The sequence below is a fragment of the Acomys russatus genome, chromosome 15 (genome assembly GCF_903995435.1).
Source record: "Acomys russatus chromosome 15, mAcoRus1.1, whole genome shotgun sequence".
Lineage (NCBI taxonomy): Eukaryota > Metazoa > Chordata > Mammalia > Rodentia > Muridae > Acomys > Acomys russatus.
The window spans coordinates 42,567,416-42,711,136 of NC_067151.1; the positions used below are offsets into that span (position 1 = coordinate 42,567,416).

Here is a 143,721-nt window from a genome sequence, read left to right on the forward strand (position 1 = left end):
GAAGTGTGGGCCAAGAGACTCCAGTGTCACGGGAACTCAAAAAGAGGTAAAAATTATATCTAAAAGCAGTGCTGCTGAAGAAGATTTAAAAGTTATGTGGCTTGGGTTGTAGAGCTGGCTCATGCAAGCTTTTCTCATGTAATATGTTTAATCCTCAAAACCTATGTTAAAAAGCAAAAGGAGCCTGACAAAGCAGCATGCTGCTGTGATCCCAGTACTGGGGAAGAACAGACAGACCCCTGAGTCTCACTAGACAACCAGCCTAGCTTACCTTGTGAGTCAAAGCCTAAACAGTGATAGCCAAAATTTGTATGACCTATATAAACGCACACACACACATGAACATGAACCTACCACACATACGTGTACATTCACTCTCATACACAAACACATAACAACAACAACAAAAAAGGCTGTGTAACTTACTTCTTATCAAGGTCTTAAGAATATTCAGGTTATAAAAAGGTAGCAGCTTTATATTGAATCTAAGTAGGCCATACAAATCGAAACTTGTTTTTGAAAACCAACAAATATATTTTAGCACTGTACTTAATTATCAGGAAGAAGTAGATGGCAAAAATCCTAAGAAAAAATTATATACTCTGATGTATATTGTAAAACAGTTGCTAATGTGGCTGCTCAAAGTCATCCATTCCACACAAGTTTGAGATATTTATATAGACAGTATAAAGGGAAAGATTTTGTATTTAGAAAACTTAGCTTCCTTACCAAGTCAAAATTTAGCATTTAGTTATAAATAAACTTTAAATACTTTTATAGTATATAATAGTATTGTATAAATATTTAATGTAATGTGGTATTTCACGTGCAGTAGGTATCCTGGATAAATTTTACAAAAACTTTAATTTTCTTTGAAATTGATTTTGGAATAACTGAAAAATATTTTTGTTGAAACCACATATTAAAATTTAGAGTGCTTTTATACATTTAGGTACATATCCTGAAGTTAATTCGAGTTAGTGAGAGAATCTTTAAGTTTCTTGAAACAGAACAAGTCTTGAAATAGAAATCCATTCTAGGCTCTAAGAAAGTGCAGGATTGGAGATGGCTTCGCGGAACCAGCGCTGGACAAATGAGCCTCACGGAAATCGGAAGCTTGGCGCAGGAGTCTGCATGCTGCCATAGTTTCTTTGAAGTACTTGTTTAGGAATTGAGAGCCTGAATGTTTTCTGTAAATGGCTTAAAATTTTGCCTCTTTCTTTTTGGTAATATTTGTCTCACCTTGAAAACTTACGGTTAACCATTGTAGTCTGACACTGATAAATTTGAACACAAAATCTGGGTCCCAGTTAGAGAGGGCATGTTCTGTACAGCATGTTTCAGATGCTCTATAATCTATGGCCCCAGCAGCTGCTTTTTCTCTTAGTAGTTCTGTCCAGGAGAGTATTCAGAAGTGAACTCCCACATGGTAAGCCGTGCCAGCCAATATGATAACTAGTAGATATGTGTGACTGTTGAATCCCTTTGCCACTTGGGTGGCACAACTCAGGAGCTGAATTAAGTGTAAAGATCACTAGTGGTTATCTTTTCTTTGTTTTGTTTTGTTTTTTTCCCCCTTAACACCGTTTAAGCTGCAAGTGATTCAGAATATCTTAGGTGAAAGTAGCTCTACTTTCTTTCTTTTTTGGTGGGGGGTAGTTTTGGGGTTTTGGTTTTGTTTTGTTTTATCTTTTTGTTTGGTTTGGTTTGGTTTTTCAAGACAGGGTTTCTTAGTGTAGCCTTGGCAGTCCTGGACTCACTTTGTAGACCAAGCTGGCCTTGATCTCACAGTGATCTGCCTGCTTCTGCCATCCAAGTTTGTTTGTTAGTTGTTTTGTTTTTCTTTTTGTTGTTGTTTTTGTTTTTGAGACAGGGTTTTCTTGTGTAGCCTTGGCTGTCCTGGACTCACTGTTAGACCAGGCTGGCCTTGAACTCACAGCAATCCACCTGCCTCTGCCTCCTGGCTGCTGGGATCACAGGTGTGCACCACCAAACCCAGCAAGCTCCTACTTTTGTTTCTTTTTTAAATTTATTTATTTATTATGTATACATTATTCTGCCTGCATGTATGTCTGCACACCAGAAGAAGGCACCAGATCTCATAATAGATGGTTATGAGCCACCATGTGCTTTCTGGGAATTGAACTCAGGACCTCTGGAAGAGCAGACAGTGCTCTTAACCTCTGAGCCATCTCTCCAGCCCACTCCTACTTTTGTATTAATAAAATAGTCTAGAGTTATTGAGGAATTTTTAAAATAAAACTCTAAACTACAGTGGCTTTTAGCTTACTTGCAGTGACTTATAACCCATTAAGTATTTTTAAATGGTATTAATAGTCATATGTATATTTCTTAGAGAGAAAAGTCATCGAAATTCAGCCATTGAGAGTGGAAGAAGATCGAACATTTTTGTGGACAAACTCAACGTCAAAGGATCACCTGTGAAAATCACCAAAAAATAAATAGCCATGCATTTCATTTGTTTAATTGGTTGTTTTAACAAAGAAAGTCATGGTGCTAGGCAATACACAAAAGACCAATCTCCTGTTGTTAAGTCAATACTATACTTTGGAACGTCCTTTCTGAGTCTCAATGCTCTTGTAAGTTTTAGCTTTACATTGTTCATACTTTAGGAATAAAATTTTGATGTTCAGCGATGTCATTAAGTTGGTAAACATTCTACATAAAGCTCTACCAAATTTAAAACTCAAATGCTGATTTTGGTTTCTCAGTTATTTTGATATTCACTATTATATGAAATAAAACTGGGTAAAATATAACATATATTTTAATAATGGATGTTACATATATATTGTAAATGTATAAGTCCTTGTGTATTTACCATGATGGTTATGGTTTTGAACTACTTCTGTCACTGAGTTCAGTACACAAAAGTAACATTAAAATAAAATATATCGTGTCTACCATCACCACAGTAGAGTGCTGTGAATCAAAGTGTAGTTTTTCTCAGATTTTATAATGTGCTGTATAATTAGCTAGCTTCAACCCTGAAAATAATAAAACTATTAGTGATGCATGCATGGTAGCTCACACCTCTGATCCAAAAATCCTAGAGGGTGAGGCAGAAGAACGGCTGTTAGTTTTGAGGTGCTGGGCTATGAGAGACCATATCTCAAAAATAAAGTGTACATACATATGTACACACATACGTATACACTATTAGTATCTTCTAAGAAATGACTACCTTGGGCTGGAGAGATGGCTCAGCGGTTAAGAGCACTGACTGCTCTTCCAGAGGTCATGAGTTCAATTCCCAGCAACCACATGGTGGCTCACAACCATCTACGATGTGATCTGATACTCTTCTGGCCTGCAAGTGTACATGCAGGCAGAGCATTGTATACACAATAATAAATAATTTAAAAAAAAAGAAATGATTACCTTTAAAAAGGACAAGAATAATCAGTTTATTTTCAAGAAATATTCACAGAAAATTTTTAATTTTTATATAAGTAATTTATTCAGATTACATCTCAGTTGTTATCCCCTCACTTGTATCTTCCCATTCTCTCCTCCCTCTCTCTTTCATCCTCTTCTCCTCCCCTAGGCCTGTGACAGAAGTGCACTTCCTCCCCCACTATAAGATTACAGCCTATCAGGTCTCTTCCTGGTAGCCTGCTTCCCCTTCCTCTGAGTGTCACCAGGTCTCCCCACCAATGCGAAGTGGTCAAATAGGGGCCACCACAGTTCTTGTCTGAGTCAGTCCCTGCTCTCCACACAATTGTGGAGAATGTGCTGTCCATTGCCCAGATCTGGATAGGGGTTCTAGGTCTACTGCATGCATTGTCCTTGGTTGGTACAGTAGTTTGAGCTGACTTCCTGCGTCCAGATCTGCCAGCCTTAATGGTCTTCTTGTAGGTTTCTAGGACTCTCTGGATAACTTCTGTTTCCTCATTCTTCCTTGCCTCTTTCACTTAGAGTCCCAATAATGAAAATATTTTAAGTTGCTTAAGTATGTGAATTTTGTCATAATTTCTGCATAGAGCATAGGATTTATTCCATATCACAGTCATATAATTTATCATAACATATATACTTTCTCTTTAAAATTTGTCAGAGCTTAATGAGAGACTCCCTATATATTTTTTAAAAAATACATTTTCTGGTCTGAAAACTAGAATAATTGGTTTTCTCAAAATTCATTAGATGTGTATCTCTGAGCAAGATAATTCAATTGCCCCTCTTTTAGTTATACGAATTAAAAATTCAGTTAGCTTTTTTACTCTGGACTTAAAGCACTAAGCTAGCTTTATAAAAGTTAGGGATGAAGATTATAACAATATAGAGATCTTAGTTCTTTCATAATTTCTATCAAGGAAAAAATGATTTAAAAAAAAAAAACCAGCATTCTATAAGGCTCAGTATTTTCTAAGGAGTAAAAACCTATGCTCATGCTTTACTAGCTGACTATAATATTTGCTTGTTAATTTTACTGATCTTAGTATTTTTAATTGGCCATTAAAAGTGTGTTCATTTAATAACTAAAATTAATTGAGCATTATTAGTTAAAATGGTCTTCTTATGCATAGTTTAGTACACCAATAACATAACAGTCTAAAGTTTTTATATTGCAAAAACATATTTTTACGTGTGTGTGTGTATGTGCCAGTACACATTTTTGTGTGGGCTCATGTGCACATGGATGCAGAGGCCATAGGACAATCTCAGGTGTTCCTCAGTTGCCAGTCCTCTCACTGGCCTAATACTCACCCATTAAACTTAAGTCATCTGCTCAGCCAGCCCTGAGAACTTACCCTTCTCCAGTTCCCCGAACCTGGAATGTAAAGCGTACACTGCTACACTCACGTTTTTAACATGTGCTCACAAGGCAAGCACTTTCCCAGTAAAAGCCTTGGTTTTAAACAGTACTTTCATATAATTTGACTTGATAGAGCAAAAATCTTCAATAGTCAGCTTAATCTCCTTTTGCCTAAATCATTAGACAGATAACGTTCAATCATATTCAAATTTGAAACACCTTAGTTAGCTGTGCCTTATAGTATAACTCCTTTAAATTATAGCAGTTACAGAATATATAGACACTTTCCCCCTTTCAATTTGTCTTCTACTGAAATCAAATGTAAAAGTTTATGACTCTTAGCAGCAGTGATTCTGCTGGAAATATATATCGTTATATGTGATTTAGAGACTGTCACACAGTACACTACATGTCACCCAATGTGTAAGTTTTCCAGGGATCTTGCATAGACCCTTAAAAAAAATAAAACTATGAGGAATGTCAAGCATCAAATTCTGTTAATTTTCTTTTTTTTTTCTTTTCTTTTTTTTTTTTTTGTTTCTTCGAGACAGGGTTTCTCTGTGTAGCCTTGGCTGTCCTGGACTCACTTTGTAGACCAGGCTGGCCTCGAACTCAAAGCGATCCGCCTGCTTCTGCCTCCCGAGTGCTGGGATTAAAGGCGTGCGCCACCACGCCCGGCAGTTAATTTTCAAATAGGAGACATGTCTGATAATTTTTTCCATAGGTATATCTTCTTTTATCATTCACCTTTGAACCTGATGCAAACTGTTCCTCATTCTCTTTTAACAGTCACTAATTTTTTGTAGTCTAAACCATGTGTTGAATGTAACATCTTTCATAAAAGCCTAGGTTTTATATGCATTAAATACCAGCTCAAATCAATGAAAGTAATTGAAACATGTGTGCTTTAAAAATAAAACCAGTGCCCTCCATTCCTATTAGTAAGCAAATTGTTTTCTTGATTAATAGTCAACACTGGCCCAGCCTTAAAGTGCTTGTTGGAAATACAGTGAAAAGAGGTAATTAGGCTTCATGTGTCAAATTGTTCAGTTTAGATTTTCTTTGTTAATGCAAAAACACAAACTTACCTCAAAAGGAATGAGAAAATTTATTCTGGAGCCAATTTGAATGGCCATGAACCAGGAATACAAATCCAGATTCCTCTACATGCCATGTTCCAACCTGGCAATGGTTCCTGAAGTTGTGTAATAACTGTACCTAGGAAGTCATAAATCAAGGTGTTTTCCAAATAAGCTGTTGAGTTAATGAAATAGCAAAGCTGGCCCAGTCTGTGATATATGCCTCAGATATGATCTGATGACATTCTTGAAATTACAAAAAAAGATTTTTTTTGCTGGGGGCTAGAGGGATGGCTCACAGATTAAGAGCACTGGCTGCTCTTCCAAAGGTCCTGAGTTCAATTCCTAGCAACCACATGGTGGCTCACAACCATCTAGAAGGAGATCTGGTGCCCTCTTCTGGCCTGTAGGCAGAGCACTGTATACATAATAAATCTCAAAAAAAAAAAAAAAAAAAAAAAAAAAAAGTGACAAAAATGGGGGAGGCATGGTGAAAGTAAGAGACGAACTGTCTTTTAAAAAGAACGGGATCAAGAAGATGAGGAGAGGGACCAGAGGTGGTAGGAGAGATGAGTATGATCAAAATTAATTGTTGATCCAAAAACAACTTTCATCTCACAAGAGAGAACTTATTCTGGAGCCTAATGTGAGTGACTACTGTGCCTGAGAACACTGATTCGGGTTTCCCCGAATACTATACTTCAACATGGTGATAATTTCATGAAGATTTACATTAACAGTACAAAGAAACTCATAAGACTTTTCAAGTATGTCAGTGAAAACACTAGGTAGGTGGATTACAGCAAGGTTTTTCTTTTCTGAGAACTTATACTCACAATACACAGGTATGAAATTGTCTAAATATATATGTAAACCACAAAGGCGGGCAATGAATGGCTGTTTGGCCCCAGACCTGCAACATAACCACAGAAGTTTTAAATAGAGTTGTAGAATCTTTAACACAAGAGTGTTTTTTTTCTGAGAAGAGAAAACGTCTGTTCAGACATCACATTTTGTGCCCCATGGCCCTGGGAAGGCTCATTTCCTAGATTTTTTTTTTATATAGATAAGTAAACAAAGTTAGGACAAAGACTTGGTAAAGCTGCTAAAGAAGAAATCCCTGGACCACATCAAATCCAGCCACAGTGATCTGAGTCGATTTTTTTCTGTCTTATATGTCTGACATGTTTGTGACATATAATAGAACTATTATAGCAAAAGTTAAAAGAACCAATAACAAAAATTAAAACATAAAAGTGGTAGATAAGGGAAGCACAGTTTAACCAGCTAAGCCCCATATAGTGTTTCCCATCTATCTATGTGTCTTGTACTCTATGAAATATTTCATATGGGGATAATTAATATATTTTTAACTTTTCTCTTTGCCTGTTTGATTTCATGACTGTAGCTTCATATGGAATATCTAGGTTTCCCCTTTTTATAAAAATAGGGTTTTCTCATTTAATATATCCTGATTACAGTTTTCCTCCCTCTACTGCCAGTTGCTCCCCACCTCCCCATTTGAATCTACTCTCTTTCTGTCTTTCCTTAGAAAACAGGCTTCTACAGGATAATAAAAATATAATACAATAAAACAGAACAAGATAAAACAAGAAACGACACACCAGAATTTAGACCAAACAAACAAGGAAAAGATCCCAAGAAAAGGCACAAGAATCAGAGACCCACTCGTTTGCATACTCAGAAGTCCCATAAGAACACTAAACTGGAAGCCATAGCACATATATAAAGGGCCTGGTGCAGACGAGTGCAGACCCTGTGCATTTTGCCACAATCTCGGTGAGTTCATATGAGCTTTCATCATGTAGAGTTAGAGGGCCTTGTTCTGATGGCCTTCATCTCCTCTGGCTCTTATACTTTCTGCCTCCTCTTCCACAGATTCCCTGAGCTCTGAGGGGAGGGATTTAGTGAAGACATGTCCCAAGTGTCCCTTAGTGTCCCAAGAGGAAGTCAATAGAATGAGTGAAAGGATATTTGGTTTTACCCTAGGTCCCCGGGCTACCTAGTCTCAGGTTCCTGGTCACCCTAGCAGTGTCAGATATCCCTTCTATCTTGCGGAGTGGACCTTAAGCCAAATCAATTATTGGTTCGTTATTCCCATAAGCTTTGTGCCACCACTAAATTAGTACATCTTTCAGGCAGGGCACCATCATAAATCAAGAGTTTGTGGCTGGCTTGGTGCTTACATTTCTCCTTGGGGAGCATGCAGAGTACCTTTCTGTGGCAGACACTGGAACATAGGTGTAAAGACTTTGTAGGCACCATGTTCAAGGAGCTGTGGAGGTGTCATCTTCAGCAGTGGGCCCTTGCTGTCAGTTTGTGGAGAGCAACTTACAGTCTTGGCCACAGCCCGGGTTGTTTTGGGGACTTCCTTGGGCAAACAGTTGGATTAGATGTAACCCAATCCCTAGACTGGAAGTTTTATTTCGTATTAAGAGATGGCCAGTTGGGTCTCTGTCTTGCCCATTTGGAGGTTTCACTTAGATCATCTTCGTATATGTGTCTGTATTAGGAAGTTGCCACTGTATTAGGTTTCCAGGCTACCCCTGCTATGGCCCTTAATTTTAGCTCTCCCTCCTCATTTTCCCTCATCCTCCCTGCCCCCTTCTCTCCCCACTTGATACCCCATTCCAGTCCCCCATTCATTTTTATCTATCCATTTCCTTGTCCTCATGAGATCTAGCTGTTCCCTCTAGTTCCTTCCTCTATACCCAACTCCTGCGATATTATAGATTGTAGCTTTGTTATCACTGACTTAACAGCTAATGTCCCAAGTGTAAAAGAATACATAACCATATTTCTCTTTCTGGGTCTGGCTACTTCACTTGGGTTGATTTTATCTAGTTCTATAGTTTACCTGTAAATGTCATGATTTCATTCTTTTAAAGGCTGAATAATACTGCAATGTGTGAACGTCCCATATTTTCTTTATCTATTCTGTTGAGGCACATGTAGGTTGTTTCCAATTTCTGGTTATGAATGGAGAGCAGCAGTGAACATGGATGAGCAAGTGTCTCTGTGGTAGAATGAGGCATCCCCGAGGATATGCCCAAGAGAGGTGTGGCTAGATCCTGAGGTAGAGCAAGTCTCATCTTCTTGAGGAACCGCCACACTGATTTCCAAAGTGGTTGTACAAGTTTGTGCTCCCAACAGCAAAGGATAAGTGCTCCACTTTGGAGTACCTAGTCTTAATATTAGGAAATATTAGTCATTCATATCTAAGTTATAGCTCTTACTTGTAGATGATCATTTTATCTGTTGATATATGTCAGCAGACTGGGGAATTCTCTTAATCTTTTAGGGATTTTTGACTCAGGTAAAGCCTTAGCCTGGTTACAGAAAGGAATTTTAGGGTGTGCCAGTATGAACCAGAGATAGGCATATTAAACCATATACAGCAGATAGTTTTGTCAGATCCCAATAAACACTACAAATAACAGATCATTTATATCATAAGATATCTAATAACCATGATCCTAGTAAGTTGTTAAAACTGAGGAAGCTGATAAAGCCAGAAGCCAAGAGCATCTGTCACACAAAGGAGTTAGGTCCTGCCTGTGACTGCTGTACAGCGACGGTCCTGGTGAGAGTCCTCAAAAACTGAAGTTCTTTTTTTTCTTTTTCTTTTCCTTGTTTTTCAAGACAGGGTTTCTCCTGTAGTCCTGGCTATCCTGGACTCACTTTGTAGACCAGGCTGGCCTCAAACTTATAGCTATCTGCTTGCTTCTGCCTTCCAAGCTGGGATTAAAGGCGTGCGCCACCACACCTGGCCCCAAGTCTTATTTCTTATAATCAGAAAGGGAACTAGAACTCTAATAAGGGTTACTTGTAACTTTTGTCCTCATATTGTTAAAGTAAAAATATTTAATTTTTAACCCTGGCTACTGTAAATACTCTTTTAACCAAGGACCATGGACTTTTCAGGCATTTAGAATCTGGTTATTTTCTGTTTAATTTGGAAGAAAAGAGCCAACCCAAATCTCTGAGTATCGCATGAGACAATAGAGTTAAAGTTGCTTAAAGGTAGCCAGATGTCTGGGTATGCCATAGGGCAGCGCTACATCCAGCATAGTTCCAGGGACAGACTTGACTGGGGTGGCCAGGGAAATGCACACACAGAAACACACAGGGTTGGTGGACTAGGCTCTCTGTAGGAGAAACCACACAATCCTATTTGTTTATATGGAGTTGAACAGGAAGTGGGGTTATTTCATACAACTAGAGGAAAAGGAGGCAGGGTTCACGGTACAAGCAGGAGCAAGGGGACAGGTTTAGATGATCTTAGTAGGAGCAGTCTCTGTAGAGGCCATAAATATTTGTCTAGGAGGAAGCTATGGCAGACATTTTCTGCACACACTAGCAAGATCCACACATGAATCTGAGGAAAGCTTTGCCCTTTCCTCTAAACCATCACCCCAGAGGAGGGAGTCTTTGCCATTTACCCTTGATTGGAGGCCAGGATCCTTCACATGGCTGTGCACATGTCAGCAGCACACTTTCACTCATGGCTTCACACATGCAGGCCTTCCTACAATAAGGCTTATTAAAATAATTGTGTGTGTGTGTGTGTGTGTGTGTGTGTGTGTGTCTTAAAAAGTAGTAGAAACATAGTCCAATTGCTTGGACCCAGTAAAAATTTCCTCTTTTTTGAAATGCAAATCAAAACGACTCTGAGATTCCATCTTACACCCATCAGAATGGCTAAGATAAAAAAATTCAAGTGACACCACATGCTGGCGAGGATGTGGAGAAAGAGGAACACTCCTTCATTGCTGGTGGGAATGCAAACTAGTATAACCACTTTGGAAATCTATTTGGCACTATCTCATGAAACTGGGAATAGGGCTTCCTCAAGACCCAGCTATTCCACTCCTTGGAATATACCCAGAAGGTGCTCCAGCACACAAGAAAATTTGCTCAACCATGTTCATAGCAGCCTTGTTCATAATAGCCAGAACATGGAAACAGCCTAAGTGTCCCTCAGAAGAATGGATAAAGAAACTGTGGTACAAGGCCGGGCGTGGTGGCGCACGCCTTTAATCCCAGCACTCGGGAGGCAGAGGCAGGCGGATCGCTGTGAGTTCGAGGCCAGCCTGGTCTACAAAGTGAGTCCAGGATGGCCAAGGCTACACAGAGAAACCCTGTCTCGAAAAACCAAAAAACAAAACAAAACAAAACAAAAAAACTGTGGTACATTTATACTATGGAATACTACTCAGCTATTAAAAACAAGGAATTCCCAAAATTTGTGGACAAATGGACTAACTAGAAATGATCATAATGAGTGAGTTAACCCAGAAGCAGAAAGACTCAAATGGTATATACTCACTTATATCTGGACACTAGCCCAAGGGGCATGTCCCACGAAAGCCTTCACTTACCAGGAAAGTGGGATAGAGGTGAGGACATTCTATTGGGACCCTAGGTGAGAGGAGTATGGGAGATTGGGGAAATAGAAGGATCCAGAGGGTCCTAGAAATCTATAAGAAGAACACTATGATGGGTGGATCTGGGCCCAAGGGTTCTGCTCAAGCTATGGCACCAACCAAGGACAATACATGCAGTAAGCATCAAACCCCTACCCAGATCTAGCCAATGGACAGGACATTCTCCACAGTTAAGTGGAAAGTGGGGGCTGACTTTCACACGAACTCTGGTATTCCCTAGATGGGGAGGCCCAGTGGCACTCAGAGGAAGGATAGCAGACTACCAAGAAGAGACTTGATATCCTAAGATCATATACAGGGGGAGGAGATCCTCCTCAGTCACAGTCACAGGGGAGGGGAATAGGGTGAAAGTGGAAGGGAGGGAGGAATGAGAAGATACAAGGGATGGGATAACAATTGAGATGTAATATAAATATTATCAATAAAAAGAAAGAAAATTTTTCTCTTTTTCTTAGTAGAAAGAATTTTGTTTCTGGCTGTAAGAATTTGGATTCAAAATAGCAGACAGAATGGAATCCTTTTGGGGAGGTTTTTAAGTAGTTTTTGCCAATTTAAATGCTTTCTGTGGGTGCCGGTGTGTATGTACACCACATGCATGCAAATACAGCGCTGCTGCAGCCAAGAGGGGTACTCCCATGCCTGGGATCTTCTACTAGCTGGAAGGGAGGGGAGCGGAGGGGAGGGAAGGGTGGGTAGGGTGGGCAGAGGAGGGACGGGTGGTGAGCCACTTAAGGTGGATCCTGGCATCTAAACCCAGGCCCTCTGCAGGAACAGTAAGCACTCTCAACCACTGAACCATCTCCCCACCCTACCCCCCCCCCCAATTTAAAATCTACAGTTTACAAGCCAAATTCTACTGAACAAAGAATTCTCTTATGGAGGTTACACTTAGCAATTCTCTTAGTTACTGTTCTGTTGCTGTGAATAGAATCATGACCAAGGAAACTTGTAAAGGGGCCTTAATTGGGGGCTTACAGTTTCCCCGAGTGAGTCCATGACCACCTTTCCAGGGAGCGTGGCAGCAGGGAGGCAGACATGGTGCAGTAGTTAGAGCTTACATTGGATCCACAAACTGAAGGCAGAGAGAGACAGAGACAGAGTCTGGGCCTGGTGTGGGCTTTTGAAACCTCAGTCCACCAATTAGGAGCCAAACACTCAAGTATATTAAGCCTACACGGGGACCATCACTCAGATACCACAGCGATAGTAGAATATACTTGACTCCCTTAAATATGAAAGTTTAAGTAAGGTTGGTACCTTATTTGTACCTCCACTTAAGCCAAGATCAGTATTATTTTATCATTTAGATATATTACCAACAAAATCCCCAAGTATCTTACAATATTTTTAAAATATCTTAAAAGTTAGAATGGGGCTGGAGAGATGGCTCAGCAGTTAAGAGCACTGGCTGCTCTTCCAAAGGTCCTGAGTTCAATTCCCAGCAACCACATGGTGGCTCTCAGCCATCTATCATGAGATCTGGTGCCCAGTTCTTACAAGGAGATAAACATGTTTTCCATAAAAGAGTAGCTCTCAATTTTAGAGAAGTCAGTGAGAATGCCATTGTTTAACCAGTTCAGAGGACTAGAGCTCAGAGGTTCAGTGAAAATTTGTACAGTAGGCCAAATAGACTTAAAATACATTTTACACAAAATTAAGTATTTTTCCATTATAATATATACCAGTAATATAAAATCTAGCAGGAACAAACCATGAAATTATTTGTTTTGTTTTTCGAGACAGGGTTTCTCACTTTGTAGAACAGACTGGCCTCGAACTCACAGTGATCCACATGCCTTTGCCTCCTGAGGTGCTGGGATTAAAGGCGTGTGCCACCATGCCTGGCTAAACTATGGAATTATTATTAATAATTATTTATTATTATTATTAGTAGTAGTAGTAGCAGCAGCAGCAGCAGCAGTAGTAGTGATTATTTTGGTTTTCAAAAGTTTCTCTGTGTAGTCCTAACTGTCCTGGAACTTGCTCTGTAGACCAGGCTGGCCTTGAAATCATAGAGATCTGTAAAAGTAACTTTTATTTGCCTTATTTGTCATCTGCTAACCTAGGCTTGGACCTGGAAGCTTCTAGCCTCCATGAGTGTTTTCAGCCTCTGAGACTTACTGCTGAAGGAGCTCACCCTTGCTTGTTCTGAGCTCTGGGCTGGCTGCTTCAACTCAGCTGTTTTGGCTCAAACTCCTCTTCAAGCTGACTGACTTCAGCTGGCTTTTTTCTCAGCCTCTGAGTTGCTCTGCTTGGCCTCCACACTAACTCTAGCAATTTGTTCTAATCTTCTCTCTTCACTTGAGTCTAGCTTGTTCTGTCTTCAATCTCTCTCTCTCTCTCTCTCTCTCTCTCTCTCTCTCTCTCTCTCTCTCTCTCTCTCTCTCATTCTCCCTTAAGTAGCTTCCCTTTCCTCTCTGTTCTTGTGAGAGTTGGGTGTATCCTATTCTGCCAAATCTTTCTCTAATTCTGTCAGTGTTTTGACCACTCAATTGTCACTTTCAAACAAGGACACTTCCTTCTACAAGCTAACTTTACCTTCATTGTTTGGGATTAAAGATGTGAACCACCACACCCAGACCTAAGCTTTTCTTTACCTCAAACTTGCTCAATACCAGGCTGGCCTGGTGTAGATCTGCTTGCACTTGTCTCCTGGGATTAAAGGCATGTGCCACCATGACCCAAAAAGTCTGTATTCCAGCTGGATCACACAGACCTAGATGGCCAGGATGGCCAAGGCTACACAGAGAAACCCTGTTTTGAAAAACCAAAAAAAAAAAAATTAATAATAATAATAATAATAATAATAATAATAATAATAATAAATAAAAGTCTCATGATCCGTAATTGTAGTTAAAATCACACCACTATCATATTTTAACTAACATTCACAGTGTTTTTATAATATACTTTGGCCTTCTTTAATAATTTTTTCCCTTTTTAAAAAAATTTTTTTTCATTTGGAACAATCTTTTTTTTTGGTTTTTCGAGACAGGGTTTCTCTATGTAGCCTTGGCCGTCCTGATTTGCAACAATCTTTACCTTAAGACAAAATATTACTTTACCATAGACAACCCTTTCTGGAGATTCCAATCAGTGCAGCTTCTATCATTACATCTTCAGGGCCAACACTAACTAGATCAGGGGCAGGAGGCTGTGGCTGGGAGAGGTAAGACAGGAAAGACAAGCTGTGGAGCATCAAACGCAAATCAGCAATAGAGAGTTTCAGGAAACATCGAAATTCATAGTCATCACCCTTGTCCTAAATGAGTCACTTTTTATGACTACCTAAGCAGAATTTCAACAGAGTTTGTAAAGATTGGAGGAAGGTGATTATTGGGTGGCAGAGATCCCAGGGACGCACACGACGTCAGCGTCACACGGCCCAGGTGGCCCAGGTAAGCAGACGAGGACGCCCCTCCGGTTGCTGGGTATCCCCTTCTCCCCACGCCCTTCTCCACCAATGGTGGCTCTCCTGTTTTAGGAGACGTTCTCTCTGGCACAGATCACAAGTATAATCAAAAAATATCACTAGCTGTTCTCAGGCTAGGCAGGCCTAGCCAGCAAGCGTCTGACAGAGTGGCTCCAGGGCTAAATCTCTGACTTAGGCTGATGTTTTAACAAGGTTCTAACTTTTTTTTTTTTTTTTACAAGAATGAAAGACATCATTGTGCAGCCTGGTCTACAAAGCGAGTCCAGGATGGCCAAGGCTACACAGAGAAACCCTGTCTCGAAAAACCAAAAAAAAAGAAAGAAAGACATCACTGTGATTTGTCATGTGACATCGTGAAAGGTATAAAACATAATGAACTACAGAAGAAAGTGCAGGATGTGTGCAGATGTAGAAAAGGGTGAGAGAGCTGTGGAATCTTGTCGCGCAGCAGCAAACTGATGATGAGACTGGATAGGCTGAGGTCAGATGTTAGTGGAGGAGGGCTCCCCTTTCTGAGGACTAGGGGAGGGAGTGGGAGGGAGGGAGTGGGAGGGAGGGAGGGAGGGATCGGGTGGGAGCTTCAGTCGAGATGTAAAGTGAACAACTTAAAAAAAAATTTTTTTTAACGCATTTTAATCGGTGCGTATACTGAAATACAGCAAAGACAAGGCAGAGAGATCAACCCGGTGCTCAACACAGTAACCCCAGGAAGCAATGGCCCTGTTGAGAGGTGGAAACAAAGTGGGAGGGTCTGGGAGTATTCTCAAGGTGGCACCTATAGGATATGCTGGGAGATTTAGATTACAGGAGTCAGCAAACGGTGCCCAAAATGACTGCCATTTTTGGCTAGGTCAGCCGGAAGAAAGGAGACTCTTTTGCTAAGATGGAGACTTGTAAAGAAGGTTTGGGAAAGTTCAGAAGCTCCGTCTTAGACGTGTCAAATTTTAGATGCCTTTAAAATGTCCAAGTAGCAGCTCGTGGGCGCAGTTTTGTAGACGCAAGGGTGTATAGCTACTATTACTGAGGAGCAGTAAAGAACGTTCCAAAGAAACTCTATCTGTAATTCAACAATCTTCTGTCACTTCCCCCATGTTCTCCGATAGAGTACTAATGTGGACATTCTGTGTACTTCTTCCACTTAAATGGTTATACACATTCCCCCATTGCTAAGCAGGTGAAACAACCATGTTTAAATTCGTTTCTTTTCTTTCACTTTGTTGAAACAGGGTCTGACTGGCCTGGAACTCTATGTAGACCAGGCTAGCTTAAGATGCGCCTATCTCTGTCTCCGAAATATTATTTAAAAAGTGTGGGACCATTCCCGGCGCATTTTTATATATACAGCGATGATTTTTTTTTAAATATAATTTTATTTTATTTTTTCTTTAAAGACAAAGGGACCAGATTACCCGACTAGGTAGTAATGCCACCTCCCTATGGCAATGCACGGCACAAACTGCACTTTCTCCTCCTGACCAGGAGAGGGCGCGCTACATCGCTCTCAGACGGAGGGGGCCTTTTCCTTTTCCTTCCTCCAGCCGCCCTCCTGACCTTCCTCCCGGAAGTGCTCCTGCGGCTCGGGTTGCCGGCGTGACTTTGAGCGCTGCCGGCGCCGAGCAGAGTTGAACTGAGAAGGAACCCTGGAAGTGCCTGTTCCAGACTTGTGATGCGGCTGCTGCTGGTCGCCGCGGCCCTGGGGCGCGGGCCGCTCCCTCGGGCCCCTGCCGTCCTGGGCTGGCAGGGGAAGCAGGTACTGGTGCCGGGCGAGCCTTCCAGAGCCGGGCAGGTGGCGAAACCCCTTCCTTACCCGGGGTCTAGAGCGCGGCGGTGGAGTCCCCAGCCCCGAAAGCCCTGGGGTATCCGCATGCCAGCCGGGTCTTGCCACCCGCAGGTCTGCGCTGGTGTTCTCCCTCCTGATGGGTGTAATCTACCTTCAAGTACCCCGAGTGAAGGTCAGGTGAAAGTTAGTGTCCCGGGGGCTCGAGCCCCGGACTTCTGGCTCATCGTCCGGTTCTCTTCTGACTACTGGGTATGGTTGGATGTTCTCAGAGAGAGCGGGTCATGTTCTGTGATTTGGCACTCAACTTCCTCGTGCTCTTCTCTCGGGTCATGTTTCCCAGTTAGGTATGTAGATTAAACTTTGAAAGACTTTCGCGTGAGATAGAGAAGAGCAGCGTTTGGTAGATGTGGCCCCTTACCTCTCATGGAGCTCCCGTTTCTTTTCTTGCCAAATGTCCCAGTGGCTTAATCATCCAAGCACTTGTCAACTGTCTGCTTTGACACGTTCTCAGTTTCTCTCTTCCCAGAAGAGGTTTCAAAGCGTTTGGATGTGCGGTTTTGAATACATCCCTCTCCCCACAGTAAAATTAACAGGAACAACCCCTTGCCAAAAAGATACTTCATTGTTTTCATGCAGAAGAAGTTGGAAACCTTTTGGGGATTGTGTTGAGGCTGCTGTGTAGACCCTGTATGTCCGTAAATACCCCTGCAAGCTGTGAACTACAGGGTAGGGAAAGACAGAAAACCCAAGGTACAATTTAATCTAAAACTTGTATTTCATTTCTTCTTTCTGTTTTGGTTTGTTAGTTTGTTTTTTGAAACAGGTTTCTCGTGTAGCCCTGGCTGTCCTGGAACTCACTCTGTATACCAGGCTGGCCTTGAACGTGGAGATCCTCCTGCCTCTGCCTCTCCCGAATGCAGGGATGAAAAGCATGTGCCACCCAAAGAAACTTGTTATTTCTTATTTTAAAGTGGCCCTTGAGAGGTATAGTTCTGATTTTATGATAGTTAGTGTGTATTTTAAAACTATGGTCTGGGGCAAACAAGATGATTCATAAGAGCCACATTAAGAGCAGTTGCCAAATACGGCAAGCTGAATAAGAGTCTTGGGGCCCACATGGTGAAGGGGCGAGAGTGGAATCCTTCAAATTGCCCTTTTGACCTGCCCATGTCTGCTCTTCCATACAAGAGTTCGTTTCCAGCACTCACATGTTTGCTCAGAGCCATCTGTAACTCCAATTCCAGGGGATCCAGTTCCTTTTCTGACCTCCTCCGGCACCAGGCATGCATGTGGTTAACAGGTGTACACACAAGCAAAATACACACACACACACACACACACATACAGCATGCATGTGGTGCACAGGTGTACATGCAAGCAAAACACACACACACAAACCTAAAAAGTTTAAAACTAACATTTAGCAATAGTATCTGTACTACTTTTGCTTTTGAGAATTATTGGGAATTAAATCCAGGGCTCTGTATATAAGACCCCTTGCATTGAGGTCAAGAAAAAAAAATCTATAGTTCCCATTTTAACTGTGATCTCTTAATAAAAAGTGTGTTGGTGAGCTTTTAAAACTTTTTCAGGCTAATTGGAAGGCCTACCGATGGTGTTCCTCAGGGACAATTCCCAATGAGAAAATACGAAATATTGGGATCTCGGCTCACATTGATTCGGGGAAGACGACACTCACAGAGCGAGTGCTGTACTACACTGGCAGGATCTCCGCGATGCATGAGGTATGTGGCTAATGGCCGCTCCCACAGCCATGAGGAACACAATCATAAACATGTGAGCTTCACAAAACCTTGTTTTAGCATGAAAACCATGGTCACCGAGGTGTGGTCCTCAACCATCCTAATGCTGCGACCCTTTAACATAGTTCCTCATGGTGTGGTGACCTCCCCAACCATAACATTAATTTTGTCGCTACTTCATAACTGTAATTTTGCTACTGCTATGGATCATAATGTAACCGTGTGCTTTCTGACGGTCTTAGGCGACCTCTATGAAAGGGTCGCTGCACCCCAGAGGGGTCGTGCGTGACCCACAGGTTGAGAGCCACTGTCATGGGGGAGTATCCTTAGCCAAAGTCAGATGGAGAGGTCAGGCCGGCCGGCTGGAAGTGTTACTGTGGGTAATCTCTCTCTAAGTGATCACCGCAAGTCCCTGACCCGTACACAGCTCTCAGGATAGTTGTAGCGGTTTCAACGAAGGCTCTGTGTTTATAATGCTAAATCGAGGTGAGTCTCAGAAGGCGCTGTCGATGTACAAAACCGCAGCTCTCGTCTTAAAGAAAAAAAGAGTTAGTTCTGGAGCCAGGCTGAGTGATCATGGCTCAGAAACATAGATTTAGGTCCTCATAGATTCCATGTTCCAACATGCAAGCGATTTCATGGTGATTTGGTTTTACAGAACAAAGAGTGTTATAAATCAAGGCAAGTCTAAAGTGCGTTGGTAGGTATACCCGAGAGGCCAGCCCCGGGAGAAAGGGGTAGGAGCCTGTTCTATAGGCCCAGGATGCTCTCTGATGGCAGTCTTAGCTTTAGGTTTGGCAGAAGCTAAGTCAATAGCTTCTAAGAAGGTTAGCTGATTCCCACGAGGTATTACTTCAGATGCAGAGTGGGGCAAGGCATGGTTATTCCAGATGGCAAAAACTAGCAAAGACAGTTAGCCCATAAACCTGCAAAACTCCACTCTCTCCACAGTACAGAAATTTTCCGATGGCCCAACAGTCTCTGCAGATAGACTCCTCCCAGGAGTTTTGCATTCGCAGCCAGACACAGCTTCTTTTCAGGAATTTCTGTTCAGAGCACTAAATGTAATCTACACTAAAACTATACTTTCCTGCCTGGAAAGCACTATTTTAAATAATGACCCTCAAAAATACTGCCACACCACTGAGTAGCTTAGCTCTCCAGCTTGAGCTGTTGCTTAGGTGAAGAGCAGCCGTTAAAGCACACACTTCAAAAGCTGACCACCACCTTTTTTTTTGCCTCAGAGTCCAAGTGGAACAGAGCTGAGAGGTCAGCTGCCTGAATACAGTCAGTTCATAGCCAGCAGCCAGCAGTACAGGGGAAAGATACTGTTGCCCCAAAACACTTGTCAGCTACAAGCATGGTAGCGAGGCAGGAAACAAATCATCAGCTCTCAGTTTTATGAAGTGATGTGTCTATAGGTTTAGGCTTCTCTTGCGGCTGTGTACGCAAGCTCTGTTTTCCTTCCCGTTCCGTTTCAGTAAAGACTTCTTTCTTGGGATGAAGGACATAAAAGTCTGCATTTTTGTGCTCATGCTCAGGTGAAAGGTAAAGATGGAGTCGGTGCTGTCATGGATTCCATGGAGCTAGAGAGACAGCGAGGAATCACTATTCAGTCCGCAGCCACCTACACCATGTGGAAAGACGTCAATATCAACATTATAGATACTCCAGGTAAGCCGGCCCTTTGTCTTGTAGTTTCTTCGGGCAACAGTATATGTGGTCCTCCCTTCTGCTATGCCCCAGTTCATCTTTGAGTATCACATTCTAAAAGTACAAAACTGAATCGCTACCAGGTTCGGGACTTAAAGCACTTCACCAGCATGTTGCTTCATTGAAAAACAACATGAGAAGGGCTCTCGCCTTTACCATGCTCTGGCATTCCCTATAGAAGTCGTGCTGTTGAGCCTTGGCCCTGATGCTGGCTGCGTGAAGTTGGGGGCACGAGGAATCCACATTACAGTGTAAAGATGTGTAATGAGCAGAGATGGGAAACTGTTAACAATGTCCCGGCTGGATAGGTTTATGTCAACTTGTCAGATTGCCTGTAGGTAGTTTGTGAGGCATTTTATTGATTACTAATTGATAGAGACCAGGCCCCCTGGGGGAACAGCCTCCCCAGCCCCCTCCCCGTGTGCACACAGGTGGTCCTGAGACATATAAGACAGTGGGCTGAGCAAGCCCGTGAGCAGCCTGTATGGTTTCTGCTTTAGTTCCTGTACCCAGGTTCCTGCCTTGGGTTCCTACGTCACTTCCCTTAGGATGGACTGTCGTCTATAAGCCAGATAAAACCCTTTAACCCCAAACTGCTGCCGGTCAGTGTTTGATCAAAGAAATAGCAGACTGGCTAATACAGAACCTGATACAGGTCGTAGTTGCTGCCGTGACAGACCTGCCTGGCCGTATTGGTTTTGGAGAGGGTTGTGGAGGGACTTTGGAACCTGGAGCTGAGAAAGGTGTCGAGTGCTGAGAAAGTAGGACTGCTGAAAGGGCTGGTGATGAGAGGCCAAGACTGCATCAGGGCCTCTTGTGTGGTATTTTGAACTAAGAATATAGGGTGTCTGGTGAGCTGGGCTACAGAATCGGGTGTGGTTAGTAAGCACCACCAAAGTAAACCATTTGTTTCTCTGAGACAGTTGATGGAGGTCAGCTGGAGGTGAGATGTTAGCCATAGTTAGGAAGAGACCAGCATCACTGAGGTGCAATCTGGGAGTATTTCCCCAGCGTCAGCACACAGAAGCTGCGCTATTGAGGGGAAGCCAAGGTTGCATGTCATCCAGTTAGTACTGGTTTTGAAGCCATCAAGGGGCCTTGGAGAGCAGCTGAGGCTTGGCTCTGTGAGCGACCATTGGTGTGTGTGCAGCCTCAGTCACAGTAGAAGACTCGGGATTGGCAGGGTCATGGAGAAGTTGAGGCTTGGCATCATGTGATGCGGTTAGCCCTAGCTAACCGCCTAGCAGAGGCTGTGGCTAAAGGTGCAGCTGGTTTTCATGGAATCCAGCATTTTGGAGGTTCCAGTACAGTGGGGCAAACACCAAGGACAGCAGGCAGCTGTGGAGTGAGCCGGCCTGAACCTAGAGAGATGTGTGTTGTGGACGGCAGATGAGAGAGGCGGGGCTGCCCCAACCTTCGGAAGGGGTATGTTGTTGAATTGTGGGTTCGCTTTGCTTGTGACTGTGCCCCGGCTCTTCCCTCTTGGAGTAAGAATGCTTTTAACTTGTTTTTTTGTTTGTGTTTTTTTTTTTTTTTTTTTTTTTTCCCAGAAACCCACAGCTATGATTGGCTACTTAAGAGAGGCTTTAGACTTCTAAAAGAGACCCTGAGTTTTAAAAGACTGAGACTTTTAAGGTTATGTTTTATATTGTGAGACTAATATTAATATGAGGTCTTGAGGATAAACAAGAAAGGAAAGGTTATTGTTTAAGGTTGATGTATTGAGAAAAAAAAAGTTGACAGGGGGGGAAAAGATCGTTGTATGGGTATGGGAGGTTGACAAGGGATCCGTTGTCTTGGTTTGTTTTTTTGTCACCTTGACAGCAGCTAGAGTCAAGGGGGAATAGAAACTTCAATTGTGAAGGTACCTGCAACATACTGCCTGCAGGACCTCTGTGGGGGCATTTCTTAGTTGCTAAGGGATAGGAAGGCCCAGCCCCCTGGCTTGTTACCCCTAGACAAGTTGTCTTGGGTCGTATGAGGAAGTGTGCGGAGCTGGCCATGAGGAGCAAGTGAGTGGGCAGCCATGATCTTGGCTTTCGTTCCTGTCTTAAGTACCGATGGTGGGCAGTGCATGTATGTCAAGTAAACCCTCTACTCCCCATGGTGGTTTTGGTCCGTGTTTTATCACAGCAGTGGGAACCTAACAAGGACACATGGTTTGTATATTTAAAATGTAGACTGTTCTTTAATGTAAAGCCCTGCCGTACTGCTTGCTTCTCCTAGGCCACGTGGACTTCACCATAGAAGTGGAGAGGGCCCTGCGGGTGCTGGATGGCGCAGTCCTTGTGCTCTGCGCTGTTGGTGGAGTGCAGTGCCAGACCCTGACTGTCAGCCGTCAGATGAAACGCTACAACGTCCCCTTCTTAACCTTCATCAACAAGCTGGACCGAATGGGCTCCAACCCAGCCAGGGCCCTTCAGCAGATGAGGTACTGAGCCTCGGGTGTGCGGGACCCGGCAGCCAGGACAGCTGATGCAGTTACTCAGCTGTATCCTGAAGGATTTGTCCTGAAGGCCTGCGTGTCTTAGTAAATGGAGCCCCGCGCCCGTGGTTTAATTTACCCTGTGCTTCATCAGCTGTCTTCTCTGTGAAATGGGAGAATGTGTCTTGTATTTCTGGCATGCCAGATGGTTCCAGAAAGCACGTTGTGCTGCTGTGCCGCTGTGGGGCAAGCTGGAGGTGCAGGAGGAGCTTCCTGGTCTTGACAAATGTAGCAAACGTAGCTGTCATGCCCCTGTCAGACTCTACGCAGCAGGGCTGATGGGTGGAGGCTGAAACCTTTGTGGTAGTCAACGGTGAAGAATGGCTTATCTGATGACAACGGTCTGACGGAGGGTATGATTGGAAATGTGGAAGTGATGTTTATCGTCTTTGTGTGTTTGAATTATTTTCTTGGTACAAGTAAACATATTTTGGGTCCTTATTTTCCTAGTGGCTGCTAGTCGATGAACTCCGCCAGCTCTTCCGATGTCTGAGAACCTTCTCTTTCTGTGTGACTTGATGACTTTGGTTCATTATCTGACTCCTGTTTGTCTTTTCTCAGTTTGGAACTCTTGGGAAGCAGATTTTGGGACTTTTGGACCTGGCTGTCATGCGTTCTCTTCTGTCATACTTTCTCTCCCTCTTGGGCACTGGCTCATAAGGGAACCCCTATTTATTGATTGATTGGTTGTTACTGTGTATGTTGAACATATGTGTGGGTGGTGAGTGTGTGTGCACATCCATGCCACTCACACGTGGGCATCCATGGGCAACTGTGTGCTTTGGGTCGCCTTCCACCTTCACATGGGCTCCAGGGCTGCATTTTCAGTTATCAAGCTAAGTGTCTTTCTTAGCAACTGAGCAGTCATATTGATTAATTTTCAATATTAAGTTTTACTCAAGAATTTGATGGTCTTCTGTGTCTTTCCTGTTCCTTAGCCGTTTAAAAATATTCAGCAAATCTATAGCTAATTTCCATATTCTTTTCATAGAAGTACTTTTCAAATGTCTAAGTTTGGTTTGGGAATGTCGTTGGATAGCCGAGCACTTGCCTAGTATGTGTCAGGCCTTGGTTTAATCCTAGCACTACAAAATCTTGATTACTTTCTTTCCTCTGGTAACTCTTGGATATTAATACATTTCTTTAAAAACTATTTTTATGGGCCTGGAGAGACAGCTCAATGGTTAAGAGCCCTGGCTGCTCTTCCAGAGGACCTGGTTCAATTCCCCAGCATCCACATGGTAGCTCACAGCTGTCTGTAACTCTGGTCCCAGAGAATCTGGCACCCTCACACGGACATTACATGTAGGCAAAACACCACATAAAAGTAGATAAATCTTTCAAAAAAATACACCTATATAGACTTTTACTTATGCGTATGTCTATTTGTGTAAGTATATACCATATGTGTGGACGTCCAGGGAGCCGGGAAGGAGGTCTTGGGTCTCCTGGAGCTGGAGTTACAAGCAGTTGTTAACTCCCTGACAGGTGCTGGGGGTGGAAATTCAGGTCCTCTAGAGGAGCCGCAGGTGCTCTTAACCTCCGAGCCACCTTTACAGCCTCGGACATGAGCAGTGTAAGCTCTTGGCTTTCTTCAGCACTAGTAGTTCTTAGCTCTGTGTGTTGTGCACAGGAGACCTAATCTGTCTGTCTGTCTGCCTGCCTGCCTGCCTGCCTATTTATCTATCTATCTATCTAGACTGCAGTCTGTTCAGCGCGTGTGCCTACCTGTGGGCCAAGGGGAGCCTTTGAGCACTCCCCCTGAATGGCTGTCTTTCTGTCACTGGGTTTAAGAATGAGCACTAGGTTTGCTGTCCCACTGTCTTTTTGTTTTGTTTTGTTTTTTGAGACAGGGTTTCTCTGTGTAGCCTTGACTGTCCTGGACTCACTTTGTAGTTCAGGCTGGCCTTGAACCTACAGCGATCCGCCTGCCTCTGCCTCCCAAGTGCTGGGATTAAAGGCGTGCGCCACCACCGCCCGGCCCCACTGTCTTTTAATTTCCTGGCCTCTGCAGTTGATTGTCTTCTGGATGAGCGTGTTGAGGGGCCTGGGCTGGAGGATTATTTGCGGCTCTTCCTTGGCCGGGAGTGGTTGGTGTTTTTTAGTGTCTTGTTCTGCTTCAGTTGCCTGTGTCTCCTCTCCTCACCTGCCTCTTGTGCGTATCTCACTTCTCTGATGTCTCCTTTTTTTTGTTGTTGTTTTGTTTTGTTTTTGCCTTTTGTCATTTCAAAATAATTTTGAGAGAAGAGACAAGTGTTTTTGTTTTTCAGATCGAAACTAAACCACAATGCAGCGTTTGTGCAAATACCCATTGGTTTGGAGGGTGATTTTGAGGGTGTCATAGACCTCATTGAGGAGCGAGCTGTTTACTTTGACGGAGACTTTGGGTAAGTGCTAAAATACATGACTGAAATCTTATATTTTGAAAAACACCAAAGAAAAGGATGACATAGACTAATCTTTTTAAATGTGCCTAAATGCTATTCTTTCAGGTGGTTTTAATGACTTAAAATTAATTGTTCTTAGTCAGCCTGCATTCTAGAGAGGGGACATATCACATCACTTTATGTTGCCCATGCATGAGCCCCACACCCTATTTTTCTAAGGTCTTCACTTGGGTTGGAAATTACTGTATTGTGCTGGGGGTGTCGCTCAGTGGGAGAGCTGAGCTAGACTTCAACTCTCTACCCTGCCTCAGCCCCCCAAGTGCTGGGACTACAGGTGTCCACCACACTACGGGAGGAGCCTTTAGTTCTCACTAGAGACGTTTCTTTCCTTTCACTTGTTCATTTCATTTTGTAGGTTCCTAGAGTTGTGCTGTTTTTTTTTTTTTTTTTAAAGACAGGGTTTTTCTACCTAGCTCTGACTGTCCTGGAACTCATGATGTAGAGCAGGATGTCCTTGAACTCACAGAGATCCACCTGCCTCTGCTTCCCAAGTGCTAGGATCAAAGGCATGTGCCACTACACCTGGCTTAAAGTTGCATATATGTGTGTGTGTGTGTGTGTGTGTGTGTGTGTGTGTGTGTGTGTGTGTGTGTGTGTGTGTGTATATGTGTGTGTGTGTGTGTGTGTGTATCCTGAATTATAAATTAAGAATTATAAATTAAGAAGTTATAAATTTATAAGTTATAAATGCTTCTCTGACATACTTCATTTCAAAATTAAACATTAATACATAGAGACTGGGGAAGAGGCCTATAAGTCAGGTGCCTTTCACAAAAGTCTGATGGCCTAGGGCGTGGTGGCGCACACCTTTAATCCCAGCACTCGGGAGGCAGAGGCAGGCGGATCACTGTGAGTTCGAGGCCAGCCTGGTCTACAAAGTGAGTCCAGGATGGCCAAGGCTACACAGAAAAACCCTGTCTTGAAAAACCAAAAAAAAAAAAAAAAAAGTCTGACGGCCTGAATATGAATTTCCAGTCTCTGTTTAAAAGCCTGGGTGACCTCAGTCCTGGGGGATGGAGGCAGGTGTACCCCTGTCTTAGTGAGCAATCAGTCTACCTAGCCACGTTAAGAGTTCGGGATTCATGAATGACCCTGTGTGAGAAAATAAGACGGAGGGACTGGGGAGTTGGCTCAGGAGTTCAGGGCACTCAGCCTCTGCAGAGGTCCTGGGCTCAGTTCCCAGCACTGTGGCTCGCAAATGTCCACAACTCCAGTCCAGGGGATCTGACCTGGGTGGGCACCAGGTGTGCATGTGGTACACAGCCATTCATGTGAGCAAACATACTTATGCATGAAATAAAATAAGTCTAAAAAAGAAATTCATAATTGTACTAAAACAAAACATCTGCAGGGCTTGCTAAGGCACATTCCTGGGTTTTCCTGCATGGTCATGATTCAGTAAATCTAAGCCAGGGAATGAAACTTGTATTTCTGGAGATGTCTCAGGATATGTAGATAACAGTACATTTACAAATTGCAGTTTGAGTAACAGTGATCTAGACAGTGTAGGAGTCAGAATCCTTGCCTCTAAGAAAGGTCCCAGTGGCTCCCCCAAAGCTCCTTTCTGAGGGATTTTCTGCTAAACTGCTGAAGACCATCTGACCTCCTGAAAATTCTGTTGCTCATAATCATACTTATCAGAATATTGCCATCTCTAGTAAGGATGCTTATATAGTTTGTTTGTTTGTTTGTTTGTTTGTTTTTTGAGACAGGATCTCACTGTGTAGCTTTGGCTGGCCTTGAACTCTGCCTACCTCTGCTCCTGTGCTGGGATTAAAGGTGTGAGACACCGCAATGGGCCCTAGGTAGTTTACTCTTTTCCTACAAGTAGCAAAGCTGACCACACAATCTTTTATTTAGAATACCCCGATTTGGAGTAAGAAATGGACCGAGCGTAATGCATTCTTCGTCCTTAGCAGCCGTTCTCAGCCTTCCCAAGGCTGCCACCTTTTGAGATAGTCCCTCACTCACGTTGTGGTGACGCCCAGCCATACAGTCATTTTTGTTGCTACTTCATAACCCTACTTTTGCTACTGTTGTGAATTGTAAATATCCGGCATGCAGGATATCTGATACATGACCCACAAAGGGGTGAAGACCCACATGTTGAGAGCCGCTCATCTAGGGGCTGAACAGGACAGTAATAAAACCCACCAGCTCTAATAACCGAACAAACATCAGTCCCGTGCATTTCAGGCCACTGGTTTCTAATGGAAAGGCAGAGCTGAGGGCGCAAGCCTGTCATCCTAGCACGTAGAGGCTGAGCCAGGAGCAAGACTAAGGCCAGCACTGGGTACACAGCAGGATTCTGCTTCAAACGCCCCCCCCCCCCGCCCCAATGAAGACAGGTGGTGTGCTTCAGACTAGACAAAAGGCTTTCGTAACTTAAAGCCTTCAGATCTTACTTCCCTTGTTTACAGAATTTCCAGAAGCTTAGGCTTCAGACAGGTTACCTTGAGCATTAAACTAGTTTTCTCATCAAAAAGTGCTACTTTTTCTTACAGTGTGTGTGTTTGCGATCTCTAGTTTATGCTGCTGTAACTCGAATATTAAATAGATGGGGTTTTCTTTTCTCTTGTTTTCCAGTTAGATGGCAGTAAAAATAGGCTTGTGGCCACACTGAAAAGAATTCGAATCCTTTCTTTAATTCACAACTTTTCTAAGTTGCTTTTTTTTTGAGACAGGGTCTCTGTGTAGTCCTGGCTGGCCTGGAACTGGCCACGTAGACCAGGCTGTTTTTGAGCTCACAGAGGTCTGCCTGCCTCTACCTTCTCAACGCTGGGGTCAAAGGTGTACCACCACACTTGGTTCCTAAGTCACAGTTTTGACCTTGTGTTCTGTGGCTCCTTTTAACCTCTAGAATAAGATAAGCCAGTTTGTATTAAATTGGGAAGGACTTTATCTTTCATCATATGTCATTCTTAAAAACTTGATATGCAGAAAAATAGTCTATGTTCCCTTTTATAACATCAAGGCTGCTGCTTTGTTTCCCTCGTAGCAGACTGTGCTGGGTTAGGCTCTTCTGGTCGCTGGTGACCTTGACCAGGTTCCACTGAAGTGTTTCTGCTCACTGTTTGTCTGAATGGTGATGATTCATGTTGCTTTCTTGGCTGCTTGAGTGCAGATGCCCCAGAGCTCTTAGCAGCATCAACAAAACACCTTGGCTAGTAGCCACACTTCTGCTGTTTTATATGTTTAACTGAACAGTCCTAGGGTTACTAAAGTACAGAATTCTTTTTCCTAGTCAGGTTGTTCGATATGGCGAGATTCCAGCAGACTTGAGGGCCGCAGCAGCTGACCACCGGCAGGAACTAATTGAATGTGTGGCTAATTCAGATGAGCAGCTCGGTGAGCTGTTCCTGGAAGAAAAAGTCCCCTCAGTTTCTGATTTAAAGGCAAGTGCTCTGAAAATACATCTTTTTAAAAACATTTTTTAAAATGTGTTTTGCCTGTATGCAGTGCCTTTGGAGGCCAGAAGAGGGCGTTATATCCCTGGAACTGGAGTTGCAGATGATTGTGAATAGCCATGTGGGTGCTAGGATTTGAACCATGGTCCTCTGGAAAAGTAGCCAGTCCTCTTAACCAATGAGCCACCTCTCCAGTCTCTCAAAATAAACCTTATATACTAAAAAAAGGATTGATTTGGGGCCAGAGAACATGATTCTTTTGTTAATGGTCTTTATTATTAAAATCTGAGTAAAAATATTTGACTTCCATAAAAGTAAAGATTCTTGCCATAAACTTTTGTGGGGTTTTTTTTGTTGTTGTTGTTGTTTTTGGTTTTGTTTTGTTTTTTGAGACAGGGTTTCTCTGTGTAGCCTTGGCCATCCTGGACTCACTTTGTAGACCAGGCTAGTCTCGAACTCACAGCAATCCGCCCGCCTCTGCCTCCCGAGTGCTGGGATTAAAGGCGTGCGCCACCACGCCCGGCCTGCCATAAACTTTTGAATAAACATTTCCTCAAAGGAGATAATCAGTTATCAGTGTGTGAAAAGATGTTCTCCAGTGCTAACTAGAAACATGCAAATCAAAGCCACAGTGAGATCTTCATGCCAAGAAGATGGATGTTATTTCAGACTGACCAACCAACTAGCCAAAGAAACAGAAAGCCCAGAAAGCAGGTATCAGTGCGGGTGTGGGGCAGTTCGGACCCTCTGCCTTCCTGTAGAAATGCAACAAGCCAACACTGTGGGAAACAGGATGGCTGTCTCTTGCTGGAGGCACACCCTGAGAAAGAGGGGTCCCGGCTGGTTTAATTGTCCCCCACAACTCCAGAAACACTATCTACAACAGTCAAAGAGGAGACACGACCCTTTAATGAATGTTGATTAAAAATGAATGGATGTATAAAAATTATCGGTCTGTACATAAAAATACTTTTTATTTCAGAAAATTTTGAGGAATGTAACAACATAAATGAGCTATGAATACATTTTAGTGCCAAACTTCTAAGAGAATTCTGCTTATGTGCTATAGCAATAATAGTCACATATATAGAAAGTAGACTATGGAGCTGAGTGTGGTGGCCCCAGGCTGTAGTCCCAGTACCTGGGAGGCTGAGATAGGCCAATTCCTACTAGTTCAGTGTTATCCTGGGCTACATAGTGAGTAGCCTGGTCTGTGGCATAAATACCCTGTCTCAAAAACACAAAAAAATAAGTAAAGTGATTACATGGGTTGTTGGCCTTGATTTCAGGGAGTTATTGTTTTAATTGGAGAATATGAAAGTTTGAAGATGGATCATGATAGGCACTGTGTAGCATTATGAATGTACAGAATGTTACTGACTTATATGCTTCAAAATGGTTAAAATGGTGAATTTTCTGTGTTTTTAAGAAGACAATTTCTTTAAACCACTTGTTATGCATAGCAGAGATCGGATAGTTATTTTTATACATGTTGCATGTAAATGTAAATTCAATAAATCAGAGACAAGAAGTAACCGTGCTGCAGCTGAGGGTCCTTATTGGCTTTCATGGAAGTGTTAAACTGGGGTCATAGCTTGTAATGTGAGTTCTTTAACTACTCAGCAGTTGGCAGCTTAGCCTTGGTGAGTACAGAACACTCATAGGACATAGAGGTCTAACCCTAAGTAAAGTCAAGCACATATTGCAAACCACAATAGAGAGCGGTGTGTGTGTGTGTTATTAAAATGTGTCCAGTTTCTAAGCTCGTTCCCATAGGGTTAGTAACTCACTGGGATTTAGCACGTGCCTGCACTTGCGGCTTTGACGAACTCCACTGAGAGAAAAGTAAGCAAAGGGAAAGACACACGAGATAATCTGAAGGAGCCCGTGTGTGAGCTTCCAGGGGAACCTCACAGAATTAATTTTCTCAGTAAGAATTTGTGACAGCACCTGTGGAGTCCAGGCTGTCTGTGGGGTGGACGCTGGTATCCCAGCCCTGGGAGACTGCGAAAGGAGAATCCCAAGCACAGGGTCAACCCTCCCTAGGTAGGGAGACCATGTCTCAAAGAATCGAAAGCAAACTGAACAAAGCGAAAACGAGAAACCAAGTGTCCAAGATTTTTACTGGGGTCTACTAGCATGTACTGTTCCCGAAAGAGTTTAACAAACACTGCCTTGTGCAGGGCATCAGCAGAACAAGCCATTGCTGCCAGTTCAAAATGGCGAGGACCTTCCCCAGACCCAGGACTCTGCAGGCCTCTCTGTGCAGAGCGCAGCCCTGTGTCCCCAGGTCAGGGGGGCATATGTTAGGGTCCGTGCTGTGGGCGGGTGCTTATCGACATGCTAGAAAACAGCAACTGTTAAAATGTTATGGAAAGGGACCTCTTGGAAGATGGAGACTTTGTTGGGCTGTTTTATGGGATAGTTTTAATTTACCCTGCCTTCTATCCCATTTACCACCCTCATATGTTTTAAAGCTGTAGACTAAGTATGGTATGTGTGTCTCTATTTGCATATTAGAGAGAAATGGGAAGCCGTTAGGACTTGGGATAGCCTAATTGCTTTTCTTTCTTTTTTTTTTTTTTTTGGTTTTTCGAGTTTTCGAGACAGGGTTTCTCTGTGTAGCCTTGGCCATCCTGGACTCACGTTGTAGACCAGGCTGGCCTCGAACTCACAGCGATCCACCTGCCTCTGCCTCCTGAGTGCTGGGATTAAAGGCGTGCACCACCACGCCCGGCTCTAATTGCTTTTCTCACAGCCATTTCTGAGTCCTCGAAACAGCAGGTGATTTCAGCCAGCGCGAGAGCAGTGGACCAGGGCGTGTTTGCTGGTGCTCAGCTCGCTTCTTCCTTTTCACTCAGTCCAGGGCCAGGCTATGAAATGGTGCCTTCTGCATTCAGTGTGGGTCTTTCCACCTCAGTGAATGCTGTCAAAATAACCCCCTAAAGACATTTGCAGACCTTCACAGCCTCCACCCCCACCCGGGATTCTGAACTGAGCTAAGTTGACAATTAAAATTAACCTTCACCAAGGTTTACAGTAAAAGCTCTCCTATCCCATCAGACCAATTCCCTGCTCCATCTGAGACCTGATGGCTTCTGATCATGTCTGCAGAGCTTTGGTTTTGGTGTTTGTTTTTGTTTTGTTTTGTTTTTGAGACCAGGTCTTGATCTCTAACCTTAACTGCTGGCCTTCTGCTCAGAGATTCACCTGCCTCTGCCTCTGAGTACTGGGATTAATGGCATGTACCGCCACACCCAGATTTTGTGTGTGTGTGTATTCATTCTTATACAATTGTTAACAGTTTATAGTATTCTATGTGTCTGTTTTATATGTATGTACCTCATTTAATATCATAAAAAGGAATGATTTTAGGAGTGTCAAAAAGGATTTGTCCCATAAATCACTTCTTGGCCCTAAGAAAAGCAGAAATTTCCCCATTTTACAATATTTTGACTAAGGCATAGAGGTTATTTTTGTCTTCTCCCTGGAGTACTGGGTAATTTATTTTTTCATAATTGACCTGGCGTGTAAGTTGCTAACGTGACTCATTTTCTCTTTGTTCTGTAGCACGCCATCCGAAGAGCTACTCTGAGCAGGTCGTTTACGCCTGTGTTTTTGGGGAGTGCTTTGAAGAACAAAGGCGTGCAGCCTCTTTTGGATGCTGTTTTAGAATTCCTGCCCAATCCGTCTGAAGTGCAGAACTATGCCATACTCAATCAGGAGTAAGTACTGCCACCCGAGCTGCGCTTACGGAAGATGGGTTAAGGCTTGCACACTATGAAGAGGTTTGAGGATTGCTGTTTCATTTTTAGTTGGATGTCAGTTTAGGAATAGAGGGGCATATTTACTCTCTGAGTTCTCACAGCATTTGTAACTTAGAGCTGTGATTTGTTTTACTGTCTCTCAAGGTTTATAATACTACATTTTTTAATTTAGTATCATTTATTTTTAGTTAGTTTTTTGTTTTTTTGTTTTTTTTTGGTTTTTCGAGGCAGGGTTTCTCTGTGTAGCCTTGGCCATCCTGGACTCACTTTGTAGACCAGGCTGGCCTCAAACTCACAGTGATCCGCCTGCCTCTGCCTCCCGAGTGCTAGGATTAAAGGCGAGCGCCACCACGCCCGGCCAGTTTTTTTTTTTAATTAAAAAAAAAAAATGAAACTTGAATCTGTGAGATAGCACATCAGATAAAGCGGTCGGCTCCCCAGCTTCATGACCTCAGTTTGCCCATCAGAACCCACAGGGTGGAAGGGGAGAACCGAGCTTGTCCTCTGACGCTACCTGCATGCATGCCTCCCCCACATAAGCACAAAATAAATAAAATGTAAAGCAACAACAAGGAAAGAACCCTATCTTTAAGGCTCTCACAGATCATTACTCTTTGCCCACTCTATCAGAGTTCCAGGTTTTTAAATCTACTCTGGTCCTGTCTATAGTCACAAAGCCCTTAGGGCACACTCTCACTGAGCTCTTTCAGTGAAACTATTTGTGTAAGCCGGAAATGGTTAGCAAGCATAAGCTTCTTCTCTTTGCTAAGAACCGGTTGGTAGGGAGAAGGGTTAGGACTAGGCAGATGGCTCAGGGGATTAGCATGCTCGCTGCGTAAGCGTGAAGACCCGTGTAAGAAGCTGTGTTCGGTGCTGTGCTTGTGACACAAGCGGTTTTGCGGTGACGGGAGGCTCTCGGGTGTGCTGGCTGCCAGCCTCGTTGCAGGTTCACTGAGAGACCCTGTCTCAAAAGAGCAAGGCAGGTGACGGGAGAACAGGACAACCGAGGTCGTTTCCAGCCTCCGTCCATGCATGCAGGTACATGCATAGACACGTGTGTGCATACACTACACACACAAAGAAATATTAGCATTGTGGTTTTATCGTTTCATATTTCTTTTATTTTAAGTGACTCAAAAGAGAAGACCAAAGTCTTGATGAGCTCCAGAAGAGACAACTCCCACCCATTCGTGGGCCTGGCTTTTAAGCTGGAGGTAGGTTGCTTTCTAACGTAGTCCACGTAAACACTTAGCAAAGCAGAAGAGATGAGGACGGCCAAACCCTTCAGCAGTAAGCTGATAGTTCCTGGATTTTAGACATGGTAACTCTTTTTGGGGGGGCCGGGTAGGGGCACGGTTTCAAGTCAGGGTTTCTCTGTGTACTCATGGCTGTCCTAGACTCACTTTGTAGACCAGGCTGGCCTCGAACTCACAGTGATCGCCTGCCTCTGCCTCCTGAGTGCTGGGATTAAAGGCGTGCATCACCACACCTGGTGATGCAGTAACTCTTGGCTATTTAAAGTGTGAAATTTTACAGAAATCATATTCTACGTAATTTTACCCCGGTGTTTCCATTTAACATATATATAAACATAATCCATGTTTCTATAAATTGAATGTTTAATTTCTTGTTTTGTGTTCTGGGACAAGGTGTCATATGTAGAGCCTAGGCTGGCCCCAAATTGTGTGCTGCGATTATAGTTGTATGCTGCCATTGCCAGTTTACTTTAAACATTTTAAATGGTAGTATAAAATTGTATTAAGTAGCTGGGTGGTGGCAAAACACCTTAATCCCAGCGCTTGGAAGACAGAGACAGGTGTATCTCTGAATTTGAGGCCACCCTGTTCTACAGAAAGAGTGCCAGAACAGCCAAGGCTACATAGAGAAATCCTGTCTCAGAACAACAAAACAAAAAAACAACAAAAAAGTATGTTAAGTAAGTATGACATAATTGACTTAAAATTATCTAATTATTGGACATTATTATAAACAGTAGTCTGTCCACTTTTAGAAAAAAAAAGTCCTGAGTCACTTATGAAGGGACTCAAACAAGCTCTATTTTGAAAACTGAAATCTATAGAGAGTTAGAAATGTACAGCCTTGTAGTTTATCTAAGTAAATTGGGGTGTAACTTTATAATGCAATATTATTTAGATTTTAGAAAATAAAGTCTAAATTATGTTAATGATTTCCTTATTTTTAGTTTATATGTGTGCCTGTGTGCAGCGCCTGTGGAGGCTGCAGAGAGTGTCTGTCAGTCCTCTGGAGCTGGAGTTCAGAGAGCCAATAGTCGCCTGTGGGTGCTAGGAACAGAACCTCTGCAAGAGCAACGGCCCAGCCACGATGCTTACCTTGGTTTTTGTTATTGTTGTTTTCACAAAGGAAGTTGTGAATTTTTAAAACAGCATATTTTAGATTTGCTGAAAAATGATAAAGATTGTACAGAAAATTCACTCCCGTTTCCTTTTAGTAAACATTATTGCAATAATGGAGCAATATTAACTCATCATTAGTAAGCCCCTGTGTACTGAAGTAAGTATGGTTATTGCTTATATCCCTTGCAGTCTGTAGCCATCCCGCTGCCTTGGAAGATGACGTTGTCATGTCCCCTCAGGCTCCTTGTCACAGCTCTTGGCAACTTTTGCTAACAAGTTGGGGTTTTTTGGTTTTTTGTTTGTTTGTTTGTTGTTTTCATTTTTTATAGACAGTGTTTTTCTGTCCTGGAAACTAGGCTGGCTTCGAACTCAGAGATCCACCTGCCTTTGCCTCCTGAGTGCTGGAATTAAAGGCGTCCACCACCATCACCACTCAGCTAACAAGTTGGATTTATTTATTTATTTATTTATTTTTGGGTTTTCGAGACAGGGTTTCTCTGTGTAGCCTTGGCCATCCTGGACTCACTTTGTAGACCAGGCTGGCCTCGAACTCACAGCGATCTGCCTGCCTCTGCCTCCCAAGTGCTGGGATTAAAGGCGTGCGCCACCACGACCGGCTCACAAGTTGGATTTTTAAAAGCAACTAACAACTTACAATTTGTAGTAAAATATGAGTCTTTCTTCATTTTTAAAAGTTTTTAAAAAAACTTTTAACTTGGGGACTTTTCTTTGTATATGTTTTGTGATAATATATTTTTGGTTTTTGGCTTTTGTCTCTGCATTGTTATTTCAACTGGAATTTATTTTGATATATGTTATGAGGTTGAATCTTCTCTCTGCTAATTCCTTGTTATATATTTAAATATAGACTTCTTTTTTAAAAGAACATTTTAATTTATTTGACAATTTCATACATACCTGCAATGTATCGTGATCATCTCTAACCCAAATTCCCCTTGCATTCCCCCAGGCCCTTTCAGTACTTCCCCTCCTATGTACTTCTCCTATGTTCATATAGTTTTTTTTAAAAAGATCTATTCATTGATTCATGTATGTATACATACATGCATGCATGCATTTTGTGTGTATGGGGGTTTTGTCTGTATGTCTGTTCATGAGAAGAGGGCACAGTATCCCATGAGACTATGGTTATAGGAGCTGTGAGCTGGCATGTGGGCATCTGGACTTGAACTCAGGACCTCAGGAAGAGCAGCACTCCTAATGAATGCTGTGCCATCCCTCCTGCCTCTTTATGATTTTAAATAGAGTACAGTCAGTGGTCACAACACGTACATAGGCATGAGGCATGGGCACCTGCCAGGCTATACCCATTTCTAGAGCCACTCGAATTAAATGCAGGAATGTGAATTTGTAGGTAGGCTCCACATGGGAGGGAGCACAGACGTTTGTCTTTCTGGGTCGGGTTAGTTAGTGCGGCAGTGTGTCTCTGCTGCCTCCAAGTAGACGAGCAGCTGTCACTGCCCTTCCCCTCCGTTCGTTTCTGTCTGTCTCCTCTCCCTTTGCCATCCATGGGGGACGTACTATACCCTTGATATTTATAGTACAATCAGTGGATTGTTAAATGTGACTTGTTCTGGTTCTCTACCAATTCTCCCATTACACTCAGTTATTCCTCCTGTTTTCCTCTTTCCACATATACTCCCCTATACACTCATGTTTTATGCATACTTTTAAATCTAGATATCATATTTCACAGAAAATATTTATGTCTTTGTGTTTGATTTGTTTTGCTTAATATAGTTCTGGTTCCATTTGTTTTCCTGAAAGTGGCATGGTTTTAGGTTTTATGGCTTGAGTGGTAAACTTAATTTTTTAAAATTTATTTATTATGTATACAGTGCGCATTAGATCACATTATAGATGGTTGTGAGCCACCATGTGGTTGCTGGGATTGAACTCAGGCCCTCTGGAAGATCAGTCAGTGCTCTTAACCACTGAGCCATCTCTCCAGCCCGAGTGGTAAACTTTTAAGTATGAGCATTAATGTGTTATATCAGTAAGAATTTTTTCCTGATTACTGTGGTTTTTGAGAAATGTTTATTTTTACATGTCCCTCTATGAATTTTAAGGTCACTTATTTAAAGTTTCTGTTGGGAGCTGTGAGGTGATGCAGGCTTTTAGCACCAAGCCTGATGGCCTGAGCCTGATCCCCATCTGGTGAGAGAAGAGAACCAGTTCTGCAGAGCTGTTCTCTGACATCCACTCGTGCATTGTGTCATGCAAGCCCCCCAAACTCTATTTCCCAAAACACACAGATACATGTAATTTTTTAAAAATACAGCTAAAAATATTCTGTTGGGATTTTATTGCTGCACTACTAAATACAGAAATTAACCTGCTAGCAAATGGCAACTCATAAGTATGTATCTAATAATCCAGTGTGGATTATTTAGTCTCTTCGTAGAGCTCTTCTGTGCTTTGTAAGTGGTTGTTAAAGGTGGCTTGAAACAGATAAGACATTCTAAGGGTGTATTGTTTTCATAATTACACCTTATACTTTAGACCATATTGTATTAAACTGATTTTTTGAAATATTAGAAAGCAAAAAGATAACATATAAATAATAAAAATGTAATAACCTTAGAAGCACAAGGTTATCTTGGATTCAGGTACCAAAAAGGTGGAACAGGAGGAGGAGTCATTTCATTGGCCTGAGTGATTTTCAAATGGCTATATAGTGTGGCAATCTGCTAAAACATATTGAGATGATTTCTAAAGCTGAAAGAATATTTGGAGATAGCTGAAAAGCTTTCCTTTCCACTTCTAGGCAGGCCGTTTTGGACAGTTAACTTATGTCCGCAATTATCAAGGTGAACTCAAGAAGGGAAGCACCATCTACAACACGAGGACAGGAAAGAAAGTGCGGGCACAGCGGCTGGTTCGGATGCACGCCGACATGATGGAGGCAAGTGTATCGCTGAGCCTGCGCTGTGTGCGTCCTGGTGTCTGAGCTCAGTGGAGCATCAGCTCTGTTTGAACACGTGCCTCCCGTGCTTCCTTTGCATCGGCCGTGTTGTAGCTCTGACCTAGCTCCTTGCTCTAGGCTAATTAGTTGGCAGGTGTTATGAATGCAGGTTGTTCCTCTAGAAGGTGCTGTACTTTCTCAGAGGCCAAAGGTCAGGAAAAGAGACTCTAGGATTTGGGACAAGATTGAGTACTTTCATAAAGAGCTGTGAGATGCATTCAGGAAGCAGGATCACAAGGCCAGCCCGGAATACATAATGCAAACACTTACAGGGCCGTATTGCTTCCAGACTCCACCTGAAGATCGGTAACTTTTCTTCTCGAGGTAGTCATGGTCTTTGACTTACGTCTTGCATTGGCTCTGAGTATGCCTTAGTCTATTGCCATCCGTGTAGACAGGGAAGGGTACTGGATGCACGAAGCCACTCCTCCTCTAGGCTAGCTCTGTTCCCACGGGGAACCATTGGCTTAAGTGAAAAATAGAAAGTTATTGGAAGACATACCTTCTGTCTCCTGGAAGATGAATACGCAGTCACAAAACTTGGCAGCTTTGGAAAATAGGCAGCAAGGAGCACGCTACAGTTAGTAATTGTCACAGATCATTTCATGCCAGATTCAAACAAATATGTGTCACCAAAGAAAGGCACCCACCACAGCTGTTCTGAGTGGACTGTGAAGGACAGTAGCACGGAAGCCTGGAGCAGTACTGCTTTGTTCTAGATTTCCTGTGTTTTCGTTCTGCTTGCATCTGTGAGAAATTAAAAATATTCTTAGTACAATGGCTCCTATTCTACTACCTCTGTTTACCAAACTTCCTTTGTAGTTTCCCGTGTAAGTCTGTCTCCCATGGTCTCACTGCCCCAAGGCAGGTTACTGTAACCTCTGCTTTTAAAACAGACCGTTTAAAGAAGCCGTAGCCCGGGAATTTTCCACTGAGTGTAAAATCTTGTCAGTGCAGATAGACAGCGTCTTAAAGATCTGTGGAAGTCATGTCTGGCATGACTGCTTGTAGGCGCTGGAGCTGCTCACTCCGGTAGCATGTCTGCATTGCTTATGTGCAGTGTGTTTATAGTGTACTTGCTTCATACTGTGCCTTGATTGCTTTTATGTGCAAGCATAATTGCATTATGTCTTTACTTAGGATGTTGAGGAAGCATATGCTGGAGACATCTGTGCGTTGTTTGGCATCGACTGTGCAAGCGGAGACACATTCACAAACAAAGACAACAGCGGCCTTTCCATGGTAAGCCGTGCAGCGGAGAGGCTGGCCGTCCCCTGATTGTCAGATGTCTACTTGTGCTTGGTATATTTCACACTGCAGCAAAACAGCTTCGAATGCCAGAGGCAAGCTCGTCATGCCCTTTGCTGGTTTTAGCTCTTTGAATATCAGCTACATAAATGCTCCGTGTGGGCTTAACTGGTTTTCTTCATAAAGGCATCCCACAGTCCTCTGAAGTTTCAGTGTAGAGGGAAGGCTCTACTAGACAGCACTTGGGAAATGTGGCTCCAGCTCTTCACTCCGCCGTGGGTGCCACTTTATTGTTGCCCCCGTCAGGTGGCTCTCCTAGTGGAGTGCTACTTACTAAATCAGGGCCTGGAGAGCGCTCTTCTAGTGGCGTAGAAAACTGTAATGCCAGACTTTATTATTTAGGATAGACTTGGGGATAACAATGTGTCTATGCTTAGAAGATATTTCTTTTGTTGCTGTGGAGAAACACCATGATCAAGGTAACTCTTATAAAAGAAGGCATTTAATTAGGGACTTGCTTACAGTTTTAGAGGGTCAGTCCATGATCATCATGGTGTGAGAATCAGACAGACATGGTGCTAGAACAGTAGCTCACAGCTTTACATCAAGATTCATAGGCAGCAGGGATACGGTGAGTAGGGGGAGGGTTTTTGAAAGCTCCAAGCCCACTTCCAGTGGCTTACCGCCTACAACAAAGCCACACTTTCTAATCCTTTCCAAACAGTTCCACTAACTGCAAAGTTAACACTTAAATTTATGAGCCTATGAGGACCATTCTCATTCAAACCAGCACAGAAGGCGGGGAGCCAGGAAGGCAGGCAGAGGTCGCACAGTGCAGGCAGCTGGCTCTTTGGAATTCAGAGGTCTTTGAAGAACCAGGAGAGAAAAGCATGTTCAAGCAGTTCTTGTCTTTATCCCCATCACTCAACTTATCTTATTCTCCCAAAACAGAACAAGGTCTTCAACCCTATTCGTGTGGGTGACACTCCCTGGGCTCAGTGAAGAGTGGGAGTACACAGTAGGCAGGGGCTGCTTGCTGTGGCTTACTTACATCAGAACTTAGTCTGTTTGACTAAGTCTTATAGTAGTTCCTCATACCATATGGTGAATTCATAATTTTATAATCTGTTTTTTTTTTTAAATATTCTCTGGGCTTTATAAGTTACTATAAAACCCTACAAAACCATAAGTCTGTAGTTTTGAGATCTCAGTAAAGACACTTGATATTTTAGATTAGTCATTATGTAAGTGCTTGCTGTGGCTGGAGACATGGCCCAGTGGCAGGAGCTCTTGCTCTTCTTGCAGAGGACCGAGGTTGTGTCCCCAGCACCATATGGTGGCTCACAGCTACTACCTGCAGTTGCAGGGGATCCAATCCCCTCTTCTGTCCTTCATGGGCTCCTGCACACTGGGTGCACATATGTACGTGCAAGCAAAACACTCATGCCCATAAGGAAAACTTGCCACTGCGTTGTGAAGTGGGTGGTTGTTGTGGGAATTGTTCACTTAGACACTGAAGGAAATCGTGGTGTTAGCCTCACCGCTGCCCGGTACTGCTGCCTGCTCCTTGGCCGAGTCATCCTATGCTCTTCTCAAGCCTCAGTAACTTGACTTACAATGTGAGGGTAGGTTCTGCCTCTTAGAGCTGATCAAATAAGATGTGTGCCTAAGGACTCTGGGGCCCTTCTGTTTTCTTTATCATAAATAAGACATAACAACTTATCAGAAGAGCAACAGGAAACGTACACCAGGCAATAAGGACATATGCCCACATTTAATAACTTCATTGTAGTGAGTATGTTAAATACTTAGGTAAATAAGTTAGATCAGTTATTTTATTTGGGGAGAGAGGAGTTCATGTAAGCACATGTCTGTATTTATTAATGTTACATGCATACCTTATTTAATACAGAACAGACTAGGATCCATGTAGCCCAGCCTAAGATGGTGGCTAGTGGTTGCCCTTTGTCTTGTTAATGTGCTGCCTTTATCCATCATTAGTCATGGTACTGCCTTTGAATGACTGTGTGTTCTTTTAAAAAATGTTTTTTAGGAATCAATTCATGTTCCTGAACCTGTCATTTCAGTAGCAATGAAGCCTTCTAATAAGGTAGGAGTTTGATTTAAGCCTCAACAAATGGCTCTGAACTTGAGCTCTCATTGGTTGTTCTCCACATTGCCCATGGTGTCTTGTGGGAAGCCACACGCGCTGGCCTGTTTCTTCTGTTGGTATTGAGATCACCGGTCCATTTAGTAGTCGATTCTAGAAAGTCCTCAGTGTACTTGAAGGGCTAGGCCATGTTTAATAATAGGGAGTACTTTATAACTGTCTTAACACTGGCCACTGGATTGTAAGTCTACCTTCTCAGAACCTTAAATTATTGAAAAGGGACAGTCGCGCATGGTGGTGCACGCCTTTAATCCCAGCACTCGGGAGGCAGAGGCAGCCAGATCGCTGTGAGTTCGAGGCCAGCCTGGTCTACAAAGTGAATCTAGGACAGCCAAGGCTACACAGCGAAACCCTGTCTCGAAAAACCAAAAAAAAAAAAAAATAATAATAATAATAAATAAAATAAAAAAGAGGAAGAAGAAGAAAATTATTGGAAAGAGGAGAAAAAGGTGTTTGTCTGAAGTTACTGTAAAACTCACTGTTAGTACTTTACAGTGTTGGTAAATTAAAAGCTTTGTGGACTATATTATATTTCTAGATTTATGGTTGTTATAAAGTGCTTGATTATAACATCATAAGCCAAAACGATGATTTTTTTAAAATTTCATCTATAATTCATAGTCAGGGTTTTAACGAGTGTACTTTTTGACGGTTATCTAACTAGTTTGATGTCACTGGCATTCTACAGAGCCAGAGCTGCTGGAGTGCCTGCATTCATACTGTTCTCTGCTGCCATTAGTTCAATCTTGAGCCATAAGTATTTAGGTCCTGACTTGCCTTGTTGGAGTTAATTTCCTCATGTACTGAGTGAACGTTTTACAAAGTCTTGCCATCTGAGAACTGCCATTCACAGACATACTTGGACACACTGTCCTGTAAGATACATCATTAACAGCTGAGAACTGTCATTCGCAGACGTATTTGGACACACTGTCCTGTAAGATGCATCATTAATGGCTGCTGCTTCATCTGTTTTGAGAAGGTTGGGAGGTTTTTTTTTTTTTCTGATCATTTTCCAGTGTAGAGAAGAGAAAGTCAAGGGAGCAAAAACCATGAAAGCAGTCCATCTTCTCAGAATCTTGGGGATAAACTTCACATCTTAAGTCTCTGAAGCATGCTTTGTTTTGTGCTCTTTGCTAAGGCTCGCTAGCAAGGTTAGAAATGAAAGATGTCTTTATGGCTTTCCTGCCCACATTCAGAGTTGATGGAAGGCAGTTAACAGTTAGTAGCTCACAATAACACCAGGACATGGGGTGAATCGGGGGAACCTGTGTATGCATGCAAACATTTAAACATGTCTTCTCACAATAGTTCATTTCAATCAAGCGATGAAGGCTCTCACCATAAGGACTTGAGCTTCACGGGGCAGGGATGCTGCTCCTGCTGAGTGCCAGAGTTGGCTCTGCAGAGAAAAGCCAAGAGTGGCCTGGGTGCACTAGCCCTGGGACTGACTGCCCTCGAGTGTTAGCTGTGTGGCTTTAGGCATGTGGCCTAACCTCTGTCTACACGTTTACACTACAGTTAAGTCTGAAGTACCATGCACGTTGGCCATCACGGCTCCAATCATGTGATTCATGCTGCTGCTAATACTAGTCATATAGGACGTGTCGTTTTTCTATTGCTGCCCTAAGAAATCACCCAAAATCTTAGTGACATAAAACAACACGAAGGTGATTATTTTATAGTTCTGTAGGTCAGAGACTAATGATTCACTATAGTCTGAATCAATCAAGTGGGGCTATTCGTGTGCACGTGCGCTCCGTCTGTCCCTTTTAGTGTGAGTGCAAGCATGTGTTCATGAAGGTACGAGGACTCCCTCATGTGGGACCATCACCTAGTTTGAGACAGGGTCTCTCTTGTTCACCACTGTGTGCCAGACTGGCTCACCTGCTGCCTTCCAGCGATTCTCCTGTCCCTGCCACTCACCTGGTACTGGGATTACAGATATGCTACCGTATTGAGTAGGTTCTGGGAACTCAGACTCAACCCCTCAGACATGTGACACAAATGCTTTACTGACTGATTCATCTCCACAGCTCAGGCTTATATTCTTTTCTAAAAGTTTTATGGAAAAAAATTTTCATTGCTTACTCATGTTTGGGAAGAGAACTGGGCTCCCGTGGGTATATGACTGCGTTTGCATTTCCTTTTCACCTCAGGGCCATTCGTAGCTTCCAGAGGCTGCTCACCTACCTTTTGAGGGAAGAGGGAGACTTTTGCCCCTCCTCTATCCCCGCTATCATTTTTAGATTTCATGTATTTATTTTTAATTACATGTATGTGTGTCCATCTGTGTGTGGATATATGCGTGTGCTTGCCGGTCCCTAGGGAGGTCAATGCCATCTGATCCCCTGGAGCTGGAGTTAAAGGTGGTTGTAAGCCACCTGACATGGGTGCTGGGAACTGAACTCTGGTCCTCTGGAAGAGCAGGATGTTCTCTTAACCACTGAGCCATCTCTCCAGTCCTTGCCCCCCCCCCCCCACCATTTTTAATTCCGGCAGCAAGGGGTTGGGTCTTGTTCCTGCTTTTCTGTCATCATTGCATCACTTTCCTCCCCCTTCTGCTCCCTGCTATCTTTAAACGCCCTGTGGCTACACTGAGCCTCCTGTGGGCACTCAGAGAGCGCTCCCTATCTTAAGAGTTAGGAGAAGCGGACAGCTCATCCTGCTTACTGTGTGGGATTACATCAAAGTACAGAGCCGTCCAGACAGTAACCTGGGGGATTGTTTCAAAAGCGAAACCTCTTGATGTGATATTTCCTTCGCTGTTGGTCTTAAGAGCGGCTAAGCCTCTTGAATTCACGGAAGACCCTTGGCAAGCATGCTGACTGTACTCTACAGAGCATTGCCAAGAGTGTCCTGGTCTTCCTTCAGCTTAGGCAGTCTCCACAGATGGACAGTTCGGTCACTGTGACAGGAAGTGACAGGGCTAAGTCCTGGACCCTTGTTCTCTGTCTTCAAATGGAGGGCAGTCCTGTGCAGCTGCCAGGGTCTCTTGGCTGTGATGGCCAAGGTTGTATATTTTCCAGAAAAGGTGCGCAGAACTAAACATGGATCCACTTTATTTCTTAATTTCTGATATATGGTTTTGTTCAGTAGCATCTCCTCAAAATACACTTGTTTTTCATGCTTAATCCTATAGTAACTTTTTTTCCCCTCTTTTAAAGAATGATCTGGACAAATTTTCAAAAGGTATTGGCAGGTTTACACGGGAAGACCCCACGTTTAAAGTCCACTTTGACACTGAGAGCAAGGAGACAATTGTGTCTGGGATGGGAGAACTGCACCTAGAGATCTACGCTCAGGTATGGATCACAGTGAAGCTGTGCAGCCACATCTGCTCCTGTGTGTGCATTGTGAACAGTGAGTAATGGCGCCCACAAGGTGACTTCATCTGTCATCACCCCCTGGAGCTGAGGCAGGACGGTTACTACAGGGTCATCCTTGGCTTTGTAGCAAAGATAAAGTGTCAATAATGCTTAAAGTAATGACTGTAAACAGATAAACAGATAGCACTTCTTCAGGCGCTGCTACGGCTTGTAGCATGGCACCGCACTGCTTCCCGTGTTGTGTTATAAATTGGTTATTTTTATATAACTCTTTATTTGTTAAACATTGTAGACTCCTAGAATCAAGGTTCTGGGATTTGTAACAAAACCTTCATCTATTCCCAGTCCATAATTGGGTCAAATAAAGCCAGCCTGAGGGAGATAGCCTGTTTTTATACCTACCTCCCGGGACATTTGTTCATAAGGACTGGAGAGGTGGCTCAGTGATTAAAATCACTTGCTGCTCTTCCAGAGGTCTTGACTTCAGCTGCTAGTACCCACGTTGAGTGGCTCACGGCCTCCTGTAACTTCAGCTCCAGTGGATCCAGTGCCCTCTTCAGGCATCCACACATACATGGCATATGCACACACAGACACAGGGCAGGGCAAAGTGGCCTTTAGTCTCAGAACTCGGGAGGGAGAAGCCGGAGAATCTTTCTGAGTTTGAGGCCAGCCTGGTGTACATAGTGAGTTCTAAACAGAGTTACACAAGAAGCCTTGTCTCAAAAAATAATGAACTAATTAAATTTAAAACATGGAGGCCAATTCAATAGAGACAAAAAAGAGTCTCATAGATCAAATGTGAACATGGTCAGATGTAAACAGAAGATACCTGACTCAGTCTCTGCAGCTGGGACAGCAAGTCCTGGCAATAGGTTTGTTGTTATTCCAGTGAGTGTGCACAAATATGAAACTATAGTAGATTTTAGCAGATAGACATTTGGTGAGTGAAAATTAGAACTCATTTATATAAGATATGTAAAGGTAGTTTGTGGTTTTAGAATATCACATCTGCTTCTTGCCAGTTAACTAATTTAAAATTTAGTGTTTAGTTTTTACTATTATTTCACTGGATGCTACTAAAGTATTTTTTCCTCTCATTTTACTTTATAAACTACAAAAAAAATCCCCCTCCCCCAATTTATTTCAGAGAATGGAGAGAGAATATGGCTGTCCTTGTATCACAGGAAAGCCCAAAGTGGCCTTTAGAGAGACCATCACTGCCCCCGTGCCGTAAGTATCCAATGCAGTTAGACTCTGTGAGGCCGAAGTGGACTTTTATTAGAGGATATACATAGTTCTGTTACTGCTAGAGAGACATTCTTATATCGTAATATTCTTTATTATGGAACCTGTGCAGCTCGGTACTGTAGCCAAGACATACAGAGTGGCACTGTGGGATTTATCTGGCTTATTAGGCGAGATGCCAGTGAGGACAGTCGTACACATCGTTAATGAGCATGTTTCTGTTTCGTCTCCGCATTAGGGTCTTTGTTTACTCTGCTTGCACTTCCTTTGGGAGTCGGCTGTTGTGCTTTACTTTTGTGCCATATTGTGGATGCCACAGAACTTGCATTTGCCAAGGAATAATCTCCTGCAAGTAAAGAAAGTACCGTTATGAAACTAGAAAACATAATTGAGTTTATGATTTGTTTGGCAGTTTTATTTAAAAATTGTCTTCACCAGAAATAATACCAAGCAAGTTCAGTTGCTATAAGGATGATACACTTCAACCTGGTGCCTGCTTGAACTTTTACCAACTTTTACTTAGAGTCAAAAGGAATAAAGTGACCGTGTGGCTACAAAAGAATTCCTAATTTTCTAAGTGGCATCAAATAGAGATAAGTCATGTATATTACCTGTGATGCAATGTCATGGAGTAGAATGGTGTAGTCTAACTCAATGAAGTCATCGTTTCTTTGCTATGACAAAAAAAAAAGTATTTAAACAATCTGACAAAAATAGCATCTTAATTTTTTGAATTAATGTTGATTTATAAAAAAATTAAAGTTCATAATTTATAGGAAACTATTTTATTATATTGAATCAACAAATATTCTTTCAAGCCATTTTTTTTAAATCATCATTTTGTATTTATTATTCTAAAATTTGCTTATGTGCTTTTTCTCCTTCCAATTTGTGGCAGCTATCTAAGAGCATTACTGTATATAGCTTTTTATTTAGGAACCCTTAGCATCAACAAAGGCCATGGGCGCTCACATTAAACGTAACAAGTTGTATAGCTCCCCCCGCCCCACCCCCTGAGACAGGGTTTCTCTGTGTAGCCTTGGCTGTCCTAGACTCTGTAGACCAAGCTGGCCTCCAACTCACAGAGATCCGCTGGCCTCTGCCTACCCGAGTGCTGGGATTACAGGCATGCACCACTGCCCCCACCTTTATATAACATTCTTTAGAAAATGGACCATAATAAAATGTAATGACTAAGTTATCTGACTTTACAACTAAAGCTTTGTTTTGTGCTGATAGCTACTTCAGAAATAAAAAGCATTTATGCAGTGAGCTACACAGAACTACTCTATGTAGGCTGAAAACATCATCAGAAATCTGCTGTGCCCCACAAGGCTGAGGCTTCTCAAGACTTATCCTTGACGTCCTGAGCCCAACAGGCAACTCAAGCTCCTGGGGCTGCGGCCGGCAGTGCTTATGAACACAGCCCCACAGCCACCATTCATACACCATGTTGATGTGAGCTTTCCTTTGAGTATATCAGCAAAGCGCTCCCCTCTAAGTCAGTGCCGTACACACATAAGAGCTTTCGTGTTGCATTTTATAGGTAAAAATATATAATATACATAAGCCCTTCTGCTGAGGTTTTCACTAATGGTATTAAAATACTGGGAACATGTACAGGGTTTTGTTTTTAAAAGAATGAAACCACTAGCTTGTATGTTGCTGGATGGACCTTGAGGGTGCTTGATTATGGATTTATGGCCTGCACCTGGCCTGGCCTGACACTTCAGCATCTTCAGAGGAATGCTGGAAGCAAGGTTGGTGTCTGTGAAGTGCATTTGGAAAGCAGATGCACTGTTTCTCAGAGTGCTGCGGTATTTAGCAGGTCTGTAACCAGCTGTGCTGCCAGCAGCTGTAGGTGTCTAGTAGGTGGGCACAGAGGTCCCTGAAGACACAGCGCCCCTGCTGTCCTGCAGATTTTGCCGCAGGCTGAAAGAAGGCAGCTGGAAGCCCACTGCTCTCACATTTTATAGAAACTATCTTTCTTGATTTCCATTAGATACCAGTTGAATTTGCCCCTTAAACCTCAAAATGGTAAAACTTAAAGAATTTCTTCCGGTATATTTCTGGCCTAGCAAAATGCATTTCCTCATAACTGTGATATCAGCCTTAAGAAAGCATAAGGCTAGTAAAAAAATGTGAGGCCATACACTGTGTCTAAAGGGATTAGAGAAAAGAATCACCCGTGAGCCAAGGCACGGCTAGAACCACCCCAAGCTTCCAAAGACCACAGTGCTGCGGTTCTCCCTGGGGGAAATGCCAGGCCTGTGTCTCTAGGTAGCTAGGGAACCACCACTTAGTAGAGAAAAATGCAGTTAGTTCAGTAGTACTTGAAAGTAGCAACTCAAATACAGTATTTAGATTGCTAAAGGAAATATTCCTTTTAAACTGAATTTAAAAAATCGAATCAAGACCAAAAACAAAAAACAAACCACTTGCCAAATTTTAACTCACAACTTGTTAATTTTGGAAGTGCAGCTTTACTTGTGAGTGCTACAAAAAGTGGCCCTCGGGGCCTTTGTAAAGCAAATTAAAGACAGGGTGATTCATTAAGAGTGTGTAGCATGCCCAAGCCTCTGCTTGTGTATACTAATAAAGCTAAAGCCCTTTTGCTCTGGGAACGGGTCTGAATAAAGCATCATAGATAACTGGACCTGAATTGCCTGGCATGAAAGAGTAAGAATAAACCATAAACCTGTGAAACTGCAGACTAGAAACTACTCATTACCACAAGATGCTTCATAGGAAATCCTTAGCTTTGCTAATGCTCACTTCCTGCAACGTGTGACCTGGAAAAGGAGACTCGCTGGACACGATTGTTAGGAAGAGAGAGGCTATGCAGAGGTGCCATGTCTGAGCTCACTGCTAGGAAGCCAAGGGACTCTTGGGACCCGTGCTATTGTTTTCTATGCTTCCTTTAACTTGACCCTCTGCAGTCTTGACTGGCCTGCAGTGCTTTCAGACTGCCAGGCTCACCAGTCACAGCACAGTAGGACCATTGTCCAACTATGAATTCAGTACCTTGTCAGTATTAACTGTTAACAGCATACTTTGTGGAGAGAGACTACGTACCACTTGCTTGACAGTTTGAATTTTTGTCATTTTATACCATGTGTCTTCAGTCGAATTCTGCCACATTATATAACCACAGGCGACCCAGGCTAAGTGGTGAACTGGCTTCATTTGTGGAGACACATTTCCAAAACTGTCTGGTAGAGGAAACATTTATAAACTAAATGTAGTTATTAACCTTTTTAGATTAAAAAATCCAAATTCTTAGTCATGCTTTCTAGTGTTCCAATATGTGTAAAAACTAAATTAAGCCATGAATGTATACAATTCCAGAGCTTGTTTTTACTGTTGGATTCAAGTATTGGATAAGTATGTTTGCAAAAGGCATTTTCAACATAGATAACAGCAAACAATTTTGAACACGGGTAATGGAGATACACCTCAAGTTTGAGAAACTGTAATTTTCCATGCTTTACATGTGTACCTGGAATGTTCTGTGCGTGTAGTGGTTCCTTCAGAGACATGAGTCTCTGGTAAAATGTGTTATCTTCTTCATCTGGGTTCTTGCCAGATTCTCCTTCAAATGTGAAGTTGACCTCTGGTGCCGCACCTTGTCCCGCTTGAGGGTAAAGAACTTCAGCTGTGCAGTTCACTGTAACTTGCTGTTTGGAACATTTTTACAAAAGATCAGTCTTACAGATGGTCATTCATTATTATAATTTACGATGGTTCAGAATCTTATGAATTCTAACCTTGTTGATGAGCCGTCGGTTTACAAGATGAAATTCTAGTCTAACTCCATACCAAAGTACGACTCCTAAGCTTTCGCCATACCCTTTCTCTCTGCTTCTTAAAGCCCCGTTTTTCCAAGGATAGACAGCAGTCTCTCCTAATACAACAGGAATGACTGTGGCAGGCTGAGTGGATGGCTGCTAGCAGCTTGTCTGTCTCTTAGAGGATTTCCTCTAGTTGCTCCAGCGTTACACTCAGGGAGGCCGTGGACTTCCCAGGGCTTCAAGGCGGCTGTGGTGTAAACTGCACTTCCTTTTATTTCATTAATAATTTGACGGGCATGAAAAATTTTCAAACTTTCCTGCCCTGTGAGCTATTGAAATATTAGCAGATTCACAGTTGGCAGGCCTATTGTTCCCGAGTTTCTAAATGTACTTAATTTGAATACCCAGTTAAAAACCAAAGTGAAAGGACGCATGAGAAAGCAGTCCTGACTGGAGAGTGAATTACCTCATTCAGTCATACAAGGCATAAATTCAGACAGCTCAGAATTTATTTAAGGGTAATTTATTTGAACTGAAATACAGACTGTTTTCTAAATAATTCACTAGAAAGAAAGACCGCAAAGGCAACGCATACTGGCGCTGTGGCGTTGCCTGCAGTGCTGTTCCTCAAACATTCACAGCAGCCGGAGAGCAAACCCTTCAGCAAAACCACCTAGAAAACTCAGAATCAAAATGCACTCACTGGAAAGGATGCTTCACTTACTTTTTGGATAATTTCTTCCACAGAAAATTTAAGGTGGTACTTGTGCCCTCTTCCTGGGATATCCTAAAATTTAGAAAAATGTAGTGGAGAAAGGACTATTGTAATAAGCCAAATATTTTTTTAGTTAGACGACTCTTTTTTTTTTTTTTTTTTTTTCCTTTCTTTCTTTTGGTTTTTCGAGACAGGGTTTCTCTGTGTAGCCCTGGCTGTCCTGGACTCGCTTTGTAGACCAGGCTGGCCTCGAACTCACAGCGATCCGCCTGCCTCTGCCTCCCGAGTGCTGGGATTAAAGGCGTGCGCCACCACGCCCGGCTCTAGACGACTCTTATTACATGGCTGGTGAGAGGAAATACATTAAAGCTTCGCGTCTTTTAAAACACAAAACAGTGGATTTCGCACTGACATTTTTCAGAATGTATATATTACCATAGCTCATCACCCCTCCCTCACGCCTCACTGCCTGAGAACAGCCTGTTGCCAAGTGGTTAGTGTCTAATTTGGCAGTCTCTAGCAAGTTTACTTTAGATTGTGTAGAAGAATACAGGGTACACAGATGAAATGACAGTAGGATACAGCTTTGGAAAGGTGCATCTTAAAGCCAAGGGTCCCAGACTGTTCAGAGACTAAAGTGATTTGAGGCAGATTGTTGCCAAGTGCCCAAAGACAAAGTGCCTAAGTGCTGTTTTTACTGTCTCTTGACCTGTCAAACAACATTTCAACAAATCTTATGAATAGATACATAACCCAAATATTTCACTTTTAAATGAAAAAATAAATTTGAAGTTTACACCTGGCAGTTTAAAAAAAAAAAAACAGCTAAACATTTCTTTGTCAGCCAAACCAAACCAAAACAAAAGCCACCTTTGAGCCGTGAAAAAAAAAAAAATTAGGGGCACTCAGTAGTCTAGGCCTTAAAACCCCTAAGCCTGTTTCAAAGCGCATCATCTGAGGGAGGATGTGGGCAGCACACAGTGCTTTTGTCTTTGTACTCTGGGCTGGCTTCTCACATTTTCCCTTCGTTTTGGGCAAAGGACCTAAGAGTTGCTCTTAAAGTTTGGGGAGTTGTTTGGAGAAGCTTTTGTTGGCCAAGGCTCCCAGCAGATTGAGAAACAGTAACAGCTTCCAGATTGTTTAGCACGCCTCTTCTCTAGACCTTCTCTCACCACAGCAAAGGGTGAGATGCCCACCTCATTATTTCCCAATTCCTTGAAATAACACGCCCAAAATCTGCCTTACGGGGAAAGCATTCGGTTCTGGGGTGAGTCCCTTATAATTTCGGAGGCGGAGCAGGGGGCCGCGACGGGGGGGGGGGGGGGGGGTGGCGGCTGATCCCCGGCCGCTCCCCGCAGACTCACCTCCTTGCTGGCCTGCTGGACTGTCTGCACCAGGAACACCTTGTGCGGGGTCCCCTGCTGATAGTTGATGCAGTTCTCAGCCACCGAGGCGGCCCTGGAGGCCGCATAGTGGGTGGGTGGGATTTCCATCTGGGCAACAGTGAGCGCGGGCTGCCCTAGTTCAAAGGGATCACAGTGTGTGCAGCCTGGATCCTGTTAGTGCTGACTGCAGCGGCCGAATGGTCTCCTCGCGTGGTGGCGAAGCCGGCTGCTGGGCTGCGTGAGGGATCCTCTGTGCCTTCCTTTCCTCTTCCTCACTCAAGAAACTGTTGGGGCTGTGGCTCTGCTGCTAGGAGCCTGGGCCCCGCCCCGGGGTAGGCGGGTACCTTCTTGAGAAAAGCCTGGGTATTCCCTCTGGCTCCCGCCGGCTGGGGCAGGTGTGGGAGGATTCAGGAGGAAGGGAGGGGCTTTCCGACCTTGTCTCAGGGTTTCTGGAGGCCTTCAGCTGCTCCTGACAGACTGTTTCACAGGCAGATTGGAGTACACCTTTTCTCAAATGGGCCTCACAGGGCAAGGTGCAAAGTTCTCCAAGTGTGATTCACCCATTCTCTCCTCTTCTCTTTGTGAGAGGCTTGCTCACCCAGGCTTCTTTGGAGGCTGATCCAGACTGGAGAAGCAGAAAAACCACGCTATAAAGTTGGGGGAGTAATTGGGATCGGAGGAAAAACTTTCAATGTTCCTACACACTTCCCCTATCTCACTGATCTTAGAAATATAAGCTTAATGAGCATGAGCTATCACTCTTGGCTCTCTGTCTTAAAATTTTATGTTTATGGTTTCTTATTATGTATATGTATGTGTGTGTGCACATGTGTGTGCAGGTACATCAGATCTCCCTGGAGTTGGACTTCTGTGCATTGGTGAGCCACACAGTGTGAACGCTGGGAGCCAAACTCACACCCTCTGCTGTGCACTTAGCTCCAGCCCCGTCTCTCTTTTTCTTAAATGTAGATTATTGAAGGTTTTTGGGGTAAAGTGCTAATGTATGGTACAGTGACACCCTAAAAAGAAGGGGCAGTGCTATACAGTGTGCGAGGTATTGCTTTCCTCACGTGCTGCTGGTGTTTTCCTATGAATGAGGACGTGTGTGTGTGTGTGTGTGTGTGTGTGTGTGTGTGTCTGTAAGTGAATGTTTCTTGGATGGTGTCCAGGAAAGAGCAGCTCTGTAGTTAGTGAGTCAGAAGTGTTCAGGAAAGAGCGGCTGTGTCGTTGGTGAGTCAGAAGGTAATGTGCAGAGCATGCAGTATGGTTTTGTAAGTTACTAGTTGTATCTCCTGTAACTTCTGTAGACTTCTAGTCAGAGGAATAAGGGCTGCAGTGTGGGCTTCCAGAGCCAGCATCGTGAAGTCTTCTGGTAGTCTAAGATTCTGTGTTTAATAATTAGCATAGACTATAACACAATGTCACTTAACAATATAAATACCAACTTGGGTTCTCTCAAAATTATATTACTTAAAGAGAAACTTACCTTTTCATTTAGATTGTAAATAAACTGAATTGAAAGAATATCATTCCTATTCTTGTGCTCTTTCTTTCTTTCTTCCTTCCTTTCTTTTTTTTCAAGACAGGGTTTCCCTGTGTAGCCTTGGCTGTCCTGGACTCATTTTGTAGACCAGGCTGACCTCAAACTCACAGAGATCCACCTGCCTCTGCCTCCCTGAGTGCTGGGATTAGAGGTGTGCACCATCATTCCCCAACCTAAGGCATTTTTTAGAGTGTTTCGTCTGCACGTTACTTATGTTGCCCAAGGAACTGTCAGTAAAAGGTGTCACATCTCCTGGAACTGGGGTTACGGATGGCTGTGAGCTGCCATGTTGTTGCTGGGAACTAAACCCTGGTCCTATGCAAGAGCAGAAAGTGTTTCCAACCACTGAGCATCTCTCAGCCCCAGTTGGGTCTTTAAGGTCTTAGTTGCCTACTATAATTTCATTACCCTCAGGCTTGGGTAATGTGTAGCTTGTTTGTACAATAAGAAGTTTTAATATGAATATAAAGTCAAGATGGCCTGCCGTGGTGGCTCATGCTTTTAATCCGAGCGCTTGGAAGGCAAAGCCAGGGAGATCTCTTGAGAGTTTCAGACTGCCCAGGACGAAATAGTGACAGGAAAACAAAACAACCTAAAGTAAGTAAAAGTGAATCTACAAATTCGATATTAAAAAAAGAGAACCAAACAATTCTCCTTAACATTACATTTGCTGTGACATGTTATTTTGACAAAACCAATCATCTTTTACTGGTGTGACTCTAGGCTAGAAGTTCTTTGACCTTCAGCAGGCCTGCCGGTCAGTCAGTCTCCCTTTATGCCTGTATGTCATACAGTTGACATACAGTGCCCACTAGTGACACACACCTCAGTGAATGCATTGGTCAGGGGTCCGGTGAGCATCCTTGGAAAATGTTTGGTTAAGGGTGTTGCTTTTGGTATAGATCCTGGCTCAGTGGTCGGTAGCAGTCACGTTTGTCTAGTGCTTTAGCTTCCGGCTCCCAGGTCTTGCCCTGTAGGATAACACTAGAAACAATGGTGATTTCTGGGTTTAGTCTATGCAGAGTATTTAACACAAACCTGACACTCACATGCTCTGCCACTTGGTTCCTCTTGTTCATAAATTATATTGGTGGTGAGCTGCTCCTTAGGACATTGCTCCCTGCAGACCTCAGCAGTGATGGGGTGCCCTGTGTGGGGTGCCCTGCATCTGTGCTGTGGCTGAATTGTCAATTCAGTTTATGTAGCCATGATTAGGTTTAGCCGAATAGTTAATCTATATAGTACAGATAAAGACTATTTTTTCATTACAATGAAGACTACTGATTTTATTTTTTAATATTTCATTTTGTATTGATTCCAGGGTTTGTGTGTGCCATGGCAGGAGTGTAGAGGTTGGAGGACAGCCTGTGGGACCTGGTTCTGTTTCCACCATGGAGTTCCAGGGGTTGGACTCAAGTCATTAGGCTTGGCAGCAAGCTGGTTTCCCTGCTGAGCCTTCTCTTCAGTGAGGCTATTTTATAGAGATGCTCCGTTGTTGTTAGACTGAAACTAACTGCCCAGTACCTCAGGAGCGCTGAGTGCCTGAGAGCTTCTGGGCAGCACCGATTGTGATTGGGGCACTCTTTTCACCTTCTACTTATTGTCTTGCTTCTGATGGGTACTGGTTTTCCCTCCCAGAGAACTAGGTTCTCCCTTTTTGGAGTTGCCCAGCCCGTCCTGAAGCTCTTGGCTTCTGGAAGATTATTAGAAGGCAGCAAGTCAAACACAGTTACACTTGGGCTGTTTAGGAAACCTGCCCCTTCCAAGCTTGCCATCTCCTCCCATTATTTACATTTACTTTTTCCAAGCCACTTACAGACTCACCCATTAATGCACACTCGCCTGCAGCAGATACTGTAAACACTTTGAAAGTGATTGTCCTCTGAAAGATTCAGGCTAGAGGATGAAGTGGCTGGCTTGTGTCTCCATGTTTTCTAAGAAATAGCCGCCTGTGAGCTTGTGTCTCCATGTTTGATGTGTATAAAATACTTATTCTTATCCTTATTCCATTGGCTTGAAGTAAACGTGTGTGCATTTCTTCTTGAAAGCCCTTTTTGTGCTCCTCAATATTATTTTGTCATTAATCATCTTCAGGTGTTAATTATTCCATATGGCGCTCCCTTTAAATCACCCAAGTCTATAGTGCCAAACACTAAAACCAAGTAGGAATCGCCTCGATGGTTACTATACCCATCAGAGTTCTTACATCCACGTAACCGTCCTTGGTTCCTGCGCTGTGTGACATGGAAGGGTGGTGGTCCAGAGCTGGGTGGACTCTTTGGAATGTACATTATTAGAAGCCTTGGACTCAGCCTTCTTTTAGAAGAATGAAAAAAAAAAAAAACTTGACTACTTAGGTGGTATGCCTGACTTTCACCGCTGAGTGAGAGCAGAACAGAATTTCTTATAAATAAGTTCCATAATAAAATTGCATAGTATGGCCATCATGGTCAAAGGATAAAGTAAAACAAATATGAAATGTGGAGCTCTGTGTAAATTAGTGGCAGTTTATTTAAGGTGTTAATTACTAATGTTCTGCTTGTTTTCTCCTCCTAAATCATTTGCAGATTTGATTTTACACATAAAAAGCAGTCAGGTGGTGCCGGCCAGTTTGGAAAAGTAATAGGCGTGCTGGAACCCCTGGCCCCAGAGGACTACACTAAGTTGGAGTTTTCCGATGAAACATTTGGGTCCAACATTCCAAAGCCCTTTGTGCCTGCCGTTGAAAAGGTAATGCTTAGCAGAGCTCTAGCGATTGTCTCTATTTGAAAGCAGGCTGTTAGGATTGAATCGCTCTTTCTCTTCTGTCATGCTGGTGTCTGTCATGGTTCCTGTACGTTAGCCAGTGTCTTTATGGTACTGTCAGGCTTTCCATCTTAGAACTCCCAGCTCGGTTCAGGAGCTATCCACACGTGCTGTGTTAATCATATGTAACATCTGTTCATAAACTGACACTGACTGTAATCTGTCATTACATCCATTCTGTAGTCTTCAGGGGTTATGCACGTTTCATGTATGCTGTTGTAGGATGCTCGTTTGTTGCTTTTCCCAGCCCTGGGGACCGCTCTACAGCAGTTTTGCTGAGTGAGTGTTCAGACCTAGGTTGTTTCTTTGAGACAGGGAGTCTGTATGTGGCTCAGAATGGCCTCAGGTCCAAAGAGATCTGCCTCTGCTTCCTTTTTAAATTTGTAAATTGGGAGTAAACTGCTTGCCTCCACCCTTCAAAAATATGGAGGCCAGATAAGGTTGGATGTGTGAAATTGCAAAGATCTGTGCACACATGCACAAAGGGTCAGTGTTTGCTTCGCTTTCCCTGTTACTTAAGGCTGCTGTACGCTCTAAGTAATTGTCGATTGTGTGGACCGCGGGTTATAATTGCTTTGATGTTGTTAGTACTGTGTTTCATTTAGTATGCTGTTATTTTAAGATAATACTTTACCATTCACACACTTCTGAGTATCAGATGTCTCCAAAATTCACATAAGAGAATTTACATATTTTTCAGCATACATAATTTACAGTTTTGAAATGTCAGAAATATAACTTTCTGTGTGTGTGGCTGTGTATGTGGCTGTGTGTGTGCTTGTGTGTGTGGCTGTGTGTGTGGCTGTGCGTGTGTGGCTGTGCGTGTGTGGCTGTGTGTGTGTGTGCCTGTGTGTGGCTGTGCGTGTGTGACTGTGCGTGTGTGCCTGTGTGTGTGCCTGTGTGTGTGCCTGCGTGTGTGCCTGCGTGTGTGCCTGTGTGTGTGCCTGCATGTGTGACTGTGCGTGTGGCTGTGTGTGTGTGGCTGTGCGTGTGTGCCTGTGTGTGTGGCTGTGTGTGTGGCTGTGCGTGTGTGGCTGTGCGTGTGTGGCTGTGCGTGTGTGGCTGTGTGACTGAATTGGAGGGGTGACTACTGAAAATGAGCTGCAAGCTTGCCGACTGTACTCTTTCAACTGATGCCCTTTGTTGTGTATGAGTTATACCTCAGTGAAGCTGTCTTTTAAAAAAGTAAATTGCATTTGGGAAAATGAAGTTTCCTTTAATTCTAGTTCTTCACACTCACGCATGCATTTACACAGTGATTTTTATGATCCATCTGCCAGTAAGGCAAATCACTGGTGCGTCAGTAGTAGGGGCTCAAGACGCACAGGCTTTGGTAAGGTTGGCGACCTTAGCTTGCCCTTCCTCCATCTCCTCGTTGTGAAAGGAAGGTCCTGCTATCTCCGTAATGGAGTGTGAGCAGTAATGGTTTCTGTAGTTGAGACTATGGGGCAAGCATGATGTGTGCCCCTCGCTTAATTCCAGCCAGCTCACGCCTTCATGTGCTGTCCTTTTCTACAGAATCGCTCACCCAAATGCCAAGCTTACTCAGTATCGTGAGAGGTGAAAGGCAGTGTTTATCATAAGGACATCCCACTTCTCCGCAATAACCTGTTTGGGCATTTTGGGTCAAGCTCTGCCAGTGAAATCTCACTGTACTTTTATGTTCATTCGTTGTTAGGGGTTTTTGGATGCCTGTGAAAAAGGCCCTCTTTCTGGTCACAAGCTTTCTGGGCTACGGTTTGTTCTGCAAGATGGAGCACACCACATGGTTGATTCGAATGAAATCTCTTTCATCCGAGCTGGAGAAGGTGCTCTTAAACAAGGTACGCTGTGTCCTAATGCCCTCCATAGCTGTCTTTGTGGGAGACTGCCATGGCCTCCAGAGCCGCACTGCTGGTCTCCTCAGAGTAGACCTCGGGGTGGAGTGTGGTAGGTAAGGGAGGAGTACTGTCGCTGACAGGAGATGGCTGTATTCCCTCCCTGCAGAGACCAACGCTCACCCTGCTCTAAATTAGCTGGGTTCATATTTTTCATCTGTTTAGGTTTGTATATAGTCTGAAGTTCTGGCTTTAACAGAGAAGGCAAAAAAAACTCAAAGTATCTTAAAGAGAAATTAACTAGTCATGCTATTTTAACTGATTTATTTAAATGTCAAGGAGCTCATAAATTTGTAAGTAATTTTTTCATGTATAATATTTTAAGCTGTTAGGCATTCTTATGAATATGGGAAGGTGTTTTAAAGAATTCAGTAAACTAAATGATCATAATGAGTGAGTTAACCCAGAAGCAGAAAGAATCAAATGGTATATACTCACTTATATCTGCATACTAGCCCAAGGGGCACGTCCCACGAAAGCCTTCACTTACCAGGAAACTGGGACAGAGGGGAAGGCATCCTATTGGGACTCTAAATGAGAGACGCATGGGAGAATAGCAAAATAAAAGGATACAGAGGGTCCTAGAAATCTACAAGTAGAACAATATGATAGGCAGATTTGGGCCCAGGGGTCCCGCTCAAACTAAGGCACCAACCAAGGACAATACAGGAGGTAAACTTTAAACCCCTTCCCAGATCTAGCCAATGGTCAGAATATTCTCCACAGTTGAGTGGAGAGTGTGATATGACTTTCTCACGTACTCTGGTGCCTCACATTTGACCATGTCCCCTGGAGGGGGAGACCTGGTGGCACTCAGAGAAAGGACAGCAGGTAGCCAAGAAGAGACTTGATACCCTATGAGAATATACAGGGGGAGGTAATCCCCCTCAGGAACAGTCATAGGGGAGGGGAATAATGGGAAAATGGGGGGCGGGGAGGAATGGAAGGATACAAGGGATGGGATAAACATTGAGATGTAACAAGAATAAATTAATTAAAAAAAAAAAAAGAATTCAGTAAACTATGTATAATACAGACTTCCTGCTAAGCTGCTAAAATTGCCACCTTACACAAGGTAATATTTCTATGAAAACTGTGAACTAGAACTCTGAGGCATTGCAGGCAGGCATATCTGGTTCTTTGCCTTTAATTCAGGGGAGTGGGAAACAAATGACAGCAAAGCAGTTTGACATCAGAACTATCTAGCAAAAGAACTTCATAGTTACCCTGAAGTCAGAAAATTCATTTTCTTTGCCTCCTCATTCCTTAGTAATCAATTCCTTAGTTGTCAATTCCTTAGTAATATATAGAAGTGCCTTTACATAATAAAATTATTCCACAAAATATTTCCATCAAAGAGAATTAAAACAGTAGAGAATTAATATTTCTTAATCATTATTTCCAAACCATTCTGTAAATCAGAATTCTATTGATTCTGTATGAATTTGGAGCTTGTTCAACTTTGTTTGGCTCAGTTTACATCTCTGATTACTGTTAGGCAGTGGCTGGGAGTGCTTCTGTTTTCTACACTATGTTGTTAACTATTTTATTTAAATTTAATAATTCTAGTCTACTTTTCAGTTGTAAAAAGAGTGAGTGATCCTCCATTTTCTTTATGTCAACTGTGTGTTATACAGGTTCTGCAGGGCTAGAGAGATGGCTGACCAGTTAAGAGCACTAGCTGTTCTTCCAGAGGTCCTGAGTTCAAATCCCAGTAACCACGTGGTGGTTCACAACCATCTATAATGTCATTTGAGTCCCTCTTCGGGCCTGCAGGTGTATATGCAAAGAGAGCACTCATACATTAAATAAATAAAGAGGCTCTGCAGTCTGATAGAGGAATTTGGTCAGTCTGAAGAAAAAAAATAATATGGATGCTATTAAGCGTAAGTCAGATTAGAATATCTGCTTTTTGACCTTAAAATATTTATTAATATGTAACTTCATCCTTTTTAGCTTTTTCTATATATAAATATAGATATATATATCCATAATATATACATATACCAATGAAAAAGTCAGTGAAATATGAGTAATTGTCTATTGGGTGTGCAAAGGAAAACTGGATTATATCTAAAATGGGAACTTTTTGTGAAACCAAGTTGTGCAGACAAGCCTGGTGCTAAGGTGAAAACCAGCGCATTTGGGTTCTTCGTCTTTACTGTTTGACAAGAACTTCCTGTCTGTGCTTGATTTTATTCAATTAAATTAATTAGTTTTTTTTTTTTTTTAAGTCAGAGTTTCTCTGTGTAGCCTTGGCTGTCCTGAAATTCACTCTGTAGACCAGGCTGGCCTCAAACTCAAGAGATCTGCCTGTCTCTACCTCCTGAGTACTAGAATTAAAGGCATCCACTCTTAACATTTTAAAGCGCCCTCTTTTTTAGGACTTTAAAAAGCAACCTTATTCTTATTCCAAATTTCATGCCTTTTCTTTTTAAAATTGCATTGTTTTTGGCAAACATTTGCATTTATTTATAGATAAAAAGTAATTCTATGACGTTTTGCCTTTAATCATGAAGAAATAGTCAGAAGAACCTAAATGCCACCTTTGGGGTAAGGACATGGCTTGCTGATCCCAGTATTAGAGTAGCTTATACTTAGGTTATTGTGTTTATTATTACATATAGTAAGATATGTTAAAATTTGTGATATAATATCAAGATTAGGAAGTAGTTTAGATTCTCAAAAAACACCAATTTTGAAGCTGCCATAGACATCAGTCAGTGAAAGTGAAGTGTGAACCCACGTGTGCTTGGCCCAGTCTAACAAGTTGTTGAAGGACGCCACACGCACTCTCCCAGACACAGGGCTCCAGCCATGCTGGACAGCCAGAGCTGCCTGTACCTCATCAGCCCAGCAGGGTCTGAGTCTCTCTTTTTTCCTTACTATATAGAGTGCCCATCACTTGAACTTTCCCACGTTGCCTGGGAATATTCCTTGGAAATTTACCATGTGTGTGCTTACATTCATGCATATATGTACATGCATGCATACATACATACATACATATGTACATGCACCACTTGTGCGTACATACATACATACATACACAAACACACATGCATGCATACATTTAGCACACTGAATACAATTCTCCCTGTTATATTGCCTTTTGACCTAGCATTGTGCCATGTTACTCATTTCCTAACATGTTTGCCCCATTGTTGCTCATAAAACTTACTGACCCACCATGTTGTATTGAGTACGCGAGTGAGCTTATCTTCATAGTGGCCCTAGTGCTGGGAGTACTGGGGTTCAGAGTAATTAGTTTCATAACCCAAGCTGACATGCTAGTTTGGTGGAGCTTAAAGTTAAGCCTAGACTAGTCTTAGGCCCTGACTACCTCCTCATTAGCCTCTTAAGTACCCTGCCTGCTGGTATTGGTGCTTTTCCTAGTGGATTGAAATAGAGACTCACCAGTGTTTCTGTTACATAGACTTTCCATGAATTAGGCATTAGAACCAACAGGTAATTTCAATAGTGTTCTATTCAAATACATTGTATAATTGGCAGAGAAACTTGAACATTTCTAGAGTTTGGTACTGCCACCAAGTCCCTGCTGGTCCTGAGGGGCATGTATTACACTGTCACTAACAGCTACTGCACTCAGGACTGTAGTGGCTTTAGAAGTGCTTATATGAATATACAAGAATGGTTGATAATTAATTTCTTATGGGTAATTTGATGCCTCTGGAAAAACTATAGTTGTTTAAAAACAAAATAGTTCTTAATTATCTCTCCTGTGTTTTGCTTCTAACCTTTTGTTGGGGATAAACTTTGTCTGAACTTAAGTGCTCTGCTTTAGCTCTACTATCAAATTTTTGTAAATGTTTGAAGTGTAAATATTTGAATTTTTATCTTACTTTTTTGTAATTATTAGTATTTATAACTAAAAAGAGTATTAATTGTGTATTAGGTGGGACCAGAAAATACAAGAGTTTTGTGTTAAAGTAATTGTTAACATCTAGTTTGATATTTTTTAGTTATTGGTGAAGAAATTTAAGACCTGGACAGACTTTGCACAAGAGGCAAACAACTTGTTAGAGGACAGAAACTAAAAGCCCGAGTCTCAGGCAGGCGGGGGAAATGTTCAGCCTAGAAAGGGGAAGACTTCCCAGAGAGGGGATCCTTTCCTCCTGCGCACCCTCTGCTGCCTGCGATGGTGTGGGGGGAGGGGGGTGGGGAGAGGGATGAATGGATCATACATGCAGGCTGAGGATCAGCAAGAAAGAACAGGTTTACTTTGGTCTCAAAAGTGACAGTTCCAGAAAGATCACATAGCACCACCGGATAGTTTACATAGTGTAGGACTTGATGATTTGTGTTTTCTGTCCTCTGCAGTTTAAGGATTTTTAAGGATTTGTTCTAAGTATGCTAATTGAAATACTAGCACCAGAATGGAATGTTTTTCACATACATAACTGTTCCCATTACTACTAAAAAAAAGTGAGTCCGGAGAAATTGTAAGCTTATCATTGTGAAAGTGCCGCCTATCTCATGTAGACCTGGAGAGAATTTTACTTTAATAGCTGAAACACTTAACTTTTTTTAATTGTTGTTTTTTATTTCTACACCTAGCCTTGGCAAATGCCACATTATGTATTCTTGAACCTATTATGTCTGTGGAAGTTATAGCTCCAAACGAATTTCAGGGAACAGTCATCGCAGGAATTAACCGGCGCCATGGAGTGATCACAGGGCAGGATGGAGTCGAGGACTATTTCACGCTGTACGCAGATGTAAGTGTGCTCACTGAGGCTCTCTTGGGCTTCCGTGTTCTGTTGTTTTGAGATGCAGTACCACACTGTAGTTCAGGCTAGCCCAGAACTCAGTGATCCTCATGTCTCAGCCTCACAAAGCAATTCCCTGGGGATACAAACATGGCTGACTTTCGCTAGCCACAGAAGGTAATCAGTTAGAGCAAACTGAAACGTTTGCTTTTGAGTTTGTGGCAATTTGTGTAATTTTCTGTGAAAACAACTTTTAAGTGCAAAAGCCAAAATTAGGATTCTTTATATTTTGGGGATATATATATATATATATATTTAGCATTTATCTATCTATCTATCTATAGAGAGAGAGATACTAAATATAATTCTTGGTGATTTATTATTTTGGTGTATAGTTATTTTTTTCCTGTTTTAACATTATTTGTATAGCTGCTTTATTGTGTTGTAAGGCTAGTATTTAATTCCTTGATCTATGCCTGCCTTAACTTAAATCTCATGGAGGAGAAAGTATTGATCACATTATAGATCGCCTCTATAAAGATGTTCCTGTCTGTATATCATGTCAGTACCCAAAGGAGGGCTTAGGTGCCGCTCAGTGGTAAGGTGCACTCTGTCACGTATGAGCCTCTGAGTTAGATCCCAAAGTCCTCTGTATCCCCATCCCCTCGTTCCCCCACAGATGTAGACAGTTGAAACTCAATATTTCCATAGAAAAAACAATTGTGAACTGGAGGTAGATAGCAGTGTGGGGATGAGAAGGGAAGGCCATCAGTGATACACATTCAGAATAGAAAGATTTGCTCTAATTATGTCTGTCAACTAACTTTCAAATAGGGTTTCCTGTCTGGGATCATACTTTGTGGCTGTGGCTTTTGATTCTTTTAATCTTAGAATTGTCATAGAAAGCTATTGTTAGGCATTAAATTGACAGTTACATCCATGTGTTTTCCTTAAAATTCTTTCGACAGGTGGTGTTAAAATACTCATTGTGTTTGTTTTTAGGTTCCCCTAAATAATATGTTTGGTTATTCCACTGAGCTTCGCTCCTGCACAGAGGTGAGCAGCTTTAACTTGGGGTAAAGTTCACTTCAGTGCTCGTGAGGCGCTGCACCCAGCCTCACTGCACGTACAAGCAAACCTCTCTCTCTTGAACTTGCAGGGCAAAGGAGAGTACACAATGGAGTACTGCAGATACCAGCCGTGCTCACCAGCCACACAGGAAGAACTCATTAATAAGTATTTGGAAGCCACGGGTCAACTTCCTGTAAAAAAAGGGAAAGCCAAGAACTGATGTTGCTTCCTTTGGATGCAGCGACTGTTTGCTGCAGGTTTAGAGGTGACAGATTCCCGTGGAATGGCTTCAGGTGGCTGAAGCAAATGTTAGGGGTCCTCCTGAAACAATGCTCAGGAGCTCCTGTGTATATGCAAAGATAATTATGTGTATATAAACCATGTTGAATATTTTTATTGTTTAGTGAAAGACTTTAAATAAAATTATATTCCTGAAGTATATTTAATATTACATAAGGGAAAAAGAGTACACTGTGATTCAGCTTAGAATATATATAAATTTACTTTGCATTTTTTTGACATAAGCCAAGGTTGGACTCAAAACTCACAGTCCTCTTGCCACGTGTGTGTGTTGTGGGTATGAGCACTGTGCATGTATGTATGTATGTGTTTTGTGTGTGAATGTACATGCCAGAGGTTGTCTTTCTCAGATGTCCTCCAGCTTACTTTTTCAGATAAAGCTGCTCACTAAGCCTGAAGCTTGCATATTGCTGACCAGAAAGCCCAGGGTCTCTTGCCTGTGCCCCCAGCACTGGGCTGCAGCCTGTACCGCACCGCCTGTCTCCACAAGGGCCTTGAACTCAGCTCCTCATGCTTGCTTGGAGCCAACACACTAGCTCCCAAAATTTTATTTGTCATGGGATGTAACATAGAGAAAAGTTGGAAAAACAGTACAGAAGCCATGCTGTTCTTCCATTTATATTCAAGACTCAACAGTTTTCAACGCTCTGCTTTTCCAATAAGCTCTCCGTTGCCTCTGGGGTACACATTGATATTTTAAAGTTCCTCTGTTGAGACTCTGGAAGTAAATGATGTACATCATGGCACTTCCTGGAGTGTCATTTAATGAGGCTTTCTGTTTTTGTTGTTGTTGTTTGTTTGTTTGACTCTCTGTTTTAAAGTGACGTTATGATCTCACTAGAGAGCATTTTTCAGATTCTCATTGGGGTATTGAAGTACTGAAGATGGCAAGTGGCATCAGTTTGTAGCATCTACAAGTCTACAAGCACCTGTGTGTTAGGAGTACACTGTGATCTGTAGTCTTGTATCAGACAAGAACAAGGTGTTTACATATGTTCTCCTTATTTCTGTTCATAGATTCTGGTGAAGTAGGACTTGGAGAGTTGCTGCTTTGTCAGTTCGTTCTGGTGTGGAGTTCAGCTGGAGTAATTAGAGTTGGCCTGTGCTGTGCTCACTGCGCTTGAGAAAGAGCGAGTGTTAAGCTTTTGTTTCTAGAATACGTTGCCCTTTCTTGGGCTGTATTGTCCTAAGACTGCTTTTTCACCCCAGAACCTCTGATGCCACGTACATACCCTAGTCTTGTTTTACTTTCTGGATAAAACTAGATAATAGAAACACAATAAATTGTTTTTATGTCCTGTGGGAGTTTTGACAGGCTCTCGTGTGGGAAAGTCTAGCCTCGAACTCCCGGTCTTCCTCCCGCCACCTCTCATGTACTGGTGCTACAGGCCTGTGACACCTCCCCGTGCAGCTTTGTGATTTTCTTGATTTGTAGACTTTAGGATTTTAGGACTCCAGGATAAAAAGATTTCAATTGAGCACCTGCTTTTGTTAGATACATTATCTAATTCTACAATGTGTCTAGAGAACGAAAAGTAAAAATTCAGAGGTGAGCTCTTTTCCCAGAAGCAATTGCCATCCGCCTGCTGTGTGTTGAGTGTGCCGTGACTGGCAAGTCCTGAGCAGATAGCTACGCGCATCTCTCAGTTAAACACCAAGGCAAATCAAGCGAAAAACAAGCCGGGCTGCCGAACATTGACTTGTTAGTGCAGGCTTGCCTGCCCAGGTCGCCTGGACCTTTGCTTATGCAGGAACGATGAAGTAGGATTTGATAGAAGCACTTTGTCTTTTTCTCTTTCAAAATTACTAAATTCTGTTGGTTCCATAGCTGATCCGGATCCAGAGCCATCGTCTGGGCCCTGGAGTTCTTGACAATGGTACTTGACTTTAAGCGGTTTACCAGGGTACCAGAGCAGCTGAATACGGCAGGGGATGATTTCCTAGGAAAGAAAGGTTTAAATGTCATAAACTCGAAAACCTTGAAATAAAAGCAGTTCAGCACACAACTTTGCATCTTACCTGAGTTGAGAATTCATGAAGTAGAACAGTGAAGTCAAAGTCCACACCATCGTCATTCGTTTTCTAGAGGAAGGAAAACAGGGTTAGCCTAGTGGGCAGGCACTGCGGGCTTTTATAACCTCGGGGTTTGCAAGGCTGTGTCATGTGGGTGGGTTAGGCGGCATCAGCTCTCCTGCTGAAACACCGCTCATGATGCGGACTAAGTTCTAGAAGTCATGGGTTCTGCTGAGGTTCTATCACTGGGTCCCACGGAAGTCTGGATGAAAGTCCTTAACGCCTTTTCTCTAGTATTTATGGGTTTTGTCGAAGGCTGAAGTCTGAGGTTAAGGTGAGTCTTCCGCAGTCTTGGTGATCTAGGTACTGTGGATGTACCTCTGATGTGTTGGCCCTGTTCTCTGAAAAGCTGAGGCAGGTCTTGAACTCTGAACTTTCCTACTTCCACCTTCTAAATACTAAGATTACAGGCAACTGTTACCATGCTTGGCTTTGAAAACAGCATTTTGGAACAAGATTATAGTAGTCTTTAAGTTTTAGGTAAAGGAGGGGCTGGGATTTCCATAAATAGTAGAATACAAACTTCATTTAATAAAGTTGTGCTCAAAGCACAGAGCAGTGCTAACACTGTAGTTTGGAGGTAGGGTGCCTGTCTCACATGCAGGTTCATGCTCAGCAGTGACAAAAAGAAGGGTCTTACCTGTGTTAAGCGTGTGAGTTGAATTATGATTCACTGTGAGCATGAAGCTCCTTACTAAAGCTGTTGAAACGTTCTGCTTGTATGGATTCTTCCTTCAAGAGGAAGAACCCTTGGATCCAAACCTAAAGCATAGCCTGTTACAGAACTGCAGAGGTAAACCGTCTACCTTGCAGTCTGCCCTCACCATGTCAAGCCCTGCCAAGAAGTCATTATTTTTAATACTGTTCAGAAATAACCTCTTTGGCTTCTATTCAAATTATCCCAAGTGCCAAGTGCTTATGTCCCAGATTGGTGGAGATATTATTACTGTTATTATTATTATTATTAGTAGTAGTAGTAGTAACAACTTAGCACCTTAACCTTCCTGGAAAACCTGAGGAAGCCTTGTATGATATCATGTTTTGTGAGCATCCCCCCCTCGTGTCCTCTCCATCTCCCAAAGCCCCAATAGAATCAACGTGGTTTTAGTAGACTAAGTAGGCTTAAGCTCTTAAGATACATATTTGACCAGACTTCTCAGCAGAATAGCTGGGGCTGGGGAGGTAATTTCTGGGATAAAAGCTGGAACTGACTAATGGTGAGTGATAGAATAGTGACCTGGTAGATAGGAATTTTAAAGCGGTTGCAAGATTTGCCACTGGTGCATTAGGATCAGAATAATGTATAGTTTTGCTTTGGCCAATTCATATCAAAGGCCGGGGGTGCAGTGAAAGCCTTTATGCCCATTTTCTCTTAGGTGATATGTTCTCCTATCCTTGGCATGGTCTATAGTATTGGGATTGCCATTTGTTCCTCAAGTCTAAAGAAATAATTGTGGGTCTGTCTTTATGAATGTGCTTCTGCCCATCCGTTCCTTGCCCATGCTTGTGTTGGGTCTCAATCGTTTGGGACTATGAGCTTCTAAGTTTGCATTGCCTTATACTGTTGCATCAGCAGGTAAGTATAACCCTGTGTATTCAGATAATCATTCCCATGCAGGAAGTTTGGGGAAGTGATAGGTGTCCTGCCCACGCTCCCCACCTCTGCAAAAGAATGAGAGCCATACCCTGACTTGTTACATGGCAATAGCCAATTAGAGGATGGTTGCTATTAAAAAGAACTCTATGAAAAGATCAGTGAAGGAGGAAGAGGAGGAGGAAGAAGTAAGTTCTTTTTGATGCCTGTTTTACAATGGTCTTTGGAAAGCAGACAAAATTATCAGCAGCATTAAAAATACAGAATGCTTGGCAATAGTGCATGCATCCGAGGGCAAATTGTGACAGTGCTCCTGTTAGTAAGCACTCACAATTGGTTTAGCTTTTATTCTGGAGAACCCCCTCTCTTCGTGTATCCCATTTACTTGAGAAAATTCCCAACCCTGGCTAAAATCAGCTCTCTGCCTACTTCCCTTGCTCAGAGCAACAAGTCCTCGCACAGATCACTACCGTACTGGAAGGGGTCCACCTCACATCCCTAACACAGGCTCTTGTCCTCATCCTCAGGTCATGACTGCTTTCCCACTTAGACGGCGTAACGGAGGGCTGAGAACTTCCACTGACTCCCACCTGAACTAGGTCACCTGTGACCAGTACCTGGCTGCTATTGTCAGCTTTCCCTCCAGATGGACTCGGCTGTCAGATCTAAGGTTAGAAGAGTCCAAACTCAATCTCAGGCTACCTCTATTAGCCATACCACCACGTGAGCTCTCCCCCAGGCAGTGGTTTTAAACACCATCTCCTTGGGCATGCTATAGCCCATCTCTGTCTCTTAAACACAAACCTCTATGACTAGGTGACTATACAGACTGCCTTCCTGCCACAAATCGAGGCAGTTTCCTCTAAAACTGTTCTTGATGTCCTTTCTAATTAATTAAGCTATCCATCCAGTTCAGGCCTACGACTTACCCTTTAACACTTACCATTTCTAATGTTCATATCTACTTCATAAGCACTATGGCCAGTCCACCTGAACCCACACACCACCTCACTGCTGCCCCTAGTCTAGTCCACCACCAAGTCTTTCTGCTTCCTCCCTCGTTTCACTGTATGCAGTCTGTTGTCAGAATGGAGGCAGGAAGATCCTGCGAAAATCACACCATGTCACACTTCTGCTAACAGGATAAAGACAAGCCTGGGCTTATGACCTCCCAGACTTACAAGGGCAGATACCCTCCGCTTCCTGCCATTTCATCTCATTTCCTGCACAGACTCTGCTCACTCTGTACAGACACACAAGCCTTGCTCCTTCAACCCATCAGCACCATGCTGTGATGGTTTCCTGTCTCAAATTCCCTTCTCTTGCTCTCAGAGCCTTTTGGCTTCTGCTCCAGAGTCATCACTACCCCCATCAGCCTTACTTTGACTATGTGAGTTGCTTATCTGTGGGGAGTGTCCATATAAGCCTTTTGGAGGCCACAGAGAACGGCAAGTGAAGGGTCAGCGGCTCCTAAGACTCCTTGACGGGTCCTGATTCACTGCACCCTGTTGGTCCTAGCATACTAGCAAAATCTCAAAATGGATCTGAGGCTAGGGTGGTCTGTTTTCCCCATCTTTACAGAAGTCTCCTGAAATAATCTTGTCCCCCCGACCCCCACATTTCCCTATAACCTGATTGGATGCTATTGGTGCTTGAGGCTGGCATGGGATTATCTGATTTGCCTTCAACCTGTTAAAGCCTTTACACTGGACACTAAAGTTAGATCTGCACCCGAGTCTGGTCTCCCGGGTCTGATTGCCAGGGTTCTGCATGGGCTCATCTCCATTGCCACCCCCTTCTTTTTCCCCAATCCTGATCCCCATATCTATCAAGATCCTGTATTTCTTTCTCTCCACTTTCTTTTTTTTCATAGCATTTCCCACCACCATTTGATATATATTCATTGGGGTTTTTGTTTGTTTGTTTGTTTTAGTTTGTTTTGGTTTGGTTTTTCGAGACAGAGTTTCTCTGTGTAGTCCTGGCTATCCTGGACTCACTTTGTAGACTAGGCTGGCCTTGAACTCATGGCTATCCACCTGCCTCTGCTTTCCAAGTGCTGGGATTAAAGGCGTGTGCCACCACGCCCGGCCTCGTTGGTTTATTGACTATTTATTTTCTAGAATTGGTCTCATTGACGTCAACAAATGTGGCTGTGTTCACTGCTGCCACTTCAGTCCCTGGGCCACTGCAAGTCACTCAAATGTTTGCTAAGTGAACAAAATGTAATTAAAGCTCATGATATAAACGTTCCCACTGGGCCTGTCAGGAGCGCTGTATCTATTGTGGCTCTGCTGGCCCCACTAATCTTCAAGCTCTTACCAACTGCTTCACACTACTGAGCTGGACCATGGAGTAGTGCAGATGCTGGGATGTCTTCTCCCACATCACATAAGAGCTGCCGAGAAAAGCCAAGTCCTGGAAGGGGCTCAGTGAGGGATCAACGTGTCCATAAGGGTCTGAGAGGAGAGAGAGAGAAAAAAAAGCACATTTGTACTAAGGCATTCTTAAGACAAATTGAGCCATTTCAGTCATGAAATCAGGGGTGTGGTATTATGCCACCTCAGCACGAGCTTGATCTGGCCATGCGGTTAAGATGGAGATTCTGTGCTTCAGTCTGCTATGCCAAGTACATCCAAACTGACTGGATGACAATTTGCAGCACCATGTACATACAAAACAACTTCAGTGATATGAAATGTTAATCTAGACATCTGCTGAGAAAACATTACTTTGCTTAAAAAGTCCACCGCCATCTTCTTCCCTGATGGTTTGGCTTGACAGTCGGTGCCATCATGTCCTTTAGCCACAGGCCTTAAAGCTAACCAATGAATTGGCAGCTTCGCAGTCACTTTCTGAACACATTAAAAAAAAAAAAAAATAGCTGAGTTTTCCTATGCCATTTGTTATTTGAACCTTTTTTTTTTTTTAATTCAGCAAACACTTAAAACCCACTCAGTATCAGACTTCAAGAGATAGGAATACAATGATCACTTTTAGAAAGTCAAACTTGAGTGACCAGTTTCTAGGATGATGTCACAGGTCACCATTGTGTACAGTTTGTTGGAGATAGCTTCTGTCATGGCCTGTCAGCAGTGTGGTACTCCAACAAGGCAAGCATACTAGGAAACATTCTTTAGGTAAAGTAAATTTTAGCATATATCTTATTGGTTGGTAAAACAGTTGGCTGGTCTGTGGTGATTAACCATTCAGAGATGATTCCCTAATGACTTTGGTGCCTGTGGGTGGCATAGAAGCACAATGGATGCACTCCTAAAGACAGCCAAAGCCAAGCAGGCAAGGGCAAGGTTTCTTTGGACTGGAGAGTGTGAGGGAAGCTCCCAAGGAATGAGTTGATTTTTTTTTTTCCTTCAGGGCTTTGAATCCCAGTCTTGTAAGTGGTCAGTGCAGGGAAGGATGCAGGAGCTGAGGAGGACAGTGCCGGGCTCAGACTCAATGGCTGGTCTTAAAGGAATATAAATATATGGCATCACACTATGAACAGCCTCTCTTGGAAAACCAGGAGGACATGGACTCAGTATTGAGTCTGTACAGTCAGGCAGGAGGAAACTGAAGTCTAAGCCCTGAGAGGATCTATTGCTAAGTCCTATGAAAAAGTGCCACAAGAGTAGTTGACAGACAAACTTCAAGAGTTTGAAGACAGCAGAATGGGTCCCAGATGTTTTCCTGGAGGCCAACCTCATAGGAAGTGGCAAATTATTAAATGCTAAGAGATGGGGTGACAATGATCAAAATTTTCTAGTAAACCCTAGAACAGTAACACAGTTAAAGGGCAGACTGTACAAGCCGTGCTGGGAGAAGGAGCTTGTTGAGATGGATGTTAGATGTGTGAAGTGTGAGGCTAACCCTTACAGAGGTGGAGGCTGTAACAGTTTCAGTTACCTAAGTGCAGAAGATGGGTTAGGAATGGCTGAGGCCAAGCTGCCTGGAGAGACTCCTGAAGAGTGAGCAGAGCAAAGAGGAAAGGGGACAATGGCTCCAGGAAGCACCTGGTCAAAAGAACACTGTCTCCAGGGCAAGATGAGGAACTGCTGGTGGGCAGGATTTCAGAGATGAGAAGGGTGCTGACCGACAAATCCATGGGAGAAGCTGGAGAAATAAGAATCAAGGATATAAAGAAAAATATCCTCTTAGCTGGGCAGTGGTGGCACACACCTCTAATCCCTGTAACTCAGCAGGCAGAGGCAGGCAAACCTCTGAGTTTGAGGCCAGCCTGGTCAATAGAGCAAGCTCCAGGACAGCCAGAGCTATACAGAAACCATGTCTGGTTTCTCCATCCTCTCCATCCTGGGATGGAGAGATGATAGCTTAGCTCTTAAGAGACTGGCTGCCCTTCCAGAGGATCCTGGTTCAATTCCCAGCATCCTCGTGCTAGCCTAAAACCTGTGTAACTCTAATCCCAGGGGATCTGATGTCATCTGTCCTCTCTGGGCGCTGCACTGCGGTGCATAGACAGACATGCCTTGCAGGCAAAACACACACACACACACACACACACACACACACACACACACACACACACCTAAAAACTAAAATCTTAAAAATAAATAAAGATCCTTGGATGAGAGAGTTTGGGAAGATAAGATTGGCGGAGTGTAAAGCTGTAGAAGTGATGGGCTGAGCATAGGGATCAGGGGAGGAACTTGTCACACAAGCCAGAAGACCTGAGTTCAAGCCTCAGACCCAAAACTACCCCCACATGCATGTCTCCCCCCCCCCCCAAAATCAAAATAAGTAAAAATTACAGTTTGACAAGCAACTGGCTCAGCAGAAGGTCAACTGTCTCACACTAAGTACAAGAGGCAGGCATGCTCTCCCTACAGCGAGGCAAAAGCTCACACGTGGTTGTTCCATAGGGAGCAAGAAGGCATTAGGAGTACTGGGTGCTCTGGAGTCTTGGCACGTGGCAATTGCTTTTAGAAGAAAACTTGAGAGTGAAGATGAGAGGCCTTGGTCCCCTGCTCTGCCACCATCCACTGTTAGGTGACTCCCCTAAGGCAGTGCTCCCATCAAGCTCTTCTGTTAATATCCAAATGCGTCACACTCAGAATTGAGCACTGCGATACACGACTTCTCCAGGTAACTTCTGTAGCCACTTGTCATTCTGCCAAGCCGTGTTAGTCAACCGGGGGGGTGTGAGCTTGTTGGTGTTGCTGAAGAGATGCTTCAGACTTCTGCCTTCTGGCAGAATTAACACTATGAATGCATTCGTAGTTTCTCCTTGATGGGAGTAGCTAGCTAAACCATTATGGTTCCAGGATGTGTAATGCAAGACTGCAAAGTGAACACAGTCCCAGGAACACCTCTGCCTTGGCTCACTATTGCAGGTAGTGGCAGGGACACCTCTGCCTTGGCTCACTATTGCAGGTAGTGGCAGGGACACCTCTGCCTTGGCTCACTATTGCAGGTAGTGGCAGGGACACCTCTGCCTTGGCTCACTATTGCAGGTAGTGGCAGGGACACCTCTGCCTTGGCTCACTATTGCAGGTAGTGGCAGGGACACCTCTGCCTTGGCTCACTATTGCAGGTAGTGGCAGGGACACCTCTGCCTTGGCTCACTATTGCAGGCAGTGGCAGGGACACCTCTGCCTTGGCTCACTGTTACAGGCAGTGCCAGGGACACCTCTGCCTTGGCTCACTGTTACAGGCAGTGCCAGGGACACCTCTGCCTTGGCTCACTGTTGCAGGATTCTGACGTCCTTTTCTCCTTCTTTTCCAGTGACTGAAACTTGCATGCAGCTCACATATATATATATATATATCTTATTGTGGCTTTAGATTTGTGGTAGCCAAATGCATCACCCTCAAAGACAAATGACACTAAATGCTGTCAGTAGTGAGGACATGTGACAAGGATGAATGCTCTCAGCAAGACAGGGCGTCACCGATACACTGTAGCTCCTCAGGTCTTTTCTCCTGCTCATAGATTGTGGTCCCTCTGAGAAGCTTGTGAATTGACTAAAGAGAGGGAACGTATTATCCATAATAAAAGCACAGGGGAAAACAAAAGTGGAGCAAAGATTAGGTTGCCTTGCTCCTTAATTAAACTACGGAAGGTTAATGCCTTGGGTTATCTAAATATTGACAGGAAACTGCTAAAACAGCCGGGCACTAATGGAAGCAGAGGCAGGCAGATCGCTGTGAGTTCGAAGCCAACCTGGTCTAAAAAGCCAGGGCTACACAGAGAAATCCTGTCACAAACACACACAAACACTGCCAAGACTTTAACTGGCTACTCCAGGCCTGTCTCCATAGTTGGACTCAATCTAAAACCAATGCCTTTGTTTTTGTTTTTAGAAATTATGATAAATTCAGTTGATTACAGACATCCACTGTTACTTGATTTTAGCTACTCAGTATATCAAAAGTCATTTCCTATTTGAAACTGGACAGGTAGATTAGAAGGGTAATAATCTTGAGCAAAACTATATTTTTCAACAAATAATAAAAGTAAACTTTAATTAGAAGATTAAAGTAGGGGTATGTTGTGTGATTTGTTGAATTGTAACATTATAATAAAAGTTCATGTCTTTTAAACAAAATGTATTTTGTACTTCCTGTTGATAACTTGTACTCTCTAAGAATCTAGGGCAACTGCCTCAACAAGTTTTACCCTGCACTCATTCAGTGACACGGACTATCCTCTTGAAGGAAATGTGAGAACAGTGAGTTTACCAATCCTCAGATCACCTCAGAGATTTATGAACTTTCAGCACAAATGTCTCTGATCTCTTCAGCCAGGGAGTCAGCCCCTTTTGGTCCTAAAGAGACAGTTTTGCATGCGTGAACGGTCAGCATCACTCAGTGCTTGCAGAGTTTACAGTCCACAGAACTCACGGCTTGTTAATGAAAGGGGGCCTCCACCATGACTGAATTATTTATGTATTTGTATGTGTGTGCACAGGTGTATGTCGTGGCCTTTGGAGCCGTAGCTAACAGGTGTCCGTGGGCTACTGAGCTTCCTACTTGTGTGATGGGATCCAAACCCAGTAGTTCTTATGACTGTAGCAAATGTTCTTCCCCACTGAACCATCTTTCCAGCTGGATATTTTTGACATTTTATAGTAGCTAAATCTAGGTAGACTGTAGAAAGGCCCATACACAGGACTCAAGTCAGTAAACAAGATCTGAGAAGAATGATTCTACTGAAAAGTGTCTCAAAGCTAATGATAACATGGCAAATATTTCTGGAAAAAGTTCTGTACAGTGTCAGTGGTTAAGATCCTGTACTGCGCTGGGTGTGGTGGCGCACGCCTTTAATGCCAGTACTCGGGAGGCAGAGGCAGGCGGATCACTGTGAGTTCGAGGCCAGCCTGGTCTACAAAGTGAGTTCAGGACAGACAGAGAAACCCTGTCTGGAAAAACAAACACAAACACAAACAAAAAATCCTGTACTGCTCTTGCAGCAGACCCACACCAAGCAGCCTACAATCACCTGCAACAGGCTCTTCTGATCTCCATGGGCACATACACTCACATGTGCACGTACACTCACATGTGCACATTCCTATACATACACACATGCACATACTTAAAACTATTTCCCAAACTAAAAGGGGAAACAAAAACTGCCGTATAACTCTAGATTTCACTGTATTAGCCATTAGTTCACTTATTCCAAGCAGCATGAATATCTTCAACACTATATTCAGACTGCTCAGAGTTCTCTGGCTCAAGCTTGGATCTTCGTTGTCAATGAAGTCTCGGGCGAGAAGCATCTGAGGCTCTAATATTAGAAACGCAAGCAGCGCCATTTGTGTTTCGTCAGTGTTGGTAAATGGGGTGGACGCAGTCAGGAATGGAGCCTGAGGTTCCTGGGTGTTGATGAGGGATGGAGGGGTATCTGGGCAAAAAAAGCAGAGTGTGGGATGGAGAGTGCTGTAGAGGCCAGATGTCAAGCTCGTGCCCAAGTGCAGAGATGGCTTCTGTGGCTTGGGAAATTGGATTTGCCAGTAAGTGCTGACTACCTACTGCTGCCCGCATACACTGCTGAGTGCCAAGATAAATGAGCTGTGCTCCTCTCGAGCTGAGTCACTGCAGAGGGCAGGGCACATCTCTTGGAGACGGCTCCAGTGCCCATTAGGCGCTGACCTGAAATGAGATAAATGTGACCCCAATGCAGCAGCCCAGAATGGCCCAGACAGTCCCTCAGCCAGCCCTGGGGCAGAAGGGCTGAGCACAGGCACAGTGTCTTGTCAGCTAAACCTCCTAAGGCTAGCAACAAAAAATGGTACAAGTGTCCCCTCAGATTCTAGACTCCCCTGAAATCTGCACTCTAATCTACACACCCTTTTTTGGCTGTTGGCGGGGGGGGGGGGGGGGGGCTGGTCAGGAGGGGCAAAGAGTCAGTTCTTCTGGGATGCAAATTTTCAGCTAAAGGGACTCAGCTTTGGGTAGCATTAATATGATGGAGAGGTGAACAGAAAATGTTTAAGTCATGGGACACATCCCGATCCATGGCTGAAAGTCAGCATCTCTCTGGACATCCAAAAGTAAATAGTCATTCCTTTTAAGATCTAATGATTATACATTCCCGATACAGGAGACCCAACGACTGATTCATACCTGGGATGCTGATGACGTGCAGAGGAGTCGTCAATTGCTTCATCTGCTGGTAAAGTACATAATCCTTTTCTTGTCTCTTGGCTTTCTCAATGAGCCGTGCACAGGTTACATTAATGGCCGGCCTGGGTTTATTTTTCTTGAAAAACACCCTCGCAGAACATCTGCCCAAACGTTCCTCACCTTCCTGAAATAAAGGTTTTATGGTTACCCAGGAAGATTCCTTATCAACTGTGCTCACTGCAATTCACACAGACACACAGCCTGAAGAGCCAGTGAGCTTGGCAGGCAGGCTGGCAACGACAGATGGAGCCGAATGTTCTAGAAGGTGGGTTTTGTGCTCATGGCTTGTGGTTGGTGTGAACTGGTGCGAACTGGCTAGAGTTCAGAATCGCCTGGGAGATAGGCCTATCAGCACAGCTGGGGTGAGGGTGTTGTGTCGATTGTGTTAATCACCCTGGTGTGAGTCTCTGTGATCCTGGATTATATAAGTGGAGAAAATGAGGTGAGCAGCCTATGTATTCTCACTCCTTGCTTTCTGGTTGGGGGTGTGGTATAACTTCTCTGCTACTGTGGACTGTGTTCCTCAACTGTGAGCTAGGCAAGTCCTTTCTCTCTTCCCCCCCCCCCTCTCTCTCTTGTATTTTATCACAGCAACAGAAAGGAAACTAAAACAGAAGATGGTAATCTTCCATCTTTGCTGTCATTTTAACTTTCACCTCTGATTTCCTCTTTACATAGTAATGCCAGGCCTCTTCTGAAAACACAGACAGCACTGGAGTCTGTGGAACCCTTGTTGGCTCAACAGGTAGGCTGGTGGCTGCTACACCCTATCTGGAGCCAACACACTGAGTACTTGGACATGAAGCCTCCTGACTTGAATTGGAAGATGAGGCTGGTGCGGGTTAACAAAAATACCATCCCATCCATGCATGAATTGGCTCCTTCCGTTCCACTTTTCAAGACCAAAAATGCTAAGGTTTATAAAGGAAGCCACTCCACATCTGAAGCTCACAGGACTTGAATTGGTTCCCATCTGAGCTCATCTCCTAGCCCGTGCCTCCCTCTTCTGAGATCTGGTCCAAATTAGACACTCCAATCATCTGCAGAATGATGCTTGTCTGCTCTCATACTGTGGATTCTATGATTACTTATTTGAAATCCAAAGACATTGGAGCTTCAGCTAGTGTTCAGCTGTGTGCTCATGGGTAGCACGTCTTCCCCAGTTTGACTAACGTTCTTTAACTTGACCATTAAAGCCAAGAACCCCTCCCCAGAAAAATGCACATGCCTACACCATCAATATTAGACTTGGAATGAGGAGCAGCAGCCCCACCCAAACCAAGCCATGGGCTCCTAGTGAGAGTGCCCTATCCAAATGTGGCTGGTGGAACGGCAGAAGCAGCACCCTTCATTTCTTTACAGTGGTTTAAATGGCATCCTGATTAAGGCAAGAACCAGAAATAAACTCAAAAGGCCCACAGTGAAAGAAATTATAATCAAAGTTGGATCTTCAAAATAAGCCTGCTTCTAGAGCTAGTTCAAAAAACTGAAATAAGCTGGGCCTGGTGGCGCATGCCTTTAATCCTAGCACTTGGGAGGCAGAGGCAGGCGGATCACTGTGAGTTAGAAGCCAGCCTGGTCTACAAAGCAAGTCTAGGACAGGCAGGGCTACACAGAGAAACCCTGTCTCAAAAAACAACAACAAAAAACCCCAAAACCAAACGAAACAAAACAAAACAACAAAAACAAAAACAAACAAAAAAACTGAAATAAGTCTCCCACTGGGCAATGTTTCCCCTGTAGTGCCTGTTCTGGGTGGAAGAGGGGTTCCTGGGGTGCATCAATATGCTAATTGCAGGTGTAGCATAGAAGAACTGAAAAGCTCTTTAAGCTCCTATCAGAGGGGCCCTCCTGATCTCCTTTGGTGTCAACCATTCCCAGGGAAGAGAAAAAAAAAAAACCTGGGCATTCCTGTCTCCTTGAATTGATCCCCACTGCACAGCTCCATGGACACAGTGCTGTGGAAGGTGAAAGACTAACTTCCAGTCCTGTTAGCTAGCTGCATGCCTAGTGTACTGTTCCACCATGTCCAAAGGAACATGCTGTTGGTCAGAAAAACAAAGTAGTTGTTACCCCTTCAACTTCACTCTCATGCTTTAAGTTTGTAAAAGACAGAACATCTTCCTAATCCTTAGAGGAAAAACTAACTCAAAGGTTAATAAGCCAAGCTGAGTGTATTGTTTGTGAATTCTGGTAAGATTTCTTTCAGAAGCACTGGGTTAGGGATAGCATGCCTTTTCCTCTGGTGCTCTGCCTCCCTGTGACACTTTGATGTAGGGCGTGGCCTGCAGTTCCCAGGCTTCTTAGACCACCGCCGACAGCCTGGGCTGGCCTCCCAGTCTCGCTGCACACAAGAGTGCTCATCTGGGCTTAGGAAACCATGGACTGTGACGGGGGTTGCATCGAGGCAGATGATGCCTGTAGCATGCATGCATGGGCACGGCTCCGTGTTTTATGCAATACCTCTGTGTATGGGACTCTTTAACCTGCTATGGAGTTGGCTTCATGCTATGCCAGCCTGCCAACTAGAAATATCACCAGCTGACAGGAAAGAGAACATATTGGCATTTCCTAGTGAGTCATTCTGAGGACTGTGGAGCGTGAGGAGGGACACCCAAGGGAGCTGTGAAATTCTCTCCCGGGGGCCCTAAGGAAGGGGGAGATGATGGGTACGTGGATGGTTTTACACGCAGATGCATAAAACCACTAATTATTGAAGCCATTTGTCAGAGATCAGGAAAGAGAGCTGGTCCTCAAGCATGATGCAGGAATTACAAGCTGCTGCCACAGCTCTGCAGCAGCCTGATCTCTGTGACCTGAGCCTTTGACCGGGACAGATAGGTGACCAACCAGAACGTCTCTAATTCGCAGGGCCCTTGTTTACACGGCTGAGATTGCACGCCTGGAAATTACATACAAAGCGGCTCATGTTAACATCCAGAACAGTACACCTACCAATCTCAACTGTCCACCCTCACGTGACAGGAATTAGCCACCACAAAATGCCACTCAAAGAAACACTGTCTCCCAGAAGAAATGGGCGCCTTAAAGAAAATGTTAAGTACTGCGCACAGGAAACCTTGCTACAAGCCACTGGTCCGGGAGGCCCTAGAGGTACTCAAAACATCATGACTAAAGATTAGGACCCTGTTACCGAAGGCAACAACCATGGTGGCAGGACATCAAGAAATCAAGCTCAAACCCACTGGGAAAGTCTCCCGTGCCTGCTGGTTTTCACAGTGGCGGCAGGTGTTCTGCAGGATGCTGGGGGAGAGATGTGGTCAGCCATCTTCCTCAGCACTGGACCCTGTGAGCTCCAACGCTGACCTGCCAGGACAGTTGTGCCCACTGGTGCAGAAGCAACACAACGCTTATGGATGTAACCAATCGGTTTCTGCTGGAATGTGAGTATTTCATGTCGGGTATTGTGAGCCTTATCAAAAGACTTGGGAAATCACAGGCCCCAGGGGTGATATTTAGATAAATGGTCACATTGTCACACTGCCTTAACTCCTTATGTTTATGCCCATAGGTTTATGTTGCTTTCAACCTTGGTTAGAGAAGTTTCTTTCTTTCTTTCTTCCTTTCTTTCTTTCTTTCTTTCTTTCTTTCTTTCTTTCTTCTTTCTTTCTTTCTTCCTTTCTTTCTTTCTTTCTTTCTTTCTTTCTTTCTTTCTTTCTTTCTTTTTTCTTTTTGCACCGAGCAGCAATTCATGCTGAGACTCATGAGCAGCCAAAATGCTGAGAACAAGTGACTTGAGTTCTCAGCCATCGATAAGCAAATGGAATATCCGTGTCAACCTCCCCCCACCAAGGCTCAGCACAGCAGAGAAGCGTGTGCAGAAAGAATGCAAGAGAGAGAGGAGGAAGCTTATGAACAGGCTGACTTCACGCTAGATAGATGAGGCAGTGTTGGGAGCATGGGCAGCTCTTCCAGAGGACCCAGCGTCGATGCACAGCACTCACATGATGGCTCACACCTGTCTGGAACTCCAATTTTAGGGGAGTCCAATGCCTTCTGCTAGCCTCCAAAGGCACCAGGCACATGCCCAGTGCACAGACACACATGCAGGTAAAGCACCCATATACACAGAGCAATTTTTTTTTAAGCCATCTTCCACGACATGGCTGATGCATGCCTCAACCCACAGCAGATGTGGTGACCTGCTGGGGCCCCACCCCTATCTGAGGAATTACTGCAAATTGATGGCTGTTGGGGGAGGGGAACTGACTTTTCTTGGGTGGTGTGGCCACTGGCAAGAGGCCCATGCACTACATCTGTAGTGCTCGATACTAATTAAACTCGGTTGTGCTACTACTAATAATCACAGCAGTAATGGTAACGGACATGAGTTCTGGAGGGAGATAGCTTGGTGGCTGTTTGGGGGAGTTGTAGAAGGGCACTAGGGGGTGGAGAAGTTCAAAATACACTATATACATATATGGACTTTTCAAAGACTAAATTAAAATATTTTCAAATGAAAATTAAGCATATTGACTTAAGGGAAAAAAATTCACCACGACTATAAATGTAACTCCCAAATGGCGTCCCCCTAACAGTCCTGCCTTACCTGCAGGCTACTTTCTAGCTACTGCCCAGCCTGCTGCCCTCTTGCAGCACACTCAATAAACTATCTTCCTATTGTCATGAAGGGTAAGTTCACCGGCCAGTGCTTTCTCCACTGCTGCAACGGGTACTCAGTCTCCTACACTTTGTCCTTCCTTCCATTCTTAAAAACAAAATAGGATGAAAAGAGGACGTCTCCAGGCTTTAAGACTGTGTTTATGGACTGTGCCAATAGGCTACCTCACTAATTAGGGCAGCTTACCTGCTCTGGGTTGTAGGGTTTTGTGCTAAAAACCAAGTCCACTTCACATCCCTCCTGAGGGTCGACCTGAAACACAGAAACTGAATCTTAACACAGAGGAGGCACCACAAGCATTTTCATATCAAGAATCATATTCTTTTTTTTTTTTTTTTTCTTGAGACAGGGTTTCTCTTACAGTCCTGGCTGTTCTGGACTCACTTTGTAGACCTGGCTGGCCTCAAAGTCACAGAGATCCGCCTGCATGCGTCTGCCTCCCGAGTACTGGGATTATAGGCTAAGATTCATATTCCTGTTGGATTATAATGGCACACGTCTTTAGTCACAAGACTTGGGAGGCAGGTTCCTGTGAGTTTGAGGCCAGTGCATTCTACATTCTGAGTTCCAGGACATCCAGGACTACAAATAAAATATATCACATTCTTGGGATGGAGCGATGACTCAGTTAAGAGCACATTCTCCTCTTTCAGGGGACCCAGGTTCAATTCCCCGCACCCAGGTTATGGTTCACAACTGTAACTCCAGTACCAGGGGATCCAGTGCCCTCTTCTGGCCTCCAAGGGCCCCAGGCATGTATATAGTGCACATACATACGCATGTACCCAAACATGTTAGAAAATACCAAAAGCATCGTGTTCTTGGGGCAGTGCAGCCCGTCAATGAAGTTGCTGTAGGTACGCCTCAGTAATGTCGGAGGTTCTTCAAGAGGAGAGATATCTCAGACTTCGATCTGATTAAAGTGAGTATGGTTTAGTACCTACTCACAAGGACAAAGCTGGGGAAGGGATCTCGTGAACCCAGAGTGGATGCTGACTTTCGTAAGAGTGGTTGAATGAAAAACAGGTGTGTGCGGAAGCTGAGCCACAGTTCCTTCATCCCCCAGATGCTCTGCACCAGTCCCAATCCCTGACCTGAGCACTCAGGTGACATCAACAGGAATGTGGATGAACGCTTCCTTGTGTCATTCTTGGTCAAATGGAATACAGGTAATGGATGACTAGTGAATTTTCAGGAGCAAGTATAAGGAAAGAGTGGTGGTCAAGGAATGTGCCAAGACAATGCCGTATCTGAGGAGGGGCTGAAGGACAGCAAGGGATGCCCTACAGGCAGAAATAATGAAGGGCTCTTCAGATCTTCTTATGGGTTAAGGCCTGTGATGAAGGCTTAAAGGCTTAGCCCCTCAGGGTGCCATTGGGAGAGGTGGGACTTTAAGAGGCGGGGTCCAATGACAGGCCTTTAGGCCACCAAAGCATGCCACTACATAAGACCATGCTTATGATCTTCCTGTCTCTGTCTTTTCCTTCCCAGCCATGAAGTGGGCAGTGTTGTTCGGTCACACACTCCCACTGTGATGTGGGTTCTCGCCACAGGCCCAAACACAACGACACAGAGCCATCATGAGTTGAAACTCTTGACACTGTGAGGCAAAAAGAAAGCTTTTCCCTTTCTGAGTCAATTGTCTCGGGCACTTGTAACAGAAAGCTGTTTGACACTGACTCCTCTTGAAGTATCCACAGGCAGGCTAACCTTCTACTCATTTCATATGGATGTTTGGATGTCTTAAACGTCTGAACTGATTCTAGAACACATTTTTGGAGTAAATTTAAATTATCTAGAATTGTATATTATTTGCCACAATTTTTAAAACAGACCAAAATCATCACTTAATAAAAGGAGTATTATCTAGAAAAAAAGTGACCTTTGTGTTGCATAGAGCTGAAGTTACTTCATATAACCCTAATTAAATGGGATTTTATAAACATCAATTTCCTTTTAATTTTGGCCTAAGTATGCAATGGCTAATCTTGGTTATTTTATTTTAAGTAGACCAGATATCATCCAATCCTATTACAACTGGATAAGAGACATCAGTGAATGGTAATTATTTATGTAGAAAACATAAGTATGAAAATTTATGGCTATTTCTAGAAAACTGGTGTTTGTTTAGGGTTAATTATAAAATTTCAACATGTTACCAAAGGCACACACAGAAGACTGTCTGTCCATCCATTTCCTCTTGTCTACTTCCTATATCAGGCACTGGGAGCTTAAGAGATAAATAAACTACCCCAGCCAGCTTTCCAGAACCTAATTCTAGAGTGCAAGCACCTGAATGTAACCAATCAGTGTGGCTGAGAGCAGCCTGTCCTGGGTTTAGGAAGGTTTTCTGCAGCAGGCGAGGACCGAAACAACTATTTTAAATTCTAAATTACATTTCTTTGGTGTATATTTGGGGGGTTGGTAGTCAGGGGATAACTTGCAAGAGATATTTCTTTACTTCTAAATTGTGGGTCTCTGGGATCAAGCCCAGGTCATTAGGTTTTGTGGTGTGGTGGGTAAAGTTAAGTTTTAACTTTAAAACACACACACACACACACACACACACACACACACACACACACACACACACACAAAGCACACACACATATATATGCGCCTCTAACCTGTAAGCCCCACTTGCCCAAAGACAAATAACTTCCTGGAATACTGGAGGCTCTCGTTCATGTAAGCTGCATGTTTTTGCTTCCGTAAACAAGCTTGATTGCACCAACTGCACAGGATGTGTGCTTGATCGCATGTAGGCAGGCACTACATCAGGGTGTATGCTTAACTCTGATTGGATAAAGGCAGGAAGTATGCAGCCTTGTGTGTTTTGCCTTTGTAAATCCTTGAGTAACATAATTGGCTGCCGTACTCTGGGAGTCCTCTGTATCAACCTGGCCTTTAGCCATGGTCCTGGCCAATGTTTAATAAAGATTGCTTCGAATTTGGCTCAAAAAATTGTGATAGTGGTCTTATTCTCGCTTGGTGGGATTGACAGTGGCAAGCATTTATACCCACCAAGCCATCTTACCAACTCCTGCGCTAACTCTTGAGCCACTGCCAGCTAGACAAAAATACGAAGATGAAGGGTAGGAGTTGCCTTATCAGGGGAATGCTCCCTGCCCACAGATTTCTAGATCTTTAAAGGCCAGCTGCCCTGCCTCCGGGCCCCTGCCTTCCACATGTGACCTGATGTGTTCTCTGGGGTGTCACAGCTTCGGAATGCTATCTAGTCTGAGGGAGCCAGGGCTGCCCTTAGGTTTGCAGATGAGAGGAGCAGGGGTGGGGGAGGAGCTCTCTGAGAGAAGAACTAGAAGGAGCCATGCAGGACAGGAAGCATCTGAGGTGGCCAGGAGAACTGAGCAGAGGTTGCCGAAGCGTGGACATGGATTTGCTCCCCCAAGGATGACCTACAGAAAGAGAAGAGCCAAAAGGAGCACCAGCCCTCACGTCAATAATAAGTTCTGGTTGTTGGCTTTGCCAGACAGAAGCACTTAAGGTGGGAGGAGGGGAGTCTTCCTTATTAACTAGTTCTGCGTGTTTGTTTATTGTTGTTGTTTGTTTGCAGTACGTAGGGTCTCCCTTGTAACCTTGTTTGGAAAGCACTATTTAAAACTCATGGAGATCCTCCTGTTTCTGTCTTGGGAGTGCTGGGAACAAAGACAAACAGGGACTTAAGATAGTATTTGAATTACCAGCGTTTGGAAAGACATGAAGCTAAGAGAACTCCCAATAAGCCCTTCCTTGGCAGGAGGAGTAAGGAGCGAGCCAGGGCCAGGTTCACCGAGGCTTCAGAGCCCCCCCACCCCCCCCCCCCCTCCGCGCCCCTCTCTGAAATGCTGTTTTCTTTGCTATTTGATCTGCTTATTTTAACTAGTTTTACACCCTTGAAAGCTTCTTCATTTCACCCAAAATAGGATTTTAGCACTTTGAGTTGTCCCTTATCATGTAGCAAGGCCCACTCTTATCTATCCTCCTCAAAGCCTGCCCCTTCTTCCTTACTCAGAGTCACAGGGTGTTTAGCTGGCCTGTGTGAGATAAGCCCCAGGAGGCATCGAAAAGGGGTGAGGGGAGCTCTCGCTGTCCCTGACTGGCAGCCTTTGCTCTTCAGTAGTATCCACTCCAGGACCACAGAGTGTCTGTCTTATCCCAGCCCTAGGCTAGGTGAGGGGAAAGCAGGCAAAAACAATACCATTGTCTACCCTGGGGCAGCAAAATAAGACTCATCTATATGCCACTGTGGACATGATTATCTGATTAGAGTTGACTTATGATCTTACAAAGGGTGACTGATCCAATCTAAGGGTCTGGAGGTGACTTTTGAGTTCAACTCTGAAGACGGAGGAGGAGCCGACTTTGGGAGGGAGTGGATGAGTCATCTCACAGAGGGGAAGAGAGGGCTGAAAGGCCTGAGGAGCAGCCAGGGGAACTGGAGGACAGAAAGGCTGGATTCCGTGCAGGAAGCAGCTGGCCAGGTAGGTGGGTGAGGGTTGTCTAGCACGTGACAGTGGGCATGACTACAGAGAGGTTTCAAGACCTCTGGCAGGAGAGCAGAGAAGGGATGCCCACAGCAAAGAGAACACAGAGTGCAGGAAAATTCCTGAGGGGGACAAAAGTGGGGAGGGGTTTTGGCCACGGTGGGGACCACCACAAATGCAGAGAGAAGTGCATGTTGGGCTGATTGATAGAAGTCCCTTAGAAGGTACAAAAAGGGGGCGGGGTGGAGAGGTGGCTCAGTGATGAAAAGCACTGGCTGCTCTTACAGAGGACCCAGGTTCAATTCCTGGCACTTATAAGGTGGTTCACAAGCATCCTTACCTCCAGTTCCAGGCACACTGATGATCTCTGACAGCACGTTTGCATCAGGTGTGCTTGTGGTGCACAGGCATACACACAAGTAACACACACACACACACACACACACACACACACACACACACACACACACACACCCCGAAATCAATTCTAAATAATAATAAAAAAAGAAGGTACAAAAAGAATTTACACACAGCCACGTTATTCAGTGTTATTTGGTCAACCATGGACCACATATAAGTAGTTCTGTAAGATTATTACACCACCCCAGTTGTATAAAAATGCAGCATACGGGCTGGAGAGATGGCTCAGTGGTTAAGAGCACTGGCTGCTCTTTCAGAGGAATCAGTTTTTGTTCCCAGAAACCATATTAGTGGACACAGCATCCGTAATGTCAGCTCTAGAGGATATGATGCCCTCTTCCTGTCTCCATGGGACACACACACACACACACACACACACACACACACACTGAAAAATCTTAAAAGTGCACCATATTGAATTACATATAATGTGCAACACTTGATAATTGTTACCATGTTGCGTGCTTGCTGTGATGTGCTTTTATCATTTTAGAATATATTCTACTTAGAAAAAGTTTGGGTAGAGCAGTATGGGGTGTTAGGTTGGCAGCAGCTGCACACAGTTTGTCTTCATATATCTCTTGGTTGCTTTAATGAGCCACACTGTGTGACTTATTCCATCTAGCTTTGTGTGATGACACATTAGGATATTCATACAAATGAACAAATAGCCCAACGGTGCAGTTCTCAGTACATATTCCCAGTGTTAAGTGACAAGCGACCCTAACTAAAGACCCAAAGCACATGTTATTCTGAGACAACATGCTAACATCAAGGGTCATTTGAGATGCTCATGTTTGAAGAACAACCCTAGACACTGGAGTGAGCTATCGCTGGGTACTTCCTGAATGCTCTCCTTGAGCTAAGGATGCTGTGACAGCTTTGAAGGCCTGTTTGTGCCCACCCGAAGGAAATGCAAAGTAAAGCCACTGGGAGTTGTCCCTGCACAGGTCCCTGACGACTAGCATTGTGAGGGTAGATGGGATCTCTTGCAGGTCATGACGGCGTTACAGCTGCCTTGCCTTACTGCTGGGACACTAGCCTGGAAACAGCCTGGATGTCAGTAATCTCCCTCATGCAGCATACACACCAGTATGAAGGTTCTCCTATCTGGAAACCCTGTTCTGTATGCCTCAGAGAAGCCGTGAGCAGGTTGAGGGGGGGACTGAGCCATGGGGGTATTAAGTGAGGCACCATGTGGTACGTGGGTGTTAGAGGCTGACTTCGAGCAACCAACATGGGGGGTGCCTAAATGGAATAGTGTACAGCAGTCTAAGGGAACAAAGCAGGCATATATACCACAGCATGGACAGATCCTAAAAACCTTGATTTGTACACAAAGCTCTATAATTTCGATAAAAATGGATACAAATACACTATTCCGCTCATATTGGGAAATTGCTGCCAGTGGAAGGGTGCTGATTAGGGGGTGTGGGGCAAGCAAAAAATGGTCTGTCTTTCTGTCTGCCTCTGTTGTGTGTGTGTGTGTGTGTGTGTGTCTGTCTGTCTGTCTTTCTCTGTGTCTCTCTCTGTCTCTCTCTGTCTTTCTCTGTGTCTCTGTCTGTCTGTCTGTCTGTCTTTGTGTCTCTGTCACTCTCTCTGTGTCTCTGTGTCTCTGTGTCTCTGTCTCTCTCTCTCTCTCTCTCTCTCTCTCTCTCTGTGTCTGTCTGTCTGTCTCTGTCTCTCTCTCTTTTCTCTCTCTCTCTTTCCTCTCTCTCTCCCTCCCCCTTCCCCCTCCTTCTCTCCTTTCCTCCTCCTCGCCTCCACTAAGGAAAACTAAGTATGCAGTTTGAACCAGGAACTTGCTTCTTCAGCACCCCAACATCCCCCTACACCCCTCCCCCTGTAACTTTCCAAAAACAAACAGGCCTTTTAAAAGGCACAGAAGCTCTCAAAAGCATTAATCTAACCCAAATTAGCTTGGTGCAGATGCCCCACCCCACAGCTTAGGTTAATAATGATCCAGGGATGTGGTGAACACAATGCCAACCTCCCAGGTCCTGGGATAACTACTCACGGTCAGCTGACTCCCTCTTGCCCACCATGCAGTCTCTCTCTGACTCTTGGACAATAGACTGCTACATCTTTGTTGTGAAAACTGAGACCATAAAGGAGCCGAATCCAGCACTACAGCAGGGAGCCATCTCCAGCTTTCCCACCACAGGGAGCAGGCTGCAGTGAAGATCAGAGCATCTAGTGCCCAGCCAACATCCCATACCACTCAAACTGACCATCTGCAAAACAGATGAGGAGGCCACACCACTGTCTTAAACACAGCCAGAGGCAAAGAGCATTATTCTCATGCTTTCCAGAATAAAGTTCTTTGCTAAGAAACGTCAAACAAAGCAAGTGGCATGTGACCATAGAATAAAGGAATAATTCTGTGTGAAAGTAGAGTATATGCGCTCTAGCCTAGCACATAGCGCCTTACAGCCTGGACCATTAGCTGCGGATAGTTTATATTTGAATCTGGGCTTTGTGTATTTGGTCTGTAGATTCCTTAGTTCCCACTTCCCAGTGGCCAAGGGAGGAGTTTTGTCTGTCTCTCCTGGCTGTTCTGTCCTTCTTCTGCCTTCTGGGGATGGTTCAGCAATTTGACACTGTTGGGCTTGACTTACAGTCTTTTGGGAGGGTAGGAGGCTACTTGCAAAGTCCTGTTTTAGAAAGCATAGAATGGGGTACCATCAAAGGATTAGATTCATCATCCACCAATTTTTCTTTTTCTGGTAAGAGAAATGTTCCTTGGATCCTTATCAAATCAATACCATGTCTTTATTTAGTGCTTATATATAAAAGCACCCTGCGAGCCACTGGGGAGGGATGAGTTTATTTCTGTATGTACCTATTACAGTCAGTCAAGGCCATACATTATCTATCTATCTATCTATCATCTATCTATCTATCTATCATCTATCTATCTATCTATCTATCTATCATCCTGCCACCATCCATCCATGTACACCTACCACTCTCACTCTACAGATCACCAGAACTTATATCACCAAGCTTTGAGGTAGATATTCAGTATTGCCAGTTCATAAATGAAGAAACAGGGAACAAGGAATTGCCCAGTTAAAAGATATCAGGTGATACAAAGAGCTCAAGACATTAAACACCAAAAAAAAAATCAAATAATCTAATTTAAAAATGGGGTACAGAGCTGAACAGAGAATTCTCAACAGAGGAACATTGCGTGGCTGAGAAACATCTAAAGAAATGTTCAACGTCCTTAGTCATTAGGGAACTGCAAATCAAAATGACTCTGAGATTCCATCTTAAACCCATCAGATGGTTAAAATAAAAACTCATGTGAGAGCACATGCTGGTGAGGATGTGGAGAAAGGGAACACTCCTCCATTGCTGGTGGGAGTGCAAACTTGTACAATAACTTTGGAAATCAATCTGGCATTTTCTCAGAAAATTGGGAATAGGGCTACCCCAAGACTCAGCTATACTACTCCAGGGCATATATCCAAAAGATGCTCCACCATATAGCAAGGACATTTCCTCACCTACGTTCATAGCTGCCTTATGTAATAGCCAGAATCTGGAAACAGCCTAGATGTCCCTGAACTGAAGAATGGACAAAGAAACTGTGGTACATTTACACAATGGAATACTACTCAGCTATTAAAAACAAGGAAATCATGAAATTTGCAGGCAAATGGACGGAACTAGAAAAGATCATTCTGAGTAAGGTAACTCAGACCCATAAAGACGTTCATGGTATATACTCACTTAGAAGCGTGTATTAGCCATATAATACAGGATAGCCATATTACAATTTGTAGACCTAAGGAAGCTAAATAACAAGGAGGAGCCTAGGGAGGATGCTTAATTCTCATTCAGAAGGGCAAATAGAACAGACACCGATGCTTGAAGAGAGGAAAGAGGACAGGAGCCTACCACAGAGGTCCTCTGAAAGACTCCACCCAGCAGGGGGATTGAAGCAGATGCTGAGACTCACACCAAACTTGGGGGTGGAGTGGGAGTAGAAGGACCTGGGGGGGACAGGAGCTCCACAAGAAGAACAACAGAGCCAACAAATCTGGAACCAGGAGGACCTACAGACACTGATGCAGCAATCCAGTGCATGGAGAGGACCAAGCCCTCCTGCTCAGATGTGGTCGATAAGAAGCACAGTGTCCAGGTGAGCCCCATAACATGGGAAGTAGGGGCTGCCTCTGACCTGGGCCCTGTTGCCCACTCATTGATCACTTCTCCCTGGTGGAGTGCCTTACCAGGCCGCAGAGGCAGAAGATGTAGGCAGTCCTGATAGGGGAGGAGGGCCCCCTGCCCTCTGAGGATTAGGGGAAGAGGGGAGGGGAAAGAGGGAGGAAAGATGGGACCGGGAGGAGATGAGGGAGGGGGGCTACAATCGAGATGTATTGCGAATAGATTAAAAATTAAACAAACTTAAGGAAAAAAAAAAAAAAGAGCTGTCAGTTGTAGCATGTGGCCTATCCACAGCTCCCATCCATCTTCCCCAGACTGCAAGCACAGAGGTTGCAAAGGACAGCAATCTGGCTGCTGGAGTGTGTGCGGAGAAGAAGGAGAGGGAGAATGAATCCTTGGCTTGAGGTGGACCTTGGGCTGTGCCTGTGACCCAGATCCTTGCAGATGAGAACTTCTCTCTAGGAGGGAGTGGCCTGGAAGGGCCCCTGTGCTAGTTTGCTGGAGTTTCATAGCAGAGGACCACAAACTGGGTGGCTAAGAACAACAGGTGCTTTTCTTCTCACAGTTCTGAAGGCTAGAAATCCAGGTCGAGGTGTCAGGAGGACTAGCCCCATTTGAAGCTGCAGGAGGAACCCATCTTTGTCTCTTCCTGGCTCCAGGCGGTGGATCCCAATCCCTGGCATCCCTGACTTGCAACTGTATCACTCCAGCCTCTGCCTTTGGATGCTGTTCTTTCTCTCTGCCTGTCTGTACCTTCTCATGGCCCTATAGCTCTTTTTATAAGGACGGCATTCACTGGATGTAAGGTCCAGGCTAATACAGTATGACCTCATTGTGCCTTGATTACATCTTTCAAGACTCTCTTTACAGTAAGGGAGCACTCAGCAGCTGGGTTAGGACCTCAACAGATCCCTTTGGGAGGATATGATGCAGTCCCTAACAGCATGGATGTAAAGATGCTCTGAGATTTTAGAACCCTAAGGATAGACCCTTTTGGGCAAATTGCTAATGGAAGCATGGCTCAGGATAGGACTGAAAAGTGCAGGAAAGATTAGGACCAAGACAAACAAGGGAAAGAAAAATTGCTCCCGACAGGACAAAGTGCAGCCCAGCTTGCGAGCACATTAACATTGGGGTAGAGTTGAGGCTGAGGTCACAGAACTGGACAGGGGCAAAGTAAAGGGAGGGGTCCCTCATGGCTTTATTCTCATGTTGTGGGTGTTCACCCGAATGCCCCAGGGGGCTTGCAAAAACCCTGTGTGTTGTGCCACCCACCGAGGATTAATCCAGTTGGTCTGGGGTGGAGTCTGAGAACTTGCCTTTTAACAAATCCCAGCTGATAGGAATGCTGCTGGCCCTGGGACCACACTTGGAGGAGTTCTTTCTAGTTGCTGGGTTCTGAGGGATAAGAAGTGACAAGTAATTCTAGCAACCACACTCACATGGGTGTTCAAGTGAAGGCATCACCAGGATCAGTGAAATAGATGGGTCCGTTCAAAGCGTGGCCAATGTAAACACACAGAGTCTGGAGAATGAAGCTACAGTGCTTCAGGAATCAGAGCGGCAAGTCTATCCTCTGCATCAGCACAACTGACAGGCTATCAATCTAGTATTGGGGTGGGTATTTTCCAAGAAGAGACATTTGGAAGAGGCAGTCTGGAATAAAGTAATTTTTAAAGAAAATTCACTCGTTGCTTTCTTTTATGCGGATAAGTACTTTGCTATGTAGTATTTCTCTCTTAAGCGAAGGTGTCATATTTACTTTCTATTGCTGTGACAAAACACCACGACTAAGGCCATTTGTAAAAAAAAAAAAAGAAAGTTTGAATTTTGGGCTCTTGGTTCCAGGGCCTTAGAGTCCATGGCCATCATGGTGGTTGGCTGGCAGGCACACAAGTGGGTGGGCGGGCGAGTAGGTGGGCAAACAGGCAGGCAGGCGGATGGGTGAGTGGGCAGGCAGGCAGGCGGGTGGGTGAGTGGGCAGGCGGGCACGGTGCTGAAGCAGCAGCTTTCTCTTCATCCATAATCACGAGGCGGAGAAAGCTGACTGGGAATGGTATGGGACTTCTTCAGATGAGATACCGTGCACCCCGTCCCCCAGAACTCCACTCAGTAGTGTTCTCCTACACATCTCCACCCTAAGTTACAGAATCCCACTCCATACTAATTAGTGATTACTACTTTAACTCTGGACACCCTCTGAGGCTGGGACTTGAATTTTTGTTGCAATTCAGCCAGTCTCATAACAACACTGCAACTGTTTATGCACATCTGGGCCCAGACAAACTGTATCACTGAGTTCGTTATTTTCCTTTGTTACTGTATTCTGAGATGCTAGAAATTGATTAATCTTATCACAGAGCCGATTCTTCTCTTTCCTTAATTAAGCCAGAGATGTTAGAAGCAACCAGCCAGCCATCATTATTTTCTTTGGGTTTTTTTTTTTTTTCCACAAATTTTTAGTTAGTGAATTCCTTGCTTCTCATGGTAAGTGAATCAGGATCACCAACTACATTTATCTCAATCTGTTTGTTAAACGGTTCACACCGCGGCTTCGCAGTGCTTTCCAGGCCCGGCTTCAGTAAGTGTGGGTGCCAACAATGTGGCTAGCCTGTACCAGGTCCTTGAGGATGGCACTGAGGCCAGGCATGGTGGTGCACATTTTGAATCCTAGCAGAGGTAAGTGATCCCTGTGAGTTTGAAGCCAGCCTGGTCTACATCGTGAGTTCCAGGGCAGCCAGGGCTATGTGAAAAGATCCTGTCTCCAAAAGAGGTTTAGGGTTATTAGAGTGGCTTAGATGCTAGTCCAGCTAGACCAACAATGGCTGTCTTATGACAGAAAGGCAAAAAATCCAGTAGATATTTAGTCCACAGGGCTGGATCCATATACAGAGTACGTGTATGGAATTATGAAAGAATAAAATTCACTATTAGAAATACAGTCACTGACCATGTCCCCCAGATGGGGAGACCTGGTGGCACTCAGAGGAAGGATAGCTAGTTACCAAGAAGAGACTTGATATTCTGAGAGCATGTATAGGGGGAGGAGGTCTCCCTAGGTCACGGACATAGGGGAGGGGAGAAGGGGAGAAATGGGAGGGAGGGAAGAATGGGAGGAAACAAGGGAAGGGCTAACAATCGAGATGTAATATGAATAAATTAATAAAAAAAAAAAGAAATACAGTCACTGAACTTCTTCCAAAATGTTAAATAAATTCTAAATAAAGTCTACATAGGTTAGGAGGAAGAGAAGCCACCAAATGTATACGCTTCCTTCTCCTCCCATCTTCTTCCTCCTTCTGCACCTCCATCCAGTTCATTAGACCCACTCTCAGGGTGTGTCCTCCCTTCTCCATTCCATTCATCACAAGCCGCTCGGCTCAGCCAGTCTTCGGTCTATGTTAGCGCCCAAAGAACCAGTTCTGATGCTGGGAGAAGTTCAGTGACTACCTTTAATAGTAAATTGTGTTCTTTCATAGCTACACACACATTCATTGTATTCTGGTAGAATGCTCTGGTCTATCCTGAGCTGGCATTCTCACTATAGCCATTCTCCGTGGGCTCTGGATTGTCCAGCCTTTGCGTAAGCACATGTACAATTACTCCCTGGGCCTTCAGCCTCAGATTAGGGCTGCATTCTTGGCTTGTTTTGGTCTTAGAATCACAAGTTCTGGAAGTGAGCAGCCACAGGTTTCACAGGCTTTCCCATCTGCAGGTGGCTGCTGTGGAACTGTCCTGCCTCTAATGGTGTAAGCCAATCTAGTGAGTCCCAACTTAGGTTACATGTAGATTTTCTCGGTTCTGCTCCACTAAAGAACCCCGACCAATACAGTAAGAACTAACAACAATAAAATAGAACAATTATAATATTCCATGCTAACCTCTTGTATTCTAGGACTGTTAGCAGATAAAATTGCTTCGACACAAGCACTGTGGTGCTGGGACAGTTGGCCTGCTAACCAGGAAGCAACTAAGGGACTAGCAGGTGGTAGACTTACAGTGCAGGCACACCACATGATTGGGTGGTTCAGGGTGGGACGGGGTGGGCTAGCATGAGAGTTCAGACTATCAGGGTGGGCTGTTAAAACTTAGCAATTATTTACTTCTGCAAACTCCACTTCTGCTGTCGACCACCAGAAAGAAATCACAGAAAGCGAAAACCTTTGTGGCCATGTCGGCTGCTATATATGGCACTTGTATATGCACCAAGAAGTAAGAAAGCACATGTTCTAAGTGCAGCTCTACTGACTCGGGTCTTATTTTCAGTAAAAGCTGTTGATCATCAACCACAATGTGATTTTCATACTAATGGATCAAAGCTGTTTCTCTCTGATTCTGGGGCGGACTCTTCTCAGGCTCTGACCAATGTTGCCAGGTTTCATCTGCTTTGTCTTGTTTCTGAAATATTGTATAAGCCATTGAGATGTGAGGCGTGAGTATTAGAAAGAAGCCAAGGAACTAAAAGAGAAATGACAGGCATGTCTCCATGCTAAGGGCACAGTTTACAAACTCATTTGTAATACAAAGAATGTGAGTGATGGAGCAGCCAAGGCTCATGTGTGAAAGGAAGGCCTGTGCTCCAGCAAAACCCTCCTTCCTGCCATTGCTTGCTGAACTCTGGACCCTCTTTTTCTTTAGGTCCACACCTAAGGACCTAAATGTTTTCAGGCTGGGGACATGGGCAAGCGACAAGCAGGCTATGCTGTCAAGAGTGCTAAGAGGCTCTCGTCTCCGCTCTCGCCACATTAGGACCAAGTGGTCTAACATTCTATCTTTAAATGTCCCCTCCAGCTTCATAGTTGGTGAGAAAACATAAATGCCATGCTATTCCAAGAAAAGCAAACCTCTCCACTTTATAAGGTTACTCTTATGAGTCAGGCTCAGTTGGAGAAAAATAATTCATTCGTGAATAAAAATTGTTGTGCCATTCTTAGGTTCTGGACAGAGTGCATATTATATTAGACCCTGGAATTATATTATTGCATTTCCTCCTTTTGGGCAAGGGCAGATAAAACAAACCGAGTTTATATCACAGAAGTCAGCCGCTTTCAGGACAGGCCACAGCTGGTGGAGTACAAGGACATCTTTGCCCGAGGACACTCTGCATTAGCAGCCTGACCCGGATATATGTTCTTTTTTTTTTTTTTTTAAGATTTATTTATTATTTATACAATATTCTGTCCACATGTGCACCTTCCCGCCACAAGAAGGCACTAGATCACATTACAGATGGCTGTGAGCCACCATGTGGTTGCTGGGAATTGAACTCAGGACCTCTGGAAGAGCAGACGGTGCTCTTAACCTCTGAGCCATCTCTCCAGCCCCCAAGGGATATATGTTCTTGACCTGGGGTAGGAAGCGTGAAGGGAAATCGCCAGACCCTGTCTTCAGCTTGATTCATCTCTGAGCCCATGGTGGCACTAAAAGGGAAAGGCTAGATGCAAGAGGAGCACAGTTTCCAAAGCCTCCTCTCCCCAGTGAGGAGAGAGCCAGGAGGGTCTTGGCCTGGCCTTCTCCAAATTTCCCAGTGATCTCAGCACCCTTCCTGCTATTGTCACTTCATTTTTTCTGAACACTGTCTCCAGAAAAGCCTTGTGCGAGTGTGGTGCAGAAGCTGAGGTGATGTGACACCCCCTGACCTGCAGAAACTTGTAGTGTAATCCAAGAGGCAGATATGACCACAAACAAAGAAAGCTGTCTATTGAAGAGTTATGTCAAAGCAGACACTGGTCATCCCCAGGAAGCGGGGCAGGAGGCAGGTGGCTCCACGGTGAAAGACAGCCATGGTTTCAAGACTTGAGCAAAAGGAACAAAGGTAGCCACGTGCCAAGAACCATCAATGCCTGGCAATGTGGGAAGTATTTTCAAGGGCCTCAGGACCGGTGTGGTTGGGCAAACAGTGACCCTACAGGCTTTACCATTATGGACTGAAGAAGTTATTCTAGATTATTCTGGAGATGAGAGATTTGACACTGCTGTTGAGGATAAAAGACAGAACCATGAGCCAAGGGATACAGCTGGTACCAAGAAGAGGCAAGGCCATGGGGCTTCCCCAGAGGCCCCAGGGCAGTGAGGCACTGGGATACTTTGCTTTCAGCCTAGTGTGACCCTACTTCAGACCCCTCTGACCTCCAGAACCACAAGTGAATGTACTTCATGTTTTGAATGTTCTAGCATCACAGTAATTAGAATTGGCTGGGCTCCCTAATGTGACATTTGCTCTGGGCATGTGCCCTTGGCTGTAGAGTCACACACGCCTTATCTGCAAGTACACACAAGCTTCTCTTTTGTAGCTTGATTTTAGTGGCAGATGATACCTTGAGGGACCGTAACAAATAACCCCAAGAGGACTCTGTCATGGCTACTAGCCTTCACCAGTGTGGGGTCAGCTCTCTAGAACCCAGCCTGGATGAGCTGCCACTGCCCTGGCTGCCTGTGCATGCATCTAATCATGCATGACTCGCTACTTAGCAGTCATTGAAACTGTATCAGTTGATATGAAAAATTAGCCTTTTGAGGATTAAGTATTTGCATTCAATTTCCAGTGGAACCTTCCACAAAGGAAGACTCTAGGGCAGACGCCTGTGCAGAGCAATCACCCACCACCCCCTACCCCTGCCACACATACACCAGTAGCCTTTATTTGGAGCACTAAGACCATGTGATTACAAATCTCCTGGTCTTACATGTGAAAATCCAAGTGTGAAATGTTGTGGATAGGGAGACAATATGAACAAAACCAATTTGTTACGGAGGCATTCCTATACAGTTAGCTTGGGTGACTTGGGGCAAGGTTCAAAGAAAGCCAGTCAAAAGTCGACAACTTCTGGCATTCCCTCACCCAGTGCAGACTCTGCCGTCAGGGAGCTGGGGTGATACTGCAAAGACTCTAGTCTGCCTGAGCATTATCAGGCCAGGGCAGGAGGGTGCTATCTCTTTGCTCTGTGCTATAAGGTCTCCCCCTTAGGCAGTGTGCAGGCCTGGAGACAGCATGGTCCTCACATGGGGTGCCTCTGATTCAGTGGTTGTCTCATGAAGGCCCTAAAAGCACTTAGACTCTTTCTTTCAGTGAAAAAAATTATGACTACACTTTACTCTTTTATTGTCTTCCCTCTTGCTTATGCATGGCAGCCCATTTAATTCCCCGGTTTTTGTTTCCACGTGACCTGTTCTACATAATGCATTGCTTTCCCATTCTTAATGAACGGCTCTGAATTATTGACATTAATGGAGGGAAGGCTTCAAGAAGAGTCGTAATTAGGTGTCTAATGTTGGACTAAAGTGCTCCGTAGATTGAAAAGGGATGAGGTTCTTTCCTAGTGGAGTGCATGCGCTTGGGTCTGTAGGGCCCAAGGGACAAATGCTGCTCCTGCTTCATACCCACGGTAGGCTGAATCCTGGAAGAACAGCCACCACTTTTCCTTCTGGCCTGACAAGGGTGGCCTACTGCTTACCAAAAACCACCTGACTTGCCTTCAGGCTATAAAGAATGGGTGTAAAAAAATGTGCCATGCCCACCGACCTAGTTTGGCCTCCTACTCCTGTGATAGAGACCATGACTAAAAGCAACTTGGGGTGTGGAGGTGGGACTGGAATGGGTCTCTTCGGTTTATACTTCCCCGGCACAGTCCATCACTGAAGGCAGCCAAGACAGAAACTCAAGCAAGGCAGGAACCTGGAGGCAGGAACTAAAGCAGTGGTCACACTGCTTTCCTGGCTTTCCACGCCTTGCTCAGTCCTACTTTCAAAACTGCAGCTCAGGATAATCTGCCCAGGGAACACTGCTTACAGTGGCCTGGACCCTCCCACATCAATCATTATTGGGGGAAAAAACACCTGGACTTTATCAATCTGATGCAGACATTTTCTCAATTGAGGTTCCCTCTTATCAGATGGGCCCAGCTTTTGTCAAGATGGCAAAAAACTAACCGGCACACTCACAAAATCCAAGTTAAATGCTCTAGGAAGAACTGGTGAGGTTGTCTCTTCAACCTTGCTGTTGTGAGTGAGCTAAGACTGTGGAAGACACAGGAGAAAGTAAGACTGGAGTACTATTCATCAGATCCTTCTCAAGGGCACACCCCACTAGCAGGAACCCAAACAGAAACAGAAATGATGTGTTATGGGGTATGCTTTGTTGCTAGAAAAACCCCATGGAACTTCAACTAGACACCCTACATCAAAACAAAAGAGATATATTTGTGTTACTAGTTTTTATTGGAATAAAGCACGGGCAATCCCCTTCTCCCAATATGCATTGCCAAGCTGTTTGTTTGTCTCTGGTCCTGCATGGGAAATGGGGCATTTACCAGTTCCCAAACAACAGCTGATTCCTAGATTTCTTAGGAAATAAATGCCCAGAAAACTATGCTCAGATACCAAACCGTCAGTGAAAGCAGCGTATCTAGGAATGCAGAAACCCCACGGGCCTAATCCAGGGCACTCAGTGTCTCCGCCACCACCTGGAATCTGCTTCGTGCTAACTGTCCTGAGGCTGTGCCATGTAGTAGCAGAAATGTAGAAAGTTTTGGTCCTGGAATGGTGGCAAGGAGCAAGGTGACACTAGGCAGCAGCCGCAGAAAACACAGGCCTCTGTAAAGTCTCTTCTGTCAGGACACCAGAGACCACTTCCTTGCCCTTTCTTAAACTTTAACCCACAGTGATTACTGCATTTGACCACCAGAGGGCGACAGTGTTTCTAGAATGAGCCTCTTGAAGCACTAAGAAGAGAATCAAGGAAATCTCAGAGCTGGAAGAGGTCTTTAAAAATCATTTGGGCGCCTGGCTTTTGTGCTTTTGGTTGGTTGATTGATTTTGTTTTTGAAGATGAGAACTGCATCTCTCATACTGACCTAGTTTATGCACAAATATTTGGGCCACGCCACAAAATACCACTCTCGCTTTTGTCATGTACTCTCATGGTCCACATCATTTGATTACATAGGACTTGAGATGTAGCTCAGTGGTAGAGCATGTACCTAGGGTAGTACATGTACCACGTACCAAGGGTTTGTGAATTCAACACCTGGAACCAAAACTTTAAACAACTGAGCCCACGTGAATTGACTTCATACCTTGTTTATGGGCCCTTACCTTGAAAAACTCACCTAGTCCCAGTGTACTTACCCCTAAGTGAGGAGGGAGTGCTCCCTACGAGCTATCTCATCCCTTCTCTCACGCAGGCATTCATTTGCTGGCTCCCCACCCCCACCACCACTCTCCCCATCAGTCTTGGGTGCAGGACAGATGCAACGTGACAACCTAGGACATTATTCTACCAAAGTGCCCACGGAATGAAGACTACACCCAGGGGTGGCTGTCCACCAACAGTTCCTTTCTGCTCTTGTCACGGAAGCAGACGCTCTGCCTTTCCAGACACCGTCCTCACCAGACTGACTTTGTGCTCTCACTTAGGGACCAGAACACTTCAAAACCAAACAGATGCCAAAGATGCCTTTCCTAAAGGTGCTATGCCACATCTGGGCCAGGAAATCTAGCTTGATTTCCTTAAGCACACAATGCTTAAGGAGCAGCTCCTGGGGAAAGGACTAACTCATATTTTGTTTGCTACTTGGGTGGCTGTATCGTACGATTCAAGTCTTATAACTACACAGAGTTGGCAGAATAGATTTGTTTCCATGCTAAGTGGGGTGAGAGCTAGAGAAGAGGCTATGGACAGGTGTCCAGGAGGTAACACAGGAGCCAGTTTAAAGTATAAACAGGACCAGCTGCAGCTCCCAGGAAGCCAGCTCAATGCATTTCCTCCATGAGGAATCAGCCCCCATTCCTAGCCATCCTTTCTCATTTCTGCCACCCTTACCAGATGTTTACCTCCCCAATACCAGCCCACTTGATCATCTTTAAGGGTGGATCTTTCTTTAGTAACCTTTGAAGGAAAACAGTGTCACTGGATTCATGGGCGAAATTGATTTTTGGCACACTGACCTCTTTTCCTTGCCTCCTGAAATCACTGGATCAGGGAGGTCAAGGGGAAGCAATAGGGCATTGTTCCTCAGGGCCGGTGCCTCGGATCCCGTGTTTCCTTACTCCCTCACACAGTCTCACACACAGCCCTTGGGATGATGAGGTAGGGTCTCCTTGAAGTTCCGTGACTTCTGCCGATGATAAACAGCAACAGAGCACTTGGTGAAAGGAAAGGGAGTGAGTTCTCCTTTGGGTTCTGAGAGCTAGCTTCTTTTGTAAAGATGCCAAGGACTCCTTTTCCAAGAGGTAGCTACAGGCACAGAAGTGTAAGGTATTTTTGTGATTTACTCCATGTGCGCATGCACGCCATGGCAGGCGTGTACAGCTCAGAGGACAACTTGGAGGAGTCGGTTCTTTTTCCACTTGCAGGTCTGAGGGTCGAACTCAGATGATCAGGCTTGCCAGTGGGCACATTTACCCAGTGGCCACCTCACTAGTCCCATTTTATGATTTTTAAAAGTCATCTTGGAATGAAGAAAATAATCCTGGCTATTTGAAAATTGGTGTCCTTTGTCAGTCTGATTTGTGTGCTTGTTTGTTTGCTTTATTTAATAAAGAATTCTCCCACAGATAACCAGGGAGGTTGCTTTCAGGCCTCCTCTTTCCTTTCTGAGAGGAAGACAAGTTCTTTTTAAGTTGTGACCTCATTTCTCTGGTAGTTAGTACACTAAAGAGCTGGAGCTTGGGGTGGTAGTGTCCCCGAGACAGTAAAAATTATTGTGTTGTTGTTTGTTTGTCTTTTAAACAGTCATAGTCTTTTAAACAGTCATAATAGTTTGCCTTCTTCTAGAAATAAGAAACAAAGCTGAGAGTCCAAAAGGCAGTCCCTAGATAGAAGATGGTAGCTACCATGCCCCACTGCCCCTCCCCACGACCTTAAATCTTGTGCTCAGCTTTACGTAAGGTGTAAGGCTGTAGGTCTCTGGATTTGAGGAACATTCGGACAGCCACATTGCCTTTGGGACTCCACAGCTCATTGCCTTTGGGACTCCACAGCTGTGTAACTTTTTAAGTCTGTTTGATGAAAAGAGCAATTTGGCCTCACTTGTACAGTTCCACGTGTACACCCACTGCCTGAGAATTAGCAAAAAATCAAGCAGAAGATTGCTGCCCTCCCACTCCCTGCTTAGATCAGGACGCTGGAACTAGATGGTCCCTGGGCTGACCTCTGAGTGATCTTTACCACTTTGTCTAGAAACCTTACACAGTGGCCCACAAATAACAAAACAGAACACCAGAAGCTTGCCTGTGACACTGAGAGCTGGCTTAGGTTTTGAACACACCTCCCCTACCTTGGTAGGCGCCTTAGATTCAAAGCCATGAGTCGGTTGGGTACACAGTGCACATCCCAACAGCCGCCCAGGCTGGGTACCTCGATCAGGGGCTGTTGTTCATGGGATCCTTTTCTAACGTTTCCCAAACACCCTTCTCCCAGCCTTAATATGTTAGGTATTTCTGGCCTCAGAAACGCCAGAAAGGCATAGGCAGCGTTGGAGGACTCCGCCCATACCCCTACCCTGCACCGCACAATCTTGGGCTGTGAGTGTGGCTGTCCCAGCGCATGTCCCGCCGCGTCGCGCCAGTCCCACTCACCCATGCGCGGCCCTCCTGCACGCCGGCCAGCACCTGCAGCCCGCTGGGCGAGCCGGCACGGAAGTTGAAGAAATGCAGCGCCGTGCTCCCCGCCAGCTGCAGGATCCCGCGTGGCAGTCCGACGGCCGGAGACTGCGCGGGGACTACGGTGATCTCCTGGTCCCTGGGCGTCACGGCCGCTGCGGGCAGTGCGAGGCTCAGCAGCAGCCAGAGGCTCAGCATCAGCCAGAGGCTCAGCAGCAGCGCGGGCAGCGAAGGTCGATAGGGATGCATGGATGCGGGCGACTGGGGCTAACAGAACTGACTGCGTGGATGAGGGAAGCTGACATGGAGCTCCCGAAACGAGGTTCGTGGTGCTCGCGGAAATAGGTTGCGGCGGCCACTCCCCTTCGCCCCCGGGTCGCCGGCCCGTGTCCAAGCAGAGGCGGCTCCAGGAAAGCAGGTCAGAGAGAGTGACCCCCTACGACGAGGTGAGAGAGGCCAGGGGCCAGTGGGGCGCCTCCTCGAGGGCACACCCCGACCTCAGCAGTGGGAACCTGGCTTATTGCCTGAGGCTGCTACGATTTCACAACTCTCGGGTTTTAGAGAGAACTCACTCCAACGATTAGCTGCAGGTAAAAGAAGAGCCGGGTGGTGGCCGGATGGGTGGCCTAGCGCCTTGGTAGGGAATTTAAGACGAGATGGCTGGGAACTGGGAGAGTGTGCTGCGGGCAGGTAGTGAGCACCTGGGGGCCAGCCTGGAGACCAGGCAGGGAGGAGGGGCGGTGGGCCGCAGGACAGAGGTTCTGAGAATCAAGTAGATTGATTAATACTGCAAAGAGGCCTCGGGTTGGAGCCAGCTTCTAGTGGAGTGAGGTGTGAACCCAACGTGACAATGAACTGCTGTTTTCTAGACCACAGGTAAGAGAGAAAGCCCATGGGGACCTGCGAGATGGCTCAGCAAATAAAGGGAATAAAAGGCGCTTGCCATGACTCAGCCTGGTGACTGGAGTTTCTTCCCAGGGTCAACGAGGCGGAAGGGGAGAATACACTCAAGCAAGCTGTCATCTGACTACCACCCACCTAGTAAGAGAACAGATTAAATAATAAATGAAACGAGACAGACAGACAGACAGACAGACAGACAGAAAACGAGAAAGCCCAGAACAACCAGAGATACTCAAGACAAGCCCACCTTATCATCAGTGGCCGCCATACTGAAAAGCCAAACAATATTTGAGACCTAGCTTGTTAAATCCTGCCTGGCATGCTGGAGGAAGCGGTTAGCGTCCCTGCCGTTCCAACCTGCACCCTTAGACGGCAGCACTCCAATATGGGAATTCTGGAGGAAGCCATCCTACGACCATCAAAACCACAGTCCTGTGGACAAAGAGCAACTGTCCAAACAGTATACCTCCCTGTTGTCCATCTATGGACTGTTTCTCCTTCTGCAGATTCGTGAGACACGTGGGACATGGGGAAGATTCGGATGAGCACCCAGATAAACATCTGGAAGGCACACACCTAGGCGGGTGGGGCTCAGTCATGGAGGCCAAGAGAACGTGTCCTGTGCTGTTTGCAATAACATGATCCGTGGAGAACTGAGGACGGAGTAGACAGCCCCTACACCAGAGACTTGGCCAGGTCAGGGCTGTCAGTAGAGTCTAAGGGGACATCAGAATCACTGGAGTAGATGAAGTATTTCAAAATGGCCCAGACCCTCTTAGTTTCCACTTTATTTTCCTTTCTCTCTCCTTGTCCCTAGACGAACCATGGTCAGTACCCATGGGGTCACTTGGGAAGCAAAGTGGACATCTGCTGTCAGAAAACATGTATCTCCTAGTGTACACTAGTGACGTGTGGCCAGAACACCTGTTCTCCCTCCTACCACAAATGCCAACGAGCAGAGATAGGATTGGATATTTATTTGTTTTGTTTTGTTTTGTTTTTCGAAACAGTCTCTCTGTGTAGCCTTGGCTGTCCTGAACTCGCTTTGTAGACCAGGCTAGCTCGAACTCACAGCGATCCACCTGCCTCTGCCTCCTGCCTGCTGGCACCCTTAGGTTGCACTTTGTTAGAAAGTCAGGCACTCTGAGAAGGCAGCAGATTAACAACACCCCGAGGGCAAGCTTCTATCTCGACGAGCCCAGAGGAAGGAAATGAGGCAGACCAGAGCTGTTGTGCCTCTCTGCTCGTGGGGTCAGACACATCCCTGGGACTAGAGATGTCTGTGGCACTCTCCTCATCTTCCACATTCATTGACCATCTAGGCTCAGGGACTTTCCTGGAATACGAACTCTACTTGATGTCTTCCTGCGTTCATCCACGGCTGCAGAGTTAACTCGGAACAAGTGAGCTGTGCACAGTGTGTATGCACTTAAGCTGTTAACACACACATGCAGGTTCTTTTCAACAGCATGGAACTCAGAAGTGTCCCTCTCCATATCCCCTGTCAAGACTCGCCAGTGCCCTCTGGATAGTAATGGCTACACAGAATCCCTCTGGAAGAACCAACCAGCTACAGTGGTTGCTTTTGGAGAACGGAGTGGAGAGGGGAACATGGAGGTGGGCAGGCTTAAATGAGGGGCTTTTGACCTGTGTTAGCACCCACAAACTGTCCAGAGTCTGATGCCTGCACTTGAAGCCAGGACTTCTGGCTTAAGGTGAATTTCCCCTGTTTGTTCTTGGGTGGCCCCTTCTGCCTTACTGAGGGCTCGTGAGGTTCAGGTGAGCCAATACCCGCATGGACGTGCTGAGCACAGAGTAATGGCTCTCTGCAATTGCTATCATTAGTGCTATCATTTGTCAAACTAAAAAGAAGATAGAATCATAAAAAAAAGAATAAATCCTGCTGTGATTTTTTTTTATGAACGATGAAAGAGTTGTGCTAAAAAATAAAAAATAGAATAACAACAACAAAACTGTTGGGCTATTTAATAAAGGCTTAGATATTTCTTCCAGCCACTATATCCTAATCTTTTATAAGTACTGTTACCAATCAAGCCATATATAAGTCTTTATTTCTTGCCCCCTGGTGGAGATGAAGGTAGATGGGCTTGGCAGAAGGATAGGGTAACCCACCTTGACTACAGAGAACTGAAGTCCAGACAGGAGAGGGAAGTGGAGAAAATGTAGCTCGTCTGGTTCCTTGGACCTTCGTCTCATGATCTAAGAGGCCTTGGCTCCCATTAGGATGAGACTTTGTGAACTTACCCATCCCTATGCTGCGTTTCTAGCCTGTAATGTCTGTCCCCAAACCCCTTGACGAAGGCTCTTGGCTTGCCTACTCGATAGTGCCAGTTGCTTTCCTAGTAGCTATGATCTCTCTGGTCTCTGCCATGAAGTTATTTTGGGTTCATGGGGTGACTTCATGGTCTCCCTGGCCCACGTGAGGCTCACAGTGGCTGCAGTAGGACCCTAGGGGTACTCCTTGTGAGGAGGAAGACCCTGAGTTTGGAGGTTCCCACACCTACCCACATTATCCTACACGCTACAGGGGGTCAAAGGCTGAAGTGCAAAGGGAAGCAGGCTGCTGTCCAGCCACTAGCCAGAGTTCTCTGAACCTGGGAGGTTAAGAAGAAAACACTCCCTGCAGAAGGCTGAACTGGAGACAAGGAAGGTTCCTCCCCAAAAGATGCTGCAGGAAGCAGGGTGCTCATATTTTCTTCTCCCATCAAGGGACGACTTCAAAGAAACAGATATTTGATGTTTCAGCTTCAGAACCCAAGTGGACAGGGCGCTGTCCAGTAGAGCTTTCTGATGAAAATATTGTATCTGCACTAGGCATATGTATATGTAGCTTCAGTTATGCTTCAGATATGTCAAATGCGGTTGAAGACATGAAGTCCTAATTTAAGCATATTTAGCCGTAACTATTTGTGGCTGGCGGCGACTACATTTGACAGCGTAGTTGAAGAGCTGACTTGGGGCTGTAACATCATTTTGTTTAATAAGATGGCAGGGTGGAATTGTGGGAAGCGATGCGTTAGGCATGGCGCTAGATGCTTGCTCTCACAGGGTGATCTGGTAAATTGCCACAGCTCATTGGTGTGCACTGGGAACTAGAGGGGTTAAGCCATTCACTCAGATTGCTTTACCATAAAAATAGGGAGTGAGGTCATGTGCACTCTGGGCACTGTCTCATCTCTTCCATGACTGTAGGCATTGCCAGGGTTGTTTGGGGGCATCAAAGCCTGAGACCCAACAGTCTTACCAGGCTAGGTGTGGCCACTTGTTCCCAATATGACAACTACAGACCAGGTGTCAGCCTTTCCTTCCTTCCAATGAGATTCCCATGGGGAAACTGTAAATTTGTGTGGTGGGGGGGGATCACCATTTCAATACTGTTGAGACATGAAAGGAAAATGCAAATGTCCCCCCCCCCCATTTGAGCCTTTTCACTCTTGCCAGGAGACCAAAGGACTGTTGGAGGGTTCGGACCGTGGAAGCCAAACGAACCGAGGGAAGCTGGGATAATTTTGTTTCAAGAGGAGAATTCTGACAGAGGCAGTCAACTGAAGGACAGTTTTTGGAGACTGTCTTTCTGCCTGTCTCCTGTGGCTGTTGCTAAGTGTTGTGTTGTGGTTCACAGGGACACAGGAGGATGTGATGAAGTTCTCCCCTTCACATTTCAGTGAGCCTGAAATGGTGGAAGAAGGCATGTAACAGGGAAAATAAATGAAAGTTCCCCAGGAATCACGTGGAACTGAGGCAGATCGGGTCAAGCCCTACAGTCCTGACAGTTCTCACACATGCATTATCTCCTGCTTTTGTTTTATCTTAAAAAAATAAAATAAAGAATGAGTAGATTCACTTCATTTTATCAATTTCCATTTCTTAGTTTATTTTGACGAAAACAAATCACTATCCTAGTTTCTTTTGAGTTACAGGGAAACTGAGGTGGTGTGTTTATGTACCCAAGTGTCTAGTAAGAAGCCTTTTGGGGATCAGGGCTTCATAGGTCAAACTCCTGGTCCACCGGAAGCTCACAGCCTAGTAGCCTTAGGACCCATGACAGCAGCAAGGGTAACCAGAAACTTTACAGAAACTTATCAAGTTTCCTATGCTCAAAACATTTGGTGATCTCACTATTGCCTTTATCTGCAAGGTCACAGTGGAACCTGCATGTGTGTGCCCCTGCTCTGGATGTACGGACATCACTAAGCATGGGGTGATTAATAGACATGCGATGCAATTCTCTACTCCACTTAGCTGTGGGCAGGAAACAATTCTTTTAAAAATCGTCTTGTGTTCATGTTTGAAGCTAAAGGTAATTTAAGTTATATGGATTTCAGAAAATAATGCTTCTTTTGTAAAGACTTGATAGACCCATTTTGGCATGCAATTGTCAACAGATGGTTTGGGTTTGGTTTTAATAGAATGGAATGGAAATAGTGTGACCTCTGTTAGATTTTGCAATTTTCCAAAGCAAGCCATCAATGTTGGCATGCCATGCTCCTGAAGAGGACTGTGTCTGTAAAGCCAAGTCGTATGATTCTGGTGAATTTGTCCTGCCACTTAAGGAAAGACATTTGCCATTCCAATAATGAATTAACACTATAACTTGTCATCTATAAACTGAGATGTTAAATACGTTACACATTGGGACTATTTCATTTTTTCAGTCAAAGAACATTGCGATAAAGTTAAGAAGCTGGTATATTCATTACAGAGAGAAACACATAAGTGAAAAGGACCTCTGCCTCAGCAGCAGTACCTAGGATTTTATGCTCTTCAAAGAAAATTATAAGGAGAAAAGATAATGAGTACTTTTTAATATTTGTATACATGACTTTCATGAAATGATTGACGTGGGAAACTGTGATATTAGTGCTTATAAGCTAACTTTGCATAGAGTATGTTATCAAGGCAAACCCAAAGCCAGCCCTTCATACTCCAGAGATCGGCAACTGCCCACCTACCATAGCCTAGATAACAGGCTGATGGGTTTGGAGAGCGTGTGGTCAGGGTTTCTCCTTCTTGCTATTCTTCCCACACATTCTGTGCATTGCAGAGAGTGTTTACAATAGTGGAGATAATCACCAGGGTATTGATAAGGACATCACCTGCCTAATGGGGAGGATGCATAATGACCTTGGTGACTTAGGACACAAAGACTCCAGTAGGCTGAGTGCCTTTGAATGTCATGGTCCCATGGGTGGATCTTCATGTTAGGAAGCTGATCAAGAAAATCTGGATTTTCAGGGTTTCAGAAAAAAGAGCTAAAGGGCAGCTGTTCCAGACAGAAGGGGGCTCGAGAGAACTCATTGTAGGAGCACCAGGAAGGAGAAGAGTGTTGTGAACATGTTTGATTTTCACCTTGTAGGTTCAAGATGAAAATTCCATTGGATATCACTTTCCAGAACTCCTAAGAGTCTTATGTAAAAGGAAGCTGCAAATGAAGCCTGTGTGTATTATAAGGAAAAATATGTTCAGGGTCTGGGAAATATGGTACCATGGAATGGAAAGGAATTCCTTCTTTTCCTAATTACTGCTCTTGGAAGGAGGCCTGGGAAGGAAGGGGTTTGGACTGGGTTTTTGCTACAGATGGCCTAAGTCATGCTTTCCACATACATGCTCAGGCATGTTCCAAATGTATCAAGACACTGCCATTGAGGGACCAGGAGTTAGGTTCTCAGTAGGTAGACAGGTAGGGAGAGAGGCCACAGGTAGGTGGTAAAGGTGGGGAGCCAGTATCATGTTCAGCTTCTTCCTCATCCTCCTGGCCAGAGGCAAAAGCCCTGTCAGTAGGGCTGCTGGGAACGGATGGCCCAAGTTCAAGGTCAGGGGGAATCAGCGTGTGTTTACCTAACAGTTGTGTGCCAATCATCCATCCTGTCTTTCTTCAAACTGACCAACTGTAAATTACAGGAGGAAGATCTCTCAGAGACTTTAAAAAACAAACAAACAAACAAAAAACAAAAACAAACAAACAAACAAAAACTCTTGAGAAGAGATGGGATTTGGGTCTTCCGTCGTGCCCCCTCTGCTTTGTGGAGGGTCTTCTCCCGTGTGTCTGCTGCCTCCGTGTGTCTCCTCGTGCCCACCGGCAGCCTTCAGCTGCCTCTTCTGTCTGCTTCCGGTGGCTGTGTGTGAGATTTCTCTGCCACTGTCTGTTGAGCTCAGGGTTTTTCCTGCCTTTCAGTTCTTTACTGGCAGAGAGAATGGGCAAACTGGGAGCCCTAGACACATGATTAATACAACAATGGCCTCTTTATAAGGCATTGTTGAATGTGCAGGGTGTGGCCACACTGAGTTTTCTAGTATGGGGGAAGGTCTTTAAGTGTCTTGTCATGGAAGGTGTCCGGAGCTCCTGCTCATGCAGATTTCCCCTGCGCCTTCACCAGGAAAGCTCCTGGGAGCCTCAGACCCTGCTAGCTGGTACCCGACTTTCACTCGGACCTTGGCCAACAGCTCACCCTAGGTTGCTGGAGCATAGGCTAGACTTTAAGTCCATGAACACAGCCCAAACCAGGAAGTTTGGTTAGAGACATGTAGTTTGTTGTTGTTTTCATGTTAAATAATGCTGCCTCCTGAAATGTTTGTAGATAGTCGAGGTGTCTACATCTACTGTCTGGATTCCCCTCTCCAGGACCATGTTCCCAGTTGTTCTTAGCATGTATTATGGGCAACTAGAAGGACTACTCAGAGTGGCATTACCATGGGCCTTTTGTGAGTGTATTCAAATTTTAACATCTGTTCACATGCTATTGGCTGAAACTGTTTGTGTACTTGACAGGCTTAAGATGTCCTTTCTTTCTTTCTTTCTTTCTTTCTTTCTTTCTTTCTTTCTTTCTTGTTTTGTTTTTCGAGACAGGGTTTCTCTGTGTAGCCTTGGCTGTTCTGGACTCACTTTGTCGACCAGGCTGGCCTCGAACTCACAGCAATCCACCTTCCTCTGCCTCCTGAGTGTTGGGATTAAAAGGCGTGCACCACCACTGCCCAGTAGGATGCCATTTAAAGAAGAACACGGAGGGACTGAGCACTTGCTGCTCTTGGGCGGAGGATCCAAGTTCAGTTCTCAGCACCCACATGGTCTGGCACAGTTATATGTAGCTTTAGTTCCAAAGGCTCCAACAGCCTCTTATGACCTCTGTGAGCACCAGACACGAGCATGATGCACAGGCATGTGTGCAGGCAAAACATTCCCACATACAAAATAAAAAGATAGTGAGACGTTGCTGGGGGAAAGGAGTTTATTGTGAACATTATTAATACTATGAACAGACAGACAGACAGACAGCATGGCAAGGGCTCTGAAGAGAAGAATGGGGCCAATCTAACCTCTGTTACACATTTCTGAGGATGGGGTGCTTTTACTCCACTTGTCTGCAGCCAGACTCCCTGTTCTCAGGAGGCAGGAAGGGGTGGGGAGCAAGAAGTGTGGACATCAGTATCCCCTTTGATATAAACACACCTCTTCAGGTGAGAGACCTGGGCTTTCACCTGAATCTCATAGAGATTCACAGTCTCTCAGTTGAGTTCATGTCAGTATCTGTGACAGGGAAGGCTATTGTGGGTAAGAGGGGCAGGGCAGCAGTCTGCTGTGAATTCTAACATTGCACTTGTACAGTGTCCAGTTCAAACCACAGAATTTTCCCCATACACTCTGTCAAGGCCCCGCCCCTCTGATTTTATCAAATCTCACCTATTAGCAGCTCCTTTCATGTTCTTTTGTTTCCCTTCAGCGGCTTGGACTTAGTCCCCAGCCCTCTTCTAGAGAAGTGAATTGTGAGCCTTTGAGTCTTTGGTGTGTGGCCTCTGAACAGTTAGGGGACACATCTTCTGTTACAGTTGTTTGGTGTGTATGGGTGCAGTCGCCAACAAGGTACATGTGGGACTGAGATCCCTTAAATACTGACACATGCTTCAGAGATGCTGATAGACAGCTGGGCATCTGGGTCGTTTGTCTCCAGCCAAAGCCTAATCCTCAGCTAGTTCCTTTTTTGCTGTTCACGGAAGTCTGAGTCACTTACTCTTACCAGCTAATTTAGTAAACTTCTGGGGAATTCTGATCCATTTGCTTAATATTTTAAATTGTTATTCTGTCTCATAAAGAAATTAGAGCCGTGCTATGTATTTTCCTCTACAAACTCTTAGACCTTGCTTAACCATTTTGCGTTCTGTACCTTTAAAAGGATGTCTTCTTTAAAAGAATTGATATCTACAGAAAAATGTCCAGCTCTCGAGTACACAGTGCCATGAGTCTTAACAAACGTGCTGTCTATGAAGCCAGTGCCCAGCCAAGGTACAGGTCACGCCTCTTGCCCTGTAGCGGACCACAGCTTTGGTCAGTCTGACCTTCCCCATGTCTGAGACTATAACATGTCTTACTTATGATGCAAATGGATACAGCTAGAGGGGTACATGTCTTAGAGAAATAAGACAGACATACATGACACTAAAAATACCTTTACTTTAAATTGTCCTGTCTTTGTATATGGCACTTGGTACTACTATTTGGTTTCCCCACATTTCCCAAGGCAGATACCCTTTGAATTATTCAGCAGTACCAATGTACTCTGTACGCTTGTACCTGCAATATTTTAGAATTAAAACAAGCCTACAGTGGGGCACCCTGCCTGGCCATGGATGTCATTGGGTGTACAGAACCAATGCCACAACACCAGGCTGGTGAATTGTTCCACGAGGCCTCCAGGCACAAAGCATTGTAGATGCAGGAGGAGATTGCAGCCATTGAACTGATTGTCTTGGTCAGTGTTTGTGGAGACACATAGCCAGCACATCTCTGACTATGCCATGGATGCTATACCTGTTGTGTGTGCAGAATTAGAGGGATTGCTGAGGCTTGGCCTTGCAGACAGTCATGGCAGCTCTTGGGGAAGAAAAGGAACAAGACAGAGCATTTGAGTGTGTGGAAGACAAGGCTACAATGTCACCTTGTAAGGATCACTCCATGTTTATCACTGTGATAGTAATGTGGAGAAAACTCTGGGAATGAGGCAAGATGGAAAGACAAGCACATTTGGGGGACTTGAAACAGGAAGCATCCACTCACCCATCTTATCAAATCCTATCATCTAATTCCAGCAGGATTAATATTTCCATAAAAAAACTGACCCAGAGTTCATATTCCCTTCTGTGATGGCTACTTTTGGATGGCTACATCTGGAATTAACTAAAACCCCAATGACTGAGTACGTCTGTGAGGGACAATTGTTTAATTAAATCACTTGAAGTAGGAAGACCGATTTCTAATCTGTACCTTTGAGGTGGGAAGGTCCACCTTCAATCAGAACCACACCGACATAAAGGACACGGAAGAGGGAATCTTGCTCTTTTTGCCTGCTTGCTCTCTCTTTCGCTAGCAAGTCCATTCTTTCACTGGCACTAGAGGCTCCTTCTTCAGGATTCTGGCATATACTGAAGACCAGCTGAGACATCCAGCCTGAACAGCTACTGTGTTCTTGGAACATCTGTTGATAGACAGCCATTGTTGGACTAGCTGGACAAGTCTGTGTGCCACTCTAATAAATACCCTGTCTATCTATACATACAGATCCATTCTATAAGTTTTATTCTGCCAGATAACCCTGACTAATACAGACTTGGCACCAGGAGTGGATCTAAAGCAACAGAAAGTATAAGGATGAGTTTTGGGGGGTTTTTGTTTGTTTGTTTGTTTGTTTGTTTTAAAACAGGGTTTCTCTGTGTAGCCATGTCTGTCTTGGAACTTCATCTGTAGACCAGGCTGGCCTTGAACTCACAGAGATCCACCTGCCTCTGCCTCCTGAATGCTAGAATTAAAGGTGTGCTCTACCACCACCCAGCAAGGATGAATTTTTTAAAGTATCTGGAGTAGGCTTTCCATTTGCCAACAGCTATGGTTACTGATGCCTCTTCTTAAAGCTCAGAGAGTACTAAAAACCCACGGTGTGAACTTACAAACTTAAGGAGATAACTGCATTTGATTATCCTGATTCATCAATTGTGAATGGCAATGGATTTAATGACTGTATATAAAACTTTTAAGAATGTGTTGAAAAATAAGGAAAATGATGATACTGGTTTGTTGCTTTTAATATCTCTGGATAAATTGACAAAGAAAAGAATGGGCTCCATGAGAAAATTAACCAGCTTCTAACATCCCAGCATACGATAAAGGACAATGAACTCAGTGATAAAATGGACTGGCTTTAGATGCACAAACATGGACTCTGGTTCTCATTCATCGATCACTTACCTCTGGTAGGGAGGCCTGGCCAGGCCACAGAGGAAGAGGATGCAGGGAGCCCTGATGAAACTTGATAGGTTGGGGTCAGATGATAAGAGAAGAGGCCTTCCCTTTCTGAGGACTAGGAAAGGGTAAGGGAAGGAGGGGAGGGGGAGAGGAGGGGGAGGGGGACTGGGAGGAAGCTACAATAGGGATGAAAAGTGAATAAACAAACAAACAAAAGCAGTCTAAAGGCTTCTAAGTTTGTCTGGGGAGAGATTTTCTCTCCAGAAGCCACAGAATTCAAGTTTCAGAAAATCAAACCAAAGTCTTCATTATAAAGTTTGGCTGAATTATATTGAAAATTATAGTCCCAGGCTCCGAAGACGTTGGCGGTTAAAGTCAGGGCATTGATTGGTAAAGAATAGAATCCTGTAATGTGGGATGGGGATGAGAAGCTGAGAACTCTGAATTCTCAGATTCTTAAGGGTTTATCTCACACAAGGAAGTAGTCTCTCTACCCTCAGCAGAAGATGGACTCATACCCGAAGCCCTGAAGGATTGCATTTCCCACAATCCTTCATTGTCTGTTAAACCAGCTGTGACTTCTCTGAAGGAGACTCCCAGCCAAGATGAATGTCCCTCAAGGCTCGGCAACAGTTGCCTCTAAACCTGTAATTACACTTAAGGCAAAGCAAGCTTTCAGGAGGGAGAGGGAGGGTTGAAAGTGTAGTCCATGCAGAGCTGCACTGGACTACTAAAGAGCTTAATCAGCTTGCTAATTCATTCAAACAGAGACATCTGGGGAATATGTGTGGGAATGGATTTCAAAAGTATGGGGCCGTGGTGTAAGAAACACACACACACACACACACACACACACACACACACACACACACACACACACACAAAACCCAATCAGGCTGAGTTTACTGATATGGGCCCACTGAACGGAGCTTTTAGACTTAATATGGATGCTCACACAGTTAAAACGCTGTTAAATTTTTGTTTAAATGGTTGCATGAAACATTTGTCAAAAGATAGCCTACTGAAAAGGAGATAGAGACGCATGGTATCCCTTGCCTTAGTGCTGACGAAAGGGTTTTAAGGCTCAGGGAGACCGTTATGCTAGAGTGTTGTGTGCATTATGAGTAAGTGACTGAGGAAGAGAAGACTAGCGCCTGGCTGACTAACGGCTCTGCAGGTTATGCGGGTACTATTCAGAAGTGGACAGCTGCAAAATTACAACTCCTTTCTGGGACAACTCTGAAGGGCATGAGTGGAGGGAAATTTTCACAGAACTTTAGGCAATACTCATGGCTATATAGTTTGTTTGGAAGGAGAAATGGACACATGTGTGATTGTTCACTGGTTCATGGGCTGGAGCCAATGGATTGGATGGTCAGAAACGTGGAAAGAGAATAATTGGAAAATTGGTGAGAAAGATACCTGGGGAAGAAGTGTGTAGATTAGATGACCTCTCCAAATGGGTGAAAGATGTGAAGTTGTCTTGTAAATGCTCCTCAGAAGGCGGATTCAGTCAAGGAGGAGTTCAGTAGTTAAGTAGATAGGATGACTCTTCCCCAGCCATCGCTGTCATTGCTCAACGGACCCATGAACTAAGTGGCCATGGTGGCAGAGATGAGGGTTGTGCATGGGCTCAACAGCAGGGACAGCCACGCACCAAGGCTGACTTGGCTACAGCTGTTGCTGAGTGCCAGATCTGCCAATAGCAAAGACCAACACTGAGCCCCAGATATTCCCCAGGGATGACCAGCCATCAATCTGGCAACAGGTTGACTACCACTTTGTCCATGGACAGGATAATGCCTTTCTAGTATGTAATGCTTCTGCCAAGGCCACCACCAGTGGACTTACAGAACGCCTGTATATCATGGTATCTCACACAATATTGCTTCTGACCAATGAACTCACTTCACAGCCAAAGAAGTGTGGCAGTGGGCTCACAATCAAGGAATCCACCGGCCTTACCATGTTCTCCACCATTCTAAGGCAGCTGGCCTGATAGAAAGATGGAATGCCATTATGTGGCAGCAGCCTGTAGGGCTGGGCAGGGTTCTTCAGAAAGCCATATAAGCTTTTAATCAGCCTCCAGTATATAGTATGGTTTCTCCCATAGCAAGGATCCCTGGACCCAGGAATCAGTGGATAGAAAAGGGAATAGTTTTATTCAATATCACACCCTAGTGATTGACCAGGAAACTTTTTGCTTGTCCCCATTACCTTAAGTTCTGCTGGTCTAGAAGTGTTGATGCCAGAAAGGAGAGCATTCTTGCCAGGAGCCACGCCAAACATTCCATTGTACCGGAAGCTCAGACTTCCCTTTGGCCATTTTGGGTTTCTGAATCCCTTAAGTTAACAAGCTAAGAAAAGCATTACAGTATCGGTGTGTGTGTGTGTGTGTGTGTGTGTGTGTGTGTGTGTGTGTGTGATGGATCCAGATTACCATGGGGAGACTGGATTGCTTCTCCACGTGAAGGTAAGAAAGATTATGTCTGCAGTGCAGGGGATCCTTTAGGGCATCTCTTGGTGCTGCTGTGTCCCTGTGATTAAAGTCAGTGGGAAACTACAATAGCCTAATCCAGGCAGGATGACAAAGGGCACATCAGGAATGAAGAGCCAAGACCTGCCGAAGTGCTTGCTGAGGGTGGAGGAAATACAGAATAGGTGCTAGAGGAAGGTAGTTATAAATACCACCTAAGGCCAGGTGACTAGTGTCAGAAACAAGGATTATAATTAGCATGGGTGATTCTCTTGTATTCTAAGGATGTGTTTGTACATACATTTGTGCTTTCTTTCCTTGATTTCTTTATTGTGTAATGTAAAATCAGTTAAGAGTTACATATCAGTGATTATCATATTAAGTTTGAGACATTAAAACAATGTCCCTCAAGGGACATCACCACCTCCTTTTTGTGTGTGTGTGCACCTACAGGCCAGAAGAAGGCATTCGATAACATTATAGATGGTTGTGAGCCACCATGTGGTTTCTGGGAATTGAACTCAGGACCTTTGGAAGAGCAGATAGGGCTCTTAACCTCCGAGCCATCTTTCCAGCACCCATCACCACCTATTCTAAATGCACAATGCGCTTGCAGTTGTACAAGGGAGGGGCATATCATGTTAGGTACGATTACAACCTGGTTATTGTTTGCACTTGGAAACTGAGCATGACAGAAAGAGATGACTGTGCATCAAGTCTGATGAGGAGTAGAGGTGTGATGGCTATTCTCGGTTGTCAACTTGACTGCATCTGGGATTAACTAAAACTCAAATGACTGGACACAACAGTGAGGAATTCAGTCGTTTGTAGTGGGAAGGCCCACTTGTAATCCAGATCTTTTGATTTGGGAAGACACACCCTTAATCCAGACTTTCTGAGGAGGGAAGGTCCACCTTTAATCTGGATTATACCTTCTGCTGGTAGCCTATTTAAAGGACACAAAAGAAGGACTCTCTCTCTCTCTCTCTCTCTGTGTGTGTGTGTGTGTGTGTCTCTCTCTCTCCGTCTCTGTCTCTCTCTCTCTCTCTGTCTCTCTCTATCTCTCTCTGTCTGTCTCTCTCTCTCTGTCTCTCTCCGTCTGTCTATCTCTGTCTCTCTCGCTCTCTCTTTCTCTCCCTCCCTCTCTGCTCTGCTCTTGCTAGCAAGTCCATTCCTTCACTGGCATTAGAGCCTACTTCTTCAGGATTCCAGTGTACATTGAAGACAAAATGAGACATCCAACCTCAGGCTGAACAACTACTGGCATCTTGGACCTTCTGCTGGTAAACAGCCATTGTTGGACTAATTGGACCAAAGCTGTAAGCCATTCTAATAAATCAGAATATGTATTCTGATTATATGTATGTATGTATGTATGTATGAGATTTATCAGATTTCTTTATAAGAAATCACCAAAGATTTCTTTCCTGGCATACTCATCCTGCACCAACTCCTTTCTTAAGTGTGTGCAAGACTTGAGTATATTGCTGGGCGTGATAGCACACGCCTTTAATCCCAGCACTTGGGAGGCAGAGGCAGGTGGATCGCTGTGAGTTCAAGGCCAGCCTGGTGTACAAAGTGAGTCCAGGACAGCCAAGGCTACACAGAGAAACCTTGTCTAGAAAAACAAAAACAAAAAACAAAAGACTTGAGTCTATTATAGGACAGCTACCTCTATTTTAGCACACACTCACATACACACATGGGAGAGAGATTCATTCTATAAATTCTATTCCTCCAGAGAACTCTGACAATATATTTTAATATATAAATATTTTATGATAAAGGAATAATAAGCCAGGTTTAGCACCTGACCCTGAGGATGACCCTGAGTAGAAACTCAGTCCTTTCCCAGACATTGTCCAAGACCCTCAAGAAGGACAGTTAACATTTACAGTAAGTGTGTCCTGCCTTCTTGTGTCCTTATGGGTTAGACTTTGCCTTACTGATTGTAATCCTGTTGGTTCCCTTCTCGGGAGCCACTCGGGGATCTAATTTAGATCCATTGGCAACTCTTTGAAGACGGTATCTGCAAACTTCAAAGGGTTGCCTGTGACTTCTATAAAGACAGCGAAGATGCTCAGAGGAGGCCACACCTGTGTTCTGGAATGTGTCTTCCTCCTGAGGGCCCTTCATTCTGGGAACACAGAGAACCAGTTTCCTCTCGTCTTCAATGACTCAGTGCCAATGCCATGTCATTACTAAAGGCCAATGTGACACATTCCCATTGTCGCCATGGTCATAAACATACATGCTCCATGCTGCCCGCAAATCTCTCTCCCTCCCTCTCCTTCCGTCTCCCTCCTCTCTCTGTCTGTCTCTGTCTCTCTGTCTCTCTCAGCATCATTTATTTTCCTAAATAGTGAAGCCACTTGTGTCATAATTGACTTTTAGTGTGTTAAGGACTCCATGCTGACGTAGAGCATTGTCTACGTTTGCCCCATCTGAGGTACAATGCCTGTCTAATGCCATTTGACTTTATAATGACCCATATTTTCTGGATCTGAGCCTCTTCTCATGCTGGTTCTGCTTCTAATCAGCATTTTTCTTATCATTTCTTTTCCTTTTCTTTTTTTACTAGTAATTTGAGGATGAACTTAGTTGTTTAATAAAATTGCATTGGATTGATTGACTAATCTAAAGAAAATGTATGCATTTAATGTACTAAGTTCTAGGATTTCTTGCCATGGCGAATGGATACACTTGTTACAGCTTTCCTTCCTCTCCTTCATTAATCTGTTTTTGTAGCATCCTTTCGATCTTACACCATTTTTGTTAAGAGTTTTTCCTGTTAGGTTCATGATGATTTATTTTAACCTTGCCTTAGGATTAAAATTTCCTTTTTATTGTTTTTTAATTAGTTGATTTTTAGTCTAAATGTTTTTGAATTTGTCCAGTGCCTCTCTGGGATTGCTGTTAATCTATCACCTTAGTTATAATCATGTATAATGTATTTCTATGTACTTTATATTTGCAACAAGCCAGAGTAACACCCAAGATTTCTTTCCTGATATACACATCCTGCATAAACTTCTTTCTTTAACTGTGTGCAAGACCTGAGTATATTATGGGATAGCCACCTCTGTTAAAGCCGTAAGAACTCAGTTCTAACTGTAAAGGAGTAGGTTGCCCTGGTGGCTGTGAGAAGGTAAGCTGGTAAGTTTGTGGATAGCTTCCAGAGCCTGTGGACAACCACTGGGCAACAACAATTAAGAAAATGGAACCATCAGTGTCACAAGTACACGCCACCAAACTGCCACCACTTGACCATAGACACCTGCTTCTAGTGAAGAAAAGGAGCCTAGATTCAGCTTGACCATGAACCCTGAGACCAGGGACACAGCACAGGCTCCTGACCATGTTAATTACTGTGACATAGCAAGTACATGCTGTTTTAAGCTATCAAGTTCATGTTAGCAAGGGGTTAAGAGCCCAGACTGCCTTTTCAGAAGACCAGGTTTCATTTCCCAAGACCTATGTGGTGGCTCACAAACTTTCTGTAATGCCAGTCCTAGGGAATCCAGTGCTGTCTTCAGATCTTTGCTGGCACGAGGCTCACAGGTGATGCAGAGGTATACATGCAGACAAAGCAGCTTTACACGCTGAGTGGATAAATTAATTCTTAAAAATCCACATCAGCTAGATGTCTTAGTAAGTAAAGGCTTTCTCTGCACCAGTTTGCGTTTGATCCCTGTAAGCTGTTTAAATTGAGAAGGTAATAACCAGCTTCACAAAGTTACCATTTGACTTGCACTTCTTGCCGTGGCATGTGTGCCATTCTTTGAAAAAAAAAAATTAAATAAATAAATAAATGTATGTTTGAGTTTTTGAGACAGGGTTTCTCTATGTAACAGCTCTGGCTGTCCTGGAACTTGAACTGTAGTCCAGGCTGGCCTCGAACTCATGGAGATCCGCCTCCCTCTGCCTCCGTCTCCCAAGTGTTTGGATTAAAAGTATGCACCACCATTGCCCGGCGACAAATGAAATTTAAAAGCTGTTAACTTTGTGGTAACTTTTTTACTCAATAACAAAAAGCTACACATAAACAGGCAAATCTTCTGTCTGAAATTAATGGTAAGACTGGCTCTCCTTTCTAACCTATGGCTGGCCCCTCCCATGGGCTGAGGTTTTAGAAGGTCGGAGGGAGAGAGCCAGTTGACTTCTGGGTCTCCACTTGCAGTTCTTCCTAGTGTCCAGAGATGTGAGCGAGCAGTTGCCATGTGCCCCTGTTACTATTGAGCAGCCACCCACCACCATGGCTTCCCTGGCATCATGCACCGCATCTCTTCAAACTATTAGACAAAAACAAAACTCTCTTTAGTTGGTGTAGTGATGCACACATTTAATCTCAGCACTTGAGAGGCAGAAGTAGGTGGGCTTCTCTTAATTTGAAGCCAGCCTGATGTACATAGCAAGTCCCAGCCACCAGATTCACATAGGGAAACCCTGTCTCAAAGCACAACAAAATAAAGCTCTCTTCCCTTATGCTTCTTCTGGCTAGGTATTTGGTCAAAAGAGTGGAGAGTAATAACTCCTATAGAAAATTGGTACCAACAAGCAGGATGGTTGCCACGGCTCATATAAACTTATGATTCATGTAGTTCATAGGTATTTGAATAAAGATTGTAGGATAATGTGGGAGAATTCATAGAAATTAGCTGGTGTGGCCACGTGGTGGGGGCACACACCTTTAATCTCAGCACTCGGGAGGCAGAGGCAGCCAGATTGCAGTGAGTTCGAGGCCATCCTGGTCTACAAAGCAAGTCCAGGACAGCTAAGGCTACACAGAGAAACCCTGTCTTGAAACAAACAAACCAAACAGAATTAGCAGATGAAACCCTGGAATGCTGTAAGCAGAGCTTGATGGGTCATTTCAGTGGGATTTTGGAGACCAGAACACCAGCGGCGGAGACAGTGCTCATGTGCTTTCAGAAGGTGGCAAAGGTCTTTATCAGGAATGATACTAGAGTTTGTTCACCTCTTACTCCTGCAAAGAATCTAGATGAGGTCTGGCAGTGCCTTGAAATTTTGAATAGGACTGAATAAATATAATAATGGACTATTTGGGGGTGGGCAGAGGGAATTTCAAGACAGCATAACAGTCTGTAGCATGGTTAATGCCGCCTGCTATTGGCCAGACTTAAAGTCAGACAGATCAGAAACATGAAAAATATGCAATGTGGAAGAAGAGTTTGAGTGGGTTTCTAAGTTGTGTGTGTGCTGGATACAGATAAATCACCTGAACGTGTGAAGGAGATTAACACCATTAAAGAGAAGCTCCTGACTTTCCACTGGGAAATAGGAAAGATACTTTGAAGGCAAGACCCCGAGCATGAAGAGTTTCAGGTAATAGCGATGCAAATTCATCTGGAACACTTTCATTTGAAAAGGGTGACCAAAGAAAGTCTGAAGGGTATCCTGCTACATCAGGACCACTGACGGATGTGTTTTCCTGAGGTCATCTTTGAAGGTACACCAAGGCTGCTGGTACCGTAGTCCAGAGAGGCAGTCTGCATCTCAGGTCAGCAGCTTGACCATAAGTAGGCTTTAATTTTGTTAACTTAATCTTTTAAACCCACTACAGGACATTATTTTCTCTTTTAGTATGTTCAGCTGGTTACATTTGTGAAGTTAAATGATTTTATTTTTGGAATAAAACTTATACTGGGTTTATATGGTGTTTCAGTAGGCAAAGCATCTGTCAGACAAACTTGACAACCCAAGTAAAAACTGGACACACACACACACACAGACACACAGACACACACACACAGACACACACACACACACACACTCACACACACACACCAAGACCCAGTAGTACATACCTGTGTATGGCAGAGTGTTCCTACTGGTGAATAGAAGGCAAAGGTAGAATTGTTAGAGGCTCACAGAGAGACCCTGTCTCAAAGAGATGGAAGGTGAGGACTGACACCCATGGCTGTCCATCGATCTCTACACATATGCCATGGAATGTGTGGGCCCACACTCACACACACTCTTGTATACAAATAAAACAAAAATAAAATACATTGGTTATTTCTTCATTTAAGATGATTGTGACTTCAAAGATCTGGCACAATCGTGTGGTTACTTTTTGTTGTCGCTTGCTTTCCCCACTTGGAACAGAACGGACCTCGTTAGATCAGCCTTAGGTCACCACAGCAAAACTGAGGAGGTACAGCATTTTTAATTACTTTTTGCACCACTTCTTCCACTACCAACGTGCTAAACTGCTGCCACCTGCGCTTATTGCATGTGACCACACGGCGTGTTACAAACCAAAGCACGTGGGCAGCAGTAGAACTCGCCCTCGGTGCTGAGCGTTTTATGAATCTGACAAACCTGTGTGGCTTGTGTGGGGTTCCATACGGAGAGGCTTTACGACCCTGGATTTCTATTCTCTCTGTTCATTTTTCTTCTTCATCTCAGCCCTTTGAAGCCATCGAGCCTTTTATATCTCCACAGCTTTGCCTTCTCCAGGATGTGACGTAGCTGTATATGATTTTCAGATTAGCTTCTTTTACTGAGTGGTACGAATTTGACTTTTCTCCATGTCGTTACAAAGCACTGACTACCAGTTTCTCTTGCGTGTTCAGTAAATTTCCATCATCTGGATGTATGACAGTTTATCTGTTCATTTACCCACAGGCCTTTTGGTTGTCATGGAGTCAGGCAATTATGATGAACAAAGTTGCTAGAAACACCCATGTGTGGAAATTTGAGTATAAAATAAGCTTATGAATCACTGAGATAATCTCCAAGTAGTGTGAGTGCTAAACTGTAAGAGGATATTTAGTTTTATAAGAAATGTTCACATTTATTTATTTATTTATTTATTTATTTATAGGCAGGGTCTCACTGTGTAACTCTGGTTGGTCTGGAAGCTGCTATGTAGACCAGGCTGACCAGAACTCAGAGATCCTCCTGCCTTTGCCTCCTGGGTGCTGGGATTAAAGGTGTGTACTGCCATGCCTGGCTTCCTTTTTAATTTTTGCTTTATAAATTTTTACTGATGGTTTCTTAAATCCCTTCATGTCTTTACATTCTTAAGCCCAGAAAATTTCTATTCAATTTTTTTAAAAAGTAAATTGTTTCCATCTAATTGTCTACTTTTGTGATTTTAATACTCATAGTATTCTTTGGTGAAATTGTAAAATGTTTCTATCTGTAGTTATTACTACTTTTTATATTTAGTGTAGTGAATTTTCTCCTTTTACTTTGTTTACTAAAAGTAAAAAGTATGCTTAGGAGTGCTTGCCTGCAAGTATGAATTTATGTATGTATGTGCGTGTTTTGAACCAGAGGAGACCAAGAAAGGGTATCATATTGCCTCGAACTAGAGTTATAGATGTTGTGAGCCTCCAAGTACGTGTTGCAAACAAGACCCAGGCCCATGACAGGAGCAGCAAGTGCACGCAGCTGCGGAGCTATCTCCCCAGCCTTACTTACCATAGAGCAGTTTTATGAAGGTTTTTCCTCGAACTTTTGTTTCTTTAGAAATTGTCGCTGTTTACATAGTGTTAATTGTCAGTTTGCCAGAATCTAAAATCAGCTGAGATATGGGCCTTTGGATATGATCTTTTGCCAGCGTGTACGGCTGTGCACCACGTACCTGCAGTACCCATGGAAACCAGAAGAGGACGTTGAATTCCATGGAATTGGAGGTACAGACTGTGAGGCGGGTGCTGAGACTGGAACCTGGGTCCTCTGGAAGGGCAGCTGGTGCTCTTAACAGCTAAGCCATCTCTCCATCCCCAGCGGGATGAAACACCCTTTTCCTCCCTCTGAGACATGGTTTCTCTGTGTAGCCTTGGCTATCCTGGACTTGCTCTGTAGACCAGGCTGACCTCAAACTCATCAAAATCCACCTGCTCCTGCCTCCTCGAGTGCTGCGATTGCAGGCGTGCACCCGGGAGCCAGGCTGCAGCATGAAACATCTGAACTAGGTTCTGAATGGAATGAAAAGTTGACCAAAGGCATTTGCTGCTCCCTGCTTCTTCCCAAAAAGAAGAAGCATTTATGAATTCCTTCTGCTTTTCTTTTTCTTTTTTTCCTTCTGCTTTTCTTATTGGTTTTATAATTGCTTGAACTGAACGCTGTCATTGCTTCTTTTTCAGCATGTCTGTTTTTCACTTATGTTCCTCATTAGCCACATCCATGAGAATGGGACTTTTTTGGGTATACTTATAAAACTTATTTTTCAAATTATTTATTTATAAAAAAATTAAAAAATAAAATAAATTATTTATTTATTTAACTTAGGAACATTTAGAAAAGAGTCAAACATATTGACTCGTATTGTTCTTTTTTTTTAACTTTTTAATTTTTTTTCTTTTTATTAATTTATTCTTGTTACATCTCAATGTTTATCACATCCCTTGTATCCTCCCATTCCTCCCCCCCCCCCATTTTCCCATTATCGTATTGTTCTTTAATTGTACTTTAGTACAGTTAGAGACCATCATCTGAATAATACTGACAATGTTGGCATATACTCAGCCTCCCCCTAGGTTGCTTAGTAACCTCCGCCATCACCTGCCTGCCACTCATTGAGCTCCAGGGGCTCAGGATAAAAGGATGAAGCAACCATTCCCCCCCCCCCCCGCCCCTTCACTCTGTGTCTCTTTCTCTGTGCCCCTGTGGTCCCCTCACGCCTGCTTTGTTGTTCTCCCTCCATGTTTCTACAGTACCTATCTCCAAGTTCATATCTACTGCGTGTCGTGCCATCTCATTTTTAATGATAGCATTTTGGTGGAGGGGAGTCTCAAAACCAGGGAAAGGGGGAGGAATAGAAGTGGCTTGCCCCTAGATTGCTTATGTGCCAGCAGATACTTGTTTTGTTTTCGGTTTTGTGAGACAGGGTCTCAATTAGCTCAGGCTGGCTTTGAACCTCCCTTGTAGCTGAGGATAGTCTTGAACTCATGATTTTCCTGCTGCCCTCCTGGGCGCTGTGATTTCAGGTGTACTCTAATGTATCCGGCCTTGGATTTGGATGTTTGGGAGATAACTTTTGTGGCTTAGTCAGTGCTTGGTTTTGGAAACTTTCACATTGTCTAGAGGTTTTAGGTGTGAACAGAAAATAATCTCTAATCTTAGACACATGGCTCCCTTTGGCGAAAAATGTACTTCCTAATTCCTTCACGGGAGTCTCCCAGGTTACAGTTTCTTTAAATTTCCAGGGTTTGAAAGGTCCCAGACCAGCACTGCTTTTCTATTTTTGGATCAGGATTTCTGTGTTCCAGTAAAACTGTCAATGTGAGCACTGTCCCTGTAAGTAGGGTGGGCTTGGGGTCTGACTTCACATAGAAAACCAACTCCCACCCCCCAACCCCCCAGCAATGGCAAACACGAACAAGCACAGAATTTACTCTGTTTTATTTGAGATCCACAGGCAGGTGACTAACTCCACACATGCATGACGTAGGAATGAAGCATTTTGGTATGCACAGTTGTTCCAGCCCATGTTTCCTGGAGTTCCAGGCCTGTGCTACATATATTAAACAGGCTAATGTCCCATGAATAATTGGTTGGGTCATGGAGACCCCCTCACTCCAGTCCTGGCTCGGGTTCTCTCTGGAGCATGTGGTTCATACATTTCCAACATTTGCTTTTGAACTTGATAGAACCATTAGTCACATATTTTAAAAACTTCACTCAGTTGGCTCTGGTCATTAACTGGGTCATCCAGGACTATCTTGGATGACTTATTTTCTACTTGAGAAACTGAAAGGAACTGTTTATCATTAATTTGTATTCACAGAAACAGAGATCAGTTTTAATTAGGACAGACTGGCTGTAAATGAAGTAGTCTGAAGATTTTCCTCCCACTTAGAAAAACAAAACAAAACAGACTCTATCATCCGCGGAACAGGGCAGGGATTAGACAGTCCCTCTATTATGTCATTGCATATCACGTCCTACTGAGCTGGACCTCCAGGCATCCTCATAGGTGGATGGAAACTTCGGTACCTCCCAACTCAGGATTATAATCACTAGGAATGAAGAAACAAAATAACCACAATGTGCTATGCTTGGGTCAGGGAAGAATGAGGTGGAGCTAATTTCTTTAAATTTAGAAATACAAGATTTCCCTTTGGCTTCTTGACGAAGGCAAGTCATTATGAACGCTCAAGGCATCTGAGTTAGTCCTTAATCAGGAGTTACCCTTGCTTTATTTTAATCTACCGTAGCTCTGAACTCACTTGCTTATGGACTCATTTATTTTTCTAAGGATGGGTGGAAACTCTCCCCACAATAGGTTAAGGGTGTTCTGTCCCCCTAATCTGCCTCACTCCTATCTGCTCCCAGCTCCTCCTCTCCCTCTAACTTGCAACTGCACCTTGTTAATTTTGCCAACATGATTTATGTCAATCAAATTAATCCTAAAATGAACGAATTGTACTGTTTGATCAGCAGAATTACTTTTGCTTCTCCTGACCTGGGACTTCAGACATACATTATCCCCAAGGTGGGTGCCCCAACAGCTGGAGCAGAGACACATAGTATCACAGAGAGAGCATCTGTGCCAGGCACTTCCCAGATTAAGAACTTTAGGCAAGAGTATATGTGGTCCTCAGGTCCTCTCTGTGAGGAAGGAGCGGTCATTTAGCCTGGATTTGGAGTTTGGCAAGGCCTGCGACCTTATAAACTGTTGCTCTGCTAGTTCACGCTGTGCAAATGGTTTCTTCACAGGCACAGTATACACTCTGTGCCTTGACCTTGACCTGGAAATGTTTAGTAACTTGATTACCTTGGGAGGATGGTTCCTTTTTAAAATTAGAATTGTTTTCTTTTCTTAGTGTACAAAGTGTGACATTCATGGTGATATGACATTTTGTGCTCTGCTCAGATTCCCCCTTCTTGTCCCTCCTTCTCTTTCCTGGTGAGGAAGACAGTTTGTGGTCAGTATAAACAGCTTCACAACGAACTTTATCACTTGGACACAACCACAGATCGAGTGTGTTTCATAGGTTGTGGGTCCAGAAAGGGCAGGCTATGGTAAGATCACTTCCTACCCATGTGACCTAGATAAAGGAGGAGGGAAAACAAGACAGATATCATGGAAGATGGAGTCATGGAATCAATTAACAAACACTCCAAGTACTTCGTCTTGGGTTATTGATTAAGAAGATGCTGGAAAAGGAAGAAAATGGGAGTTTGGGGGAAATACCAGGTTTGAAGTGGTACCCCAATACTTACCAACACCATCAGTTCAGGCCCTGCACATGTTCTATCAATTTCAGTCGCCCCGAGGAAAGAAGAGCAGAAAAGCAAGAGACCTTCGTAAGTCAATAGAGTCTTATCCCATGAGAAACCCAGGTCACAACAGCAGGAGATAGCACAGCTGAGCACTACAGAGGCCAAGTGCCTCAAGATGCAGACCTGCAGTCTTGAACAGAAAGGGGCCGTGGGGCCCTGATGTCACCACTCACTTCCTGCACACGGCTCCCACCCAGAATCTCATCTTTATATGAACTCAAGACACCTCGATGAGATGAGAGTCCACGTCTCACACTCATAAAAATCCCAGGATTGAGCTGGAGCAGAACAAGAATGATCTCAAAACTTCATGCTGAAGAGGCACAGGAACTGGCTCTGAGAGGCTCCGGCTGCCTTTGGCCATTCGCACATCTCAAAGAAAAAGATGGTTTGCTTCAGTTAGTGCAATAATTGATGATGTAAGACCATCATAGTATTTCAAAGAAAGGTTAAAGTGAGCAGGTGGACGTGAGAATGGGAGCACTGATGGTGTATTTAGTTTTGCTTTGCCATAAGTAGGGAGACAATGAACAGTGGACTTTATATCTCTTCTTTTGGGCTGTATCTGCTTACAAAGTTTGCGTAGGGATGTGCTCTTGTTCCTGTGTGTGTGAGGAGGAAAAGGACAAGGCAGGGTTTTGCACTGGCCCTGAAGGACCTGGTCCTGTGTCAGTGGGAGGGTGGGCTTCCTGCAGGCAGCAGGGTAATGGCAGGCACTCCAAAAGCCTCACATGTACTGTGATGGAGCTGTGTAGCAGTGCCACTGTTCTCTTTTAAGTATGCCCAGAAAATTTTTCATGTGCTGAAAATGTGTTGTATTTAACTCTCAAATGCAGCAGTGTTGAAACTGCTTCTACTGGGAGGTGTTTGCATCCGGTGGATACTCTTCCTGAGTAAACTAGGAAGTGAGTTTGCTCTGTAGATCAGTGTTTGGTCTCCTCTTGTTCACTCTTGCTCTCTCTCATCCATGTGATGCCTTCAGCAATGTTACTGTACAACAACAAAAAACCTTGTATTAGTCAGGGTTCTCTAGAGGAACAGAACACACACATACATACCTATATATATATATGTATATATGTACATATGTATATACACATATAATATTCACATTATTTAGCCACTTGAATAGATAATTCTATATAATATAAATATAAATATTTATTGAATATATTTATTGAATATATAAATAAATACTATATTCTATATAGTATATAATATTCATTATAATTATATATATTAATATAATACATAATGCAATTTTATATAAACATTCATTAAATTTATGTATATAAATATGTAGTCTATAAATATATAATGTTTAATGTTTATTATAAGTACATAATTATATATAATGTATTTATTCAGGTGGCTTACTGGGTATGGTCCAGGTAGTCCAACAATGGCTATCTCTTGACTAAAAGGCCAAGAATCCAGTAGTTGTTCAGCCCATGAGGCTGCATGTCTTAGCTGGTCTTCAGTAGTGTCTGAATCTGAAGAAGTGGACTGTAATGCCAGGGAAGGAATGGAGTTTCCAGCACAAGTGAGGGCAACAGACCATTAGGATTTTACTTAATTCTATATGTAGTCAAGTTGACAACACAGAATAGCTGTCACCAACCTTCATCAGATGTGAGCCACTACATGCTGGACTTCTATCCTCTATAACTGGGAGACCAATACTACCATTCATTCTAAACTAATACTATTCTAGCATAGGAGCAACTGTCTTAGTTAGGTTTTCTATTGCTGAGATGAAACACCATGGCCAAAAAGCAAGTTGGGGAGGAAAGAGTTCACATTTTTATACCACTGTTCATCAGTGAAGGTGGTTGGGACAGGAACTCAAACAGGCAGGAACCTAGAGGCAGGAGCAGATGCAGAAGCCATGGAGGGGTGCTACTTACTTGCTTGCTCTCCATGGCTCATTCAGCCTGCATTCTTATAGAACTCAGGACCTTTGCTCAGGGCTAGCCCCACCCACAATGGGCGAGGCCCTCCGTATCAATCACTAATAAAGAAAAAGCCCTACAGGCCTGCTATAGCCTAATCTTGGGGAGGCGTTTCCTTAACTGAGGTTCTCTCCTCTCCAGTGGCTCTAGCTTGTGTCAAGTTGACATGAAACCAGCCAGCACGCAACCCAAGAAACCTTTCTCTTTGTCTTTTGCTCTCAGCTAGTTGGCGATGGAGCCTTCCCACTGTATCGTTCTGACTAAAGGCATGGGCGAGGGCTCTAACAGGAGAGAACTGTAGAAAACTCAGTTACACGAACAGAGCCATTCAACATCTGGCCAATATGCGAATGGTGGGGATGAGACAGCCCTTTAACATTGTATGTAAGCCTGCATTTATTTTCTTCCCAGAGAGGAGAGATGTGTGGATTAAGACAATCAAACTTTATTAATAAATTGTAGAGAACATGAAGCAAGGGAAAACTCTGCCTGTACTTGGGATATAGATTTGTATGGTTATATCCTGTGTGGAGTGGTAGAGAGTGGCCTCAGATATTCTATTTGTAAAAGATGGTTTGTCATGGAACCATTTATTCATACATGAAGCATTTGCTGGAAGACTCTGATATACCTGGGCCAGGCATTAGGAAATAGCACAGTAAGCAAACAGATGGCATGGCGTTGTCTGTATAGAAATCAAAGCTTCGTGGGAGAGGATGACATTAATGAATACTCATATATAATTGTATAGCATGACAAATTCTTGAAGGAAAGGACATTGTTCTAGGAGAGGCAAACTAATCCAAGGCAACGAGTTTCCTGAAGAGAACTGAAGTGTTCTCATGAGACTAGGAAGGGGGGTGGGGAAGCAAGTGGCCTCGCTAGACCTCCATGGCCAGAAAGTGGCCATATGGGGTGTGTGAGGAGCTTGCAGAAGGCTCATGTGGCAGAAACAGAAAATGCAAGAGCAATGGACAAATGGATGAGTAAGAGTCACCCATGACGACGGTCTGACTTTTGTCATTCACATCTGGTTTTCACTCTGCTCCCTGTAGTCAGGTGATTTGGGCATGACATCCACAAGAGGAGTTAGTGGCCTTACAAAAGAGACCTAAGGGAGCTTATTTGCCTGTATGAGATGAATGAAATGCTTCCATCTAGAAGGAAGCCAGCCTTCACCAGACGGCAGACATGCCAGTGCCCGATGCTGAGCTTCCTAGCATCTGCAGCCGTGTGTAATAAGGGTCTGCAACGTTAGCTAAGTTTAGGCATGCTGTTAGAGCTTAATGTAGACAGGACAGGTACGAACTTCGGAAGGTCCTGTTAGAACAGATTTCTGTTCTGTTAAGAGTGATGTGGGCCAGGCTGGGCAGTGGCGATGCACACCTTTAATCCCAGCAGGCAGGCAGAAGCAGGCAGATCTCTGTGAGTTTGAGACTAGGCTAGTCTACATAGCAAGTCCAAGACAGGCAAGGTTGTGCTACACAGAGAAACCCTGTCTTCAAAAACAAAAACAAACAAAGGGTGATGTGGGCAGAGATCAGCCTGTGTCTTGAAGGCATCACATGGGCTGCCCTGCAGTGAACAGGTACCCAAATGCAGAGGTTGCTTGAGGCTCAGTGAGAATGTGCCGCTTAGGACACTCTGTAGGGGGCTCCCTCTTCCCTATGTTGTCACCAATGTAGAGGGTATTAAGTTACATAACAGTTGGAGAAGTTCTCCCCTCAGCAATTTGCCCTGGTTTTGTGGAAAGGTTTTGAGGGCCTTCTAAGGTTTCAAAAGCTCCACAGGGGAGCTAAATACTGTTTATAACTTATGGGGATGAGCTTTCCAAAGTCACACAGGCCCCATTTTCTGCTACACCCAAAGTGCCTTTCTGGAAGTGGTTTATTTGAGATTTCTGTAACTCTAATTCCATGGTGCTTGATAAAAATTCCGTAGCCCAAAGGGGCCTGACTTAAGACTATAGCGCCAAAAATCTTAGTACTCTATGAATTACAAAATGCAGTCCCATGCTTCTCTCACTGATTTCCAGGCCTTTACATCTTTGAGGATTAATTATAAATTTTCTGGAGACTTCCAAGAAAACATATCTCATATTAAATTTTAATAGTGAAAGATGCAGTTATTTTATCTAATGGAATGATTGAGCTATTATTTTTGTAGTATTAATTTTTAAACACTATTAGTATGATACTAATCTAGAAGTTAAAGCTTGTTTCAGGAACTTTTTTTGTCTTTGGTTTTTGGTTTTTCAAGACAGGGTTTCTCTGTGTAACAGCCCTGGCTACACTGGAACTCGCTCTGTAGACCAGGCTGGCCTTGAACTCACAGAAATCTACCTGCCTCTACTTCCCGAGTGCTGGCATTAAAGGCGTGGTGGAACTTTTTTATGTTTAAAGAAAATATGATAACTGTATGTTGGATTCAGTAATCAAGCATTTTACTTAGAGACAAATTATATTAAAAAGCACTTTGCTGTTTACTAATTAGACGGAGATGCTCGTCATATCAGAGGACGGACGTCACGTTCACTCTTTCCACCATCTTGAGACTTACGGAGGCCTCCAGGATAGGACTTGGAAATAGCAAACGTCCCAGCCACTTGTGCTGGCTCTGAGTGGGAGCTCTGGAGGCAAAGTGGGCAGGAAATGGGAGAGCAAATGGGCAAATGGCTCTTTCTGAAATGGAAATGAAACTAAATTCTATCCTGGCAGAACATAAATGTTCTGTTTGGCTTTAGCAAACCAAACAAATCCAGAGTAACTGGAGAAAGGTAACGAGTATGGGGTGGAAAGAGCAACAGGATTCATGCTAAAGTCCTAAGCTACCTTTCTGCCAGGGTCATTGGGCACAAAATCCATGTGTACTGTGATCTTCAAGGTCTCAAATTCATGGAAAAATAAGCCAAATTGTAAACTCCTTGTCTTCTTGGGAAGGTATCAGATATCTGGGTTGAAAAGAACAAACACTGGCCGTGGACATGGAAGGTCTGATCAGGGCAGGTGAGTAGCCAGTCCTTTGGTCTGTCCAGGGGCCGCCTGCCCTCTTCCCCAGCAGGTCACTGATGGGCTGTTTTGATCTAAGTGGTCTTTCATCACGTGTCTCTTTTAGCTGATGTTTCTGGAAGAGGAGAGGCCCATCTTCAGGATGAAAATTGATCATATGAATATGCTTAGCTGCTTGGGGTCAAGACAGTGAAGTGGATGCCCATGGGGAGGCGGGGAGGGGAGGGAAGGGAGGGCGTGTTTTCTTTCGGTTTTTTGAGTAATCATTAATAGAACTGAGTGTCCTCAGATAACCCAACAGGATCAGGCTGCAGTCATCCTCACGGCTTTCTCCGAAGCTGTTCTTCTGTGAACTCATGCTCAGGAAACAGCACCCACATGCTCCGGCTGCTAATTCTAGAAGTGTCTGGTCTGACTGGACTCTCCTGTCACCTGCCATGACCTTCCCCACGGTCTCCTGAAAGAGCTTCCTTCTGCTGTTGTCTATTTCCTCCGCTGCCACCCTGCCGAGCTGCTGACTCCTCCGTGAGGCTTGCTGAATGCAATGGCTCTGCTTGCTTCCTATGTTTAAATGGCTTCATTGCCTCTCACGATGGATGAAAAGCCCCCGATAGGACCCTCTGTGATCTGCCCTCACCCCCTGTGCCTTCCGTTATCCACAGCTGCCTGCTCCCTTTGTGTTCTCTCTTGCGGTTTCACTCTATGTCCCGGCAGCCCAGGATACCTGCTGCTCTCTGCCTACTCGCTCTGGCTGCACTCTTCCCTCTCTTACGTTTCAGCCCTCAAGCGTTACTTTGTGGCAGTCTGGACCACTGGCCTCTCTACGTGTCTCCCTAGGTCCCCGGAACTCCCAGCTTCTCTCCTGACGGCAAAGCGTGTGCACATCAGTGGAGGGCTGGTTGGAGCAGCGTATGGGGACCATTTTGCTGAGACTTCTGCCCACACAAAAATGTTTCTACTCATCAAATCATGCCGTGGAGCATGGGTAAGCTGTGGAAAATGGCAGCGGTAGCCTCGTCCTCTTGTTAGGGACCCCCCCCCAAAGGAAATCGGAGAGAGCAGGCTTCATAACCGCATCCCCTCAACCTCCGCCCCCGAACCTGAGCGACAAGATGGACGGATTCCTTTAAACAGAACACAAAGTAAAGCTCCCAACATACCTACTGGGGTTGGATGAGCTTTCGGTGACCAGATGCAAGATTTACAGTTTTCTTCATTCTATATTATGTCTTGGGAGTCTAAGTGTGCCAAGGTCTCTGGTTAGGATGCATGTAGTGGGGGTGGGGGGAAGCATTCCAGCACATACATGTGTGTGACACACGCGCGCGCGCGCGCGCGCACACACACACACACACACACACACAATCACTTGCTTTGGAAAGATTGTGCTGTTTTTGTAGTTGTCTTATTTCCCAGAGTTCAGATGTTGGGGTCATACTTGCTAAGGAGAAATATTTATTAAACTGAAAGAACATGGCGCCTCTTAACATTTCACAAACGTGAGTGAAAGCAAAGTAGCTAGAACAAAGAAAGGAGTGAGGTGAAGGCTCCGTATGTGAAAGGCCAAACAAGCCAGGTGAGTCCAAGAATTCTTCTGAAGAGCTGGACTGACATGAATTGATGGACCCAGAATTGAGTTTTGGGGATTCTCGAAGATACAGGGGAGGAGATACAACATTCCAAAGGTAGTAATCACCAAATGGAGCTATACAAATGAATGTGATTACAGCACTCGCAGGTAACAGTGTAGGCATTATCCTAGTCTGGGGGAAAAATCAATTAGCAGCCACTAAGGGAGTGGACAGGACAGGACCAGCTGCTGGTATGGGCCGCTTCCACTGACCTGCTGGGAAGGGAAGAGCAGCCACTTCTCTGCCTCAGCTAGAGCACAAAGGTAAGCATGGGAAAACTTCCTGGATGCCAACCAAATGTGTGCTTTGTTGACCTGTCAGCAGCAGTGTCCCTTGGTGGACCCCATTTTCCCACACTCAGCCTGCACATAATCCATAAGAATGAAGCTATCAGAAGCCAGTGGTGGGGAATCCACGCCTTTTCCAGATCCCACTGAAGGAGTGGGCCAAGACCCACAGTTGTTCTATTCTCTGCACTCACGACTCGAGTGCTTGGTCATACGTTTATATATTTTACTTCATTCATGTTTTACACAGTACCGTTGGATTGTCATATCTCTGAAAGCAGGAGTGCCCCATGAGCATTAGGGGTGCCCACTTCATATAACATGATGTATAATAGGTGAACGGGTCAGAATCGGCATAAGACACACCAAGACCAAGTTCTCAGCACAAAGAAGATGTATTTGCCGCAAAGGGACAAAGAGCAGGGAATGAGAGACAAGACAGGAGAGTGAGGACAAGGGAGAAGAGAAAAGGGGGCAAAGGGGAGGATACTTTGCACTGGAGGGAGAAAGCACTGACTACCTCTGGACAGAGAGGAGACAGGTGTGGTTGGTAAAGGGAAAAAGGAAAACTCTGTCAGGATGAGTTGGTTTGTTTTGATTGGGCATGTTAATTAGCTGGACCCTTGGTGGGCAGCTTCAGGAGGAGGAAGTGGCCAGATAAAGAAATAGACCTTGGTGGCTAGCTTTAGGAATGGAATCTTAACAGTTTAGCAAGGCAGAGGCAATGGGGAAAGGGCAAGGCCTGTCAGAGCCGTGTTTGCCTTCCTCCTGTCAATGCAAGATCTCCAAGGCAGCTGAGGCAGCAGCAGCAGTAGCAACACTGATGGCTATGTTTTGAAATTGCCTGCTATGACCTCTAACAACACTCAGCTGGCTGCCATGTTGACTTTGGCATGTAAAGGGCAGAGCCATGGTTTCAGTGCCATCTTGACTAAGGGCAGTTCACATAACCAACAGGCATCTTTGTGGTGGAGAGTCATGGCTTCCCTGCCATCTTTACTTCAGGCTACCAGATTCTTGTAAGCTTCAGGAGAGCCACTAGAATCCACTCGAATCCGTAGGTCAAATGGACTCCAGATAAGTACTGTTAATCAACAGCTGTTTCTCTGCCTACATATTCCTGAGGGTGAGATCCCACCCCTGGTTTTGGGACTCTCCCCACCCAACTGTCAACACCAGGAATTTCAAATGTATGCCTAAGGGAGGAAAAATCTCTTCCTAAACTCCTTAACTGTATCTGAGGAGGCCTGGTTAAATAAGCCTAGCCGACTCTATGACAGGCTTCAGTTTCTGGCTAGCTTGGAGCAGGCCTGAGCCTCCATTTCTCAGAAATGAGCTCAGCTATTATAGGGAATACCACAGATAATGAGCAGCCAATCAGGGATGGCCTAGCCACCTGCTCAGAGGATAAGGTTGGCTTAAGGTTAGTTTACTGCTGATCTGGAAATCTCTTTGTCTCCTTTTGGTGTCAGTTTGATGAACTGTGATCACCTTCTCCGTTGACAGAGAACGCCCTACAAATTTGAATAAACTAAAAATGTGGATGCGTGAACAACCAACCACTTTACTATTCTTCCCCCATTGTGAGCGCTTAGCTGGTGCAAAGTGATTGAAGTGACAGAGTGAGCTGATTGCGAGATGAAGTTATATAAACACAGGGTTATTGGAAGCAGCTCTTGGCCGCCGTGCACGAGAGATAAAACAAAACACCCAAAAACCTCGTGCAGGGACAGGAGGAAAAGAAGAGAGATACAGAAAGAGGATAGCGAAGGAGGAGGGGGAGGGGGGATCAAAATGTCAGGCTTATATAGTGAAGAGCCCCTGAGAGAAGGGAAGGCCCCGCCCTGGGCTGGGGAATTCAGGGTATGCCAGCCAAGCTCTGCTGCAGGTAGGAACCTAGGGATGCCTGAAACCAAACATCCCAATCTTTTGTTGATAATAAATGGACAAGGGGCAAAGTAACACTCTTTGGCTATTTCTTGCTGACATTGGGGGCATTGATATGGGGGGGGGAGGCACAAAAGGCTGGCATGGGGGTGGCAGGTAACCTTCTACAACAAAAAGCTTGACGAGAGACCCTTGTACTCATTCCACAACAGGGTCTCCTTCATGTCTGTTAGGACTCTGTTGGATTAGGGGGAAAGGGACCTTCAGAATTCACCTGGAGTTTACTGCGCTCAGTTGTGAAATCCCTGGAGCCTACCCTTGGCGATCCTCAGGGGAGGCCTGGGACTGATCTCTCGGTGAATCTGAGGGAAAGAATCACAGTTTTGACCACAAAAACCTCCACGCGGGCTGAGAGATGACCATTTCCCACCCAGCCTTCAGTGAAATGAAACTCAACAGCCTTGGCTTCTGGCCACTCCCCCAACAGGTGAGATTTAGCACTTTGGTTCCCTCACTTCTGGTAGTGTGCAGTGGTGTCTTTGTTGCTGTTGCTGCTGCTGCTGTTGTTACATTAGACCTTCCAAGTTGACACACTTAGGGCTAATGTAAAAACTCCCCAGCCAAGGCACAGAGTGAAGGCTGATAGTCTCATTGTTATCTAACATTTCCTTTTTTGCACTTGAGTTAAAAATGAGTGCTATGTTTTAATTTACACATAATCCTAATTGCTCTGATGCTGCATCAGAATCCCTGAAGCCCTCTTCATAGTTCAAACACACCAGGAAACCCACTGGTGTTTGTTTGTTTTTAAACACATTCGATTAGAAAGCCCATGGGCCTGAGGCTCCTTACTCCAATTATCTTCTTTGAATCCTGTGGCAGCATTCTCTGTTTTGTTCCCAGCCATTTTGTGAAATGCATCTTCCAGTTCTGGTGATATAAGGTGTCCTTGGGTTCTGTAGGGTTGGCTGGTGTTGATTTTCTTCCAATATGTCTCTCTATATGTATGTATGTATGTATGTATGTATGTATGTATGTATGTTTGTGTCTGTCTATCTGTCTGTCTGTCTAGCTATCTCTAGAGATTGAGAGACAAGAGTACCATGTATCCCAGGCAGGGCTCAAACTCACTTTGTAGCCAAGGATAACTTTGGCTTTCAGATACTTAGGAGATGCTGGGGGTCAAACCCAGGCCAAGCACCCACCTGTGCTCAGTACAAGGTTTTAACTAATACACAATGCCCTGAGGGGTTTGTGGTCCTCCAATCCTATACCTGTCAGGGCCCTGTGGGGCTAGCCTGTAAGCTTCCTATTTTCTCTGCACCCCAAGCTTTCTCTAAGCCACATACTATTGCCACGTGATGTCCCATTTCCAACATTTTCTTCACACCTCGTTTTACTCTTATTGCTTTAAAAAAAAAAAAAAAAAAGAGCTCTATCTTAGGGGTTTAGTTTGATATATGATTTGGGTTTGCTTGTCACAGTTCACCACCCTCAGTGAGCCTGTGTCCATGACATATGTGCTAAGGTGTACTGTTTGTGGACCACCTGTGTGGATAATGGAGCATGTAGCGACTCTGAAAACTCAGAAGGTAAGAATGCGGCAGGCTAGGTGACCTTAGGAGCAGTGACACAGGCTCTGACTCAAATTAGTGTCACCAAGGAAGCTTGCAGAATTACATATTTGTTGGCTCTGTTTCCTTAACAATTAAACTTTATTACGAATTTATTAAACAAAGGTATCTTCCTTACAACCCAATTATCCTAAACAGGAGGGAAAAGAGATTAAGGAGAACAAGAATGAAACCTTCTGGGTATCAGTTCCAAGGAGGCAAATCCCTTGGTGTAATTCTCTGGGAATCCCGCAGATCCTCTCTGCCTGACAGAAGTCTGCACACTCTTTGCCTGAACTCTTTGCGGGAACTCCAGCCTTCCCCTCCCCTGCTTGCTGATCTCCTCTCTAACTCCCGAGGCTGTGGGCAGGAACCTCTGATCTCTTTCACTCTGGTTCCCCAAGGTCCTTTTCCTCCTAATCATGGTCCTTTTTGCAATACAATACCCTGGGAGGGGTCGCAGGAGCCTGTCTTTTGTCTTGGGCTGAAACTTCCTCTCTCTGATCTTTATCTCAGTGGGAGTCAAGCTACCCAAGAGTGCTTTCACCTGGGTGGATGCCTAAGGCTAGATCACATTCCTTCCACTCTCTCTGAGTCTAAAATCTTTATCTCAGTGGGGGTCAAGCCAGCCAAGAGTGCTTTCACCTGGGTCCCAGCCTAAGGTTAGGTCACATTCCTTCCACACATATTCCTGGGGTTTCTTCCGGAACTAGCATCTGTTAAAGAGGGTACAGTGAAACCACGGGACTGGCTGCCCCTGGGTGGGGAGAAGTTTTTTATATTGTAGATATGGGAGGATGGCCAGAGGAATCTAGGGGAGTCCCAAGCTGCCATGGCCAGGGGAGCAGAAGGAAAAAATGGGGTGGCAGAGAAAACCTTGCCACTTTAAAGAGAGCAGGGTAGCCAAGGAGCGGAGCAGCTTGGGAATTAGCATAGGCCTGGAGGAGCTGGGGAGGCCTGGAGGAGCCTGGAGCTTAGCATCTAACTTTGAACTTTGATTTTGGAACTAGGTGCCTCATTTGCTTAACTGGCGTAGGAAGGGATAGGAGAAGTGGCTCTTCCTGTTTCACAGGTTTCTTGAGGAGTGTTGAGTGGGCTGATTTTGTCAGCCAGCAATACTTTTGTTGTCTAGCCTGAACTAAGGCCAGACCTTCACTTTGAGACAGTCCGTGGCCCTTCCTTTTTTAGGGGGTGGTGGTTGTTGGGGTGGTTTGGGGGGGTTCCTTTGGACCCAACAACATCATTTAAATCTCAGCAACAGAGCATTGGGGTAACTTCAGTTTTCAAGTACCTATTTACGAAAGGACTAGTTACATAAGCAAAATGAACTTCTAGTGTCTAAAGTGCTGTCCACTGTGTTTTCGTTTGCATTTGAAAACATTTCCATAGAACTCAGGCACATGCCGGGCGTGGTGGCACGTGCCTTTAATCCCAGCACTCAGGAGGGAAGCAGAGGCAGGTGGATCGCTGTGAGTTCGAGCCCAACTTGGTCTACAAAGCGACTCCAGGACAGCCAAGGCTAACACAGAGACCCTGTCTCGAAAAACCAAAAAAAAAAAAAAAAAAAAAAAAGAAGAAGAAGAAAGAAAGAAAAAGAAAAACAAAAGTGTATTTTGCTTAGTTTACCTTTGTTTTCTGTTTGAGAAAAGCGAAGGCAAGTGGGAAACAGTACCACCCAGAGTGCCCAGTCACTGCACAGTGGAAAAATGTCTCCAGAAGTCAGAGGGACGAGTGGAGGAGCTGTTGAGAGATCAAAAGAGATGGGAACTGAGAGCTAAGGAAGGCGGAGTGCGGGTGGGGGATGCAGGGATGGGGGCGTGTATCAGGAGCTGGAGGTCAGGGCTACCAACAGGAAGCCTCCAAGGCAGGGGTAGCCTAGGACCTCCCGGAAACAATAACTACCAATGTACAGTTCCTGGTGTCTGGGTTTTGCTCTTTCTTCTCCATATTACCCCAGAACCTACGTGGAAACTCTGCCATATCTGGTGAATTCATAGAAGATCTGGGGACACCTTTAGCACCAGGAAATGATGTGAGGGCTGTTAGATTTCTGAGACATCTTAAAGAGGTGGAAAGGCGGAAAAAGTGAGGTGCGTCTGACCATAGGCACAGATGGGAGATGTAACCTGAGCCACAGAGTTGGCTAAGCCCTTGCCCAGCTGAGGGCTGAGAGAATGAATATGGACCGGAGAAGGTGGTTGCCACCCTTTATAGGGGTGGGAAATAAGCGCTGCGCTTTTTCTTCCACAGTCCTGCCCTCTGGCCACAAAGAAATCTGGGAAATGTAGTCTTTTAACAGGAAACTAGCAAGGATAAGGGAGTGTATGCCAGGAATCTTGGGCACTACTGCCCATTCTTGCCACTGGCTGCTACTGTTACTGTTCTGGGGGAAGCTCTGATATCTTATCTGAGTCCATGAGTGGAGCCTGTGTCCTAATATGAGAAATGCTGCCTAGGAAATTGAAGGAAGTTGGATAGGCCTTAGGAGAGAGAGGAGAAAGAAAGGGAGGGAAGAGCTGCTTGCAGAACTCAGGCAAGGGGGCAGCTTTGGCTGATACATGGATGTTAGCTTTTAAGTCTTTGAAGGTGTGATACTATCTAAATACTACAGAGGTTAGGTATATCATTAGGAATGACAGGGGAGGGAAGGACCACTCAATGAAAGAGAAATATAGACTATGTAGCCAGAGAGAAACAGAGTGGGGCGAGAGACTGGACTGGGAAAATTAAATGGAAACGGAGAGGGAAGAGGATGTAAGGGAGGAAGTTTGGGAGGGACAGCTAACACTAGAAGCCATCTGAGGGTCCTATGGAAACCTACTACAGCACAAATTTCTTTACATACATACATGTATGGAAGAAATCTAAATGCACAACAGGGCAAAGTTTTCTCTATCTTGTCTCAGCTGGAATCATCTTTGGTTTAAACGGGAACTGACCCTCCATTTCTACCCCCACCATGAAAAGTCCCGTGGGAATGTACCCCATCCTATTCCAAAAATGTGGAGTTGAAATGCCCCAGTTAACTGCATGCTCTTGGCTCCTGTTAAATTGTAATTTTTTTTTTTTTTTCTGTGCTCTTTGTCTTTAAAAACTCCCTGTAGCTGGGCGCACGCCTTTAATCCCAACACTCAGGGAGGCAGAGGCAGGCAGATTGCTGTGAGTTCGAGGCCAGCCTGGTCTACAAAGTGAGTCCAGGACAGCCAGGGCTGCACAGAGAAATCCTGTCTTGAAAAACCAAAAACCAACCAAGCAAACCAAACAAAACAAAACAAAAGAACAACAACAACAACAACAACAAAAACCCCAAAAAACAAAAACAACTCCCTGTGATGTGCATTTGGGGGTGCTTTGTGAGGGATGTTTCTCTGCAGGCAGTCACTGGCTGGCTAAGTACAGAGTTCCAATTTGAACTTTGGTCATGCAGAGTGGTTCTGGGGGGGGGGCGTGTCTCTACGCTAAACAAACGAAGTTGTCAAATATTGGGGGAGACAAAACCTCAGCATCCTTCACCACCAAGTGAAACCTCCAGTGATGGGAATGGGTTCCATCTAATTAAATGGTTTTCCAAATGGAAAACCTCCAAACAACTCTTGCCAAGGCTAGTGGTTGTTTTCTACAAAGCGATGATGAGGCTCCACTGCTGAAGACGCCATCCAACTATCTCATTGAACACAGAGAACTCGAGCTAGTGCCTAACTAGATTCTTCACCCCTACTGACTAGTGCTCACAGTGCTGGAATGTACTCTTCATTGCAATCCAGAGGAGGATGGTAAACACCAGCCCTGCCACAAACCCTGCAGGCTTCCCTAGTGAGCTGCCTGCAGCATGGTCTAGTATAAGAGGGGCACAAATGCTCTAGGAGTGACCCAACCACCAGCTGATTGGATTTAAGGCTAGCTCTATGAAATGGAACCCGTGCCTGACACTGCTCTAGTGGCCAGGACTGAGACTAGATAGGCCATGGACCTAGGAGATGAGCAACATACTGTTATTCTGCTCAGGGAACACTAGCACCTTTCAACAACCCCCATAGATCAATGTGTCACTCGGCCACCATCAGAAAAGCTTCCTTCTGCTGTTAACAGGAACTAATGCAACTGAACAATGTGCAAAGGGTAAGAAGCCTTGGGACGCTCCATCCTAAACGAGACGCCTCCATTTAGTTCCTCCCTTTGGGGCTCAGGGAAGGCCAGGTAGAAAGATAGCAAGAGCCAGAAGGGGTGGAGAACACCCAGGAAGCAAGGCCTTCTAGACATACCAAGGTCTGACACACATATGGATTCACAGAGACTGTGGCAGCATGCACAGGGCCTGCACAGGTCTAAGGCAGATGGGGTCCCAGCGATGACATGAGGAAGTAGTCAGGAGCTCACATCCCCAACCAAGAAGCGATCACCAATTAACAACTGCTCCAAGGGGAAATTAGTTTCTTCAAGAGAGTCCCACTGGGTATACTAACCACACCTAAAGGCAGCCCCCATGCCCAGCCGTAGATGGCCAACACCAAATGAATGTAGCATTTTGTAGATTTTTTTTGTTGTTTCATATTATTTCATTTAGGCATTCCCTGCCCCTCCCCCTTAACAATACTGGTCTTTGCTTGTATTTTATGGTTCCAAGTTTGTGATTTGAATTTTTTTTTTTCTCCTGAGATAGGGTTTCTCTGTATAGCCTTGGCTGTCCTGGACTTATTGTGTAGACCAGGCTGGCCTCAAACTCACAAAGATCCACCTGCCTCTGCCTCCCTGAGTGCTGGGATTACAGGTGTGTGCCACCACACCCGGCTGCAAATTTGTGTTTTTATGGTGTATATATGTGTGCCTGTGTGCGTATGTATTCCTCATACTCTTTATTTGTTTCTTTGTTGTTTGTTAGTTTGTTAATCTTGTCTTATTCTTGTTTGTTATTTTTATTTGCCTGTTTGTTTTCTTTTTTTTTGTTTTGTTTTTTGTTTTGTTTTTCGAGACAGGGTTTCTCTGTGTAGCCTTGGCCATCCTGGACTCACTTTGTAGACCAGGCTGGCTTTGAACTCACAGCGATCCGCCTGCCTCTGCCTCCCGAGTGCTGGGATTAAAGGCGTGCGCCACCACGCCCGGCTGCCTGTTTGTTTTCTTAAGAGAGAAAGAAGCATGGTGTTGAGTTGGAAGGGTAGGGAGGATCTGGGAGATGTGGGAAGGGAACTGTGATCAGAATGTATCACAGCAAAATAACTTCACCTTCAATAAATAAAATTAAAGTGGACATCCTCTGAGAAGCAACACCCAGCCTTCTCCTTAGGCTCTACAGGCATATGATTACACATGATTCATGATACATATGAACACATATGCTGTATGTGAACACACACAATGAATGTTAATATACATGATGCATACCTGCATATCCCACCCCATACATACTGAGGGAAAAAAAAGTGTAGACTCACAAAATGCTATTTGTTGACTTAATATTTTTAAAACATGTATTTTTTTTTATTAGTTCCCAGTTTCACATCCTTCCTTACCCACCCAACTGTGTGTCTTTTATACAGTTATAAGAAAAGAAAAGCCAGCAGATATACATTTCACAACTAGCATGTGACTGACTGTGAGCTAACATCCCGCTACATGCCAGCACCCCCCCCCCCAGCCTTGCGCAGCATTCTTAGCCATAATGAGGAAGTTGTAAATGAAGTAATCTCACCCAGGGGTGTTTTCTTCTTGTGCTGCCAATTAGGCTATACAGACTGTGGTGGCAGGAGAAGGGCAGAACTTGTCATGGAAGGTGAAAGGTGGGTGAGTGTAATGAGTCATTTCCTGTCCCCAGACACTGGGACTGTGCTGCAGGGTAATGCTTGGAGGTAGCGAGCATTACGGAGTGGGCACAGGCCCCACACTGTACGTGAGTCGCGAGCTAAGGACCCTCCAGAGTCAGCAGCTGTGAGGGCAGAAATTACCTGTGACACAATGGAACTGAGTGATGATCTTGCTGGAAGGAAATCGGTATTTATAAAAACCCTATCCATATTTATGAACCTTTTCACACAATCCCGGAGCCTTCACCGTTCTGTCTGGTGAGGATGCCTGAGTGGCAAGCAGCAAAATGTAGCCATCAGACTGTTTATTCTAAGAAAAAAAAAAAAAGAGGGGGGGCACTACTCTTTATTCCTGAGAATTTCATGCATTTATACAAGGAAATGTCATATCCACCACATTTCCTCCCCCCTCTTTCAAATCCCTCCCTACATATCCTCCCCCAATTTCATGTCCTCTTTTTCTTTCTTTCTCTCTCTCTTTAAAAACATTCTAAGTCCAATTACTGCTCTCGATATGTGTAGGGGTGTAGGTCCATTCTCTGAAGCGTGAGAAATCTACCAGCTGCCACACAATTAAAAAAAATTTTTTTTGCTCTTCCCCCACAACTATCAATTGCCAATAGCTCTTCAATAAGAGTGGATCTTGGAGCTCATCTACCAATGTATGCTAGAATTTTGGCTGGCTTGATCATGTACCGGTCACCACAGCTGCTGCGAGTTCACGAGTGGGCTAGCAAGCCCGGGTCCAGAAGTTTGCATTCTACAGCCCTCTCCATTGCCCAGCCCCGTGCAACCTTTCCTCTTCATGAATGTCCCATGAGCCCTGCTGGTGGCAGCAGGAGATGTCTATGGTCTGAGCATTCAGTCTCATTCCCAGCAATCTGACCAGTTCTATGTCTCACACTGACCGGTGCCCACTGCAAGAAGAAGCTCCTCTGACCATGGCTGAGAACAGTCCGGGGATATAGACACGGATATTTATAAGGCGACGTGACAGCGTGGTGATTTAGAAAAGTGATAGATGCAGCCTCTGTTTGTCCCAGGGCCTGGGACCTCCCAAGCCATGGGCTTTGACCAAGATTCCAGCACTAGACTTCAAATTCCCATGCCACTGCTCCCACCCTGCAGGTCACCTCCAGAATGCCACTTCCAGATGTTTTGACATCTTCACTGTCACCTGCCTTTTGTTTTCTCAGAGAATAAACTTGCTTCCTGCCCCACCTTGAACTGCACTCTGTCTTGGTCTGTGATTCGAAGACCATTGCACCGACTTCCATTTCCCAGTCACCCCATTTTCCTATGAAGTTTCATTTCACTGGGTTAT

At 44.4% G+C, this 143,721-nt stretch overlaps 4 protein-coding genes across 6 annotated transcripts in view; 2 read left to right on the forward strand and 2 right to left on the reverse strand.

Annotated features, from left to right (window-relative positions):
• Positions 1-2,996, forward strand: part of Mlf1 (myeloid leukemia factor 1) — a 27,148-nt gene extending 24,152 nt beyond the window's left edge. Inside the window, exons 6-7 of one of the 3 annotated variants that reach the window (XM_051157276.1) lie at positions 1-46; positions 2,357-2,996. The exon at positions 1-46 is cut by the window's left edge and continues 93 nt beyond it. In XM_051157276.1, coding sequence (XP_051013233.1) covers positions 1-46; positions 2,357-2,462 — 152 coding nt within the window. In that variant the 3' untranslated portion in view covers positions 2,463-2,996. The remainder of the gene's footprint in view (positions 47-2,356) is intronic. The other 2 variants (XM_051157275.1, XM_051157277.1) reach the window with 2 other exon arrangements.
• A 13,375-nt stretch (positions 2,997-16,371) lies between these two features.
• Gfm1 (G elongation factor mitochondrial 1) lies at positions 16,372-63,831 on the forward strand. The gene is made up of 18 exons (XM_051157279.1): positions 16,372-16,510; positions 18,133-18,285; positions 19,845-19,977; positions 22,243-22,447; positions 24,772-24,888; positions 28,193-28,343; positions 31,926-32,080; positions 33,252-33,336; positions 37,286-37,423; positions 38,624-38,725; positions 40,785-40,841; positions 44,069-44,206; positions 45,381-45,463; positions 55,480-55,642; positions 57,396-57,540; positions 62,173-62,333; positions 63,327-63,380; positions 63,484-63,831. Exons 1-18 carry the CDS (start codon positions 16,427-16,429, stop codon positions 63,613-63,615), a joined length of 2,256 nt encoding a protein of 751 aa, XP_051013236.1. The 5' UTR covers positions 16,372-16,426; the 3' UTR covers positions 63,616-63,831.
• On the reverse strand, positions 45,491-51,696 carry Lxn (latexin). Its single transcript, XM_051157278.1, has 6 exons — positions 51,349-51,696; positions 49,994-50,056; positions 48,978-49,155; positions 48,554-48,690; positions 46,090-46,152; positions 45,491-45,824 (listed from the first exon to the last, which is right to left on the reverse strand). Exons 1-6 carry the CDS (start codon positions 51,475-51,477, stop codon positions 45,726-45,728), a joined length of 669 nt encoding a protein of 222 aa, XP_051013235.1. The 5' UTR covers positions 51,478-51,696; the 3' UTR covers positions 45,491-45,725.
• A 1,567-nt stretch (positions 63,832-65,398) lies between the features above and the next one.
• Rarres1 (retinoic acid receptor responder 1) lies at positions 65,399-101,674 on the reverse strand. The gene is made up of 6 exons (XM_051156910.1): positions 101,305-101,674; positions 80,834-80,899; positions 75,946-76,129; positions 69,682-69,818; positions 65,715-65,777; positions 65,399-65,635 (listed from the first exon to the last, which is right to left on the reverse strand). Exons 1-6 carry the CDS (start codon positions 101,575-101,577, stop codon positions 65,399-65,401), a joined length of 960 nt encoding a protein of 319 aa, XP_051012867.1. The 5' UTR covers positions 101,578-101,674.
• Positions 101,675-143,721: the final 42,047 nt, after the last annotated feature.

Bases quoted from the DNA above. Each gene is read 5' to 3' on its own strand.
- Lxn (XM_051157278.1), bottom strand. From the start codon at position 51,477: ATGGAAATCCCACCCACCCACTATGCGGCCTCCAGGGCCGCCTCGGTG. The intron at 50,057-51,348 runs GTGAGTCTGCGG...TCTAAATTTTAG, and splicing joins TCCAGCAGGCCAGCAAGGAG to GATATCCCAGGAAGAGGGCA. The intron at 46,153-48,553 runs GTACGTAGTCTC...TTTTTGTCATAG, and splicing joins TTCAAACTGTCAAGCAAGTG to CAAAGAAACGATGACTTCAT.
- Rarres1 (XM_051156910.1), bottom strand. From the start codon at position 101,577: ATGCATCCCTATCGACCTTCGCTGCCCGCGCTGCTGCTGAGCCTCTGG. The intron at 76,130-80,833 runs GTAAGCTGCCCT...CCTTTATTTCAG, and splicing joins AACCCTACAACCCAGAGCAG to GAAGGTGAGGAACGTTTGGG. The intron at 69,819-75,945 runs GTATGAATCAGT...CTCTCCTCTCAG, and splicing joins GCACGTCATCAGCATCCCAG to ACCCTTATGGACACGTTGAT.
- Gfm1 (XM_051157279.1), top strand. From the start codon at position 16,427: ATGCGGCTGCTGCTGGTCGCCGCGGCCCTGGGGCGCGGGCCGCTCCCT. The intron at 24,889-28,192 runs GTAAGTGCTAAA...TCTTTTTCCTAG, and splicing joins TACTTTGACGGAGACTTTGG to TCAGGTTGTTCGATATGGCG. The intron at 57,541-62,172 runs GTACGCTGTGTC...TTCTACACCTAG, and splicing joins AGAAGGTGCTCTTAAACAAG to CCTTGGCAAATGCCACATTA.